Source organism: Anser cygnoides, chromosome 26 (assembly GCF_040182565.1).
Source record: "Anser cygnoides isolate HZ-2024a breed goose chromosome 26, Taihu_goose_T2T_genome, whole genome shotgun sequence".
In the NCBI taxonomy this organism is placed as follows: Eukaryota; Metazoa; Chordata; class Aves; order Anseriformes; family Anatidae; genus Anser; species Anser cygnoides.
Genome location: NC_089898.1, coordinates 6399341 through 6543519, shown reverse-complemented (window position 1 = coordinate 6543519; position 144179 = coordinate 6399341).

Sequence of the window (144179 nt, the reverse complement as noted above, 5' to 3'; positions counted from 1 at the left end):
AGAGTGCACTGGCACCACTGGGGATGCACTGCAGTGAGTCCAGAGAGTGCACTGGCACCACCGGTGATTCACTGCAGTGTGTCCAGAGAGTGCACTGGCACCACTGGGGATGCAGTGCAGTGAGTCCAGAGAGTGGAGTGGCACCACTGGTGATGCACTGCAGTGAGTCCAGAGAGTGCACTGGCACCACTGGTGATGCACTGCAGTGAGTCCAGGGAGTGCACTGGCAGCACTGTGGTTGCACTGCAGTGAGTCCTGAGAGTGCACTGGCACCACTGGGGATGCAGTGCAGTGAGTCCAGAGAGTGCACTGGCACCACTGGGACGCAGTGCAGTGAGTCCTCAGAGTGCACAGGCACCACAGGGGATACAGTGCAGTGAGTCCAGAGATTCAACTGGCACCACTGCGGAAGCACTGCAGTGAGTCCAGAGACTGCACTGTCACCACTGGGGATGCAGCGCAGTGACTCTAGAGAGTGCACTGGCACCACTGGGGATGCACTGCAGTGGGTCCAGAGAGTGCCCTGGCACCACTGGAGATGCACTGCAGTGAGTGCAGAGACTGTACTTGCACCACTGGGGATGCACTGCAGTGAGTCCAGAGACTGCACTGGCACCACTGGGGATGCAGTGCAGTGAGTCCAGAGAGTGCACTGGCACCACTGGGGATGCACTGCAGTGAGTCCAGAGAGTGCACTGGCACCAGTGGGATGCAGTGCAGTGAGTCCCCAGAGTGCACTGGCACCACAGGGGATACACTGCAGTGAGTCCAAAGAGTGCACTGTCACCACTGTGGATGCAGTTCAGTGAGACCAGAGAGTGCACTGGCACCACTGGGGATGCACTGCAGTGAGTCCAGAGAGTGCACTGGCACCACCGGGGATGCAGTGCAGTGAGTCCAGAGACTGCACTGGCACCACTGGGAATGCACTGCAGTGAGTACAGAGAGTGCACTGGCACCACTGGGGATGCAGTGCAGTGGGTCCACAGAGTGCACTGGCACCACTGGGGATGCAGTGCAGTGAGTCCAGAGAGTGCACTGGCACCACTGGGGATGCAGTGCAGTGAGTCCAGAGAGTGCACTGGCACCACTGGGGATGCACTGCAGTGAGTCCAGAGACTGCACAGGCACCACTGGGGATGCAGTGCAGTGAGTCCAGAGAGTGCACTGGCACCACTGGGGATGCACTGCAGTGACTCTAGAGAGTGCACTAGACACCACTGGGGATGCAGTGCAGTGAGTCCAGAGAGTGCACTGGCACCAGTGGGGATGCAGTACAGTGAGTGCAGAGAGTGCACTGGCACCACTGGGAATGCAGTACAGTGAGTCCAGTGAGTGCACTGGCACCACTCGGGATGCAGTGCAGTGAGTCCAGAGAGTGCAGTGGCACCACTGGGGATGCAGTGCAGTGAGTCCAGAGAGTGCACTGGCACCTTAGGAATGCAGTGCAGTGAGTCCAGAGAGTGCACTGGCACCACTGGGGATGCAGTGCAGTGAGTCCAGAGAGTGCACTGGCACCACTGGGGATGCACTGCAGTGGCTCCAGAGAGTGCACTGGCACCACTGGGGATGCACTGCAGTGAGTCCAGAGAGTGCACTGGCACCACTGGGTTTGCAGTGCAGTGAGTCCAGAGAGTGCAGTGGCACCACCGGGGATGCACTGCAGTGAGTCCAGAGAGTGCACTGGCACCACTGGGGATGCTCTGCAGTGAGTCCAGAGAGTGCACTGGCACCACTGGGGATGCAGTGCAGTGAATCCAGAGACTGCACTGGCACCACTGGGGATGCACTACAGTGAGTCCAGAGAGTGCACTGGCACCACTGGGGATGCACTGCAGTGAGTCCAGAGAGTGCACTGGCACCACTGGGGATGCAGTACAGTGAGTCCAGAGAGTGCACTGGCACCACTGGGGATGCACTGCAGTGAGTCCAGAGAGTGCGCTGTCAGCACTGGGGATGCAGTGCAGTGAGTCCAGAGAGTGCACTGGCACCACTGGGGATGCACTGCAGTGAGTCCAGAGAGTGCACTGGCACCACTGGGGATGCACTGCAGTGACTCTAGAGAGTGCACTAGACACCACTGGGGATGCAGTGCAGTGAGTCCAGAGAGTGCACTGGCACCACTGGGGATGCAGTGCAGTGACTCTAGAGAGTGCACTGGCACCTTGGGGATGCAGTGCAGTGAGTCCAGAGAGTGCACTGGCACCACTGGGGATGCACTGCAGTGAGTCCAGAGAGTGCACTGGCACCACTGGGGATGCACTGCAGTGAGTCCAGGGAGTGCACTGGCACCACTGGGGATGCACTGCAGTGAGTCCAGAGAGTGCACTGGCCCAACTGAGGATGCAGTGCAGTGAGTCCAGAGAGTACACTGGCACCACTGAGGATGCAGTGCAGTGAGTCCAGAGAGTGCACTGGCACCACTGGGGATGCAGTGCAGTGACTCCAGAGAGTGCATTGGCACCATTGGGGATGCAGTGCAGTGAGTCCAGAGAGTGCACTGGCACCAGTGGGGATGCAGTGCAGTGAGTCCAGAGAGTGCACTGGCACCACTGGGGATGCAGTGCAGTGAGTGCAGAGAGTGCACTGGCACCACTGGGGATGCAGTGCAGGGAGTCCAGAGCGTGCACTGGTACCAGTGGGTATGCACTGCGGTGAGTCCAGAGAGTGCACTGGCACCACTGGGGATGCAGTGCAGTGGGTCCAGAGAGTGCACTGGGACCACTGGGGATGCAGTGCAGTAACTGCAGAGAGCGCACTGGCACCCTGGGGATGCAGTGCAGTGAGTCCAGAGAGTGCACTGGCACCACTGGGGATGCAGTGCAGTGAGTCCAGAGAGTGCACTGGCACCAGTGGGGATGCAGTGCAGTGAGTCCAGAGAGTGCACTGGCACCACTGGGGATGCAGTGCAGTGAATCCAGAGAGTGCAGTGGCACCAGTGGGGATGCAGTGCAGTGAGTCCAGAGAGTGCACTGGCACCACTGGGGATGCAGTGCAGTGAGTCCAGAGAGTGCACTGGCACCACTGGGGATGCACTGCAGTGAGTCCAGAGAGTGCACTGGCACCAATGGGTTTGCACTGCAGTGAGTCCAGAGAGTGCACTGCCACCACTGGGGATGCACTGCAGTGGGTCCAGAGAGTGCACTGGGACCAGTGGGGATGCAGTGCAGTAACTCCAGAGAGTGCACTGGCACCACTGGGGATGCAGTGCAGTGAGTCCAGAGAGTGCACTGGCACCCTGGGGATGCAGTGCAGTGAGTCCAGAGAGTGCACTGGCACCACTGGGGATGCAGTGCAGTGGGTCCAGAGAGTGCACTGGCACCAGTGGGGATGCACTGCAGTGAGTTCAGAGAGTGCACTGGCATCAGTGGGGATGCAGTGGAGTGGGTCTAGAGAGTGCACTGGCACCACTGGGGATGCAGTGCAGTGAGTCCAGAGAGTGCACTGGCACCACTGGGGATGCAGTGCAGTGAATCCAGAGTGTGCACCGGCACCACTGGGGATGCAGTGCAGTGGGTCCATAGAGTGCACTGGGACCAGTGGTGATGCAGTGCAGTGAGTCCAGAGAGTGCACTGGCACCCTGGGGATGCAGTGCAGTGAGTCCAGAGAGTGCACTGGCACCACTGGGGATGCAGTGCACTGGGTCCAGAGAGTGCACTGGCACCAGTGGGGATGCAGTGCAGTGAGTCCAGAGAGCGCACTGGCACCTTTGGGGATGCAGTGCAGTGAGTCCAGAGAGTGCACTGGCACAGTGGGGATGCAGTGCAGTGAGTCCAGAGAGCGCACTGGCACCTTTGGGGATGCAGTGCAGTGAGTCCAGAGAGTGCACTGGCACCCTGGGAATGCACTGCAGTGACTCTAGAGAGTACACTAGACACCACTGGGGATGCAGTGCAGTGAGTCCAGAGAGTGCACTGGCACCACTGGGGATGCAGTGCAGTGACTCTAGAGAGTGCACTGGCACCACTGGGGATGCAGTGCAGGGAGTCCAGAGAGTGCACTGACACCACTGGGTTTGCAGTGCAGTGAGTCCAGAGAGTGCAGTGGCACCACCGGGGGTTCACTGCAGTGAGTCCAGAGAGTGCACTGGCACCACTGGGGATGCAGTGCAGTGAGTCCAGAGAGTGCACTGGCACCACTAGTGATGCACTGCAGTGAGTCCAGAGCGTGCACTGGCACCACTGGGGATGCAGTGCAGTGAGTCCAGAGAGTGCACTGGCACCACTGGGGATGCAGTGCAGTGACTCCAGAGAGTGCACTGGCACCACTGGGGATGCACTGCAGTGAGTCCAGTGAGTGCACTGGCACCACTGGGGATGCAGTGCAGTGAGTCCAGAGAGTGCACTGGCACCACTGGGGATGCAGTGCAGTGAGTCCAGAGAGTGCACTGGCACCACTGGGGATGCAGTGCAGTGAGTCCAGAGAGTGCACTGGCACCACTGGGGATGCACTGCAGTGAGTCCAGAGACTGCACAGGCACCACTGGGGATGCACTGCAGTGAGTCCAGAGAGTGCACTGGCACCACTGGGGATGCACTGCAGTGAGTGCAGAGAGTGCACTGGCACCACTGGGGATGCAGTGCAGTGAGTGCAGAGAGTGCACTGGCACCACTGGGGATGCAGTGCAGTGAGTCCAGAGAGTGCACTGGCACCAGTGGGGATGCAGGGCAGTGAGTCCAGAGAGTGCACTGGAACCACTGGGGATGCAGTGCAGTGAGTCCAGAGAGTGCACTGGCACCACTGGGTTTGCAGTGCAGTGAGTCCAGAGAGTGCAGTGGCACCACCGGGGATGCACGGCAGTGAGTCCAGAGAGTACACTGGCACCACTGGGGATGCAGTGCAGTGAGTCCAGAGAGTGCACTGGCACCTCTAGGGATGCACTGCAGTGCGTCCAGAGAGTGCACTGGCACCACTGGGGATGCAGTGCAGTGAGTCCAGAGAGTGCACTTGCACCACTGGGGATGCAGTGCAGTGACTCCAGAGAGTGCACTGGCACCACTGCGGATGCACTGCAGTGAGTCCAGTGAGTGCACTGGCACCACTGGGGATGCAGTGCAGTGAGTCCAGAGAGTGCACTGGCACCACTGGGGATGCACTGCAGTGACTCTAGAGAGTGCACTAGACACCACTGGGGATGCAGTGCAGTGAGTCCAGAGAGTGCACTGGCACCACTAGGGATGCACTGCAGTGACTCTAGAGAGTGCACTGGCACCACTGGGGATGCACTGCAGTGAGTCCAGAGAGTGCACTGGCACCACTGGGGATGCACTGCAGTGAGTGCAGAGTGTGCACTGGCACCACTGGGGATGCAGTGCAGTGAGTGCAGAGAGTGCACTGGCACCACTGGGAATGCACTGCAGTGAGTCCAGAGAGTGCACTGGCACCACAGGGGATGCACTGCAGTGAGTCCAGAGAGTGCACTGGCACCACTGGGGATGCAGTGCAGTGAGTCCAGTGAGTGCACTGGCACCACTGGGGATGCAGTGCAGTGAGTCCAGGGAGTGCACTGTCACCACTGGGGATGCAGTGCAGTGAGTCCAGAGAGTGCACTGGCACCACTGGGGATGCACTGCAGTGAGTCCAGAGAGTGCACTGGCACCACTAGGGATGCAGTGCAGTGAGTCCAGAGAGTGCACTGGCACCACTGGGGATGCACTGCAGTGAGTGCAGAGACTGCACTTGCACCACTGGGGATGCACTGCAGTGAGTCCAGAGAGCGCACTGGCACCACTGGGGATGCAGTGCAGTGAGTCCAGAGAGTGCACTGGCACCACTGGGGATGCAGTGCAGTGGGTCCAGAGAGTGCACTGGGACCAGTGGGGATGCAGTGCAGTGAGTCCAGAGACTGCACTGGCACCACTGGGGATGCAGTGCAGTGGGTCCACAGAGTGCACTGGCACCCTGGGGATGCAGTGCAGTGAGTCCAGAGAGTGCACTGGCACCACTGGGGATGCAGTGCAGTGGGTCCAGAGAGTGCACTGGCACCAGTGGGGATGCAGTGCAGTGAGTCCAGAGAGTGCACTGGCACCACTGGGGATGCACGGCAGTGAGTCCAGAGAGTGCACTGGGACCACTGGGGATGCACTGCAGTGAGTCCAGAGAGTGCACTGGCACCACTAGTGATGCACTGCAGTGAGTCCAGAGCGTGCACTGGCACCACTGGGGATGCAGTGCAGTGAGTCCAGAGAGTGCACTGGCACCACTGGGGATGCAGTTCAGTGACTCCAGAGAGTGCACTGGCACCACTGGGGATGCACTGCAGTGAGTCCAGTGAGTGCACTGGCACCACTGGGGATGCAGTGCAGTGAGTCCAGAGAGTGCACTGGCACCACTGGGGATGCAGTGCAGTGAGTCCAGAGAGTGCACTGGCACCACTGGGGATGCAGTGCAGTGAGTCCAGAGAGTGCACTGGCACCACTGGGGATGCACTGCAGTGAGTCCAGAGACTGCACAGGCACCACTGGGGATGCAGTGCAGTGAGTCCAGAGAGTGCACTGGCACCACTGGGGATGCAGGGCAGTGAGACCAGAGAGTGCACTGGAACCACTGGGGATGCAGTGCAGTGAGTCCAGAGAGTTCACTGGCACCACTGGGTTTGTAGTGCAGTGAGTCCAGAGAGTTCAGTGGCACCACCGGGGATGCACTGCAGTGAGTCCAGAGAGTACACTGGCACCACTGGGGATGCAGTGCAGTGACTCCAGAGAGTGCACTGGCACCTCTAGGGATGCACTGCAGTGAGTCCAGAGAGTGCAGTGGCACCACTGGGGATGCACTGCAGTGAGTCCAGAGAGTGCACTTACACCAATGGGGATGCAGTGCAGTGACTCCAGAGAGTGCACTGGCACCACTGCGGATGCACTGCAGTGAGTCCAGTGAGTGCACTGGCACCACTGGGGATGCACTGCAGTGAGTGGAGAGTGTGCACTGGCACCACTGGGGATGCAGTGCAGTGAGTGCAGAGAGTGCACTGGCACCACTGGGAATGCACTGCAGTGATTCCAGAGAGTGCACTGGCACCACTGGGGATGCACTGCAGTGAGTCCAGAGAGTGCACTGGCACCACTGGGGATGCAGTGCAGTGAGTCCAGAGAGTGCACTGGCACCACTGGGGATACAGTGCAGTGAGTGCAGAGAGTGCACTGGCACCACTGGGGATGCAGTGCAGTGAGTCCAGAGAGTGCACTGGCACCACTGGGGATGCACTGCAGTGAGTCCAGAGAGTGCACTGGCACCAACAAGGATGCAGTGCAGTGAGTCCAGAGAGTGCACTGGCACCACTGGGGATGCAGTGCAGTGAATCCAGAGAGTGCAGTGGCACCAGTGGGGATGCAGTGCAGTGAGTCCAGAGAGTGCACTGGCACCACTGGGGATGCAGTGCAGTGAGTCCAGAGAGTGCACTGGCACCACTGGGGATGCAGTGCAGTGGGTCCAGAGAGCGCACTGGCACCTTTGGGGATGCAGTGCAGTAACTCCAGAGAGTGCACTGGCACCACTGGGTATGCAGTGCAGTGAGTCCAGAGAGTGCACTGGCACCACTGGGGATGCAGTGCAGTGAGTCCAGAGAGTGCACTGGCACCACTGGGGATGCAGTGCAGTGGGTCCAGAGAGTGCACTAGCACCAGTGGGGATGCAGTGCAGTGAGTCCAGAGAGTGCAGTGGCACCACTGGGGATGCAGTGCAGTGAGTCCAGAGAGTGCACTGGGACCACTGGGGATGCACTGCAGTGAGTCCAGAGAGTGCACTGGCACCACTGGGGATGCACTGCAGTGAGTCCAGAGAGTGCGCTGTCAGCACTGGGGATGCAGTGCAGTGAGTCCAGAGAGTGCACTGGCACCACTGGGGATGCACTGCAGTGAGTCCAGAGAGTGCACTGGCACCACTGGGGATGCAGTGCAGTGAGTCCAGAGAGTGCACTGGCACCACTGGGGATGCACTGCAGTGACTCTAGAGAGTGCACTAGACACCACTGGGGATGCAGTGCAGTGAGTCCAGAGAGTGCACTGGCACCACTGGGGATGCAGTGCAGTGGGTCCAGAGAGTGCACTGGCACCAGTGGGGATGCAGTGCAGTGAGTTCAGAGAGTGCACTGGCACCAGTGGGGATGCAGTGGAGTGGGTCTAGAGAGTGCACTGGCACCACTGGGGATGCAGTGCAGTGAGTCCAGAGAGTGCACTGGCACCACTGGGGATGCAGTGCAGTGAATCCAGAGTGTGCACCGGCACCACTGGGGATGCAGTGCAGAGGGTCCATAGAGTGCACTGGGACCAGTGGTGATGCAGTGCAGTGAGTCCAGAGAGTGCACTGGCACCCTGGGGATGCAGTGCAGTGAGTCCAGAGAGTGCACTGGCACCACTGGGGATGCAGTGCACTGGGTCCAGAGAGTGCACTGGCACCAGTGGGGATGCAGTGCAGTGAGTCCAGAGAGCGCACTGGCACCTTTGGGGATGCAGTGCAGTGAGTCCAGAGAGTGCACTGGCACAGTGGGGATGCACTGCAGTGAGTCCAGAGAGTGCACTGGCACCACTGGGGATGCACTGCAGTGAGTCCAGAGAGTGCACTGGCGCCACTGGGGATGTAGTGCAGTGAGTCCAGAGAGTGCACTGGCACCTCTGGTGATGCAGTGCAGTGAGTCCAGAGAGTGCACTGTCACCACTGGGGATGCAGTGCATTGAGTCCAGAGAGTGCACAGGCACCACTGGGGATGCACTGCAGTGAGTCCAGAGAGAGCACTGGCCCAACTGAGGATGCAGTGCAGTGAGTTCAGAGAGTGCAGTGGCACCACCGGGGATGCACTGCAGTGAGTCCAGAGAGTGCACTGGCACCACTGGGGATGCACTTCAGTGAGTCCAGAGAGTGCACTGGCACCACTGGGGATGCACTGCAGTGAGTCCAGAGAGTGCACTGGCACCACTGGGGATGCACTGCATTGAGTCCAGTGAGTGCACTGGCACCACTGGAGCTACACTGCAGTGATTCCAGAGATTGCACTGGCACCACTGGGGATGCAGTGCAGTGAGTCCAGAGAGTGCACTGGCACCACTGGGGATGCAATGCAGTGAGTCCAGAGACTGCACAGGCTCCACTGGGGATGCAGTGCAGTGAGTCAATGGAGTACACTGGCACCACTGGGATTGCACTGCACTGAGTCCAGAGAGTGCACTGGCACCACTGGGGATGCAGTTCAGTGAGTCCAGAGAGTGCACTGGCACCACTGGGGATGCAGTGCAGTGAGTCCAGAAAGTGCACTGGCACCACCGGGGATTCACTGCAGTGAATCCAGAGAGTGCACAGGCACCTTTGGGAATGCACTGCAGTGAGTCCAGAGAGTGCACTGGCACCACTGGGGATGCAGCTCAGTGAGTCCAGAGAGTGCACTGGCATCACTGGGGATGCAGCGCAGTGACTCCAGAGAGGGCACTAGCACAACAGGGGATGCACTTCAGTGAGTCCAGAGAGTGCACTGGCACCACTGGGGATGCACTGCAGTGAGTCCAGAGAGTGCACTGGCACCACTGGGGATGCAATGCAGTGAGTCCAGAGAGTGCACAGGCTCGACTGGGGATGCAGTGCAGTGAGTCCATGGAGTACACTGGCTCCACTGGTGTTGCACTGCAGTGAGTCCAGAGAGTGCACTGGCACCACTGGGGATGCACTGCAGTGAGTCCAGAGAGTGCACTGGCACTACTGGAGATGCACTGTAGTGAGTGCAGAGACTGCACTGGCACCACGGGGGAAGCAGTGCAGTGAGTCCAGAGAGTACACTGGCACGACTGGGGATGCAGTGCAGTGAGTCCTGAGAGTGCACTGGCACCACTGGGGATGCAGTTCAGTGAGTCCAGAGAGTGCACTGGCACCACTGGGGATGCAGTGCAGTTAGTCCAGAGAGTGCACTGGCACCACTGGGGATGCACTTCAGTGAGTCCAGAGAGTGCACTGGCACCACTGGGGATGCAATGCAATGAGTCCAGAGAGTGCACTGGCACCAACGGGGATTCACTGCAGTGAGTCCAGAGAGTGCACTGGAACCACTGGGGATGCAGTGCCGTGAGTCCAGAGAGTGCACTGGCACCACTGGGGATGCACTGCAGTGAGTCCAGGGAGTGCACTGGCACCACTGGGGATGCAGTGCAGTGAGTCCAGAGAGTGCACTGGCACCACTGGGGATGCAGTGCAGTGAGTCCAGAGAGTGCACTGTCAGCACTGGGGATGCAGTGCAGTGAGTCCAGAGAGTGCACTGGCACCACTGGGGATGCAGTGCAGGGAGTCCAGAGAGTGGAGTGGCACCACTGGTGATGCACTGCAGTGAGTCCAGAGAGTGCACTGGCACCACTGGTGATGCACTGCAGTGAGTCCAGGGAGTGCACTGGCAGCACTGGGGTTGCACTGCAGTGAGTCCTGAGAGTGCACTGGCACCACTGGGGATGCAGTGCAGTGAGTCCAGAGAGTGCACTGGCACCACTGGGACGCAGTGCAGTGAGTCCTCAGAGTGCACAGGCACCACAGGGGATACAGTGCAGTGAGTCCAGAGATTCAACTGGCACCACTGCTGAAGCACTGCAGTGAGTCCAGAGACTGCACTGTCACCACTGGGGATGCAGCGCAGTGACTCTAGAGAGTGCACTGGCACCACTGGGGATGCACTGCAGTGGGTCCAGAGAGTGCCCTGGCACCACTGGAGATGCACTGCAGTGAGTGCAGAGACTGTACTTGCACCACTGGGGATGCACTGCAGTGAGTCCAGAGACTGCACTGGCACCACTGGGGATGCAGTGCAGTGAGTCCAGAGAGTGCACTGGCACCACTGGGGATGCACTGCAGTGAGTCCAGAGAGTGCACTGGCACCAGTGGGATGCAGTGCAGTGAGTCCCCAGAGTGCACTGGCACCACAGGGGATACACTGCAGTGAGTCCAAAGAGTGCACTGTCACCACTGTGGATGCAGTTCAGTGAGACCAGAGAGTGCACTGGCACCACTGGGGATGCACTGCAGTGAGTCCAGAGAGTGCACTGGCACCACCGGGGATGCAGTGCAGTGAGTCCAGAGACTGCACTGGCACCACTGGTAATGCACTGCAGTGAGTACAGAGAGTGCACTGGCACCACTGGGGATGCAGTGCAGTGGGTCCACAGAGTGCACTGGCACCACTGGGGATGCAGTGCAGTGAGTCCAGAGAGTGCACTGGCACCACTGGGGATGCAGTGCAGTGAGTCCAGAGAGTGCACTGGCACCACTGGGGATGCAGTGCAGTGAGTCCAGAGAGTGCAGTGGCACCACTGGAGATGCAGTGCAGTGAGTCCAGAAAGTGCACTGGCACCACTGGGGATGCAGTGCAGTGAGTCCAGAGAGTGCACTGGCACCTTGGGGATGCAGTGCAGTGAGTCCAAGAGTGCACTAGCACCACTAGGGATGCACTGCAGTGAGTCCAGAGAGTGCACTGGCACCACTGGGGATGCAGTGCAGTGAATCCAGAGAGTGCACTGGCACCACTGGGGATGCACTGCAGTGAGTGCAGAGAGTGCACTGGCACCACTGGGGATGCAGTGCAGTGATTCCAGAGAGTGCAGTGGCACCACTGGTGATGCAGTGCAGTGAGTCCAGAGAGTGCACTGTCAGCACTGGGGATGCAGTGCAGTGAGTCCAGAGAGTGCACTGGCACCACTGGGGATGCAGTGCAGTGACTCCAGAGAGTGCACTGGCACCACTGGGGATGCAGTGTAGTGAGTCCAGAGAGTGCACTGGCACCACTGGGGATGCAGTACATTGAGTCTAGAGAGTGCACTGGCACCACTGGGAATGCAGTACAGTGAGTCCAGTGAGTGCACTGGCACCACTGGGGATGCAGTACAGTGAGTCCAGAGAGTGCAGTGGCACCACTGGGGATGCAGTGCAGTGAGTCCAGAGAGTGCACTGGCACCTTAGGGATGCAGTGCAGTGAGTCCAGAGAGTGCACTGTCACCACTGGGGATGCAGTGCAGTGAGTCCAGAGAGTGCACTGGCACCACTGGGAATGCACTGCACTGAGTCCAGAGAGTGCACTGGCACCACTGGGGATGCAGTGCAGTGAGTCCAGAGAGTGCACTGGCACCACTGGGGATGCAGTGCAGTGAGTCCAGAGAGTGCACTGGCACCACTGGGGATGCAGTGCAGTGAGTCCAGAGAGTGCACTGGCACCACTGGGGATGCAGTGCAGTGAGTCCAGAGAGTGCACTGGCACCACTGGGGATGCAGTGCAGTGAGTCCAGAGACTGCCCAGGCACCACTGGGGATGCAGTGCAGTGAGTCCAGAGTGTGCACTGGCACCTCTGGGGATGCAGTGCAGTGGGTCCAGAGAGTGCACTGGGACCAGTGGTGATGCACTGCAGTGAGTCCAGAGAGTGCACTGGCACCCTGGGGATGCAGTGCAGTGAGTCCAGAGAGAGCACTGGCACCACTGGGGATGCAGTGCAGTGAGTCCAGAGAGTGCACTGGCACCACTGGGGATGCAGTGCACTGAGTCCAGAGAGTGCACTGGCACCAGTGGGGATGCAGTGCAGTGAGTCCAGAGAGTGCACTGGCACCACTGGAGATGCAGTGCAGTGAGTCCAGAGAGTGCACTGGCACCACTGGGGATGCACTGCAGTGGCTCCAGAGAGTGCACTGGCACCACTGGGGATGCACTGCAGTGAGTCCAGAGAGTGCACTGGCACCACTGGGGATGCACTGCAGTGAGTCCAGAGAGTGCACTGGCACCACTGGGTTTGCAGTGCAGTGAGTCCAGAGAGTGCAGTGGCACCACCGGGGATGCAGTGCAGTGAGTCCAGAGAGTGCAGTGGCACCAGTGGGGATGCTCTGCAGTGAGTCCAGAGAGTGCACTGGCACCACTGGGGATGCAGTGCAGTGAGTCCAGAGAGTGCACTGGCACCACTGGGGATGCAGTGCACTGAGTCCAGAGAGTGCACTGGCACCTCTGGTGATGCAGTGCAGTGAGTCCAGAGAGTGCACTAGCACCACTGGGGATGCAGTGTAGTGAGTCCAGAGAGTGCACTGGCACCACTGGGGATGCAGTGCAGTGAGTCCAGAGAGTGCACTGGCACCACTGGGGATGCAGTGCAGTGAGTCAAGAGAGTGCACTGGCACCACTGGGGATGCAGTGCAGCGAGTCCAGGGAGAGCACTGGCTCCATTGGGGATGCACTGCAGTGAGTCCAGAGAGTGCACTTGCACCACTGGGTTTGCAGTGCAGTGAATCCAGAGAGTGCACTGGCACCACCGGTGTGCACTGCAGTGAGTCCAGAGAGTGCACTGGCACCACTGGGGATGCAGTGCAGTGAGTCCAGAGAGTGCACTGGCACCACTGGGGATGCACTGCAGTGACTCCAGAGAGTGCACTGGCACCACTGGGGATGCAGTGCAGTGAGTCCAGAGAGTGCACAGGCACAACTGGGGATGCAGTGCAGTGAGTCCAGAGAGTGCACTGGCACCCTGGGGATGCACTGCAGTGACTCTAGAGAGTACACTAGACACCACTGGGGATGCAGTGCAGTGAGTGCAGAGAGTGCACTGGCACCACTGGGGATGCAGTGCAGTGACTCTAGAGAGTGCACTGGCACCACTGGGGATGCAGTACAGTGCGTCCAGAGAGTGCACTGGCACCACTGGGGATGCAGTGCAGTGAGTCCAGCGAGGGCACTGGCACCACTGTGGATGCACTGCAGTGAGTCCAGAGAGTGCACTGGCACCAGTGGGGATGCACTGCAGTGAGTCCAGAGAGTGCACTGGCACCACTGGGGATGCAGTGGAGTGAGTCCAGGGAGGGCACTGGCACCACTGGTGATGCAGTGCAGTGAGTCCAGAGACTGCACTGGCACCACTAGGGATGCAGTGCAGTGAGTCCAGAGAGTACACTGGCTCAACTGAGGATGCAGTGCAGTGAGTCCAGAGAGTGCACTGGCACCAGTGGGGATGCAGTGCAGTGAGTGCAGAGAGTGCACTGGCACCACTGGGGATGCAGTGCAGTGAGTCCAGAGAGTGCACTGGCACCACTGGGGATGCACTGCAGTGGCTCCAGAGAGTGCACTGGCACCACTGGGGATGCACTGCAGTGAGTCCAGAGAGAGCACTGGCCCAACTGAGGATGCAGTGCAGTGAGTTCAGAGAGTGCAGTGGCACCACCGGGGATGCACTGCAGTGAGTCCAGAGAGTGCACTGGCACCACTGGGGATGCAGTGCAGTGAGTCCAGAGAGTGCACTGGCACCACTGGGGATGCACTGCAGTGGCTCCAGAGAGTGCACTGGCACCACTGGGGATGCACTGCAGTGAGTCCAGAGAGTGCACTGGCACCACTGGGTTTGCAGTGCAGTGAGTCCAGAGAGTGCAGTGGCACCACTGGGGATGCACTGCAGTGAGTCCAGAGAGTGCACTGGCACCACTGGGGATGCACTGCAGTGGCTCCAGAGAGTGCACTGGCACCACTGGGGATGCACTGCAGTGAGTCCAGAGAGAGCACTGGCCCAACTGAGGATGCAGTGCAGTGAGTTCAGAGAGTGCAGTGGCACCACCGGGGATACACTGCAGTGAGTACAGAGAGTGCACTGGCACCACTGGGGATGCACTGCAGTGAGTCCAGAGATTGCACTGGCACCACTGGGGATGCAGTGCAGTGAGTCCAGAGAGTGCACTGGCACCACTGGGGATGCAGTGCAGTGAGTCCAGAGAGTGCACTGGCACCACTGGGGATTCAGTGCAGTTAGTCAAGAGAGTGCACTGGCACCACTGGGGATGCAGTGCAGCGAGTCCAGGGAGAGCACTGGCTCCATTGCGGATGCACTGCAGTGAGTCCAGAGAGTGCACTGGCACCACTGGGTTTGCAGTGCAGTGAATCCAGAGAGTGCAGTGGCACCACCGGGGTGCACTGCAGTGAGTCCAGAGAGTGCACTGGCACCACTGGGGATGCACTGCAGTGAGTCCAGAGAGTGCACTGGCACCACTGGGGATGCACTGCAGTGACTCCAGAGAGTGCACTGGCACCACTGGGGATGCAGTGCAGTGAGTCCAGAGACTGCACAGGCACCACTAGGGATGCAGTGCAGTGAGTCCAGAGAGTACACTGGCTCAACTGAGGATGCAGTGCAGTGAGTCCAGAGAGTGCACTGGCACCAGTGGGGATGCAGTGCAGTGAGTCCAGAGAGTGCACTGGCACCACTGGGGATGCACTGCAGTGAGTCCAGAGAGTGCACTGGCACCACTGGGGATGCACTGCAGTGGCTCCAGAGAGTGCACTGGCACCACTGGGGATGCAGTGCAGTGAGTCCAGAGAGTGCACTGGCACCACTGGGTTTGCAGTGCAGTGAGTCCAGAGAGTGCAGTGGCACCACCGGGGATGCAGTGCAGTGAGTCCAGAGAGTGCAGTGGCACCACTGGGGATGCAGTGCAGTGAGTCCAGAGAGTGCACTGGCACCACTAGTGATGCACTGCAGTGAGTCCAGAGCGTGCACTGGCACCACTGGGGATGCAGTGCAGTGAGTCCAGAGAGTGCACTGGCACCACTGGGGATGCAGTGCAGTGAGTCCAGAGAGTGCCCTGGCACCACTGGGGATGCACTGCAGTGAGTCCAGTGAGTGCACTGGCACCACTGGGGGTGCAGTGCAGTGAGTCCAGAGAGTGCACTGGCACCACTGGGGATGCAGTGCAGTGAGTCCAGAGAGTGCACTGGCACCACTGGGGATGCACTGCAGTGAGTCCAGAGAGTGCACTGGCACCACTGGGGATGCACTGCAGTGAGTCCAGAGACTGCACAGGCACCACTGGGGATGCAGTGCAGTGAGTCCAGAGAGTGCACTGGCACCACTGGGGATGCACTGCAGTGACTCTAGAGAGTGCACTAGACACCACTGGGGATGCAGTGCAGTGAGTCCAGAGAGTGCACTGGCACCACTGGGGATGCAGTGCAGTGAGTCCAGAGAGTGCACTGGCACCACTGGGGATGCAGTACAGTGAGTCCAGAGACTGCACAGGCACCACTGGGGATGCAGTGCAGTGAGTCCAGAGAGTGCACTGGCACCCTGGGGATGCACTGCAGTGACTCTAGAGAGTGCACTAGACACCAGTGGGAATGCACTGCAGTGAGTCCAGAGAGTGCACTGGCACCACCGGGGATGCAGTGCAGTGAGTCCAGAGAGTGCACTGGCACCACTGGGGATGCAGTGCAGTGAGTGCAGAGAGTGCACTGGCACCACTGGGGATGCACTGCAGTGAGTCCAGAGAGTGCACTGGCACCACTGGGGATGCAGTGCAGTGAGTCCAGAGAGTGCACTGGCACCACTGGGGATGCAGTGCAGTGAGTCCAGAGAGTGCACTGGCACCACTGGGGATGCACTGCAGTGACTCCAGAGAGTGCACTGGCACCACTGGGGATGCAGTACAGTTAGTCCAGAGAGTGCACAGGCACCACTGGGGATGCAGTGCAGTGAGTCCAGAGAGTGCACTGGCACCCTGGGGATGCACTGCAGTGACTCTAGAGAGTGCACTAGACACCACTGGGGATGCAGTGCAGTGAGTCCAGAGAGTGCACTGGCACCACTGGGGATGCAGTGCAGTGACTCCAGAGAGTGCACTGGCACCACTGGGGATGCAGTACAGTGAGTCCAGAGAGTGCACTGGCACCAATGGGGATGCAGTGCAGTGAGTCCAGAGAGGGCACTGGCACCACTGGGGATGCACTGCAGTGAGTCCAGAGAGTGCACTGGCACCAGTGGGGATGCACTGCAGTGAGTCCAGAGAGTGCACTGGCACCACTGGGGATGCAGTGCAGTGAGTCCAGGGAGGGCACTGGCACCACTGGTGATGCAGTGCAGTGAGTCCAGAGAGTGCACTGGCACCACTGGGGATGCAGTGCAGTGAGTCCAGAGAGTACACTGGCTCAACTGAGGATGCAGTGCAGTGAGTCCAGAGAGTGCACTGGCACCCCTGGGGATGCAGTGCAGTGAGTCCAGAGAGTGCACTGGCACCACTGGGGATGCACTGCAGTGAGTCCAGAGAGTGCACTGGCACCAGTGGGGATGCACTGCAGTGGCTCCAGAGAGTGCACTGGCACCACTGGGGATGCACTGCAGTGGCTCCAGAGAGTGCACTGGCACCACTGGGGATGCACTGCAGTGAGTCCAGAGAGAGCACTGGCCCAACTGAGGATGCAGTGCAGTGAGTTCAGAGAGTGCAGTGGCACCACCGGGGATGCACTGCAGTGAGTCCAGAGAGTGCACTGGCACCACTGGGGATGCACTGCAGTGAGTCCAGAGAGTGCACTGGCACCACTGGGGATGCACTGCAGTGGCTCCAGAGAGTGCACTGGCACCACTGGGGATGCAGTGCAGGGAGTCCAGAGAGTGCACTGGCACCACTGGGTTTGCAGTGCAGTGAGTCCAGAGAGTGCAGTGGCACCACCGGGGGTTCACTGCAGTGAGTCCAGAGAGTGCACTGGCACCACTGGGGATGCAGTGCAGTGAGTCCAGAGAGTGCACTGGCACCACTAGTGATCCACTGCAGTGAGTCCAGAGCGTGCACTGGCACCACTGGGGATGCAGTGCAGTGAGTCCAGAGAGTGCACTGGCACCACTGGGGATGCAGTTCAGTGACTCCAGAGAGTGCACTGGCACCACTGGGGATGCACTGCAGTGAGTCCAGTGAGTGCACTGGCACCACTGGGGATGCAGTGCAGTGAGTCCAGAGAGTGCACTGGCAGCACTGGGGATGCAGTGCAGTGAGTCCAGAGAGTGCACTGGCACCACTGGGGATGCAGTGCAGTGAGTCCAGAGAGTGCACTGGCACCACCGGGGTGCACTGCAGTGAGTCCAGAGAGTGCACTGGCACCTTGGGGATGCAGTGCAGTGAGTCCAGTGAGTGCATTGGCACCACTGGTGATGCAGTGCAGTGACTCCAGAGAGTGCACTGGCACCACTGGGGATGCAGTGCAGTGAGTCCAGAGACTGCACTGGCACCACTGGGGATGAAGTGCAGTGAGTGCAGAGAGTGCACTGGCACCCTGGGGATGCACTGCAGTGACTCCAGAGAGTGCACTAGACACCACTGGGGATGCAGTGCAGTGAGTCCAGAGAGTGCACTGGCACCAGTGGGGATGCAGTGCAGTGAGTCCAGAGAGGGCACTGGCACCACTGGGGATGCACTGCAGTGAGTCCAGAGAGTGCACTGGCACCAGTGGGGATGCACTGCAGTGAGTCCAGAGAGTGTCTGGCACCACTGGGGATGCAGTGCAGTGAGTCCAGGGAGGGCACTGGCACCACTGGTGATGCAGTGCAGTGAGTCCAGAGACTGCACTGGCACCACTAGGGATGCAGTGCAGTGAGTCCAGAGAGTACACTGGCTCAACTGAGGATGCAGTGCAGTGAGTCCAGAGAGTGCACTGGCACCAGTGGGGATGCAGTGCAGTGAGTCCAGAGAGTACACTGGCACCACTGGGGATGCAGTGCAGTGAGTCCAGAGAGTGCACTGGCACCACCGGGGATGCACTGCAGTGGCTCCAGAGAGTGCACTGGCACCACTGGGGATGCACTGCAGTGAGTCCAGAGAGAGCACTGGCCCAACTGAGGATGCAGTGCAGTGAGTTCAGAGAGTGCAGTGGCACCACCGGGAATACACTGCAGTGAGTCCAGAGAGTGCACTGGCACCACTGGGGATGCACTGCAGTGAGTCCAGAGAGTGCACTGGCACCACTGGGGATGCACTGCAGTGGCTCCAGAGAGTGCACTGGCACCACTGGGGATGCAGTGCAGTGAGTCCAGAGAGTGCACTGGCACCACTGGGTTTGCAGTGCAGTGAGTCCAGAGAGTGCAGTGGCACCACCGGGGATGCAGTGCAGTGAGTCCAGAGAGTGCACTGGCACCACTGGGGATGCAGTGCAGTGAGTCCAGAGAGTGCACTGGCACCACTAGTGATGCACTGCAGTGAGTCCAGAGCGTGCACTGGCACCACTGGAGATGCAGTGCAGTGAGTCCAGAGAGTGCACTGGCACCACTGGGGATGCAGTGCAGTGACTCCAGAGAGTGCACTGGCACTACTGGGGATGCACTGCAGTGAGTCCAGTGAGTGCACTGGCACCACTGGGGCTGCAGTGCAGTGAGTCCAGAGAGTGCACTGGCACCACTGGGGATGCAGTGCAGTGAGTCCAGAGAGTGCACTGGCACCACTGGGGATGCACTGCAGTGAGTCCAGAGAGTGCACTGGCACCACTGGGGATGCACTGCAGTGAGTCCAGAGACTGCACAGGCACCACTGGGGATGCAGTGCAGTGAGTCCAGAGAGTGCACTGGCACCACTGGGGATGCACTGCAGTGACTCTAGAGAGTGCACTAGACACCACTGGGAATGCAGTGCAGTGAGTCCAGAGAGTGCACTGGCACCACTGGGGATGCACTGCAGTGAGTCCAGAGACTGCACTGGCACCACTGGTGATGCACTGCAGTGACTCTAGAGAGTGCACTAGACACCACTGGGGATGCAGTACAGTGAGTCCAGAGACTGCACAGGCACCACTGGGGATGCAGTGCAGTGACTCTAGAGAGTGCACTAGACACCACTGGGGATGCAGTGCAGTGAGTCCAGAGAGTGCACTGGCACAGTGGGGATGCAGTGCAGTGAGTCCAGAGAGTGCACTGGCACCACCGGGGATGCAGTGCAGTGAGTCCAGAGAGTGCACTGGCACCACTGGGGATGCAGTGCAGTGAGTGCAGAGAGTGCACTGGCACCACTGGGGATGCACTGCAGTGAGTCCAGAGAGTGCACTGGCACCACTGGGGATGCAGTGCAGTGAGTCCAGAGAGTGCACTGGCACCACTGGGGATGCAGTGCAGTGAGTCCAGAGAGTGCACTGGCACCACTGGGGATGCACTGCAGTGACTCCAGAGAGTGCACTGGCACCACTGGGGATGCAGTACAGTTAGTCCAGAGACTGCACAGGCAGCACTGGGGATGCAGTGCAGTGAGTCCAGAGAGTGCACTGGCACCCTGGGGATGCACTGCAGTGACTCTAGAGAGTGCACTAGACACCACTGGGGATGCAGTGCAGTGAGTCCAGAGAGTGCACTGGCACCACTGGGGATGCAGTGCAGTGACTCCAGAGAGTGCACTGGCACCACTGGGGATGCAGTACAGTGAGTCCAGAGAGTGCACTGGCACCAATGGGGATGCAGTGCAGTGAGTCCAGAGAGGGCACTGGCACCACTGGGGATGCACTGCAGTGAGTCCAGAGAGTGCACTGGCACCAGTGGGGATGCACTGCAGTGAGCCCAGAGAGTGCACTGGCACCACTGGGGATGCAGTGCAGTGAGTCCAGGGAGGGCACTGGCACCACTGGTGATGCAGTGCAGTGAGTCCAGAGAGTGCACTGGCACCACTGGGGATGCAGTGCAGTGAGTCCAGAGAGTACACTGGCTCAACTGAGGATGCAGTGCAGTGAGTCCAGAGAGTGCACTGGCACCCCTGGGGATGCAGTGCAGTGAGTCCAGAGAGTGCACTGGCACCACTGGAGATGCACTGCAGTGAGTCCAGAGAGTGCACTGGCACCAGTGGGGATGCACTGCAGTGGCTCCAGAGAGTGCACTGGCACCACTGGGGATGCACTGCAGTGGCTCCAGAGAGTGCACTGGCACCACTGGGGATGCACTGCAGTGAGTCCAGAGAGAGCACTGGCCCAACTGAGGATGCAGTGCAGTGAGTTCAGAGAGTGCAGTGGCACCACCGGGGATGCACTGCAGTGAGTCCAGAGAGTGCACTGGCACCACTGGGGATGCACTGCAGTGAGTCCAGAGAGTGCACTGGCACCACTGGGGATGCACTGCAGTGGCTCCAGAGAGTGCACTGGCACCACTGGGGATGCAGTGCAGGGAGTCCAGAGAGTGCACTGGCACCACTGGGTTTGCAGTGCAGTGAGTCCAGAGAGTGCAGTGGCACCACCGGGGGTTCACTGCAGTGAGTCCAGAGAGTGCACTGGCACCACTGGGGATGCAGTGCAGTGAGTCCAGAGAGTGCACTGGCACCACTAGTGATCCACTGCAGTGAGTCCAGAGCGTGCACTGGCACCACTGGGGATGCAGTGCAGTGAGTCCAGAGAGTGCACTGGCACCACTGGGGATGCAGTTCAGTGACTCCAGAGAGTGCACTGGCACCACTGGGGATGCACTGCAGTGAGTCCAGTGAGTGCACTGGCACCACTGGGGATGCAGTGCAGTGAGTCCAGAGAGTGCACTGGCAGCACTGGGGATGCAGTGCAGTGAGTCCAGAGAGTGCACTGGCACCACTGGGGATGCAGTGCAGTGAGTCCAGAGAGTGCACTGGCACCACCGGGGTGCACTGCAGTGAGTCCAGAGAGTGCACTGGCACCTTGGGGATGCAGTGCAGTGAGTCCAGTGAGTGCATTGGCACCACTGGTGATGCAGTGCAGTGACTCCAGAGAGTGCACTGGCACCACTGGGGATGCAGTGCAGTGAGTCCAGAGACTGCACTGGCACCACTGGGGATGAAGTGCAGTGAGTGCAGAGAGTGCACTGGCACCCTGGGGATGCACTGCAGTGACTCCAGAGAGTGCACTAGACACCACTGGGGATGCAGTGCAGTGAGTCCAGAGAGTGCACTGGCACCACTTGGGGTGCAGTGCAGTGACTCTAGAGAGTGCACTGGCACCACTGGGGATGCAGTACAGTGAGTCCAGAGAGTGCACTGGCACCAGTGGGGATGCAGTGCAGTGAGTCCAGAGAGGGCACTGGCACCACTGGGGATGCACTGCAGTGAGTCCAGAGAGTGCACTGGCACCAGTGGGGATGCACTGCAGTGAGTCCAGAGAGTGTCTGGCACCACTGGGGATGCAGTGCAGTGAGTCCAGGGAGGGCACTGGCACCACTGGTGATGCAGTGCAGTGAGTCCAGAGACTGCACTGGCACCACTAGGGATGCAGTGCAGTGAGTCCAGAGAGTACACTGGCTCAACTGAGGATGCAGTGCAGTGAGTCCAGAGAGTGCACTGGCACCAGTGGGGATGCAGTGCAGTGAGTCCAGAGAGTACACTGGCACCACTGGGGATGCAGTGCAGTGAGTCCAGAGAGTGCACTGGCACCACTGGGGATGCACTGCAGTGGCTCCAGAGAGTGCACTGGCACCACTGGGGATGCACTGCAGTGAGTCCAGAGAGAGCACTGGCCCAACTGAGGATGCAGTGCAGTGAGTTCAGAGAGTGCAGTGGCACCACCGGGAATACACTGCAGTGAGTCCAGAGAGTGCACTGGCACCACTGGGGATGCACTGCAGTGAGTCCAGAGAGTGCACTGGCACCACTGGGGATGCACTGCAGTGGCTCCAGAGAGTGCACTGGCACCACTGGGGATGCAGTGCAGTGAGTCCAGAGAGTGCACTGGCACCACTGGGTTTGCAGTGCAGTGAGTCCAGAGAGTGCAGTGGCACCACCGGGGATGCAGTGCAGTGAGTCCAGAGAGTGCACTGGCACCACTGGGGATGCAGTGCAGTGAGTCCAGAGAGTGCACTGGCACCACTAGTGATGCACTGCAGTGAGTCCAGAGCGTGCACTGGCACCACTGGAGATGCAGTGCAGTGAGTCCAGAGAGTGCACTGGCACCACTGGGGATGCAGTGCAGTGACTCCAGAGAGTGCACTGGCACTACTGGGGATGCACTGCAGTGAGTCCAGTGAGTGCACTGGCACCACTGGGGCTGCAGTGCAGTGAGTCCAGAGAGTGCACTGGCACCACTGGGGATGCAGTGCAGTGAGTCCAGAGAGTGCACTGGCACCACTGGGGATGCACTGCAGTGAGTCCAGAGAGTGCACTGGCACCACTGGGGATGCACTGCAGTGAGTCCAGAGACTGCACAGGCACCACTGGGGATGCAGTGCAGTGAGTCCAGAGAGTGCACTGGCACCACTGGGGATGCACTGCAGTGACTCTAGAGAGTGCACTAGACACCACTGGGAATGCAGTGCAGTGAGTCCAGAGAGTGCACTGGCACCACTGGGGATGCACTGCAGTGAGTCCAGAGACTGCACTGGCACCACTGGTGATGCACTGCAGTGACTCTAGAGAGTGCACTAGACACCACTGGGGATGCAGTACAGTGAGTCCAGAGACTGCACAGGCACCACTGGGGATGCAGTGCAGTGACTCTAGAGAGTGCACTAGACACCACTGGGGATGCAGTGCAGTGAGTCCAGAGAGTGCACTGGCACCACCGGGGATGCAGTGCAGTGAGTCCAGAGAGTGCACTGGCACCACTGGGGATGCACTGCAGTGAGTGCAGAGAGTGCACTGGCACCACTGGGGATGCAGTGCAGTGAGTGCAGAGAGTGCACTGGCACCACTGGGGATGCAGTGCAGTGAGTCCAGAGAGTGCACTGGCACCACTGGGGATGCAGTGCAGTGACTCCAGAGAGTGCACTGGCACCACTGGGGATGCAGTACAGTGAGTCCAGAGACTGCACAGGCACCACTGGGGATGCAGTGCAGTGAGTCCAGAGAGTGCACTGGCACCCTGGGGATGCAGTGCAGTGACTCTAGAGAGTGCACTAGACACCACTGGGGATGCAGTGCAGTGAGTCCAGAGAGTGCACTGGCACCACTGGGGATGCAGTGCAGTGACTCTAGAGAGTGCACTGGCACCACTGGGGATGCAGTACACTGAGTCCAGAGAGTGCACTGGCACCACTGGGGATGCAGTGCAGTGAGTCCAGAGAGGGCACTGGCACCACTGGGGATGCACTGCAGTGAGTCCAGAGAGTGCACTGGCACCAGTGGGGATGCACTGCAGTGAGTCCAGAGAGTGCACTGGCACCACTGGGGATGCAGTGCAGTGAGTCCAGGGAGGGCACTGGCACCACTGGTGATGCAGTGCAGTGAGTCCAGAGAGTGCACTGGCACCACTAGGGATGCAGTGCAGTGAGTCCAGAGAGTACACTGGCTCAACTGAGGATGCAGTGCAGTGAGTCCAGAGAGTGCACTGGCACCACTGGGGATGCAGTGCAGTGAGTCCAGAGAGTGCAGTGGCACCACTGGGGATGCACTGCAGTGAGTCCAGAGAGTGCACTGGCACCACTGGGGATGCACTGCAGTGGCTCCAGAGAGTGCACTGGCACCACTGGGGATGCACTGCAGTGAGTCCAGAGAGAGCACTGGCCCAACTGAGGATGCAGTGCAGTGAGTTCAGAGAGTACAGTGGCACCACCGGGGATGCACTGCAGTGAGTCCAGAGAGTGCACTGGCACCACTGGGGATGCACTGCAGTGAGTCTAGAGAGTGCACTGGCACCACTGGGGATGCACTGCAGTGGCTCCAGAGAGTGCACTGGCACCACTGGGGATGCAGTGCAGGGAGTCCAGAGAGTGCACTGGCACCACTGGGTTTGCAGTGCAGTGAGTCCAGAGAGTGCAGTGGCACCACCGGGGGTTCACTGCAGTGAGTCCAGAGAGTGCACTGGCACCACTGGGGATGCAGTGCAGTGAGTCCAGAGAGTGCACTGGCACCACTGGGGATGCACTGCAGTGAGTCCAGAGCGTGCACTGGCACCACTGCGGATGCAGTGCAGTGAGTCCAGAGAGTGCACTGGCACCACTGGGGATGCAGTGCAGTGAGTCCAGAGAGTGCACTGGCACCACTGGGGATGCACTGCAGTGAGTCCAGAGAGTGCACTGGCACCACTGGGGATGCAGTGCAGTGAGTCCAGAGAGTGCACTGGCACCACTGGGGATGCAGTGCAGTGAGTCCAGAGAGTGCACTGGCACCACTGGGGATGCACTGCAGTGAGTCCAGAGACTGCACAGGCACCACTGGGGATGCAGTGCAGTGAGTCCAGAGAGTGCACTGGCACCACTGGGGATGCACTGCAGTGACTCTAGAGAGTGCACTAGACACCACTGGGGATGCAGTGCAGTGAGTCCAGAGAGTGCACTGGCACCACCGGGGATGCAGTGCAGTGAGTCCAGAGAGTGCACTGGCACCACTGGGGATGCACTGCAGTGAGTGCAGAGAGTGCACTGGCACCACTGGGGATGCAGTGCAGTGAGTGCACAGAGTGCACTGGCACCACTGGGGATGCAGTGCAGTGAGTCCAGAGAGTGCACTGGCACCAGTGGGGATGCAGGGCAGTGAGTCCAGAGAGTGCACTGGAACCACTGGGGATGCAGTGCAGTGAGTCCAGAGAGTGCACTGGCACCACTGGGTTTGCAGTGCAGTGAGTCCAGAGAGTGCAGTGGCACCACCGGGGATGCACTGCAGTGAGTCCAGAGAGTACACTGGCACCACTGGGGATGCAGTGCAGTGAGTCCAGAGAGTGCACTGGCACCTCTAGGGATGCACTGCAGTGAGTCCAGAGAGTGCACTGGCACCACTGGGGATGCAGTGCAGTGAGTCCAGAGAGTGCACTTGCACCACTGGGGATGCAGTGCAGTGACTCCAGAGAGTGCACTGGCACCACTGCGGATGCACTGCAGTGAGTCCAGTGAGTGCACTGGCACCACTGGGGATGCAGTGCAGTGAGTCCAGAGAGTGCACTGGCACCACTGGGGATGCACTGCAGTGACTCTAGAGAGTGCACTAGACACCACTGGGGATGCAGTGCAGTGAGTCCAGAGAGTGAACTGGCACCACTGGGGATGCACTGCAGTGACTCTAGAGAGTGCACTGGCACCAGTGGGGATGCAGTGCAGTGAGTCCAGAGAGTGCAGTGGCACCACTGGGGATGCACTGCAGTGAGTCCAGAGAGTGCACTGGCACCACTGGGGATGCACTGCAGTGAGTGCAGAGTGTGCACTGACACCACTGGGGATGCAGTGCAGTGAGTGCAGAGAGTGCACTGGCACCACTGGGAATGCACTGCAGTGAGTCCAGAGAGTGCACTGGCACCACTGGGGATGCACTGCAGTGAGTCCAGAGAGTGCACTGGCACCACTGGGGATACAGTGCAGTGAGTCCAGAGAGTGCACTGGCACCACTGGGGATGCAGTGCAGTGAGTCCAGGGAGTGCACTGGCACCACTGGGGATGCAGTGCAGTGAGTCCAGAGAGTGCACTGGCACCACTGGGGATGCACTGCAGTGAGTCCAGAGAGTGCACTGGCACCACTAGGGATGCAGTGCAGTGAGTCCAGAGAGTGCACTGGCACCACTGGGGATGCAGTGCAGTGAATCCAGAGAGTGCAGTGGCACCAGTGGGGATGCAGTGCAGTGAGTCCAGAGAGTGCACTGGCAGCACTGGGGATGCAGTGCAGTGAGTCCAGAGAGTGCACTGGCACCACTGGGGATGCAGTGCAGTGGGTCCAGAGAGTGCACTGGCACCACTGGGGATGCAGTGCAGTAACTCCAGAGAATGCACTGGCACCACTGGGGATGCACTGCAGTGAGTCCAGAGAGTGCACTGGCACCCTGGGGATGCAGTGCAGTGAGTCCAGAGAGTGCACTGGCACCACTGGGGATGCAGTGCAGTGGGTCCAGAGAGTGCACTGGCACCAGTGGGGATGCAGTGCAGTGAGTCCAGAGAGTGCAGTGGCACCACTGGGGATGCAGTGCAGTGAGTCCAGAGAGTGCACTGGGACCACTGGTGATGCACTGCAGTGAGTCCAGAGAGAGCACTGGCACCACTGGGGATGCACTGCAGTGAGTCCAGAGAGTGCGCTGTCAGCACTGGGGATGCAGTGCAGTGAGTCCAGAGAGTGCACTGGCACCACTGCGGATGCACTGCAGTGAGTCCAGAGAGTGCACTGGCACCACTGGGGATGCAGTGCAGTGAGTCCAGAGAGTGCACTGGCACCACTGGGGATGCACTGCAGTGACTCTAGAGAGTGCACTAGACACCACTGGGGATGCAGTGCAGTGAGTCCAGAGAGTGCACTGGCACCACTGGGGATGCAGTGCAGTGACTCTAGAGAGTGCACTGGCACCTTGGGGATGCAGTGCAGTGAGTCCAGAGAGTGCACTGGCACCACTGGGGATGCACTGCAGTGTGTCCAGAGAGGGCACTGGCACCACTGGGGATGCACTGCAGTGAGTCCAGAGAGTGCACTGGCACCACTGGGGATGCAGTGCAGTGAGTCCAGAGAGTGCACTGGCACCACTGGGGATGCAGTGCAGTGAGTGCAGAGAGTGCACTGGCACCACTGGGGATGCAGTGCAGAGAGTCCAGAGCGTGCACTGGTACCAGTGGGTATGCACTGCGGTGAGTCCAGAGAGTGCACTGGCACCACTGGGGATGCAGTGCAGTGGGTCCAGAGAGTGCACTGGGACCACTGGGTATGCAGTGCAGTAACTGCAGAGAGCGCACTGGCACCCTGGGGATGCAGTGCAGTGAGTCCAGAGAGTGCACTGGCACCACTGGGGATGCACTGCAGTGAGTCCAGAGAGTGCACTGGCACCAGTGGGGATGCAGTGCAGTGAGTCCAGAGAGTGCACTGGCACCACTGGGGATGCAGTGCAGTGAATCCAGAGAGTGCAGTGGCACCAGTGGGGATGCAGTGCAGTGAGTCCAGAGAGTGCACTGGCACCACTGGGGATGCAGTGCAGTGAGTCCAGAGAGTGCACTGGCACCACTGGGGATGCACTGCAGTGAGTCCAGAGAGTGCACTGGCACCAATGGGTTTGCACTGCAGTGAGTCCAGAGAGTGCACTGCCACCACTGGGGATGCACTGCAGTGGGTCCAGAGAGTGCACTGGGACCAGTGGGGATGCAGTGCAGTAACTCCAGAGAGTGCACTGGCACCACTGGGGATGCAGTGCAGTGAGTCCAGAGAGTGCACTGGCACCTGGGGATGCAGTGCAGTGAGTCCAGAGAGTGCACTGGCACCACTGGGGATGCAGTGCAGTGGGTCCAGAGAGTGCACTGGCACCAGTGGGGATGCAGTGCAGTGAGTCCAGAGAGTGCACTGGCACCAGTGGGGATGCAGTGGAGTGGGTCTAGAGAGTGCACTGGCACCACTGGGGATGCAGTGCAGTGAGTCCAGAGAGTGCACTGGCACCACTGGGGATGCAGTGCAGTGAATCCAGAGTGTGCACCGGCACCACTGGGGATGCAGTGCAGTGGGTCCATAGAGTGCACTGGGACCAGTGGTGATGCAGTGCAGTGAGTCCAGAGAGTGCACTGGCACCCTGGGGATGCAGTGCAGTGAGTACAGAGAGTGCACTGGCACCACTGGGGATGCAGTGCACTGGGTCCAGAGAGTGCACTGGCACCAGTGGGGATGCAGTGCAGTGAGTCCAGAGAGCGCACTGGCACCTTTGGGGATGCAGTGCAGTGAGTCCAGAGAGTGCACTGGCACAGTGGGGATGCAGTGAAGTGAGTCCAGAGAGCGCACTGGCACCTTTGGGGATGCAGTGCAGTGAGTCCAGAGAGTGCACTGGCACCCTGGGGATGCACTGCAGTGACTCTAGAGAGTACACTAGACACCACTGGGGATGCAGTGCAGTGAGTTCAGAGAGTGCACTGGCACCACTGGGGATGCATTGCAGTGACTCTAGAGAGTGCAGTGGCACCACCGGGGGTTCACTGCAGTGAGTCCAGAGAGTGCACTGGCACCACTGGGGATGCAGTGCAGTGAGTCCAGAGAGTGCACTGGCACCACTAGTGATGCACTGCAGTGAGTCCAGAGCGTGCACTGGCACCACTGGGGATGCAGTGCAGTGAGTCCAGAGAGTGCACTGGCACCACTGGGGATGCAGTGCAGTGACTCCAGAGAGTGCACTGGCACCACTGGGGATGCAGTGCAGTGAGTCCAGTGAGTGCACTGGCACCACTGGGGATGCAGTGCAGTGAGTCCAGAGAGTGCACTGGCACCACTGGGGATGCAGTGCAGTGAGTCCAGAGAGTGCACTGGCACCACTGGGGATGCACTGCAGTGAGTCCAGAGACTGCACAGGCACCACTGGGGATGCAGTGCAGTGAGTCCAGAGAGTGCACTGGCACCACTGGGGATGCACTGCAGTGACTCTAGAGAGTGCACTAGACACCACTGGGGATGCAGTGCAGTGAGTCCAGAGAGTGCACTGGCACCACCGGGGATGCAGTGCAGTGAGTCCAGAGAGTGCACTGGCACCACTGGGGATGCACTGCAGTGAGTGCAGAGAGTGCACTGGCACCACTGGGGATGCAGTGCAGTGAGTGCAGAGAGTGCACTGGCACCACTGGGGATGCAGTGCAGTGAGTCCAGAGAGTGCACTGGCACCAGAGGGGATGCAGGGCAGTGAGTCCAGAGAGTGCACTGGAACCACTGGGGATGCAGTGCAGTGAGTCCAGAGAGTGCACTGGCACCACTGGGTTTGCAGTGAAGTGAGTCCAGAGAGCGCACTGGCACCTTTGGGGATGCAGTGCAGTGAGTCCAGAGAGTGCACTGGCACCCTGGGGATGCACTGCAGTGACTCTAGAGAGTACACTAGACACCACTGGGGATGCAGTGCAGTGAGTCCAGAGAGTGCACTGGCACCACTGGGGATGCATTGCAGTGACTCTAGAGAGTGCAGTGGCACCACCGGGGGTTCACTGCAGTGAGTCCAGAGAGTGCACTGGCACCACTGGGGATGCAGTGCAGTGAGTCCAGAGAGTGCACTGGCACCACTAGTGATGCACTGCAGTGAGTCCAGAGCGTGCACTGGCACCACTGGGGATGCAGTGCAGTGAGTCCAGAGAGTGCACTGGCACCACTGGGGATGCAGTGCAGTGACTCCAGAGAGTGCACTGGCACCACTGGGGATGCAGTGCAGTGAGTCCAGTGAGTGCACTGGCACCACTGGGGATGCAGTGCAGTGAGTCCAGAGAGTGCACTGGCACCACTGGGGATGCAGTGCAGTGAGTCCAGAGAGTGCACTGGCACCACTGGGGATGCAGTGCAGTGAGTCCAGAGAGTGCACTGGCACCACTGGGGATGCACTGCAGTGAGTCCAGAGACTGCACAGGCACCACTGGGGATGCAGTGCAGTGAGTCCAGAGAGTGCACTGGCACCACTGGGGATGCACTGCAGTGACTCTAGAGAGTGCACTAGACACCACTGGGGATGCAGTGCAGTGAGTCCAGAGAGTGCACTGGCACCACCGGGGATGCAGTGCAGTGAGTCCAGAGAGTGCACTGGCACCACTGGGGATGCTCTGCAGTGAGTGCAGAGAGTGCACTGGCACCACTGGGGATGCAGTGCAGTGAGTGCAGAGAGTGCACTGGCACCACTGGGGATGCATTGCAGTGACTCTAGAGAGTGCAGTGGCACCACCGGGGGTTCACTGCAGTGAGTCCAGAGAGTGCACTGGCACCACTGGGGATGCAGTGCAGTGAGTCCAGAGAGTGCACTGGCACCACTAGTGATGCACTGCAGTGAGTCCAGAGCGTGCACTGGCACCACTGGGGATGCAGTGCAGTGAGTCCAGAGAGTGCACTGGCACCACTGGGGATGCAGTGCAGTGACTCCAGAGAGTGCACTGGCACCACTGGGGATGCAGTGCAGTGAGTCCAGTGAGTGCACTGGCACCACTGGGGATGCAGTGCAGTGAGTCCAGAGAGTGCACTGGCACCACTGGGGATGCAGTGCAGTGAGTCCAGAGAGTGCACTGGCACCACTGGGGATGCAGTGCAGTGAGTCCAGAGAGTGCACTGGCACCACTGGGGATGCACTGCAGTGAGTCCAGAGACTGCACAGGCACCACTGGGGATGCAGTGCAGTGAGTCCAGAGAGTGCACTGGCACCACTGGGGATGCACTGCAGTGACTCTAGAGAGTGCACTAGACACCACTGGGGATGCAGTGCAGTGAGTCCAGAGAGTGCACTGGCACCACCGGGGATGCAGTGCAGTGAGTCCAGAGAGTGCACTGGCACCACTGGGGATGCTCTGCAGTGAGTGCAGAGAGTGCACTGGCACCACTGGGGATGCAGTGCAGTGAGTGCAGAGAGTGCACTGGCACCACTGGGGATGCAGTGCAGTGAGTCCAGAGAGTGCACTGGCACCAGTGGGGATGCAGGGCAGTGAGTCCAGAGAGTGCACTGGAACCACTGGGGATGCAGTGCAGTGAGTCCAGAGAGTGCACTGGCACCACTGGGTTTGCAGTGCAGTGAGTCCAGAGAGTGCAGTGGCACCACCGGGGATGCACTGCAGTGAGTCCAGAGAGTACACTGGCACCACTGGGGATGCAGTGCAGTGAGTCCAGAGAGTGCACTGGCACCTCTAGGGATGCACTGCAGTGAGTCCAGAGAGTGCACTGGCACCACTGGGGATGCAGTGCAGTGAGTCCAGAGAGTGCACTTGCACCACTGGGGATGCAGTGCAGTGACTCCAGAGAGTGCACTGGCACCACTGCGGATGCACTGTAGTGAGTCCAGTGAGTGCACTGGCACCACTGGGGATGCAGTGCAGTGAGTCCAGAGAGTGCACTGGCACCACTGGGGATGCAGTGCAGTGAGTCCAGAGAGTGCACTGGCACCACTGGGGATGCACTGCAGTGACTCTAGAGAGTGCACTAGACACCACTGGGGATGCAGTGCAGTGAGTCCAGAGAGTGCACTGGCACCACTGGGGATGCACTGCAGTGACTCTAGAGAGTGCACTGGCACCACTGGGGATGCAGTGCAGTGAGTCCAGAGAGTGCACTGGCACCACTGGGGATGCAGTGCAGTGAGTCCAGAGAGTGCACTGGCACCACTGGGGATGCACTGCAGTGAGTGCAGAGTGTGCACTGGCACCACTGGGGATGCAGTGCAGTGAGTGCAGAGAGTGCACTGGCACCACTGGGAATGCACTGCAGTGAGTCCAGAGAGTGCACTGGCACCACTGGGGATGCACTGCAGTGAGTCCAGAGAGTGCACTGGCACCACTGGGGATACAGTGCAGTGAGTCCAGAGAGTGCACTGGCACCACTGGGGATGCAGTGCAGTGAGTCCAGGGAGTGCACTGTCAGCACTGGGGATGCAGTGCAGTGAGTCCAGAGAGTGCACTGGCACCACTGGGGATGCACTGCAGTGAGTCCAGAGAGTGCACTGGCACCACTAGGGATGCAGTACAGTGAGTCCAGAGAGTGCACTGGCACCACTGGGGATGCAGTGCAGTGAATCCAGAGAGTGCAGTGGCACCAGTGGGGATGCAGTGCAGTGAGTGCAGAGAGTGCACTGGCACCACTGGGGATGCAGTGCAGTGAGTCCAGAGAGTGCACTGGCACCACTGGGGATGCAGTGCAGTGGGTCCAGAGAGTGCACTGGGACCAGTGGGGATGCAGTGCAGTAACTCCAGAGAGTGCACTGGCACCACTGGAGATGCAGTGCAGTGAGTCCAGAGAGTGCACTGGCACCCTGGGGATGCAGTGCAGTGAGTCCAGAGAGTGCACTGGCACCACTGGGGATGCAGTGCAGTGGGTCCAGAGAGTGCACTGACACCAGTGGGGATGCAGTGCAGTGAGTCCAGAGAGTGCAGTGGCACCACTGGGGATGCAGTGCAGTGAGTCCAGAGAGTGCACTGGGACCACTGGGGATGCACTGCAGTGAGTCCAGAGAGTGCACTGGCACCACTGGGGATGCAGTGCAGTGAGTCCAGAGAGTGCGCTGTCAGCACTGGGGATGCAGTGCAGTGAGTCCAGAGAGTGCACTGGCACCACTGGGGATGCACTGCAGTGAGTCCAGAGAGTGCACTGGCACCACTGGGGATGCAGTGCAGTGAGTCCAGAGAGTGCACTGGCACCACTGGGGATGCACTGCAGTGACTCTAGAGAGTGCACTAGACACCACTGGGGATGCAGTGCAGTGAGTCCAGAGAGTGCACTGGCACCACTGGGGATGCAGTGCAGTGACTCTAGAGAGTGTACTGGCACCTTGGGGATGCAGTGCAGTGAGTCCAGAGAGTGCACTGGCACCACTGGGGATGCACTGCAGTGAGTCCAGAGAGGGCACTGGCACCACTGGGGATGCACTGCAGTGAGTCCAGAGAGTGCACTGGCACCACTGGGGATGCACTGCAGTGAGTCCAGGGAGTGCACTGGCACCACTGGGGATGCACTGCAGTGAGTCCAGAGAGTGCACTGGCACCACTGGGGATGCACTGCAGTGAGTCCAGAGAGTACACTGGCACCACTGAGGATGCAGTGCAGTGAGTCCAGAGAGTGCACTGGCACCACTGATGATGCAGTGCAGTGACTCCAGAGAGTGCATTGGCACCATTGGGGATGCACTGCAGTGAGTCCAGAGAGTGCACTGGCACCAGTGGGGATGCAGTGCAGTGAGTCCAGAGAGTGCACTGGCACCACTGGGGATGCAGTGCAGTGGGTCCAGAGAGTGCACTGGGACCACTGGGGATGCAGTGCAGTAACTGCAGAGAGTGCACTGGCACCCTGGGGATGCAGTGCAGTGAGTCTAGAGAGTGCACTGGCACCACTGGGGATGCAGTGCAGTGAGTCCAGAGAGTGCACTGGCACCAGTGGGGATGCAGTGCAGTGAGTCCAGAGAGTGCACTGGGACCACTGGGGATGCAGTGCAGTAACTGCAGAGAGCGCACTGGCACCCTGGGGATGCAGTGCAGTGAGTCCAGAGAGTGCACTGGCACCACTGGGGATGCAGTGCAGTGAGTCCAGAGAGTGCACTGGCACCAGTGGGGATGCAGTGCAGTGAGTCCAGAGAGTGCACTGGCACCACTGGGGATGCAGTGCAGTGAATCCAGAGAGTGCAGTGGCACCAGTGGGGATGCAGTGCAGTGAGTCCAGAGAGTGCACTGGCACCACTGGGGATGCAGTGCAGTGAGTCCAGAGAGTGCACTGGCACCACTGGGGATGCACTGCAGTGAGTACAGAGAGTGCACTGGCACCAATGCGTTTGCACTGCAGTGAGTCCAGAGAGTGCACTGCCACCACTGGGGATGCACTGCAGTGGGTCCAGAGAGTGCACTGGGACCAGTCGGGATGCAGTGCAGTAACTCCAGAGAGTGCACTGGCACCACTGGGGATGCAGTGCAGTGAGTCCAGAGAGTGCACTGGCACCCTGGGGATGCAGTGCAGTGAGTCCAGAGAGTGCACTGGCACCACTGGGGATGCAGTGCAGTGGGTCCAGAGAGTGCACTGGCACCAGTGGGGATGCAGTGCAGTGAGTTCAGAGAGTGCACTGGCACCAGTGGGGATGCAGTGGAGTGGGTCTAGAGAGTGCACTGGCACCACTGGGGATGCAGTGCAGTGAGTCCAGAGAGTGCACTGGCACCACTGGGGATGCAGTGCAGTGAATCCAGAGTGTGCACCGGCACCACTGGGGATGCAGTGCAGTGGGTCCATAGAGTGCACTGGGACCAGTGGTGATGCAGTGCAGTGAGTCCAGAGAGTGCACTGGCACCCTGGGGATGCAGTGCAGTGAGTCCAGGGAGTGCACTGGCACCACTGGGGATGCAGTGCACTGGGTCCAGAGAGTGCACTGGCACCAGTGGGGATGCAGTGCAGTGAGTCCAGAGAGCGCACTGGCACCTTTGGGGATGCAGTGCAGTGAGTCCAGAGAGTGCACTGGCACCACTGGGGATGCAGTGCAGTGAGTCCAGAGAGCGCACTGGCACCTTTGGGGATGCAGTGCAGTGAGTCCAGAGAGTGCACTGGCACCCTGGGGATGCACTGCAGTGACTCTAGAGAGTACACTAGACACCACTGGGGATGCAGTGCAGTGAGTCCAGAGAGTGCACTGGCACCACTGGGGATGCAGTGCAGTGAGTCCAGAGAGTGCACTGGCACCCTGGGGATGCACTGCAGTGGCTCCAGAGAGTGCACTGGCACCACTGGGGATGCACTGCAGTGAGTCCAGAGAGAGCACTGGCCCAACTGAGGATGCAGTGCAGTGAGTTCAGAGAGTGCAGTGGCACCTCCGGGGATGCACTGCAGTGAGTCCAGAGAGTGCACTGGCACCACTGGGGATGCACTGCAGTGAGTCCAGAGAGTGCACTGGCACCACTGGGGATGCACTGCAGTGGCTCCAGAGAGTGCACTGGCACCACTGGGGATGCAGTGCAGTGAGTCCAGAGAGTGCACTGGCACCACTGGGTTTGCAGTGCAGTGAGTCCAGAGAGTGCAGTGGCACCACCGGGGATGCAGTGCAGTGAGTCCAGAGAGTGCACTGGCACCACTGGGGATGCAGTGCAGTGAGTCCAGAGAGTGCACTGGCACCACCGGGGATACACTGCAGTGAGTCCAGAGAGTGCACTGGCACCACTGGGGATGCAGTGCAGTGAGTCCAGAGAGTGCACTGGCACCACTGGGGATGCAGTGCAGTGAGTCCAGAGAGTGCACTGGCACCACTGGGGATGCAGTGCAGTGACTCTAGAGAGTGCACTGGCACCACTGGGGATGCAGTACAGTGAATCCAGAGAGTGCACTGGCACCACTGGGGATGCAGTGCAGTGAGTCCAGAGAGTGCACTGGCACCACTGGGGATGCACTGCAGTGAGTCCAGAGAGTGCACTGGCACCAGTGGGGATGCACTGCAGTGAGTCCAGAGAGTGCACTGGCACCACTGGGGATGCAGTGCAGTGAGTCCAGGGAGGGCACTGGCACCACTGGTGATGCAGTGCAGTGAGTCCAGAGACTGCACTGGCACCACTAGGGATGCAGTGCAGTGAGTCCAGAGAGTACACTGGCTCAACTGAGGATGCACTGCATTGAGTCCAGTGAGTGCACTGGCACCACAGGGGCTGCAGTGCAGTGAGTCCAGAGAGTGCACTGGCACCACTGGGGATGCAGTGCAGTGAGTCCAGAGAGTGCACTGGCACCACTGGGGATGCACTGCAGTGGCTCCAGAGAGTGCACTGGCACCACTGGGGATGCACTGCAGTGAGTCCAGAGAGAGCACTGGCCCAACTGAGGATGCAGTGCAGTGAGTTCAGAGAGTGCAGTGGCACCACCGGGGATACACTGCAGTGAGTCCAGAGAGTGCACTGGCACCACTGGGGATGCTCTGCAGTGAGTCCAGAGAGTGCACTGGCACCACTGGGGATGCACTGCAGTGGCTCCAGAGAGTGCACTGGCACCACTGGGGATGCAGTGCAGTGAGTCCAGAGAGTGCACTGGCACCACTGGGTTTGCAGTGCAGTGAGTCCAGAGAGTGCAGTGGCACCACCGGGGATGCAGTGCAGTGAGTCCAGAGAGTGCACTGGCACCACTGGGGATGCAGTGCAGTGAGTCCAGAGAGTGCACTGGCACCACTAGTGATGCACTGCAGTGAGTCCAGAGCGTGCACTGGCACCACTGGGGATGCAGTGCATTGAGTCCAGAGAGTGCACTGGCACCACTGGGGATGCAGTGCAGTGACTCCAGAGAGTGCACTGGCACCACTGGGGATGCAGTGCAGTGAGTCCAGTGAGTGCACTGGCACCACTGGGGATGCAGTGCAGTGAGTCCAGAGAGTGCACTGGCACCTATGGGGATGCAGTGCAGTGAGTCCAGAGAGTGCACTGGCACCACTGGGGATGCACTGCAGTGAGTCCAGAGAGTGCACTGGCACCACTGGGGATGCAGTGCAGTGAGTCCAGAGACTGCACAGGCACCACTGGGGATGCAGTGCAGTGAGTCCAGAGAGTGCACTGGCACCACTGGGGATGCACTGCAGTGACTCTAGAGAGTGCACTAGACACCACTGGGGATGCAGTGCAGTGAGTCCAGAGAGTGCACTGGCACCACTGGGGATGCACTGCAGTGAGTCCAGAGAGTGCACTGGCACCACTGGGGATGCACTGCAGTGAGTCCAGAGAGTGCTCTGGCACCACTGGGGATGCAGTACAGTGAGTCCAGAGACTGCACAGGCACCACTGGGGATGCAGTGCAGTGACTCCAGAGAGTGCTCTGGCACCACTGGGGATGCAGTACAGTGAGTCCAGAGACTGCACAGGCACCACTGGGGATGCAGTGCAGTGACTCCAGAGAGTGCACTGGCACCCTGGGGATGCACTGCAGTGACTCTAGAGAGTGCACTAGACACCACTGGGGATGCAGTGCAGTGAGTCCAGAGAGTGCACTGGCACCACCGGGGATGCAGTGCAGTGAGTCCAGAGAGTGCACTGGCACCACTGGGGATGCACTGCAGTGAGTGCAGAGAGTGCACTGGCACCACTGGGGATGCAGTGCAGTGAGTGCAGAGAGTGCACTGGCACCACTGGGGATGCACTGCACTGAGTCCAGAGAGTGCACTGGCACCACTGGGGATGCAGTGCAGTGAGTCCAGAGAGTGCACTGGCACCACTGGGGATGCACTGCAGTGAGTCCAGAGAGTGCACTGGCACCACTGGGGATGCACTGCAGTGACTCCAGAGAGTGCACTGGCACCACTGGGGATGCAGTACAGTGAGTCCAGAGACTGCACAGGCACCACTGGGGATGCAGTGCAGTGAGTCCAGAGAGTGCACTGGCACCCTGGGGATGCACTGCAGTGACTCTAGAGAGTGCACTAGACACCACTGGGGATGCAGTGCAGTGAGTCCAGAGAGTGCACTGGCACCACTGGGGATGCAGTGCAGTGACTCTAGAGAGTGCACTGGCACCACTGGGGATGCAGTACAGTGAGTCCAGAGAGTGCACTGGCACCACTGGGGATGCAGTGCAGTGAGTCCAGAGAGGGCACTGGCACCACTGGGGATGCACTGCAGTGAGTCCAGAGAGTGCACTGGCACCAGTGGGGATGCACTGCAGTGAGTCCAGGGAGGGCACTGGCACCACTGGTGATGCAGTGCAGTGAGTCCAGAGAGTGCACTGGCACCACTAGGGATGCAGTGCAGTGAGTCCAGAGAGTACACTGGCTCAACTGAGGATGCAGTGCAGTGAGTCCAGAGAGTGCACTGGCACCACTGGGGATGCAGTGCAGTGAGTCCAGAGAGTGCACTGGCACCACTGGGGATGCACTGCACTGAATCCAGAGAGTGCACTGGCACCACTGGGGATGCACTGCAGTGGCTCCAGAGAGTGCACTGGCACCACTGGGGATGCACTGCAGTGAGTCCAGAGAGAGCACTGGCCCAACTGAGGATGCAGTGCAGTGAGTTCAGAGAGTGCAGTGGCACCACCGGGGATGCACTGCAGTGAGTCCAGAGAGTGCACTGGCACCAGTGGGGATGCACTGCAGTGAGTCCAGAGAGTGCACTGGCACCACTGGGGATGCACTGCAGTGGCTCCAGAGAGTGCACTGGCACCACTGGGGATGCAGTGCAGGGAGTCCAGAGAGTGCACTGGCACCACTGGGTTTGCAGTGCAGTGAGTCCAGAGAGTGCAGTGGCACCACCGGGGGTTCACTGCAGTGAGTCCAGAGAGTGCACTGGCACCACTGGGGATGCAGTGCAGTGAGTCCAGAGAGTGCACTGGCACCACTGGGGATGCACTGCAGTGAGTCCAGAGCGTGCACTGGCACCACTGGGGATGCAGTGCAGTGAGTCCAGAGAGTGCACTGGCACCACTGGGGATGCACTGCAGTGAGTCCAGAGAGTGCACTGGCACCACTGGGGATGCACTGCAGTGAGTCCAGAGAGTGCACAGGCACCACTGGGGATGCAGTGCAGTGAGTCCAGAGAGTGCACTGGCACCACTGGGGATGCACTGCAGTTACTCTAGAGAGTGCACTAGACACCACTGGGGATGCAGTGCAGTGAGTCCAGAGAGTGCACTGGCACCACCGGGGATGCAGTGCAGTGAGTCCAGAGAGTGCACTGGCACCACTGGGGATGCACTGCAGTGAGTGCAGAGAGTCCACTGGCACCACTGGGGATGCAGTGCAGTGAGTCCAGAGAGTGCAGTGGCACCACCGGGGATGCACTGCAGTGAGTCCTGAGAGTACACTGGCACCACTGGGGATGCAGTGCAGTGAGTCCAGAGAGTGCACTGGCACCTCTAGGGATGCACTGCAGTGAGTCCAGAGAGTGCACTGGCACCACTGGGGATGCAGTGCAGTGAGTCCAGAGAGTGCACTTGCACCACTGGGGATGCAGTGCAGTGACTCCAGAGAGTGCGCTGTCAGCACTGGGGATGCAGTGCAGTGAGTCCAGAGAGTGCACTGGCACCACTGGGGATGCACTGCAGTGAGTCCAGAGAGTGCACTGGCATCACTGGGGATGCAGTGCAGTGAGTCCAGAGAGTGCACTGGCACCACTGGGGATGCACTGCAGTGACTCTAGAGAGTGCACTAGACACCAGTGGGGATGCAGTGCAGTGAGTCCAGAGAGTGCACTGGCACCACTGGGGATGCAGTGCAGTGACTCTAGAGAGTGCACTGGCACCTTGGGGATGCAGTGCAGTGAGTCCAGAGAGTGCACTAGCACCACTGGGGATGCAGTTCAGTGAGTCCAGAGAGGGCACTGGCACCACTGGGGATGCACTGCAGTGAGTCCAGAGAGTGCACTGGCATCACTGGGGATGCACTGCAGTGAGTCCAGGGAGTGCACTGGCACCACTGGGGATGCACTGCAGTGAGTCCAGAGAGTGCACTGGCACCACAGGGGATGCACTGCAGTGAGTCCAGAGAGTACACTGGCACCACTGAGGATGCAGTGCAGTGAGTCCAGAGAGTGCACTGGCACCACTGGGGATGCAGTGCAGTGACTCCAGAGAGTGCATTGGCACCATTGGGGATGCACTGCAGTGAGTCCAGAGAGTGCACTGTCACCACTGGGGATGCAGTGCAGTGAGTCCAGAGAGTGCACTGGCACCACTGGGGATGCAGTGCAGTGAGTCCAGAGAGTGCACTGGCACCACTGGGGATGCACTGCAGTGAGTCCAGAGAGTGCACTGGCACCACTGGGGATGCAGTGCAGGAAGTCCAGAGCGTGCACTGGTACCAGTGGGTATGCACTGCGGTGAGTCCAGAGAGTGCACTGGCACCACTGGGGATGCAGTGCAGTGGGTCCAGAGAGTGCACTGGGACCACTGGGGATGCAGTGCAGTAACTGCAGAGAGCGCACTGGCACCCTGGGGATGCAGTGCAGTGAGTCCAGAGAGTGCACTGGCACCACTGGGGATGCACTGCAGTGAGTCCAGAGAGTGCACTGGCACCAGTGGGGATGCAGTGCAGTGAGTCCAGAGAGTGCACTGGCACCCTGGGGATGCAGTGCAGTGAGTCCAGAGAGTGCACTGGCACCACTGGGGATGCAGTGCAGTGGGTCCAGAGAGTGCACTGGCACCAGTGGGGATGCAGTGCAGTGAGTTCAGAGAGTGCACTGGCACCAGTGGGGATGCAGTGGACTGGGTCTAGAGAGTGCACTGGCACCACTGGGGATGCAGTGCAGTGAGTCCAGAGAGTGCACTGGCACCACTGGGGATGCAGTGCAGTGAATCCAGAGTGTGCACCGGCACCACTGGGGATGCAGTGCAGTGGGTCCATAGAGTGCACTGGGACCAGTGGTGATGCAGTGCAGTGAGTCCAGAGAGTGCACTGGCACCCTGGGGATGCAGTGCAGTGAGTCCAGAGAGTGCACTGGCACCACTGGGGATGCAGTGCACTGGGTCCAGAGAGTGCACTGGCACCACTGGGGATGCAGTGCAGTGAGTCCAGAGAGTGCAGTGGCACCACTGGGGATACAGTGCAGTGAGTCCAGAGAGTGCACTGGCACCACTGGGGATGCACTGCAGTGAGTCCAGAGAGTGCACTGGCACCACTGGGGATGCACTGCAGTGAGTCCAGAGAGTGCGCTGTCAGCACTGGGGATGCAGTGCAGTGAGTCCAGAGAGTGCACTGGCACCACTGGGGATGCACTGCAGTGAGTCCAGAGAGTGCACTGGCACCACTGGGGATGCAGTGCAGTGAGTCCAGAGAGTGCACTGGCACCACTGGGGATGCACTGCAGTGACTCTAGAGAGTGCACTAGACACCACTGGGGATGCAGTGCAGTGAGTCCAGAGAGTGCACTGGCACCACTGGCGATGCAGTGCAGTGACTCTAGAGAGTGCACTGGCACCTTGGGTATGCAGTGCAGTGAGTCCAGAGAGTGCACTGGCACCACTGGGGATGCACTGCAGTGAGTCCAGAGAGGGCACTGGCACCACTGGGGATGCACTGCAGTGAGTCCAGAGAGTGCACTGGCACCACTGGGGATGCACTGCAGTGACTCCAGGGAGTGCACTGGCACCACTGGGGATGCACTGCAGTGAGTCCAGAGAGTGCACTGGCACCACTGGGGATGCACTGCAGTGAGTCCAGAGAGTACACTGGCACCACTGAGGATGCAGTGCAGTGAGTCCAGAGAGTGCACTTGCACCACTGGGGATGCATTGCAGTGACTCTAGAGAGTGCATTGGCACCATTGGGGATGCACTGCCGTGAGTCCAGAGAGTGCACTGGCACCAGTGGGGATGCAGTGCAGTGAGTCCAGAGAGTGCACTGGCACCACTGGGGATGCAGTGCAGTGAGTCCAGAGAGTGCACTGTCACCACTGGGGATGCAGTGCAGTGAGTGCAGAGAGTGCACTGGGACCAGTGGGGATGCAGTGCAGGGAGTCCAGAGCGTGCACTGGTACCAGTGGGTATGCACTGCGGTGAGTCCAGAGAGTGCACTGGCACCACTGGGGATGCAGTGCAGTGGGTCCAGAGCGTGCCCTGGCACCACTGGGGATGCAGTGCAGTAACTGCAGAGAGCGCACTGGCACCCTGGGGATGCAGTGCAGTGAGTCCAGAGAGTGCACTGGCACCACTGGGGATGCAGTGCAGTGAGTCCAGAGAGTGCACTGGCACCAGTGGGGATGCAGTGCAGTGAGTCCAGAGAGTGCACTGGCACCACTGGGGATGCAGGGCAGTGAATCCAGAGAGTGCAGTGGCACCAGTGGGGATGCAGTGCAGTGAGTCCAGAGAGTGCACTGGCACCCTGGGGATGCAGTGCAGTGAGTCCAGAGAGTGCACTGGCACCACTGGGGATGCAGTGCAGTGGGTCCAGAGAGTGCACTGGCACCAGTGGGGATGCAGTGCAGTGAGTTCAGAGAGTGCACTGGCACCAGTGGGGATGCAGTGGAGTGGGTCTAGAGAGTGCACTGGCACCACTGGGGATGCAGTGCAGTGAGTCCAGAGAGTGCACTGGCACCACTGGTGATGCAGTGCAGTGAATCCAGAGTGTGCACCGGCACCACTGGGGATGCAGTGCAGTGGGTCCATAGAGTGCACTGGGACCAGTGGTGATGCAGTGCAGTGAGTCCAGAGAGTGCACTGGCACCCTGGGGATGCAGTGCAGTGAGTCCAGAGAGTGCACTGGCACCACTGGGGATGCAGTGCACTGGGTCCAGAGAGTGCACTGGCACCAGTGGGGATGCAGTGCAGTGAGTCCAGAGAGCGCACTGGCACCTTTGGGGATGCAGTGCAGTGAGTCCAGAGAGTGCACTGGCACAGTGGGGATGCAGTGCAGTGAGTCCAGAGAGCGCACTGGCACCACTGGGGATGCAGTGCAGTGAGTCCAGAGAGTGCACTGGCACCCTGGGGATGCACTGCAGTGACTCTAGAGAGTACACTAGACACCACTGGGGATGCACTGCAGTGAGTCCAGAGAGTGCACTGGCACCACTGGGGATGCAGTGCAGTGACTCTAGAGAGTGCACTGGCACCACTGGGGATGCAGTACAGTGAGTCCAGAGAGTGCACTGGCACCACTGGGGATGCAGTGCAGTGAGTCCAGAGAGGGCACTGGCACCACTGTGGATGCACTGCAGTGAGTCCAGAGAGTGCACTGGCACCAGTGGGGATGCACTGCAGTGAGTCCAGAGAGTGCACTGGCACCACTGGGGATGCAGTGCAGTGAGTCCAGGGAGGGCACTGGCACCACTGGTGATGCAGTGCAGTGAGTCCAGAGACTGCACTGGCACCACTAGGGATGCAGTGCAGTGAGTCCAGAGAGTACACTGGCTCAACTGAGGATGCAGTGCAGTGAGTCCAGAGAGTGCACTGGCACCACTGGGGATGCACTGCAGTGGCTCCAGAGAGTGCACTGGCACCACTGGGGATGCACTGCAGTGAGTCCAGAGAGAGCACTGGCCCAACTGAGGATGCAGTGCAGTGAGTTCAGAGAGTGCAGTGGCACCACCGGGGATGCACTGCAGTGAGTCCAGAGAGTGCACTGGCACCACTGGGGATGCACTGCAGTGAGTCCAGAGAGTGCACTGGCACCACTGGGGATGCACTGCAGTGGCTCCAGAGAGTGCACTGGCACCACTGGGGATGCAGTGCTGTGAGTCCAGAGAGTGCACTGGCACCACTGGTTTTGCAGTGCAGTGAGTCCAGAGAGTGCAGTGGCACCACCGGGGATGCACTGCAGTGAGTCCAGAGAGTGCACTGGCACCACTGGGGATGCAGTGCAGTGAGTCCAGAGAGTGCACTGGCACCACCGGGGATACACTGCAGTGAGTCCAGAGAGTGCACTGGCACCACTGGGGATGCACTGCAGTGAGTCCAGAGAGTGCACTGGCACCACTGGGGATGCACTGCAGTGAGTCCAGAGAGTGTACTGGCACCACTGGGGATGCACTGCAGTGAGTCCAGAGAGTGCACTGGCACCACTGGGGATGCAGTGCAGTGAGTCCAGAGAGTGCACTGGCACCACTGGGGATGCAGTGCACTGAGTCCAGAGAGTGCACTGGCACCACTGGAGATGCACTGCAGTGAGTGCAGAGACTGCACTTGCACCACTGGGGATGCACTGCAGTGAGTCCAGAGACTGCACTGGCACCACTGGGGATGCACTGCAGTGAGTCCAGAGAGTGCACTGGCACCACTGGGGATGCACTGCAGTGAGTCCAGAGAGTGCACTGGCACCAGTGGGATGCAGTGCAGCGAGTCCAGGGAGAGCACTGGCTCCATTGGGGATGCACTGCAGTGAGTCCAGAGAGTGCACTGGCACCACTGGGTTTGCAGTGCAGTGAATCCAGAGAGTGCAGTGGCACCACCGGGGTGCACTGCAGTGAGTCCAGAGAGTGCACTGGCACCACTGGGGATGCACTGCAGTGAGTCCAGAGAGTGCACTGGCACCACTGGGGATGCACTGCAGTGACTCCAGAGAGTGCACTGGCACCACTGGGTATGCAGTGCAGTGAGTCCAGAGACTGCACAGGCACCACTGGGGATGCAGTGCAGTGAGTCCAGAGAGTGCACTGGCACCTTTGGGGATGCAGTGCAGTGAGTCCAGAGAGTGCACTGGCACAGTGGGGATGCAGTGCAGTGAGTCCAGAGAGTGCACTGGCACCTTTGGGGATGCAGTGCAGTGAGTCCAGAGAGTGCACTGGCACCCTGGGGATGCACTGCAGTGACTCTAGAGAGTACACTAGACACCACTGGGGATGCAGTGCAGTGAGTTCAGAGAGTGCACTGGCACCACTGGGGATGCAGTACAGTGAGTCCAGAGAGTGCACTGGCACCACTGGGGATGCAGTGCAGTGAGTCCAGAGAGGGCACTGGCACCACTGTGGATGCACTGCAGTGAGTCCAGAGAGTGCAATGGCACCAGTGGGGATGCACTGCAGTGAGTCCAGAGAGTGCACTGGCACCACTGGGGATGCAGTGGAGTGAGTCCAGAGACTGCACTGGCACCACTAGGGATGCAGTGCAGTGAGTCCAGAGAGTACACTGGCTCAACTGAGGATGCAGTGCAGTGAGTCCAGAGAGTGCACTGGCACCACTGGGGATGCACTGCAGTGGCTCCAGAGAGTGCACTGGCACCACTGGGGATGCAGTACAGTGAGTCCAGAGAGTGCACTGGCACCACTGGGGATGCAGTGCAGTGAGTCCAGAGAGGGCACTGGCACCACTGTGGATGCACTGCAGTGAGTCCAGAGAGTGCAATGGCACCAGTGGGGATGCACTGCAGTGAGTCCAGAGAGTGCACTGGCACCACTGGTGATGCAGTGCAGTGAGTCCAGAGACTGCACTGGCACCACTAGGGATGCAGTGCAGTGAGTCCAGAGAGTACACTGGCTCAACTGAGGATGCAGTGCAGTGAGTCCAGAGAGTGCACTGGCACCACTGGGGATGCACTGCAGTGGCTCCAGAGAGTGCACTGGCACCACTGGGGATGCACTGCAGTGAGTCCAGAGAGAGCACTGGCCCAACTGAGGATGCAGTGCAGTGAGTTCAGAGAGTGCAGTGGCACCACCGGGGATGCACTGCAGTGAGTCCAGAGAGTGCACTGGCACCACTGGGGATGCACTGCAGTGAGAACAGAGAGTGCACTGGCACCACTGGGGATGCACTGCAGTGGCTCCAGAGAGTGCACTGGCACCACTGGGGATGCAGTGCAGTGAGTCCAGAGAGTGCACTGGCACCACTGGGGATGCAGTGCAGTGAGTCCAGAGAGTGCAGTGGCACCACCGGGGATGCAGTGCAGTGAGTCCAGAGAGTGCACTGGCACCACTGGGGATGCAGTGCAGTGAGTCCAGAGAGTGCACTGGCACCACCGGGGATACACTGCAGTGAGTCCAGAGAGTGCACTGGCACCACTGGGGATGCACTGCAGTGAGTCCAGAGAGTGCACTGGCACCACTGGGGATGCACTGCAGTGAGTCCAGAGAGTGCACTGGCACCACTGGGGATGCACTGCAGTGAGTCCAGAGAGTGCACTGGCACCACTGGGGATGCAGTGCAGTGAGTCCAGAGAGTGCACTGGCACCACTGGGGATGCAGTGCACTGAGTGCAGAGACTGCCCTTGCACCACTGGGGATGCACTGCAATGAGTCCAGAGACTGCACTGGCACCACTGGGGATGCAGTGCAGTGAGTCCAGAGAGTGCACTGGCACCACTGGGGATGCACTGCAGTGAGTCCAGAGAGTGCACTGGCACCAGTGGGATGCAGTGCAGCGAGTCCAGGGAGAGCACTGGCTCCATTGGGGATGCACTGCAGTGAGTCCAGAGAGTGCACTGGCACCACTGGGTTTGCAGTGCAGTGAATCCAGAGAGTGCACTGGCACCACCGGGGTGCACTGCAGTGAGTCCAGAGAGTGCACTGGCACCACTGGGGATGCAGTTCAGTGAGTCCAGAGAGTGCACTGGCACCACTGGGGATGCACTGCAGTGACTCCAGAGAGTGCACTGGCACCACTGGGTATGCAGTGCAGTGAGTCCAGAGACTGCACAGGCACCACTGGGGATGCAGTGCAGTGAGTCCAGAGAGTGCACTGGCACCCTGGGGATGCACTGCAGTGACTCCAGAGAGTGCACTAGACACCACTGGGGATGCAGTGCAGTGAGTCCAGAGAGTGCACTGGCACCACTGGGGATGCAGTGCAGTGACTCTAGAGAGTGCACTGGCACCACTGGGGATGCAGTACAGTGAGTCCAGAGAGTGCACTGGCACCACTGGGGATGCAGTGCAGTGAGTCCAGAGAGGGCACTGGCACCACTGGGGATGCACTGCAGTGAGTCCAGAGAGTGCACTGGCACCAGTGGGGATGCACTGCAGTGAGTCCAGAGAGTGCACTGGCACCACTGGGGATGCAGTGCAGTGAGTCCAGGGAGGGCACTGGCACCACTGGTGATGCAGTGCAGTGAGTCCAGAGACTGCACTGGCACCACTAGGGATGCAGTTCAGTGAGTCCAGAGAGTACACTGGCTCAACTGAGGATGCAGTGCAGTGAGTCCAGAGAGTGCACTGGCACCAGTGGGGATGCAGTGCAGTGAGTCCAGAGAGTGCACTGGCACCACTAGGGATGCAGTGCAGTGAGTCCAGAGAGTGCACTGGCACCACTGGGGATGCAGTGCAGTGAGTCCAGAGAGTGCACTGGCACCACTGGGGATGCACTGCAGTGAGTCCAGAGAGAGCACTGGCCCAACTGAGGATGCAGTGCAGTGAGTTCAGAGAGTGCAGTGGCACCACCGGGGATACACTGCAGTGAGTCCAGAGAGTGCACTGGCACCACTGGGGATGCAGTGCAGTGAGTCCAGAGAGTGCACTGGCACCACTGGGGATGCAGTGCAGTGAGTCCAGAGCGTGCACTGGCACCACTGGGGATGCAGTGCAGTGACTCCAGAGAGTGCACTGGCACCACTGGGGATGCACTGCATTGAGTCCAGTGAGTGCACTGGCACCACTGGGGCTGCAGTGCAGTGAGTCCAGAGAGTGCACTGGCACCACTGGGGATGCAGTGCAGTGAGTCCAGAGAGTGCACTGGCACCACTGGGGATGCAGTGCAGTGACTCCAGAGAGTGCACTGGCACCACTGGGGATGCACTGCATTGAGTCCAGTGAGTGCACTGGCACCACTGGGGCTGCAGTGCAGTGAGTCCAGAGAGTGCACTGGCACCACTGGGGATGCACTGCAGTGAGTCCAGAGAGTGCACTGGCACCACTGGGGATGCACTGCAGTGAGTCCAGAGAGTGCACTAGCACCACTGGGGATGCAGTACAGTGAGTCCAGAGACTGCACAGGCACCACTGGGGATGCAGTGCAGTGAGTCCAGAGAGTGCACTGGCACCCTGGGGATGCACTGCAGTGACTCTAGAGAGTACACTAGACACCACTGGGGATGCAGTGCAGTGAGTCCAGAGAGTGCACTGGCACCACCGGGGATGCAGTGCAGTGAGTCCAGAGAGTGCACTGGCACCACTGGGGATGCACTGCAGTGAGTGCAGAGAGTGCACTGGCACCACTGGGGATGCAGTGCAGTGAGTGCAGAGAGTGCACTGGCACCACTGGGGATGCAGTGCAGTGAGTCCAGAGAGTGCACTGGCACCACTGGGGATGCAGTGCAGTGAGTCCAGAGAGTGCACTGGCACCACTGGGGATGCAGTGCAGTGAGTCCAGAGAGTGCACTGGCACCACTGGGGATGCACTGCAGTGAGTCCAGAGAGTGCACTGGCACCACTGGGGATGCACTGCAGTGACTCCAGAGAGTGCACTGGCACCACTGGGGATGCAGTACAGTGAGTCCAGAGACTGCACAGGCACCACTGGGGATGCAGTGCAGTGAGTCCAGAGAGTGCACTGGCACCCTGGGGATGCACTGCAGTGACTCTAGAGAGTGCACTAGACACCACTGGGGATGCAGTGCAGTGAGTCCAGAGAGTGCACTGGCACCACTGGGGATGCAGTGCAGTGACTCTAGAGAGTGCACTGGCACCACTGGGGATGCAGTACAGTGAGTCCAGAGAGTGCACTGGCACCACTGGGGATGCAGTGCAGTGAGTCCAGAGAGGGCACTGGCACCACTGGGGATGCACTGCAGTGAGTCCAGAGAGTGCACTGGCACCAGTGGGGATGCACTGCAGTGAGTCCAGAGAGTGCACTGGCACCACTGGGGATGCAGTGCAGTGAGTCCAGGGACGGCACTGGCACCACTGGTGATGCAGTGCAGTGAGTCCAGAGAGTGCACTGGCACCACTGGGGATGCAGTGCAGTGAGTCCAGAGAGTGCACTGGCACCACTGGGGATGCACTGCAGTGAGTCCAGAGACTGCACAGGCACCACTGGGGATGCAGTGCAGTGAGTCCAGAGAGTGCACTGGCACCACTGGGGATGCACTGCAGTGACTCTAGAGAGTGCACTATACACCACTGGGGATGCAGTGCAGTGAGTCCAGAGAGTGCACTGGCACCACCGGGGATGCAGTGCAGTGAGTCCAGAGAGTGCACTGGCACCACTGGGGATGCACTGCAGTGAGTCCAGAGAGTGCACTGGCACCACTGGGGATGCAGTGCAGTGAGTGCAGAGAGTGCACTGGCACCACTGGGGATGCAGTGCAGTGAGTCCAGAGAGTGCACTGGCACCAGTGGGGATGCAGGGCAGTGAGACCAGAGAGTGCACTGGAACCACTGGGGATGCAGTGCAGTGAGTCCAGAGAGTGCACTGGCACCACTGGGTTTGCAGTGCAGTGAGTCCAGAGAGTGCAGTGGCACCACCGGGGATGCACTGCAGTGAGTCCAGAGAGTACACTGGCACCACTGGGGATGCAGTGCAGTGACTCCAGAGAGTGCACTGGCACCTCTAGGGATGCACTGCAGTGAGTCCAGAGAGTGCACTGGCACCACTGGGGATGCAGTACAGTGAGTCCAGAGAGTGCACTTGCACCACTGGGGATGCACTGCAGTGAGTCCAGAGAGTGCACTGGCACCACTGCGGATGCACTGCAGTGAGTCCAGTGAGTGCACTGGCACCACTGGGGATGCAGTGCAGTGAGTCCAGAGAGTGCACTGGCACCAGTGGGGATGCAGTGCAGTGAGTCCAGAGAGTGCACTGGCACCACTGGGGATGCACTGCAGTGACTCTAGAGAGTGCACTAGACACCACTGGGGATGCAGTGCAGTGAGTCCAGAGAGTGCACTGGCACCACTGGGGATGCACTGCAGTGACTCTAGAGAGTGCACTGGCACCAGTGGGGATGCAGTGCAGTGAGTCCAGAGAGTGCACTGGCACCACTGGGGATGCAGTGCAGTGAGTCCAGAGAGTGCACTGGCACCACTGGGGATGCACTGCAGTGAGTGCAGAGTGTGCACTGGCACCACTGGGGATGCAGTGCAGTGAGTGCAGAGAGTGCACTGGCACCACTGGGAATGCACGGCAGTGAGTCCAGAGAGTGCACTGGCACCACTGGGGATACAGTGCAGTGAGTCCAGAGAGTGCACTGGCACCACTGGGGATGCAGTGCAGTGAGTCCAGGGAGTGCACTGGCACCACTGGGGATGCAGTGCAGTGAGTCCAGAGAGTGCACTGGCACCACTGGGGATGCACTGCAGTGAGTCCAGAGAGTGCACTGGAACCACTGGGGATGCAGTGCAGTGAGTCCAGAGAGTGCACTGGCACCACTGGGTTTGCAGTGCAGTGAGTCCAGAGAGTGCAGTGGCACCACCGGGGATGCACTGCAGTGAGTCCAGAGAGTACACTGGCACCACTGGGGATGCAGTGCAGTGACTCCAGAGAGTGCACTGGCACCTCTAGGGATGCACTGCAGTGAGTCCAGAGAGTGCACTGGCACCACTGGGGATGCAGTACAGTGAGTCCAGAGAGTGCACTTGCACCACTGGGGATGCACTGCAGTGAGTCCAGAGAGTGCACTGGCACCACTGCGGATGCACTGCAGTGAGTCCAGTGAGTGCACTGGCACCACTGGGGATGCAGTGCAGTGAGTCCAGAGAGTGCACTGGCACCAGTGGGGATGCAGTGCAGTGAGTCCAGAGAGTGCACTGGCACCACTGGGGATGCACTGCAGTGACTCTAGAGAGTGCACTAGACACCACTGGGGATGCAGTGCAGTGAGTCCAGAGAGTGCACTGGCACCACTGGGGATGCACTGCAGTGACTCTAGAGAGTGCACTGGCACCACTGGGGATGCAGTGCAGTGAGTCCAGAGAGTGCACTGGCACCACTGGGGATGCAGTGCAGTGAGTGCAGAGAGTGCACTGGCACCACTGGGGATGCACTGCAGTGAGTGCAGAGTGTGCACTGGCACCACTGGGGATGCAGTGCAGTGAGTGCAGAGAGTGCACTGGCACCACTGGGAATGCACGGCAGTGAGTCCAGAGAGTGCACTGGCACCACTGGGGATACAGTGCAGTGAGTCCAGAGAGTGCACTGGCACCACTGGGGATGCAGTGCAGTGAGTCCAGGGAGTGCACTGGCACCACTGGGGATGCAGTGCAGTGAGTCCAGAGAGTGCACTGGCACCACTGGGGATGCACTGCAGTGAGTCCAGAGAGTGCACTGGCACCACTAGGGATGCAGTGCAGTGAGTCCAGAGAGTGCACTGGCACCACTGGGGATGCAGTGCAGTGAATCCAGAGAGTGCAGTGGCACCAGTGGGGATGCAGTGCAGTGAGTCCAGAGAGTGCACTGGCACCACTGGGGATGCAGTGCGGTGAGTCCAGAAAGTGCACTGGCACCACTGGGGATCCACTGCAGCGAATCTAGAGAGTGCACTGGCAGCACTGGGGATGCAGTACAGTGAGTCCACAGAGTGCACTGGCACCACTGGGAATGCACTGCATTGACTATAGAGAGTGCACTGGCACCACTGGGGATGCAGTGCAGTGAGTCCAGAGAGTGCACTGGCACCACTGGGGATGCAGTGCAGTGAGTCCAGAGAGTGCACTGGCACCACTGGGGATGCAGTGCAGTGGGTACAGAGAGTGCACTGGCACCAGTGGGGATGCAGTGCAGTGAGTCCAGAGAGTGCACTGGCACCACTGGGGATGCAGTGCAGTGAGTCCAGAGACTGCACTGGGACCACTGGGGATGCACTGCAGTGAGTCCAGAGAGTGCACTGGCACAACTGGGGATGCACTGCAGTGAGTCCAGAGAGTGCACTGGCACCACTGGGGATGCAGTGCAGTGAGTGCAGAGAGTGCACTGGCACCACTGGGGATGCAGTGCAGGGAGTCCAGAGCGTGCACTGGTACCAGTGGGTATGCACTGCGGTGAGTCCAGAGAGTGCACTGGCACCACTGGGGATGCAGTGCAGTGGGTCCAGAGAGTGCACTGGGACCACTGGGGATGCAGTGCAGTAACTGCAGAGAGCGCACTGGCACCCTGGGGATGCAGTGCAGTGAGTCCAGAGCGTGCACTGGCACCACTGGGGATGCAGTGCAGTGACTCCAGAGAGTGCACTGGCACCACTGGGGATGCACTGCATTGAGTCCAGTGAGTGCACTGGCACCACTGATGCTGCAGTGCAGTGAGTCCAGAGAGTGCACTGGCACCACTGGGGATGCAGTGCAGTGAGTCCAGAGAGTGCACTGGCACCACTGGGGATGCAGTGCAGTGACTCCAGAGAGTGCACTGGCACCACTGGGGATGCACTGCATTGAGTCCAGTGAGTGCACTGGCACCACTGGAGCTGCAGTGCAGTGAGTCCAGAGAGTGCACTGGCACCACTGGGGATGCACTGCAGTGAGTCCAGAGAGTGCACTGGCACCACTGGGGATGCACTGCAGTGAGTCCAGAGAGTGCACTAGCACCACTGGGGATGCAGTACAGTGAGTCCAGAGACTGCACAGGCACCACTGGGGATGCAGTGCAGTGAGTCCAGAGAGTGCACTGGCACCCTGGGGATGCACTGCACTGACTCTAGAGAGTACACTAGACACCACTGGGGATGCAGTGCAGTGAGTCCAGAGAGTGCACTGGCACCACCGGGGATGCAGTGCAGTGAGTCCAGAGAGTGCACTGGCACCACTGGGGATGCACTGCAGTGAGTGCAGAGAGTGCACTGGCACCACTGGGGATGCAGTGCAGTGAGTGCAGAGAGTGCACTGGCACCACTGGGGATGCAGTGCAGTGAGTCCAGAGAGTGCACTGGCACCACTGGGGATGCAGTGCAGTGAGTCCAGAGAGTGCACTGGCACCACTGGGGATGCAGTGCAGTGAGTCCAGAGAGTGCACTGGCACCACTGGGGATGCACTGCAGTGAGTCCAGAGAGTGCACTGGCACCACTGGGGATGCACTGCAGTGACTCCAGAGAGTGCACTGGCACCACTGGGGATGCAGTACAGTGAGTCCAGAGAGTGCACTGGCACCACTGGGGATGCAGTGCAGTGACTCTAGAGAGTGCACTGGCACCTTGGGGATGCAGTGCAGTGAGTCCAGAGAGTGCACTGGCACCACTGGGGATGCAGTTCAGTGAGTCCAGAGAGGGCACTGGCACCACTGGGGATGCAGTGCAGTGAGTCCAGAGAGTGCACTGGCACCACTGGGGATGCACTGCAGTGAGTCCAGGGAGTGCACTGGTACCACTGGGGATGCACTGCAGTGAGTCCAGAGAGTGCACTGGCACCACAGGGGATGCACTGCAGTGAGTCCAGAGAGTACACTGGCACCACTGAGGATGCAGTGCAGTGAGTCCAGAGAGTGCACTGGCACCACTGGGGATGCAGTGCAGTGACTCCAGAGAGTGCATTGGCACCATTGGTGATGCACTGCAGTGAGTCCAGAGAGTGCACTGGCACCAGTGGGGATGCAGTGCAGTGAGTCCAGAGAGTTCACTGGCACCACTGGGGATGCAGTGCAGTGAGTCCAGAGAGTGCACTGGCACCACTGGGGATGCAGTGCAGTGAGTGCAGAGAGTGCACTGGCACCACTGGGGATGCAGTGCAGGGAGTCCAGAGCGTGCACTGGTACCAGTGGGTATGCACTGCGGTGAGTCCAGAGAGTGCACTGGCACCACTGGGGATGCAGTGCAGTGGGTCCAGAGAGTGCACTGGGACCACTGGGGATGCAGTGCAGTAACTGCAGAGAGCGCACTGGCACCCTGGGGATGCAGTGCAGTGAGTCCAGAGCGTGCACTGGCACCACTGGGGATGCAGTGCAGTGACTCCAGAGAGTGCACTGGCACCACTGGGGATGCACTGCATTGAGTCCAGTGAGTGCACTGGCACCACTGGGGCTGCAGTGCAGTGAGTCCAGAGAGTGCACTGGCACCACTGGGGATGCAGTGCAGTGAGTCCAGAGAGTGCACTGGCACCACTGGGGATGCAGTGCAGTGACTCCAGAGAGTGCACTGGCACCACTGGGGATGCACTGCATTGAGTCCAGTGAGTGCACTGGCACCACTGGGGCTGCAGTGCAGTGAGTCCAGAGAGTGCACTGGCACCACTGGGGATGCACTGCAGTGAGTCCAGAGAGTGCACTGGCACCACTGGGGATGCACTGCAGTGAGTCCAGAGAGTGCACTAGCACCACTGGGGATGCAGTACAGTGAGTCCAGAGACTGCACAGGCACCACTGGGGATGCAGTGCAGTGAGTCCAGAGAGTGCACTGGCACCCTGGGGATGCACTGCAGTGACTCTAGAGAGTACACTAGACACCACTGGGGATGCAGTGCAGTGAGTCCAGAGAGTGCACTGGCACCACCGGGGATGCAGTGCAGTGAGTCCAGAGAGTGCACTGGCACCACTGGGGATGCACTGCAGTGAGTGCAGAGAGTGCACTGGCACCACTGGGGATGCAGTGCAGTGAGTGCAGAGAGTGCACTGGCACCACTGGGGATGCAGTGCAGTGAGTCCAGAGAGTGCACTGGCACCACTGGGGATGCAGTGCAGTGAGTCCAGAGAGTGCACTGGCACCACTGGGGATGCAGTGCAGTGAGTCCAGAGAGTGCACTGGCACCACTGGGGATGCACTGCAGTGAGTCCAGAGAGTGCACTGGCACCACTGGGGATGCACTGCAGTGACTCCAGAGAGTGCACTGGCACCACTGGGGATGCAGTACAGTGAGTCCAGAGACTGCACAGGCACCACTGGGGATGCAGTGCAGTGAGTCCAGAGAGTGCACTGGCACCCTGGGGATGCACTGCAGTGACTCTAGAGAGTGCACTAGACACCACTGCGGATGCAGTGCAGTGAGTCCAGAGAGTGCACTGGCACCACTGGGGATGCAGTGCAGTGACTCTAGAGAGTGCACTGGCACCACTGGGGATGCAGTACAGTGAGTCCAGAGAGTGCACTGGCACCACTGGGGATGCAGTGCAGTGAGCCCAGAGAGGGCACTGGCACCACTGGGGATGCACTGCAGTGAGTCCAGAGAGTGCACTGGCACCAGTGGGGATGCACTGCAGTGAGTCCAGAGAGTGCACTGGCACCAGCGGGGATGCAGTGCAGTGAGTCCAGGGAGGGCACTGGCACCACTGGTGATGCAGTGCAGTGAGTCCAGAGAGTGCACTGGCACCACTAGGGATGCAGTGCAGTGAGTCCAGAGAGTACACTGGCTCAACTGAGGATGCAGTGCAGTGAGTCCAGAGAGTGCACTGGCACCACTGGGGATGCAGTGCAGTGAGTCCAGAGAGTGCACTGGCACCACTGGGGATGCACTGCAGTGAGTCCAGAGAGTGCACTGGCACCACTGGGGATGCACTGAAGTGGCTCCAGAGAGTGCACTGGCACCACTGGGGATGCACTGCAGTGAGTCCAGAGAGAGCACTGGCCCAACTGAGGATGCAGTGCAGTGAGTTCAGAGAGTGCACTGGCACCACCGGGGATGCAGTGCAGTGAGTCCAGAGAGTGCACTGGCACCACTGGGGATGCACTGCAGTGAGTCCAGAGAGTGCACTGGCACCACTGGGGATGCACTGCAGTGAGTCCAGAGACTGCACAGGCACCACTGGGGATGCAGTGCAGTGAGTCCATAGAGTGCACTGGCACCACTGGGGATGCACTGCAGTGACTCTAGAGAGTGCACTATACACCACTGGGGATGCAGTGCAGTGAGTCCAGAGAGTGCACTGGCACCACCGGGGATGCAGTGCAGTGAGTCCAGAGAGTGCACTGGCACCACTGGGGATGCACTGCAGTGAGTGCAGAGAGTGCACTGGCACCACTGGGGATGCAGTGCAGTGAGTGCAGAGAGTGCACTGGCACCACTGGGGATGCAGTGCAGTGAGTCCAGAGAGTGCACTGGCACCAGTGGGGATGCAGGGCAGTGAGACCAGAGAGTGCACTGGAACCACTGGGGATGCAGTGCAGTGAGTCCAGAGAGTGCACTGGCACCACTGGGTTTGCAGTGCAGTGAGTCCAGAGAGTGCAGTGGCACCACCGGGGATGCACTGCAGTGAGTCCAGAGAGTACACTGGCACCACTGGGGATGCACTGCAGTGAGTCCAGAGAGAGCACTGGCCCAACTGAGGATGCAGTGCAGTGAGTTCAGAGAGTGCAGTGGCACCACCGGGGATGCACTGCAGTGAGTCCAGAGAGTGCACTGGCACCACTGGGGATGCACTGCAGTGAGTCCAGAGAGTGCACTGGCACCACTGGGGATGCACTGCAGTGGCTCCAGAGAGTGCACTGGCACCACTGGGGATGCAGTGCAGTGAGTCCAGAGAGTGCACTGGCACCACTGGTTTTGCAGTGCAGTGAGTCCAGAGAGTGCAGTGGCACCACCGGGGATGCACTGCAGTGAGTCCAGAGAGTGCACTGGCACCACTGGGGATGCAGTGCAGTGAGTCCAGAGAGTGCACTGGCACCACCGGGGATACACTGCAGTGAGTCCAGAGAGTGCACTGGCACCACTGGGGATGCACTGCAGTGAGTCCAGAGAGTGCACTGGCACCACTGGGGATGCACTGCAGTGAGTCCAGAGAGTGTACTGGCACCACTGGGGATGCACTGCAGTGAGTCCAGAGAGTGCACTGGCACCACTGGGGATGCAGTGCAGTGAGTCCAGAGAGTGCACTGGCACCACTGGGGATGCAGTGCACTGAGTCCAGAGAGTGCACTGGCACCACTGGAGATGCACTGCAGTGAGTGCAGAGACTGCACTTGCACCACTGGGGATGCACTGCAGTGAGTCCAGAGACTGCACTGGCACCACTGGGGATGCACTGCAGTGAGTCCAGAGAGTGCACTGGCACCACTGGGGATGCACTGCAGTGAGTCCAGAGAGTGCACTGGCACCAGTGGGATGCAGTGCAGCGAGTCCAGGGAGAGCACTGGCTCCATTGGGGATGCACTGCAGTGAGTCCAGAGAGTGCACTGGCACCACTGGGTTTGCAGTGCAGTGAATCCAGAGAGTGCAGTGGCACCACCGGGGTGCACTGCAGTGAGTCCAGAGAGTGCACTGGCACCACTGGGGATGCACTGCAGTGAGTCCAGAGAGTGCACTGGCACCACTGGGGATGCACTGCAGTGACTCCAGAGAGTGCACTGGCACCACTGGGTATGCAGTGCAGTGAGTCCAGAGACTGCACAGGCACCACTGGGGATGCAGTGCAGTGAGTCCAGAGAGTGCACTGGCACCTTTGGGGATGCAGTGCAGTGAGTCCAGAGAGTGCACTGGCACAGTGGGGATGCAGTGCAGTGAGTCCAGAGAGTGCACTGGCACCTTTGGGGATGCAGTGCAGTGAGTCCAGAGAGTGCACTGGCACCCTGGGGATGCACTGCAGTGACTCTAGAGAGTACACTAGACACCACTGGGGATGCAGTGCAGTGAGTTCAGAGAGTGCACTGGCACCACTGGGGATGCAGTACAGTGAGTCCAGAGAGTGCACTGGCACCACTGGGGATGCAGTGCAGTGAGTCCAGAGAGGGCACTGGCACCACTGTGGATGCACTGCAGTGAGTCCAGAGAGTGCAATGGCACCAGTGGGGATGCACTGCAGTGAGTCCAGAGAGTGCACTGGCACCACTGGGGATGCAGTGGAGTGAATCCAGAGACTGCACTGGCACCACTAGGGATGCAGTGCAGTGAGTCCAGAGAGTACACTGGCTCAACTGAGGATGCAGTGCAGTGAGTCCAGAGAGTGCACTGGCACCACTGGGGATGCACTGCAGTGGCTCCAGAGAGTGCACTGGCACCACTGGGGATGCAGTACAGTGAGTCCAGAGAGTGCACTGGCACCACTGGGGATGCAGTGCAGTGAGTCCAGAGAGGGCACTGGCACCACTGTGGATGCACTGCAGTGAGTCCAGAGAGTGCAATGGCACCAGTGGGGATGCACTGCAGTGAGTCCAGAGAGTGCACTGGCACCACTGGTGATGCAGTGCAGTGAGTCCAGAGACTGCACTGGCACCACTAGGGATGCAGTGCAGTGAGTCCAGAGAGTACACTGGCTCAACTGAGGATGCAGTGCAGTGAGTCCAGAGAGTGCACTGGCACCACTGGGGATGCACTGCAGTGGCTCCAGAGAGTGCACTGGCACCACTGGGGATGCACTGCAGTGAGTCCAGAGAGAGCACTGGCCCAACTGAGGATGCAGTGCAGTGAGTTCAGAGAGTGCAGTGGCACCACCGGGGATGCACTGCAGTGAGTCCAGAGAGTGCACTGGCACCACTGGGGATGCACTGCAGTGAGAACAGAGAGTGCACTGGCACCACTGCGGATGCACTGCAGTGGCTCCAGAGAGTGCACTGGCACCACTGGGGATGCACTGCAGTGAGTCCAGAGAGTGCACTGGCACCACTGGGGATGCAGTGCAGTGAGTCCAGAGAGTGCAGTGGCACCACCGGGGATGCAGTGCAGTGAGTCCAGAGAGTGCACTGGCACCACTGGGGATGCAGTGCAGTGAGTCCAGAGAGTGCACTGGCACCACCGGGGATACACTGCAGTGAGTCCAGAGAGTGCACTGGCACCACTGGGGATGCACTGCAGTGAGTCCAGAGAGTGCACTGGCACCACTGGGGATGCACTGCAGTGAGTCCAGAGAGTGCACTGGCACCACTGGGGATGCACTGCAGTGAGTCCAGAGAGTGCACTGGCACCACTGGGGATGCAGTGCAGTGAGTCCAGAGAGTGCACTGGCACCACTGGGGATGCAGTGCACTGAGTGCAGAGACTGCCCTTGCACCACTGGGGATGCACTGCAATGAGTCCAGAGACTGCACTGGCACCACTGGGGATGCAGTGCAGTGAGTCCAGAGAGTGCACTGGCACCACTGGGGATGCACTGCAGTGAGTCCAGAGAGTGCACTGGCACCAGTGGGATGCAGTGCAGCGAGTCCAGGGAGAGCACTGGCTCCATTGGGGATGCACTGCAGTGAGTCCAGAGAGTGCACTGGCACCACTGGGTTTGCAGTGCAGTGAATCCAGAGAGTGCACTGGCACCACCGGGGTGCACTGCAGTGAGTCCAGAGAGTGCACTGGCACCACTGGGGATGCAGTTCAGTGAGTCCAGAGAGTGCACTGGCACCACTGGGGATGCACTGCAGTGACTCCAGAGAGTGCACTGGCACCACTGGGTATGCAGTGCAGTGAGTCCAGAGACTGCACAGGCACCACTGGGGATGCAGTGCAGTGAGTCCAGAGAGTGCACTGGCACCCTGGGGATGCACTGCAGTGACTCCAGAGAGTGCACTAGACACCACTGGGGATGCAGTGCAGTGAGTCCAGAGAGTGCACTGGCACCACTGGGGATGCAGTGCAGTGACTCTAGAGAGTGCACTGGCACCACTGGGGATGCAGTACAGTGAGTCCAGAGAGTGCACTGGCACCACTGGGGATGCAGTGCAGTGAGTCCAGAGAGGGCACTGGCACCACTGGGGATGCACTGCAGTGAGTCCAGAGAGTGCACTGGCACCAGTGGGGATGCACTGCAGTGAGTCCAGAGAGTGCACTGGCACCACTGGGGATGCAGTGCAGTGAGTCCAGGGAGGGCACTGGCACCACTGGTGATGCAGTGCAGTGAGTCCAGAGACTGCACTGGCACCACTAGGGATGCAGTTCAGTGAGTCCAGAGAGTACACTGGCTCAACTGAGGATGCAGTGCAGTGAGTCCAGAGAGTGCACTGGCACCAGTGGGGATGCAGTGCAGTGAGTCCAGAGAGTGCACTGGCACCACTAGGGATGCAGTGCAGTGAGTCCAGAGAGTGCACTGGCACCACTGGGGATGCAGTGCAGTGAGTCCAGAGAGTGCACTGGCACCACTGGGGATGCACTGCAGTGAGTCCAGAGAGAGCACTGGCCCAACTGAGGATGCAGTGCAGTGAGTTCAGAGAGTGCAGTGGCACCACCGGGGATACACTGCAGTGAGTCCAGAGAGTGCACTGGCACCACTGGGGATGCAGTGCAGTGAGTCCAGAGAGTGCACTGGCACCACTGGGGATGCAGTGCAGTGAGTCCAGAGCGTGCACTGGCACCACTGGGGATGCAGTGCAGTGACTCCAGAGAGTGCACTGGCACCACTGGGGATGCACTGCATTGAGTCCAGTGAGTGCACTGGCACCACTGGGGCTGCAGTGCAGTGAGTCCAGAGAGTGCACTGGCACCACTGGGGATGCAGTGCAGTGAGTCCAGAGAGTGCACTGGCACCACTGGGGATGCAGTGCAGTGACTCCAGAGAGTGCACTGGCACCACTGGGGATGCACTGCATTGAGTCCAGTGAGTGCACTGGCACCACTGGGGCTGCAGTGCAGTGAGTCCAGAGAGTGCACTGGCACCACTGGGGATGCACTGCAGTGAGTCCAGAGAGTGCACTGGCACCACTGGGGATGCACTGCAGTGAGTCCAGAGAGTGCACTAGCACCACTGGGGATGCAGTACAGTGAGTCCAGAGACTGCACAGGCACCACTGGGGATGCAGTGCAGTGAGTCCAGAGAGTGCACTGGCACCCTGGGGATGCACTGCAGTGACTCTAGAGAGTACACTAGACACCACTGGGGATGCAGTGCAGTGAGTCCAGAGAGTGCACTGGCACCACCGGGGATGCAGTGCAGTGAGTCCAGAGAGTGCACTGGCACCACTGGGGATGCACTGCAGTGAGTGCAGAGAGTGCACTGGCACCACTGGGGATGCAGTGCAGTGAGTGCAGAGAGTGCACTGGCACCACTGGGGATGCAGTGCAGTGAGTCCAGAGAGTGCACTGGCACCACTGGGGATGCAGTGCAGTGAGTCCAGAGAGTGCACTGGCACCACTGGGGATGCACTGCAGTGAGTCCAGAGAGTGCACTGGCACCACTGGGGATGCACTGCAGTGACTCCAGAGAGTGCACTGGCACCACTGGGGATGCAGTACAGTGAGTCCAGAGACTGCACAGGCACCACTGGGGATGCAGTGCAGTGAGTCCAGAGAGTGCACTGGCACCCTGGGGATGCACTGCAGTGACTCTAGAGAGTGCACTAGACACCACTGGGGATGCAGTGCAGTGAGTCCAGAGAGTGCACTGGCACCACTGGGGATGCAGTGCAGTGACTCTAGAGAGTGCACTGGCACCACTGGGGATGCAGTACAGTGAGTCCAGAGAGTGCACTGGCACCACTGGGGATGCAGTGCAGTGAGTCCAGAGAGGGCACTGGCACCACTGGGGATGCACTGCAGTGAGTCCAGAGAGTGCACTGGCACCAGTGGGGATGCACTGCAGTGAGTCCAGAGAGTGCACTGGCACCACTGGGGATGCAGTGCAGTGAGTCCAGGGACGGCACTGGCACCACTGGTGATGCAGTGCAGTGAGTCCAGAGAGTGCACTGGCACCACTGGGGATGCAGTGCAGTGAGTCCAGAGAGTGCACTGGCACCACTGGGGATGCACTGCAGTGAGTCCAGAGACTGCACAGGCACCACTGGGGATGCAGTGCAGTGAGTCCAGAGAGTGCACTGGCACCACTGGGGATGCACTGCAGTGACTCTAGAGAGTGCACTATACACCACTGGGGATGCAGTGCAGTGAGTCCAGAGAGTGCACTGGCACCACCGGGGATGCAGTGCAGTGAGTCCAGAGAGTGCACTGGCACCACTGGGGATGCACTGCAGTGAGTCCAGAGAGTGCACTGGCACCACTGGGGATGCAGTGCAGTGAGTGCAGAGAGTGCACTGGCACCACTGGGGATGCAGTGCAGTGAGTCCAGAGAGTGCACTGGCACCAGTGGGGATGCAGGGCAGTGAGACCAGAGAGTGCACTGGAACCACTGGGGATGCAGTGCAGTGAGTCCAGAGAGTGCACTGGCACCACTGGGTTTGCAGTGCAGTGAGTCCAGAGAGTGCAGTGGCACCACCGGGGATGCACTGCAGTGAGTCCAGAGAGTGCACTGGCACCACTGGGGATGCAGTGCAGTGACTCCAGAGAGTGCACTGGCACCTCTAGGGATGCACTGCAGTGAGTCCAGAGAGTGCACTGGCACCACTGGGGATGCAGTACAGTGAGTCCAGAGAGTGCACTTGCACCACTGGGGATGCACTGCAGTGAGTCCAGAGAGTGCACTGGCACCACTGCGGATGCACTGCAGTGAGTCCAGTGAGTGCACTGGCACCACTGGGGATGCAGTGCAGTGAGTCCAGAGAGTGCACTGGCACCAGTGGGGATGCAGTGCAGTGAGTCCAGAGAGTGCACTGGCACCACTGGGGATGCACTGCAGTGACTCTAGAGAGTGCACTAGACACCACTGGGGATGCAGTGCAGTGAGTCCAGAGAGTGCACTGGCACCACTGGGGATGCACTGCAGTGACTCTAGAGAGTGCACTGGCACCAGTGGGGATGCAGTGCAGTGAGTCCAGAGAGTGCACTGGCACCACTGGGGATGCAGTGCAGTGAGTCCAGAGAGTGCACTGGCACCACTGGGGATGCACTGCAGTGAGTGCAGAGTGTGCACTGGCACCACTGGGGATGCAGTGCAGTGAGTGCAGAGAGTGCACTGGCACCACTGGGAATGCACGGCAGTGAGTCCAGAGAGTGCACTGGCACCACTGGGGATACAGTGCAGTGAGTCCAGAGAGTGCACTGGCACCACTGGGGATGCAGTGCAGTGAGTCCAGGGAGTGCACTGGCACCACTGGGGATGCAGTGCAGTGAGTCCAGAGAGTGCACTGGCACCACTGGGGATGCACTGCAGTGAGTCCAGAGAGTGCACTGGAACCACTGGGGATGCAGTGCAGTGAGTCCAGAGAGTGCACTGGCACCACTGGGTTTGCAGTGCAGTGAGTCCAGAGAGTGCAGTGGCACCACCGGGGATGCACTGCAGTGAGTCCAGAGAGTACACTGGCACCACTGGGGATGCAGTGCAGTGACTCCAGAGAGTGCACTGGCACCCCTAGGGATGCACTGCAGTGAGTCCAGAGAGTGCACTGGCACCACTGGGGATGCAGTACAGTGAGTCCAGAGAGTGCACTTGCACCACTGGGGATGCACTGCAGTGAGTCCAGAGAGTGCACTGGCACCACTGCGGATGCACTGCAGTGAGTCCAGTGAGTGCACTGGCACCACTGGGGATGCAGTGCAGTGAGTCCAGAGAGTGCACTGGCACCAGTGGGGATGCAGTGCAGTGAGTCCAGAGAGTGCACTGGCACCACTGGGGATGCACTGCAGTGACTCTAGAGAGTGCACTAGACACCACTGGGGATGCAGTGCAGTGAGTCCAGAGAGTGCACTGGCACCACTGGGGATGCACTGCAGTGACTCTAGAGAGTGCACTGGCACCACTGGGGATGCAGTGCAGTGAGTCCAGAGAGTGCACTGGCACCACTGGGGATGCAGTGCAGTGAGTCCAGAGAGTGCACTGGCACCACTGGGGATGCACTGCAGTGAGTGCAGAGTGTGCACTGGCACCACTGGGGATGCAGTGCAGTGAGTGCAGAGAGTGCACTGGCACTACTGGGAATGCACGGCAGTGAGTCCAGAGAGTGCACTGGCACCACTGGGGATACAGTGCAGTGAGTCCAGAGAGTGCACTGGCACCACTGGGGATGCAGTGCAGTGAGTCCAGGGAGTGCACTGGCACCACTGGGGATGCAGTGCAGTGAGTCCAGAGAGTGCACTGGCACCACTGGGGATGCACTGCAGTGAGTCCAGAGAGTGCACTGGCACCACTAGGGATGCAGTGCAGTGAGTCCAGAGAGTGCACTGGCACCACTGGGGATGCAGTGCAGTGAATCCAGAGAGTGCAGTGGCACCAGTGGGGATGCAGTGCAGTGAGTCCAGAGAGTGCACTGGCACCACTGGGGATGCAGTGCGGTGAGTCCAGAAAGTGCACTGGCACCACTGGGGATCCACTGCAGCGAATCTAGAGAGTGCACTGGCAGCACTGGGGATGCAGTACAGTGAGTCCACAGAGTGCACTGGCACCACTGGGAATGCACTGCATTGACTATAGAGAGTGCACTGGCACCACTGGGGATGCAGTGCAGTGAGTCCAGAGAGTGCACTGGCACCACTGGGGATGCAGTGCAGTGAGTCCAGAGAGTGCACTGGCACCACTGGGGATGCAGTGCAGTGGGTACAGAGAGTGCACTGGCACCAGTGGGGATGCAGTGCAGTGAGTCCAGAGAGTGCACTGGCACCACTGGGGATGCAGTGCAGTGAGTCCAGAGACTGCACTGGGACCACTGGGGATGCACTGCAGTGAGTCCAGAGAGTGCACTGGCACAACTGGGGATGCACTGCAGTGAGTCCAGAGAGTGCACTGGCACCACTGGGGATGCAGTGCAGTGAGTGCAGAGAGTGCACTGGCACCACTGGGGATGCAGTGCAGGGAGTCCAGAGCGTGCACTGGTACCAGTGGGTATGCACTGCGGTGAGTCCAGAGAGTGCACTGGCACCACTGGGGATGCAGTGCAGTGGGTCCAGAGAGTGCACTGGGACCACTGGGGATGCAGTGCAGTAACTGCAGAGAGCGCACTGGCACCCTGGGGATGCAGTGCAGTGAGTCCAGAGCGTGCACTGGCACCACTGGGGATGCAGTGCAGTGACTCCAGAGAGTGCACTGGCACCACTGGGGATGCACTGCATTGAGTCCAGTGAGTGCACTGGCACCACTGATGCTGCAGTGCAGTGAGTCCAGAGAGTGCACTGGCACCACTGGGGATGCAGTGCAGTGAGTCCAGAGAGTGCACTGGCACCACTGGGGATGCAGTGCAGTGACTCCAGAGAGTGCACTGGCACCACTGGGGATGCACTGCATTGAGTCCAGTGAGTGCACTGGCACCACTGGAGCTGCAGTGCAGTGAGTCCAGAGAGTGCACTGGCACCACTGGGGATGCACTGCAGTGAGTCCAGAGAGTGCACTGGCACCACTGGGGATGCAGTGCAGTGAGTCCAGAGAGTGCACTAGCACCACTGGGGATGCAGTACAGTGAGTCCAGAGACTGCACAGGCACCACTGGGGATGCAGTGCAGTGAGTCCAGAGAGTGCACTGGCACCCTGGGGATGCACTGCACTGACTCTAGAGAGTACACTAGACACCACTGGGGATGCAGTGCAGTGAGTCCAGAGAGTGCACTGGCACCACCGGGGATGCAGTGCAGTGAGTCCAGAGAGTGCACTGGCACCACTGGGGATGCACTGCAGTGAGTGCAGAGAGTGCACTGGCACCACTGGGGATGCAGTGCAGTGAGTGCAGAGAGTGCACTGGCACCACTGGGGATGCAGTGCAGTGAGTCCAGAGAGTGCACTGGCACCACTGGGGATGCAGTGCAGTGAGTCCAGAGAGTGCACTGGCACCACTGGGGATGCAGTGCAGTGAGTCCAGAGAGTGCACTGGCACCACTGGGGATGCACTGCAGTGAGTCCAGAGAGTGCACTGGCACCACTGGGGATGCACTGCAGTGACTCCAGAGAGTGCACTGGCACCACTGGGGATGCAGTACAGTGAGTCCAGAGAGTGCACTGGCACCACTGGGGATGCAGTGCAGTGACTCTAGAGAGTGCACTGGCACCTTGGGGATGCAGTGCAGTGAGTCCAGAGAGTGCACTGGCACCACTGGGGATGCAGTTCAGTGAGTCCAGAGAGGGCACTGGCACCACTGGGGATGCAGTGCAGTGAGTCCAGAGAGTGCACTGGCACCACTGGGGATGCACTGCAGTGAGTCCAGGGAGTGCACTGGTACCACTGGGGATGCACTGCAGTGAGTCCAGAGAGTGCACTGGCACCACAGGGGATGCACTGCAGTGAGTCCAGAGAGTACACTGGCACCACTGAGGATGCAGTGCAGTGAGTCCAGAGAGTGCACTGGCACCACTGGGGATGCAGTGCAGTGACTCCAGAGAGTGCATTGGCACCATTGGTGATGCACTGCAGTGAGTCCAGAGAGTGCACTGGCACCAGTGGGGATGCAGTGCAGTGAGTCCAGAGAGTTCACTGGCACCACTGGGGATGCAGTGCAGTGAGTCCAGAGAGTGCACTGGCACCACTGGGGATGCAGTGCAGTGAGTGCAGAGAGTGCACTGGCACCACTGGGGATGCAGTGCAGGGAGTCCAGAGCGTGCACTGGTACCAGTGGGTATGCACTGCGGTGAGTCCAGAGAGTGCACTGGCACCACTGGGGATGCAGTGCAGTGGGTCCAGAGAGTGCACTGGGACCACTGGGGATGCAGTGCAGTAACTGCAGAGAGCGCACTGGCACCCTGGGGATGCAGTGCAGTGAGTCCAGAGCGTGCACTGGCACCACTGGGGATGCAGTGCAGTGACTCCAGAGAGTGCACTGGCACCACTGGGGATGCACTGCATTGAGTCCAGTGAGTGCACTGGCACCTCTGGGGCTGCAGTGCAGTGAGTCCAGAGAGTGCACTGGCACCACTGGGGATGCAGTGCAGTGAGTCCAGAGAGTGCACTGGCACCACTGGGGATGCAGTGCAGTGACTCCAGAGAGTGCACTGGCACCACTGGGGATGCACTGCATTGAGTCCAGTGAGTGCACTGGCACCACTGGGGCTGCAGTGCAGTGAGTCCAGAGAGTGCACTGGCACCACTGGGGATGCACTGCAGTGAGTCCAGAGAGTGCACTGGCACCACTGGGGATGCACTGCAGTGAGTCCAGAGAGTGCACTAGCACCACTGGGGATGCAGTACAGTGAGTCCAGAGACTGCACAGGCACCACTGGGGATGCAGTGCAGTGAGTCCAGAGAGTGCACTGGCACCCTGGGGATGCACTGCAGTGACTCTAGAGAGTACACTAGACACCACTGGGGATGCAGTGCAGTGAGTCCAGAGAGTGCACTGGCACCACCGGGGATGCAGTGCAGTGAGTCCAGAGAGTGCACTGGCACCACTGGGGATGCACTGCAGTGAGTGCAGAGAGTGCACTGGCACCACTGGGGATGCAGTGCAGTGAGTGCAGAGAGTGCACTGGCACCACTGGGGATGCAGTGCAGTGAGTCCAGAGAGTGCACTGGCACCACTGGGGATGCAGTGCAGTGAGTCCAGAGAGTGCACTGGCACCACTGGGGATGCAGTGCAGTGAGTCCAGAGAGTGCACTGGCACCACTGGGGATGCACTGCAGTGAGTCCAGAGAGTGCACTGGCACCACTGGGGATGCACTGCAGTGACTCCAGAGAGTGCACTGGCACCACTGGGGATGCAGTACAGTGAGTCCAGAGACTGCACAGGCACCACTGGGGATGCAGTGCAGTGAGTCCAGAGAGTGCACTGGCACCCTGGGGATGCACTGCAGTGACTCTAGAGAGTGCACTAGACACCACTGGGGATGCAGTGCAGTGAGTCCAGAGAGTGCACTGGCACCACTGGGGATGCAGTGCAGTGACTCTAGAGAGTGCACTGGCACCACTGGGGATGCAGTACAGTGAGTCCAGAGAGTGCACTGGCACCACTGGGGATGCAGTGCAGTGAGCCCAGAGAGGGCACTGGCACCACTGGGGATGCACTGCAGTGAGTCCAGAGAGTGCACTGGCACCAGTGGGGATGCACTGCAGTGAGTCCAGAGAGTGCACTGGCACCAGCGGGGATGCAGTGCAGTGAGTCCAGGGAGGGCACTGGCACCACTGGTGATGCAGTGCAGTGAGTCCAGAGAGTGCACTGGCACCACTAGGGATGCAGTGCAGTGAGTCCAGAGAGTACACTGGCTCAACTGAGGATGCAGTGCAGTGAGTCCAGAGAGTGCACTGGCACCACTGGGGATGCAGTGCAGTGAGTCCAGAGAGTGCACTGGCACCACTGGGGATGCACTGCAGTGAGTCCAGAGAGTGCACTGGCACCACTGGGGATGCACTGAAGTGGCTCCAGAGAGTGCACTGGCACCACTGGGGATGCACTGCAGTGAGTCCAGAGAGAGCACTGGCCCAACTGAGGATGCAGTGCAGTGAGTTCAGAGAGTGCACTGGCACCACCGGGGATGCAGTGCAGTGAGTCCAGAGAGTGCACTGGCACCACTGGGGATGCAGTGCAGTGAGTCCAGAGAGTGCACTGGCACCACTGGGGATGCACTGCAGTGAGTCCAGAGACTGCACAGGCACCACTGGGGATGCAGTGCAGTGAGTCCATAGAGTGCACTGGCACCACTGGGGATGCACTGCAGTGACTCTAGAGAGTGCACTATACACCACTGGGGATGCAGTGCAGTGAGTCCAGAGAGTGCACTGGCACCACCGGGGATGCAGTGCAGTGAGTCCAGAGAGTGCACTGGCACCACTGGGGATGCACTGCAGTGAGTGCAGAGAGTGCACTGGCACCACTGGGGATGCAGTGCAGTGAGTGCAGAGAGTGCACTGGCACCACTGGGGATGCAGTGCAGTGAGTCCAGAGAGTGCACTGGCACCAGTGGGGATGCAGGGCAGTGAGACCAGAGAGTGCACTGGAACCACTGGGGATGCAGTGCAGTGAGTCCAGAGAGTGCACTGGCACCACTGGGTTTGCAGTGCAGTGAGTCCAGAGAGTGCAGTGGCACCACCGGGGATGCACTGCAGTGAGTCCAGAGAGTACACTGGCACCACTGGGGATGCAGTGCAGTGACTCCAGAGAGTGCACTGGCACCTCCAGGGATGCACTGCAGTGAGTCCAGAGAGTGCACTGGCACCACTGGGGATGCAGTACAGTGAGTCCAGAGAGTGCACTTGCACCACTGGGGATGCACTGCAGTGAGTCCAGAGAGTGCACTGGCACCACTGCGGATGCACTGCAGTGAGTCCAGTGAGTGCACTGGCACCACTGGGGATGCAGTGCAGTGAGTCCAGAGAGTGCACTGGCACCAGTGGGGATGCAGTGCAGTGAGTCCAGAGAGTGCACTGGCACCACTGGGGATGCACTGCAGTGACTCTAGAGAGTGCACTAGACACCACTGGGGATGCAGTGCAGTGAGTCCAGAGAGTGCACTGGCACCACTGGGGATGCACTGCAGTGACTCTAGAGAGTGCACTGGCACCAGTGGGGATGCAGTGCAGTGAGTCCAGAGAGTGCACTGGCACCACTGGGGATGCAGTGCAGTGAGTCCAGAGAGTGCACTGGCACCACTGGGGATGCACTGCAGTGAGTGCAGAGTGTGCACTGGCACCACTGGGGATGCAGTGCAGTGAGTGCAGAGAGTGCACTGGCACCACTGGGAATGCACTGCAGTGAGTCCAGAGAGTGCACTGGCACCACTGGGGATACAGTGCAGTGAGTCCAGAGAGTGCACTGGCACCACTGGGAATGCAGTGCAGTGAGTCCAGGGAGTGCACTGGCACCACTGGGGATGCAGTGCAGTGAGTCCAGAGAGTGCACTGGCACCACTGGGGATGCACTGCAGTGAGTCCAGAGAGTGCACTGGCACCACTAGGGATGCAGTGCAGTGAGTCCAGAGAGTGCACTGGCACCACTGGGGATGCAGTGCAGTGAATCCAGAGAGTGCAGTGGCACCAGTGGGGATGCAGTGCAGTGAGTCCAGAGAGTGCACTGGCACCACTGGGGATGCAGTGCGGTGAGTCCAGAAAGTGCACTGGCACCACTGGGGATCCACTGCAGCGACTCTAGAGAGAGCACTGGCAGCACTGGGGATGCAGTACAGTGAGTCCACAGAGTGCACTGGCACCACTGGGAATGCACTGCATTGACTATAGAGAGTGCACTGGCACCACTGGGGATGCAGTGCAGTGAGTCCAGAGAGTGCACTGGCACCACTGGGGATGCAGTGCAGTGAGTCCAGAGAGTGCACTGGCACCACTGGGGATGCAGTGCAGTGGGTCCAGAGAGTGCACTGGCACCAGTGGGGATGCAGTGCAGTGAGTCCAGAGAGTGCACTGGCACCACTGGGGATGCAGTGCAGTGAGTCCAGAGAGTGCACTGGGACCACTGGGGATGCACTGCAGTGAGTCCAGAGAGTGCACTGGCACAACTGGGGATGCACTGCAGTGAGTCCAGAGAGTGCGCTGTCAGCACTGGGGATGCAGTGCAGTGAGTCCAGAGAGTGCACTGGCACCACTGGGGATGCACTGCAGTGAGTCCAGAGAGTGCACTGGCACCACTGGGGATGCAGTGCAGTGAGTCCAGAGAGTGCACTGGCACCACTGGGGATGCACTGCAGTGACTCTAGAGAGTGCACTAGACACCACTGGGGATGCAGTGCAGTGAGTCCAGAGAGTGCACTGGCACCACTGGGGATGCAGTGCAGTGACTCTAGAGAGTGCACTGGCACCTTGGGGATGCAGTGCAGTGAGTCCAGAGAGTGCACTGGCACCACTGGGGATGCAGTTCAGTGAGTCCAGAGAGGGCACTGGCACCACTGGGGATGCACTGCAGTGAGTCCAGAGAGTGCACTGGCACCACTGGGGATGCACTGCAGTGAGTCCAGGGAGTGCACTGGTACCACTGGGGATGCACTGCAGTGAGTCCAGAGAGTGCACTGGCACCACAGGGGATGCACTGCAGTGAGTCCAGAGAGTACACTGGCACCACTGAGGATGCAGTGCAGTGAGTCCAGAGAGTGCACTGGCACCACTGGGGATGCAGTGCAGTGACTCCAGAGAGTGCATTGGCACCATTGGGGATGCATTGCAGTGAGTCCAGAGAGTGCACTGGCACCAGTGGGGATGCAGTGCAGTGAGTCCAGAGAGTTCACTGGCACCACTGGGGATGCAGTGCAGTGAGTCCAGAGAGTGCACTGGCACCACTGGGGATGCAGTGCAGTGAGTCCAGAGAGTGCACTGGCACCACTGGGGATGCAGTGCAGTGAGTGCAGAGAGTGCACTGGCACCACTGGGGATGCAGTGCAGGGAGTCCAGAGCGTGCACTGGTACCAGTGGGTATGCACTGCGGTGAGTCCAGAGAGTGCACTGGCACCACTGGGGATGCAGTGCAGTGGGTCCAGAGAGTGCACTGGGACCACTGGGGATGCAGTGCAGTAACTGCAGAGAGCGCACTGGCACCCTGGGGATGCAGTGCAGTGAGTCCAGAGAGTGCACTGGCACCACTGGGGATGCAGTGCAGTGAGTCCAGAGAGTGCACTGGCACCAGTGGGGATGCAGTGCAGTGAGTCCAGAGAGTGCACTGGCACCACTGGGGATGCAGTGCAGTGAGTCCAGAGAGTGCACTGGCACCACTGGGGATGCACTGCAGTGAGTCCAGAGAGTCCACTGGCACCACTGGGTATGCGCTGCAGTGAGTCCAGAGAGTGCACTGCCACCACTGGGGATGCACTGCAGTGGGTCCAGAGAGTGCACTGGGACCACTGGGGATGCAGTGCAGTAACTCCAGAGAGTGCACTGGCACCACTGGGGATGCAGTGCAGTGAGTCCAGAGAGTGCACTGGCACCCTGGGGATGCAGTGCAGTGAGTCCAGAGAGTGCACTGGCACCACTGGGGATGCAGTGCAGTGGGTCCAGAGAGTGCACTGGCACCAGTGGGGATGCAGTGCAGTGAGTTCAGAGAGTGCACTGGCACCAGTGGGGATGCAGTGGAGTGGGTCTAGAGAGTGCACTGGCACCACTGGGGATGCAGTGCAGTGAGTCCAGAGAGTGCACTGGCACCACTGGGGATGCAGTGCAGTGAATCCAGAGTGTGCACCGGCACCACTGGGGATGCAGTGCAGTGGGTCCATAGAGTGCACTGGGACCAGTGGTGATGCAGTGCAGTGAGTCCAGAGAGTGCACTGGCACCCTGGGGATGCAGTGCAGTGAGTCCAGAGAGTGCACTGGCACCACTGGGGATGCAGTGCACTGGGTCCAGAGAGTGCACTGGCACCAGTGGGGATGCAGTGCAGTGAGTCCAGAGAGCGCACTGGCACCTTTGGGGATGCAGTGCAGTGAGTCCAGAGAGTGCACTGGCACAGTGGGGATGCACTGCAGTGAGTCCAGAGAGTGCACTGGCACCACTGGGGATGCACTGCAGTGAGTCCAGAGAGTGCACTGGCACCACTGGGGATGTAGTGCAGTGAGTCCAGAGAGTGCACTGGCACCTCTGGTGATGCAGTGCAGTGAGTCCAGAGAGTGCACTGGCACCACTGGGGATGCAGTGCACTGAGTCCAGAGAGTGCACAGGCACCACTGGGAATGCACTGCAGTGAGTACAAACAGTGCACTGGCAACTCAGGGGCTGCACTGCAGTGAGTCCAGAGAGTGCAGTGGCACCACTGGTGATGCACTGCAGTGAGTCCAGGGAGTGCACTGGCAGCACTGTGGTTGCACTGCAGTGAGTCCTGAGAGTGCACTGGCACCACTGGGGATGCAGTGCAGTGAGTCCAGAGAGTGCACTGGCACCACTGGGACGCAGTGCAGTGAGTCCTCAGAGTGCACAGGCACCACAGGGGATACAGTGCAGTGAGTCCAGAGATTCAACTGGCACCAATGGGGAAGCACTGCAGTGAGTCCAGAGACTGCACTGTCACCACTGGGGATGCAGCGCAGTGACTCTAGAGAGTGCATTGGCACCACTGGGGATGCACTGCAGTGGGTCCAGAGAGTGCACTGGCACCACTGGAGATGCACTGCAGTGAGTGCAGAGACTGTACTTGCACCACTGGGGATGCACTGCAGTGAGTCCAGAGACTGCACTGGCACCACTGGGGATGCAGTGCAGTGAGTCCAGAGAGTGCACTGGCACCACTGGGGATGCACTGCAGTGAGTCCAGAGAGTGCACTGGCACCAGTGGGATAAAGTGCAGTGAGTCCCCAGAGTGCACTGGCACCACCTGGGATACACTGCAGTGAGTCCAAAGAGTGCACTGTCACCACTGGGGATGCAGTTCAGTGAGACCAGAGAGTGCACTGGCACCACTGGGGATGCACTGCAGTGAGTCCAGAGAGTGCACTGGCACCACCGGGGATTCACTGCAGTGAGTCCAGAGAGTGCACAGGCACCACTGGGAATGCACTGCAGTGAGTACAGAGAGTGCACTGGCAACTCAGGGGCTGCACTGTAGTGAGTCCAGAGAGTGCAGTGGCACCATTGGGGATGCACTGCAGTGAGTCCAGAGAGTGCACTGGCACCACTGGGGATGCAGTGCAGTGAGTCCAGAGAGTGCACTGTCAGCACTGGGGTTGCAGTTCAGTGAGTCCAGAGAGTGCACTGGCACCACTGGGATGCAGTGCAGTGAGTCCACAGAGTGCACTGGCACCACTGGGGATACACTGCAGTGAGTCCAGAGAGTGCACTGGCACCACTGGGGATGCACTGCAGTGAGTCCAGAGAGTGTACTGGCACCACTGGGGATGCAGTGCAGTGAGTCCAGAGAGTGCACTGGCACCACTCGGGATGCACGGCAGTGAGTCCAGAGAGTGCACTGGCACCACTGGTGATGCAGTGAAGTGACTCTAGAGAGTGCAGTGGCACCACTGGGGATGCAGTGCAGTGAGTCCAGAGAGTGCACTGGCACCACTGGGGATGCAGTGTAGTGAGTCCAGAGAGTGCACTGGCACCACTGGGGATGCACTGCAGTGAGTCCAGAGAGTGCACTGGCACCACTGGGGATGCAGTACAGTGAGTCCAGAGAGTGCACTGGCACCACTGGGGATGCACTACAGTGAGTCCAGAGAGTGCACTGGCACCACTGGGGATGCAGTACAGTGAGTCCAGAGACTGCACTGGCACCACGGGGGATGCAGTGCAGTGAGTCCAGAGAGTGCACTGGCACCTTGGGGATGCAGTGCAGTGAGTCCAGAGAGTGCATTGGCACCACTGGGGTGCACTGCAGTGAGTCCAGAGAGTGCACTGGCACCACTGGGGATGCAGTACAGTGAGTCCAGAGACTGCACTGGCACCTTGGGGATGCAGTGCAGTGAGTCCAGAGAGTGCATTGGCACCACTGGTGATGCAGTGCAGTGAGTCCAGAGAGTGCACTGGCACCACTGGAGATGCAGTGCAGTGAGTCCAGAGAGTGCACTGGTACCACTGGGGATGCAGTGCAGTGAGTCCAGAGAGTGCACTGGCACCTTGGGTATGCAGTGCAGTGAGTCCAGACAGAACACTGGCACCACTGGGGATGCACTGCAGTGAGTCCAGAGAGTGCACTGGCACCAGTGGGGATGCAGTGCAGTGAGTCCAGAGAGTGCACTGGCACCACTGGGGATGCAGTGCAGTGAATCCAGAGAGTGCAGTGGCACCAGTGGGGATGCAGTGCAGTGAGTCCAGAGAGTGCACTGGCACCACTGGGGATGCAGTGCAGTGAGTCCAGAGAGTGCACTGGCACCACTGGGGATGCACTGCAGTGGGTCCAGAGAGTGCACTGGGACCAGTGGGGATGCAGTGCAGTAACTCCAGAGAGTGCACTGGCACCACTGGGGATGCAGTGCAGTGAGTCCAGAGAGTGCACTGGGACCAGTGGGGATGCAGTGCAGTAACTCCAGAGAGTGCACTGGCACCACTGGGGATGCAGTGCAGTGAGTCCAGAGAGTGCACTGGCACCCTGGGGATGCAGTGCAGTGAGTCCAGAGAGTGCACTGGCACCAGTGGGGATGCAGTGCAGTGAGTCCAGAGAGTGCACTGGCACCAGTGGGGATGCAGTGGAGTGGGTCTAGAGAGTGCACTGGCACCACTGGGGATGCAGTGCAGTGAGTCCAGAGAGTGCACTGGCACCACTGGGGATGCAGTGCAGTGAATCCAGAGTGTGCACCGGCACCACTGGGGATGCAGTGCAGTGGGTCCATAGAGTGCACTGGGACCAGTGGTGATGCAGTGCAGTGAGTCCAGAGAGTGCACTGGCACCCTGGGGATGCAGTGCAGTGTGTCCAGAGAGTGCACTGGCACCACTGGGGATGCAGTGCACTGGGTCCAGAGAGTGCACTGGCACCACTGGGGATGCAGTGCAGTGAGTCCAGAGAGCGCACTGGCACCTTTGGGGATGCAGTGCAGTGAGTCCAGAGAGTGCACTGGCACAGTGGGGATGCACTGCAGTGAGTCCAGAGAGTGCACTGGCACCACTGGGGATGCACTGCAGTGAGTCCAGAGAGTGCACTGGCGCCACTGGGGATGTAGTGCAGTGAGTCCAGAGAGTGCACCTGGCACCTCTGGTGATGCAGTGCAGTGAGTCCAGAGAGTGCACTGGCACCACTGGGGATGCAGTGCACTGAGTCCAGAGAGTGCACAGGCACCACTGGGAATGCACTGCAGTGAGTACAAAGAGTGCACTGGCAACTCAGGGGCTGCACTGCAGTGAGTCCAGAGAGTGCAGTGGCACCATTGGGGATGCAGTGCAGTGAGTCCAGAGAGTGCTCTGGCACCACTGGGGATGCACTTAAGTGAGTCCAGAGAGTGCACTGGCACCACTGGGGATGCACTTCAGTGAGTCCAGAGAGTGCACTGGCACCACTGGGGATGCACTGCATTGAGTCCAGTGAGTGCACTGGCACCACTGGAGCTACACTGCAGTGAGTCCAGAGATTGCACTGGCACCACTGGGGATGCAGTGCAGTGAGTCCAGAGAGTGCACTGGCACCACTGGGGATGCAATGCAGTGAGTCCAGAGACTGCACAGGCTCCACTGGGGATGCAGTGCAGTGAGTCCATGGAGTACACTGGCACCACTGGGATTGCACTGCACTGAGTCCAGAGAGTGCACTGGCACCACTGGGGATGCAGTTCAGTGAGTCCAGAGAGTGCACTGGCACCACTGGGGATGCAGTGCAGTGAGTCCAGAAAGTGCACTGGCACCACCGGGGATTCACTGCAGTGAATCCAGAGAGTGCACAGGCACCTTTGGGAATGCACTGCAGTGAGTCCAGAGAGTGCACTGGCACCACTGGGGATGCAGCTCAGTGAGTCCAGAGAGTGCACTGGCATCACTGGGGATGCAGCGCAGTGACTCCAGAGAGGGCACTAGCACAACAGGGGATGCACTTCAGTGAGTCCAGAGAGTGCACTGGCACCACTGCGGATGCACTGCAGTGAGTCCAGAGAGTGCACTGGCACCACTGGGGATGCAATGCAGTGAGTCCAGAGAGTGCACTGCCACCACTGGGGATGCAGTGCAGTGAGTCCAGAGAGTGCACTGGCACCACTGGGGATGCACTGCAGTGACTCTAGAGAGTGCACTAGACACCACTGGGGATGCAGTGCAGTGAGTCCAGAGAGTGCACTGGCACCACTGGGGATGCAGTGCAGTGACTCTAGAGATTGCACTGGCACCACTGGGGATGCAGTGCAGTGAGTCCAGAGAGTGCACTGGCACCACTGGGGATGCACTGCAGTGAGTCCAGAGAGTGCACTGGCACCACTGGGGATGCACTGCAGTGAGTGCAGAGTTTGCACTGGCACCACTGGGGATGCAGTGCAGTGAGTGCAGAGAGTGCACTGGCACCACTGGGAATGCACTGCAGTGAGTCCAGAGAGTGCACTGGCACCACTGGGGATGCACTGCAGTGAGTCCAGAGAGTGCACTGGCACCACTGGGGATACAGTGCAGTGAGTCCAGAGAGTGCACTGGCACCACTGGGGATGCAGTGCAGTGAGTCCAGAGAGTGCACTGGCACCACTGGGGATGCAGTGCAGTGAGTCCAGAGAGTGCACTGGCACCACTGGGGATGCACTGCAGTGAGTCCAGAGAGTGCACTGGCACCACTAGGGATGCAGTGCAGTGAGTCCAGAGAGTGCACTGGCACCACTGGGGATGCAGTGCAGTGAATCCAGAGAGTGCAGTGGCACCAGTGGGGATGCAGTGCAGTGAGTCCAGAGAGTGCACTGGCACCACTGGGGATGCAGTGCAGTGAGTCCAGAGAGTGCACTGGCACCACTGGGGATGCAGTGCAGTGAGTCCAGAGAGTGCACTGGCACCACTGGGGATGCAGTGCAGTGAGTCCAGAGAGTGCAGTGGCACCACTGGGGATGCAGTGCAGTGAGTCCAGAGAGTGCAGTGGCACCACTGGGGATGCAGTGCAGTGAGTCCAGAGAGTGCACTGGCACCACTGGGGATGCACTGCAGTGAGTCCAGAGAGTGCGCTGTCAGCACTGGTGATGCAGTGCAGTGAGTCCAGAGAGTGCACTGGCACCACTGGGGATGCACTGCAGTGAGTCCAGAGAGTGCACTGGCACCACTGGGGATGCACTGCAGTGACTCTAGAGAGTGCACTGGCACCTTGGGGATGCAGTGCAGTGAGTCCAGAGAGTGCAGTGGCACCACTGGGGATGCACTGCAGTGAGTCCAGAGAGGGCACTGGCACCACTGGGGATGCACTGCAGTGAGTCCAGAGAGTGCACTGGCACCACTGGGGATGCACTGCAGTGAGTCCAGGGAGTGCACTGGCACCACTGGGGATGCACTGCAGTGAGTCCAGAGAGTGCACTGGCACCACTGGGGATGCACTGCAGTGAGTCCAGAGAGTACACTGGCACCACTGAGGATACACTGCAGTGAGTCCAGAGAGTGCGCTGTCAGCACTGGTGATGCAGTGCAGTGAGTCCAGAGAGTGCACTGGCACCACTGGGGATGCACTGCAGTGAGTCCAGAGAGTGCACTGGCACCACTGGGGATGCACTGCAGTGACTCTAGAGAGTGCACTGGCACCTTGGGGATGCAGTGCAGTGAGTCCAGAGAGTGCAGTGGCACCACTGGGGATGCACTGCAGTGAGTCCAGAGAGGGCACTGGCACCACTGGGGATGCACTGCAGTGAGTCCAGAGAGTGCACTGGCACCACTGGGGATGCACTGCAGTGAGTCCAGGGAGTGCACTGGCACCACTGGGGATGCACTGCAGTGAGTCCAGAGAGTGCACTGGCACCACTGGGGATGCAGTGCAGTGAGTGCAGAGAGTGCACTGGCACCACTGGGGATGCAGTGCAGGGAGTCCAGAGCGTGCACTGGTACCAGTGGGTATGCACTGCGGTGAGTCCAGAGAGTGCACTGGCACCACTGGGGATGCAGTGCAGTGGGTCCAGAGAGTGCACTGGGACCACTGGGGATGCAGTGCAGTAACTGCAGAGAGCGCACTGGCACCCTGGGGATGCAGTGCAGTGAGTCCAGAGAGTGCACTGGCACCACTGGGGATGCAGTGCAGTGAGTCCAGAGAGTGCACTGGCACCAGTGGGGATGCAGTGCAGTGAGTCCAGAGAGTGCACTGGCACCACTGGGGATGCAGTGCAGTGAGTCCAGAGAGTGCAGTGGCACCAGTGGGGATGCAGTGCAGTGAGTCCAGAGAGTGCACTGGCACCACTGGGGATGCAGTGCAGTGAGTCCAGAGAGTGCACTGGCACCACTGGGGATGCACTGCAGTGAGTCCAGAGAGTGCACTGGCACCAATGGGTTTGCACTGCAGTGAGTCCAGAGAGTGCACTGGCACCACTGGGGATGCACTGCAGTGGGTCCAGAGAGTGCACTGGGACCAGTGGGGATGCAGTGCAGTAACTCCAGAGAGTGCACTGGCACCACTGGGGATGCAGTGCAGTGAGTCCAGAGAGTGCACTGGCACCCTGGGGATGCAGTGCAGTGAGTCCAGAGAGTGCACTGCCACCACTGGGGATGCAGTGCAGTGGGTCCAGAGAGTGCACTGGCACCAGTGGGGATGCAGTGCAGTGAGTTCAGAGAGTGCACTGGCACCAGTGGGGATGCAGTGGAGTGGGTCTAGAGAGTACACTGGCACCACTGGGGATGCAGTGCAGTGAGTCCAGAGAGTGCACTGGCACCACTGGGGATGCAGTGTAGTGAATCCAGAGTGTGCACCGGCACCACTGGGGATGCAGTGCAGTGGGTCCATAGAGTGCACTGGGACCAGTGGTGATGCAGTGCAGTGAGTCCAGAGAGTGCACTGGCACCCTGGGGATGCAGTGCAGTGAGTCCAGAGAGTGCACTGGCACCACTGGGGATGCAGTGCACTGGGTCCATGTAGTGCACTGGCACCAGTGGGGATGCAGTGCAGTGAGTCCAGAGAGCGCACTGGCACCTTTGGGGATGCAGTGCAGTGAGTCCAGAGAGTGCACTGGCACAGTGGGGATGCAGTGCAGTGAGTCCAGAGAGCGCACTGGCACCTTTGGGGATGCAGTGCAGCGAGTCCAGAGAGTGCACTGGCACCCTGGGGATGCACTGCAGTGACTCTAGAGAGTACACTAGACACCACTGGGGATGCAGTGCAGTGAGTCCAGAGAGTGCACTGGCACCACTGGGGATGCAGTGCAGTGACTCTAGAGAGTGCACTGGCACCACTGGGGATGCAGTACAGTGAGTCCAGAGAGTGCACTGGCACCACTGGGGATGCAGTGCAGTGAGTCCAGAGAGGGCACTGGCACCACTGTGGATGCACTGCAGTGAGTCCAGAGAGTGCACTGGCACCAGTGGGGATGCACTGCAGTGAGTCCAGAGAGTGCACTGGCACACCTGGGGATGCAGTGACGTGAGTCCAGGGAGGGCACTGGCACCACTGGTGATGCAGTGCAGTGAGTCCAGAGACTGCACTGGCACCACTAGGGATGCAGTGCAGTGAGTCCAGAGAGTACACTGGCACCACTGGGGATGCACTGCAGTGGCTCCAGAGAGTGCACTGACACCACTGGGGATGCACTGCAGTGAGTCCAGAGAGAGCACTGGCCCAACTGAGGATGCAGTGCAGTGAGTTCAGAGAGTGCAGTGGCACCATCGGGGATGCACTGCAGTGAGTCCAGAGAGTGCACTGGCACCACTGGGGATGCACTGCAGTGAGTCCAGAGAGTGCACTGGCACCACTGGGGATGCACTGCAGTGGCTCCAGAGAGTGCACTGGCACCACTGGGGATGCAGTGCAGTGAGTCCAGAGAGTGCACTGGCACCACTGGGTTTGCAGTGCAGTGAGTCCAGAGAGTGCAGTGGCACCACCGGGGATGCACTGCAGTGAGTCCAGAGAGTGCACTGGCACCACTGGGGATGCAGTGCAGTGAGTCCAGAGAGTGCACTGGCACCCTGGGGATGCACTGCAGTGACTCTAGAGAGTACACTAGACACCACTGGGGATGCAGTGCAGTGAGTCCAGAGAGTGCACTGGCACCACTGGGGATGCAGTACAGTGAGTCCAGAGAGTGCACTGGCACCACTGGGGATGCAGTGCAGTGAGTCCAGAGAGGGCACTGGCACCACTGTGGATGCACTGCAGTGAGTCCAGAGAGTGCACTGGCACCAGTGGGGATGCACTGCAGTGAGTCCAGAGAGTGCACTGGCACACCTGGGGATGCAGTGGAGTGAGTCCAGGGAGGGCACTGGCACCACTGGTGATGCAGTGCAGTGAGTCCAGAGACTGCACTGGCACCACTAGGGATGCAGTGCAGTGAGTCCAGAGAGTGCACTGGCACCACTGGGGATGCACTGCAGTGGCTCCAGAGAGTGCACTGGCACCACTGGGGATGCACTGCAGTGAGTCCAGAGAGACCACTGGCCCAACTGAGGATGCAGTGCAGTGAGTTCAGAGAGTGCAGTGGCACCACCGGGGATGCACTGCAGTGAGTCCAGAGAGTGCACTGGCACCACTGGGGATGCACTGCAGTGAGTCCAGAGAGTGCACTGGCACCACTGGGGATGCACTGCAGTGGCTCCAGAGAGTGCACTGGCACCACTGGGGATGCAGTGCAGTGAGTCCAGAGAGTGCACTGGCACCACTGGGGATGCACTGCAGTGAGTCCAGAGAGTGCAGTGGCACCACCGGGGATGCACTGCAGTGAGTCCAGAGAGTGCACTGGCACCACTGGGGATGCAGTGCAGTGAGTCCAGAGAGTGCACTGGCACCACCGGGGATACACTGCAGTGAGTCCAGAGAGTGCACTGGCACCACTGGAGATGCACTGCAGTGAGTCCAGAGAGTGCACTGGCACCACTGGGGATGCACTGCAGTGAGTCCAGAGAGTGCACTGGCACCACTGGAGATGCACTGCAGTGAGTGCAGAGACTGCACTTGCACCACTGGGGATGCACTGCAGTGAGTCCAGAGACTGCACTGGCACCACTGGGGATGCAGTGCAGTGAGTCCAGAGAGTGCACTGGCACCACTGGGGATGCACTGCAGTGAGTCCAGAGAGTGCACTGGCACCAGTGGGATGCAGTGCAGCGAGTCCAGGGAGAGCACTGGCTCCATTGGGGATGCACTGCAGTGAGTCCAGAGAGTGCACTGGCACCACTGGGTTTGCAGTGCAGTGAATCCAGAGAGTGCAGTGGCACCACCGGGGTGCACTGCAGTGAGTCCAGAGAGTGCACTGGCACCACTGTGGATGCACTGCAGTGAGTCCAGAGAGTGCACTGGCACCACTGGGGATGCACTGCAGTGGCTCCAGAGAGTGCACTGGCACCACTGGGTATGCAGTGCAGTGAGTCCAGAGACTGCACAGGCACCACTGGGGATGCAGTGCAGTGAGTCCAGAGAGTGCACTGGCACCCTGGGGATGCACTGCAGTGACTCCAGAGAGTGCACTAGACACCACTGGGGATGCAGTGCAGTGAGTCCAGAGAGTGCACTGGCACCACTGGGGATGCAGTGCAGTGACTCTAGAGAGTGCACTGGCACCACTGGGGATGCAGTACAGTGAGTCCAGAGAGTGCACTGGCACCACTGGGGATGCAGTGCAGTGAGTCCAGAGAGGGCACTGGCACCACTGGGGATGCACTGCAGTGAGTCCAGAGAGTGCACTGGCACCACTGGGGATGCAGTGCAGTGAGTCCAGGGAGGGCACTGGCACCACTGGGGATGCAGTGCAGTGAGTCCAGAGACTGCACTGGCACCACTAGGGATGCAGTGCAGTGAGTCCAGAGAGTACACTGGCTCAACTGAGGATGCAGTGCAGTGAGTCCAGAGAGTGCACTGGCACCAGTGGGGATGCAGTGCAGTGAGTCCAGAGAGTGCACTGGCACCACTGGGGATGCAGTGCAGTGAGTCCAGAGAGTGCACTGGCACCACTGGGGATGCAGTGCAGTGAGTCCAGAGAGTGCACTGGCACCACTGGGGATGCACTGCAGTGAGTCCAGAGAGAGCACTGGCCCAACTGAGGATGCAGTGCAGTGAGTTCAGAGAGTGCAGTGGCACCACTGGGGATACACTGCAGTGAGTCCAGAGAGTGCACTGGCACCACTGGGGATGCAGTGCAGTGAGTCCAGAGAGTGCACTGGCACCACTGGGGATGCACTGCAGTGGCTCCAGAGAGTGCACTGGCACCACTGGGTATGCAGTCCAGTGAGTCCAGAGAGTGCACTGGCACCACTGGGTTTGCAGTGCAGTGAGTCCAGAGAGTGCAGTGGCACCACCGGGGATGCAGTGCAGTGAGTCCAGAGAGTGCACTGGCACCACTGGGGATGCAGTGCAGTGAGTCCAGAGAGTGCACTGGCACCACTAGTGATGCACTGCAGTGAGTCCAGAGCGTGCACTGGCACCACTGGGGATGCAGTGCAGTGAGTCCAGAGAGTGCACTGGCACCACTGGGGATGCAGTGCAGTGAGTCCAGAGAGTGCACTGGCACCACTGGGGATGCACTGCATTGAGTCCAGTGAGTGCACTGGCACCACTGGGGCTGCAGTGCAGTGAGTCCAGAGAGTGCACTGGCACCACTGGGGATGCACTGCAGTGAGTCCAGAGAGTGCACTGGCACCACTGGGGATGCAGTGCAGTGAGTCCAGAGAGTGCACTGGCACCACTGGGGATGCACTGCAGTGAGTCCAGAGACTGCACAGGCACCACTGGGGATGCAGTGCAGTGAGTCCAGAGAGTGCACTGGCACCACTGGGGATGCAGTGCAGTGACTCTAGAGAGTGCACTAGACACCACTGGGGATGCAGTGCAGTGAGTCCAGAGAGTGCACTGGCACCACTGGGGATGCACTGCAGTGAGTCCAGAGAGTGCACTGGCACCACTGGGGATGCACTGCAGTGAGTCCAGAGAGTGCACTGGCACCACTGGGGATGCAGTACAGTGAGTCCAGAGACTGCACAGGCACCACTGGGGATGCAGTGCAGTGAGTCCAGAGAGTGCACTGGCACCCTGGGGATGCACTGCAGTGACTCTAGAGAGTGCACTAGACACCACTGGGGATGCAGTGCAGTGAGTCCAGAGAGTGCACTGGCACCACCGGGGATGCAGTGCAGTGAGTCCAGAGAGTGCACTGGCACCACTGGGGATGCACTGCAGTGAGTGCAGAGAGTGCACTGGCACCACTGGGGATGCAGTGCAGTGAGTGCAGAGAGTGCACTGGCACCACTGGGGATGCAGTGCAGTGAGTCCAGAGAGTGCACTGGCACCACTGGGGATGCAGTGCAGTGAGTGCAGAGAGTGCACTGGCACCACAGGGGATGCAGTGCAGTGAGTCCAGAGAGTGCAGTGGCACCACTGGGGATGCACTGCAGTGAGTCCAGAGAGTGCACTGGCACCACTGGGGATGCACTGCAGTGACTCCAAAGAGTGCACTGGCACCACTGGGGATGCAGTACAGTGAGTCCAGAGACTGCACAGGCACCACTGGGGATGCAGTGCAGTGGGTCCAGAGAGTGCACTGGCACCCTGGGGATGCACTGCAGTGACTCTAGAGAGTGCACTAGACACCACTGGGGATGCAGTGCAGTGAGTCCAGAGAGTGCACTGGCACCACTGGGGATGCAGTGCAGTGACTCTAGAGAGTGCACTGGCACCACTGGGGATGCAGTACAGTGAGTCCAGAGAGTGCACTGGCACCACTGGGGATGCAGTGCAGTGAGTCCAGAGAGTACACTGGCACCACTGGGGATGCACTGCAGTGAGTCCAGAGAGTGCACTGGCACCAGTGGGGATGCACTGCAGTGAGTCCAGAGAGTGCACTGGCACCACTGGGGATGCACTGCAGTGAGTCCAGGGAGGGCACTGGCACCACTGGTGATGCAGTGCAGTGAGTCCAGAGAGTGCACTGGCACCACTAGGGATGCAGTGCAGTGAGTCCAGAGAGTACACTGGCTCAACTGAGGATGCAGTGCAGTGAGTCCAGAGAGTGCACTGGCACCACTGGGGATGCAGTGCAGTGAGTCCAGAGAGTGCACTGGCACCACTGGGGATGCACTGCAGTGGCTCCAGAGAGTGCACTGGCACCACTGGGGATGCACTGCAGTGGCTCCAGAGAGTGCACTGGCACCACTGGGGATGCACTGCAGTGAGTCCAGAGAGAGCACTGGCCCAACTGAGGATGCAGTGCAGTGAGTTCAGAGAGTGCAGTGGCACCACCGGGGATGCAGTGCAGTGAGTCCAGAGAGTGCACTGGCACCACTGGGGATGCAGTGCAGTGAGTCCAGAGAGTGCACTGGCACCACTGGGGATGCACTGCAGTGAGTCCAGAGACTGCACAGGCACCACTGGGGATGCAGTGCAGTGAGTCCAGAGAGTGCACTGGCACCACTGGGGAAGCACTTCAGTGACTCTAGAGAGTGCACTAGACACCACTGGGGATTCAGTGCAGTGAGTCCAGAGAGTGCACTGGCACCACCGGGGATGCAGTGCAGTGAGTCCAGAGAGTGCACTGGCACCACTGGGGATGCACTGCAGTGAGTGCAGAGAGTGCACTGGCACCACTGGGGATGCAGTGCAGTGAGTGCAGAGAGTGCACTGGCACCACTGGGGATGCAGTGCAGTGAGTCCAGAGAGTGCACTGGCACCAGTGGGGATGCAGGGCAGTGAGACCAGAGAGTGCACTGGAACCACTGGGGATGCAGTGCAGTGAGTCCAGAGAGTGCACTGGCACCACTGGGTTTGCAGTGCAGTGAATCCAGAGAGTGCAGTGGCACCACCGGGGATGCACTGCAGTGAGTCCAGAGAGTACACTGGCACCATTGGTATGCACTGCAGTGACTCCAGAGAGTGCACTGGCACCTCTAGGGATGCACTGCAGTGAGTCCAGAGAGTGCACTGGCACCACTGGGGATGCAGTACAGTGAGTCCAGAGAGTGCACTTGCACCACTGGGGATGCAGTGCAGTGACTCCAGAGAGTGCACTGGCACCACTGCGGATGCACTGCAGTGAGTCCAGTGAGTGCACTGGCACCACTGGGGATGCAGTGCAGTGAGTCCAGAGAGTGCACTGGCACCACTGGGGATGCAGTGCAGTGAGTCCAGAGAGTGCACTGGCACCACTGGGGATGCACTGCAGTGACTCTAGAGAGTGCACTAGACACCACTGGGGATGCAGTGCAGTGAGTCCAGAGAGTGCATTGGCACCTTGGGGATGCAGTGCAGTGAGTCCAGAGAGTGCACTGGCACCACTGGGGATGCAGTGCAGTGAGTCCAGAGAGTGCACTGGCACCACTGGGGATGCAGTGCAGTGAGTCCAGAGAGTGCACTGGCACCACTGGGGATGCACTGCAGTGACTCTAGAGAGTGCACTAGACACCACTGGGGATGCAGTGCAGTGAGTCCAGAGAGTGCACTGGCACCTTGGGGATGCAGTGCAGTGAGTCCAGAGAGTGCATTGGCACCACTGGGGTGCACTGCAGTGAGTCCAGAGAGTGCACTGGCACCACTGGGGATGCAGTACAGTGAGTCCAGAGACTGCACTGGCACCACTGGGGATGCAGTGCATTGAGTCCAGAGAGTACACTGGCACCACTGGGGATGCAGTGCAGTGAGTCCAGAGTGTGCAGTGGCAGCACTGGAGATGCAGTGCAGTGAGTCCAGAGAGTGCACTGGCACCACTGGGGATGCAGTGCAGTGAGTCCACAGAGTGCACTGGCACCACTGGGGATGCAATGCAGTGAGTCCAGAGAGTGCACTGGCACCACTGGGGATGCACTGCAGTGAGTCCAGAGAGTGCACTGGCACCTTGGGGATGCAGTGCAGTGAGTCCAGAGAGTGCATTGGCACCACTGGTGATGCAGTGCAGTGAGTCCAGAGAGTGCACAGGCACCACTGGGAATGCACTGCAGTGAGTACAAAGAGTGCACTGGCAACTCAGGGGCTGCACTGCAGTGAGTCCAGAGAGTGCACTGGCACCTTGGGTATGCAGTGCAGTGAGTCCAGACAGAACACTGGCACCACTGGGGATGCACTGCAGTGAGTCCAGAGAGTGCACTGGCACCAGTGGGGATGCAGTGCAGTGAGTCCAGAGAGTGCACTGGCACCACTGGGGATGAAGTGCAGTGAATCCAGAGAGTGCAGTGGCACCAGTGGGGATGCAGTGCAGTGAGTCCAGAGAGTGCACTGGCACCACTGGGGATGCAGTGCAGTGAGTCCAGAGAGTGCACTGGCACCACTGGGGATGCACTGCAGTGGGTCCAGAGAGTGCACTGGGACCACTGGGGATGCACTGCAGTAACTCCAGAGAGTGCACTGGCACCACTGGGGATGCAGTGCAGTGAGTCCAGAGAGTGCACTGGGACCAGTGGGGATGCAGTGCAGTGAGTCCAGATAGTGCACTGGCACCACTGGGGATGCAGTGCAGTGAGTCCAGAGAGTGCACTGGCACCCTGGGGATGCAGTGCAGTGAGTCCAGAGAGTGCACTGGCACCACTGGGGATGCAGTGCAGTGGGTCCAGAGAGTGCACTGGCACCAGTGGGGATGCAGTGCAGTGAGTTCAGAGAGTGCACTGGCACCAGTGGGGATGCAGTGGAGTGGGTCTAGAGAGTGCACTGGCACCACTGGGGATGCAGTGCAGTGAGTCCAGAGAGTGCACTGGCACCACTGGGGATGCAGTGCAGTGAATCCAGAGTGTGCACCGGCACCACTGGGGATGCAGTGCAGTGGGTCCATAGAGTGCACTGGGACCAGTGGTGATGCAGTGCAGTGAGTCCAGAGAGTGCACTGGCACCCTGGGGATGCAGTGCAGTGAGTCCAGAGAGTGCACTGGCACCACTGGTGATGAAGTGCACTGGGTCCAGAGAGTGCACTGGCACCAGTGGGGATGCAGTGCAGTGAGTCCAGAGAGCGCACTGGCACCTTTGGGGATGCAGTGCAGTGAGTCCAGAGAGTGCACTGGCACAGTGGGGATGCACTGCAGTGAGTCCAGAGAGTGCACTGGCACCACTGGGGATGCACTGCAGTGAGTCCAGAGAGTGCACTGGCGCCACTGGGGATGTAGTGCAGTGAGTCCAGAGAGTGCACTGGCACCTCTGGTGATGCAGTGCAGTGAGTCCAGAGAGTGCACTGGCACCACTGGGGATGCAGTGCACTGAGTCCAGAGAGTGCACAGGCACCACTGGGAATGCACTGCAGTGAGTACAAAGAGTGCACTGGCAACTCAGGGGCTGCACTGCAGTGAGTCCAGAGAGTGCAGTGGCACCATTGGGGATGCAGTGCAGTGAGTCCAGAGAGTGCACTGGCACCACTGGGGATGCACTTCAGTGAGTCCAGAGAGTGCACTGGCACCACTGGGGATGCACTGCAGTGAGTCCAGTGAGTGCACTGGCACCACTGGAGCTACACTGCAGTGAGTCCAGAGATTGCACTGGCACCACTGGGGATGCAGTGCAGTGAGTCCAGAGAGTGCACTGGCACCACTGGGGATGCAATGCAGTGAGTCCAGAGACTGCACAGGCTCCACTGGGGATGCAGTGCAGTGAGTCCATGGAGTACACTGGCACCACTGGGATTGCACTGCACTGAGTCCAGAGAGTGCACTGGCACCACTGGGGATGCAGTTCAGTGAGTCCAGAGAGTGCACTGGCACCACTGGGGATGCAGTGCAGTGAGTCCAGAAAGTGCACTGGCACCACCGGGGATTCACTGCAGTGAATCCAGAGAGTGCACAGGCACCTTTGGGAATGCACTGCAGTGAGTCCAGAGAGTGCACTGGCACCACTGGGGATGCAGCTCAGTGAGTCCAGAGAGTGCACTGGCATCACTGGGGATGCAGCGCAGTGACTCCAGAGAGGGCACTAGCACAACAGGGGATGCACTTCAGTGAGTCCAGAGAGTGCACTGGCACCACTGGGGATGCACTGCAGTGAGTCCAGAGAGCGCACTGGCACCACTGGGGATGCAGTGCAGTGAGTCCAGAGAGTGCACTGGCACCACTGGGGATGCACTGCAGTGACTCTAGAGAGTGCACTAGACACCACTGGGGATGCAGTGCAGTGAGTCCAGAGAGTGCACTGGCACCACTAGTGATGCACTGCAGTGAGTCCAGAGCGTGCACTGGCACCAGTGGGGATGCAGTGCAGTGAGTCCAGAGAGTGCACTGGCACCACTGGGGATGCACTGCAGTGAGTCCAGAGAGTGCACTGGCACCACTGGGGATGCACTGCAGTGAGTGCAGAGTGTGCACTGGCACCACTGGGGATGCAGTGCAGTGAGTGCAGAGAGTGCACTGGCACCACTGGGAATGCACTGCAGTGAGTCCAGAGAGTGCACTGGCACCACTGGGGATGTAGTGCAGTGAGTCCAGAGAGTGCACTGGCACCACTGGGGATACAGTGCAGTGAGTCCAGAGAGTGCACTGGCACCACTGGTGATGCAGTGCAGTGAGTCCAGGGAGTGCACTGGCACCACTGGGGATGCAGTGCAGTGAGTCCAGAGAGTGCACTGGCACCACTGGGGATGCACTGCAGTGAGTCCAGAGAGTGCACTGGCACCACTAGGGATGCAGTGCAGTGAGTCCAGAGAGTGCACTGGCACCACTGGGGATGCAGTGCAGTGAATCCAGAGAGTGCAGTGGCACCAGTGGGGATGCAGTGCAGTGAGTCCAGAGAGTGCACTGGCACCACTGGGGATGCAGTGCAGTGAGTCCAGAGAGTGCACTGGCACCACTGGGGATGCACTGCAGTGAGTCCAGAGAGTGCACTGGCACCCTGGGGATGCAGTGCAGTGAGTCCAGAGAGTGCACTGGCACCACTGGGGATGCAGTGCAGTGGGTCCAGAGAGTGCACTGGCACCACTGGGGATGCAGTGCAGTGAGTCCAGAGAGTGCAGTGGCACCACTGGGGATGCAGAGCAGTGCGTCCAGAGAGTGCACTGGCACCACTGGGGATGCACTGCAGTGAGTCCAGAGAGTGCACTGGCACCACTGGGGATGCACTGCAGTGAGTCCAGAGAGTGCGCTGTCAGCACTGGTGATGCAGTGCAGTGAGTCCAGAGAGTGCACTGGCACCACTGGGGATGCACTGCAGTGAGTCGAGAGAGTGCACTGGCACCACTGGGGATGCAGTGCAGTGAGTCCAGAGAGTGCACTGGCACCACTGGGGATGCACTGCAGTGACTCTAGAGAGTGCACTAGACACCACTGGGGATGCAGTGCAGTGAGTCCAGAGAGTGCACTGGCACCACTGGGGATGCAGTGCAGTGACTCTAGAGAGTGCACTGGCACCTTGGGGATGCAGTGCAGTGAGTCCAGAGAGTGCACTGGCACCACTGGGGATGCACTGCAGTGAGTCCAGAGAGGGCACTGGCACCACTGGGGATGCACTGCAGTGAGTCCAGAGAGTGCACTGGCACCACTGGGGATGCACTGCAGTGAGTCCAGGGAGTGCACTGGCACCACTGGGGATGCACTGCAGTGAGTCCAGAGAGTGCACTGGCACCACTGGGGATGCACTGCAGTGAGTCCAGAGAGTGCACTGGCACCACTGAGGATGCAGTGCAGTGAGTCCAGAGAGTGCACTGGCACCACTGGGGATGCAGTGCAGTGACTCCAGAGAGTGCATTGGCACCATTGGGGATGCACTGCAGTGAGTCCAGAGAGTGCACTGGCACCAGTGGGGATGCAGTGCAGTGAGTCCAGAGAGTGCACTGGCACCACTGGGGATGCAGTGCAGTGAGTCCAGAGAGTGCACTGGCACCACTGGGGATGCAGTGCAGTGAGTGCAGAGAGTGCACTGGCACCACTGGGGATGCAGTGCAGTTAGTCCAGAGCGTGCACTGGTACCAGTGGGTATGCACTGCGGTGAGTCCAGAGAGTGCACTGGCACCACTGGGGATGCAGTGCAGTGGGTCCAGAGAGTGCACTGGGACCACTGGGGATGCAGTGCAGTAACTGCAGAGAGCGCACTGGCACCCTGGGGATGCAGTGCAGTGAGTCCAGGGAGTGCACTGGCACCACTGGGGATGCAGTGCAGTGAGTCCAGAGAGTGCACTGGCACCACTGGGAATGCAGTGCAGTGAGTCCAGAGAGTGCACTGGCACCACCGGGGATGCAGTGCAGTGAATCCAGAGAGTGCAGTGGCACCAGTGGGGATGCAGTGCAGTGAGTCCAGAGAGTGCACTGGCACTTCTGGGGATGCACTGCAGTGAGTCCAGAGAGTGCACTGGCACCACCGGGGATGCAGTGCAGTGAGTCCAGAGAGTGCACTGGCACCAATGGGTTTGCACTGCAGTGAGTCCAGAGAGTGCACTGGCACCACTGGGGATGCACTGCAGTGGGTCCAGAGAGTGCACTGGGACCAGTGGGGATGCAGTGCAGTAACTCCAGAGAGTGCACTGGCACCACTGGGGATGCAGTGCAGTGAGTCCAGAGAGTGCACTGGCACCACTGGGGATGCAGTGCAGTGAGTCCAGAGAGTGCACTGGCACCACTGGGGATGCAGTGCAGTGAGTGCAGAGAGTGCACTGGCACCACTGGGGATGCAGTGCAGTTAGTCCAGAGCGTGCACTGGTACCAGTGGGTATGCACTGCGGTGAGTCCAGAGAGTGCACTGGCACCACTGGGGATGCAGTGCAGTGGGTCCAGAGAGTGCACTGGGACCACTGGGGATGCAGTGCAGTAACTGCAGAGAGCGCACTGGCACCCTGGGGATGCAGTGCAGTGAGTCCAGGGAGTGCACTGGCACCACTGGGGATGCAGTGCAGTGAGTCCAGAGAGTGCACTGGCACCACTGGGAATGCAGTGCAGTGAGTCCAGAGAGTGCACTGGCACCACCGGGGATGCAGTGCAGTGAATCCAGAGAGTGCAGTGGCACCAGTGGGGATGCAGTGCAGTGAGTCCAGAGAGTGCACTGGCACTTCTGGGGATGCACTGCAGTGAGTCCAGAGAGTGCACTGGCACCACCGGGGATGCAGTGCAGTGAGTCCAGAGAGTGCACTGGCACCAATGGGTTTGCACTGCAGTGAGTCCAGAGAGTGCACTGGCACCACTGGGGATGCACTGCAGTGGGTCCAGAGAGTGCACTGGGACCAGTGGGGATGCAGTGCAGTAACTCCAGAGAGTGCACTGGCACCACTGGGGATGCAGTGCAGTGAGTCCAGAGAGTGCACTGGCACCACTGGGGATGCACTGCAGTGAGTCCAGAGAGTGCACTGGCACCACTGGGGATGCAATGCAGTGAGTCCAGAGAGTGCACTGGCACCACTGGGGATGCAGTGCAGTGAGTCCAGAGAGTGCACTGGCACCACTGGGGATGCACTGCAGTGACTCTAGAGAGTGCACTAGACACCACTGGGGATGCAGTGCAGTGAGTCCAGAGAGTGCACTGGCACCACTGGGGATGCACTGCAGTGACTCTAGAGAGTGCACTGGCACCAGTGGGGATGCAGTGCAGTGAGTCCAGAGAGTGCACTGGCACCACTGGGGATGCACTGCAGTGAGTCCAGAGAGTGCACTGGCACCACTGGGGATGCACTGCAGTGAGTGCAGAGTGTGCACTGGCACCACTGGGGATGCAGTGCAGTGAGTGCAGAGAGTGCACTGGCACCACTGGGAATGCACTGCAGTGAGTCCAGAGAGTGCACTGGCACCACTGGGGATGCACTGCAGTGAGTCCATAGAGTGCACTGGCACCACTGGGGATACAGTGCAGTGAGTCCAGAGAGTGCACTGGCACCACAGGGGATGCAGTGCAGTGAGTCCAGGGAGTGCACTGGCACCAGTGGGGATGCAGTGCAGTGAGTCCAGAGAGCGCACTGGCACCTTTGGGGATGCAGTGCAGTGAGTCCAGAGAGTGCACTGGCACAGTGGGGATGCACTGCAGTGAGTCCAGAGAGTGCACTGGCACCACTGGGGATGCAGTGCAGTGAGTCCAGAGAGTGCACTGGCGCCACTGGGGATGTAGTGCAGTGAGTCCAGAGAGTGCACTGGCACCTCTGGTGATGCAGTGCAGTGAGTCCAGAGAGTGCACTGGCACCACTGGGGATGCAGTGCACTGAGTCCAGAGAGTGCACAGGCACCACTGGGAATGCACTGCAGTGAGTACAAAGAGTGCACTGGCAACTCAGGGGCTGCACTGCAGTGAGTCCAGAGAGTGCAGTGGCACCATTGGGGATTAAGTGCAGTGAGTCCAGAGAGTGCACTGGCACCACTGGGGATGCACTTCAGTGAGTCCAGAGAGTGCACTGGCACCACTGGGGATGCACTGCAGTGAGTCCAGAGAGTGCACTGGCACCACTGGGGATGCACTGCATTGAGTCCAGTGAGTGCACTGGCACCACTGGAGCTACACTGCAGTGAGTCCAGAGATTGCACTGGCACCACTGGGGATGCAGTGCAGTGAGTCCAGAGAGTGCACTGGCACCACTGGGGATGCAATGCAGTGAGTCCAGAGACTGCACAGGCTCCACTGGGGATGCAGTGCAGTGAGTCCATGGAGTACACTGGCACCACTGGGATTGCACTGCACTGAGTCCAGAGAGTGCACTGGCACCACTGGGGATGCAGTTCAGTGAGTCCAGAGAGTGCACTGGCACCACTGGGGATGCACTGCAGTGAGTCCAGAAAGTGCACTGGCACCACCGGGGATTCACTGCAGTGAATCCAGAGAGTGCACAGGCACCTTTGGGAATGCACTGCAGTGAGTCCAGAGAGTGCACTGGCACCACTGGGGATGCAGCTCAGTGAGTCCAGAGAGTGCACTGGCATCACTGGGGATGCAGCGCAGTGACGCCAGAGAGGGCACTAGCACAACAGGGGATGCACTTCAGTGAGTCCAGAGAGTGCACTGGCACCACTGGGGATGCACTGCAGTGAGTCCAGAGAGTGCACTGGCACCACTGGGGATGCACTGCAGTGACTCTAGAGAGTGCACTAGACACCACTGGGGATGCAGTGCAGTGAGTCCAGAGAGTGCACTGGCACCACTGGGGATGCACTGCAGTGACTCTAGAGAGTGCACTGGCACCAGTGGGGATGCAGTGCAGTGAGTCCAGAGAGTGCACTGGCACCACTGGGGATGCACTGCAGTGAGTCCAGAGAGTGCACTGGCACCACTGGGATTGCACTGCACTGAGTCCAGAGAGTGCACTGGCACCACTGGGGATGCAGTTCAGTGAGTCCAGAGAGTGCACTGGCACCACTGGGGATGCACTGCAGTGAGTCCAGAAAGTGCACTGGCACCACCGGGGATTCACTGCAGTGAATCCAGAGAGTGCACAGGCACCTTTGGGAATGCACTGCAGTGAGTCCAGAGAGTGCACTGGCACCACTGGGGATGCAGCTCAGTGAGTCCAGAGAGTGCACTGGCATCACTGGGGATGCAGCGCAGTGACGCCAGAGAGGGCACTAGCACAACAGGGGATGCACTTCAGTGAGTCCAGAGAGTGCACTGGCACCACTGGGGATGCACTGCAGTGAGTCCAGAGAGTGCACTGGCACCACTGGGGATGCACTGCAGTGACTCTAGAGAGTGCACTAGACACCACTGGGGATGCAGTGCAGTGAGTCCAGAGAGTGCACTGGCACCACTGGGGATGCACTGCAGTGACTCTAGAGAGTGCACTGGCACCAGTGGGGATGCAGTGCAGTGAGTCCAGAGAGTGCACTGGCACCACTGGGGATGCACTGCAGTGAGTCCAGAGAGTGCACTGGCACCACTGGGGATGCACTGCAGTGAGTGCAGAGTATGCACTGGCACCACTGGGGATGCAGTGCAGTGAGTGCAGAGAGTGCACTGGCACCACTGGGAATGCACTGCAGTGAGTCCAGAGAGTGCACTGGCACCACTGGGGATGCACTGCAGTGAGTCCAGAGAGTGCACTGGCACCACTGGGGATACAGTGCAGTGAGTCCAGAGAGTGCACTGGCACCACTGGTGATGCAGTGCAGTGAGTCCAGGGAGTGCACTGGCACCACTGGGGATGCACTGCAGTGAGTCCAGAGAGTGCACTGGCACCACTGGGGATGCACTGCAGTGAGTCCAGAGAGTGCACTGGCACCACTGGGGATGCAGTGCAGTGAGTCCAGAGAGTGCACTGGCACCACTGGGGATGCACTGCAGTGAGTCCAGAGAGTGCACTGGCACCACTAGGGATGCAGTGCAGTGAGTGCAGAGAGTGCACTGGCACAACTGGGGATGCAGTGCAGTGAATCCAGAGAGTGCAGTGGCACCAGTGGGGATGCAGTGCAGTGAGTCCAGAGAGTGCACTGGCACCACTGGGGATGCAGTGCAGTGAGTCCAGAGAGTGCACTGGCACCACTGGGGATGCAGTGCAGTGAGTCCAGAGAGTGCACTGGCACCCTGGGGATGCAGTGCAGTGAGTCCAGAGAGTGCACTGGCACCACTGGGGATGCAGTGCAGTGGGTCCAGAGAGTGCACTGGCACCACTGGGGATGCACTGCAGTGAGTCCAGAGAGTGCAGTGGCACCACTGGGGATGCAGTGCAGTGCGTCCAGAGAGTGCACTGGCACCACTGGGGATGCACTGCAGTGAGTCCAGAGAGTGCACTGGCACCACTGGGGATGCACTGCAGTGAGTCCAGAGAGTGCGCTGTCAGCACTGGGGATGCAGTGCAGTGAGTCCAGAGAGTGCACTGGCACCACTGGGGATGCACTGCAGTGAGTCGAGAGAGTGCACTGGCACCACTGGGGATGCAGTGCAGTGAGTCCAGAGAGTGCACTGGCACCACTGGGGATGCACTGCAGTGACTCTAGAGAGTGCACTAGACACCACTGGGGATGCAGTGCAGTGAGTCCAGAGAGTGCACTGGCACCACTGGGGATGCACTGCAGTGACTCTAGAGAGTGCACTGGCACCAGTGGGGATGCAGTGCAGTGAGTCCAGAGAGTGCACTGGCACCACTGGGGATGCACTGCAGTGAGTCCAGAGAGTGCACTGGCACCACTGGGGATGCACTGCAGTGAGTGCAGAGTGTGCACTGGCACCACTGGGGATGCAGTGCAGTGAGTGCAGAGAGTGCACTGGCACCACTGGGAATGCACTGCAGTGAGTCCAGAGAGTGCACTGGCACCACTGGGGATGCACTGCAGTGAGTCCAGAGAGTGCACTGGCACCACTGGGGATACAGTGCAGTGAGTCCAGAGAGTGCACTGGCACCACTGGGGATGCAGTGCAGTGAGTCCAGGGAGTGCACTGGCACCAGTGGGGATGCAGTGCAGTGAGTCCAGAGAGCGCACTGGCACCTTTGGGGATGCAGTGCAGTGAGTCCAGAGAGTGCACTGGCACAGTGGGGATGCACTGCAGTGAGTCCAGAGAGTGCACTGGCACCACTGGGGATGCACTGCAGTGAGTCCAGAGAGTGCACTGGCGCCACTGGGGATGTAGTGCAGTGAGTCCAGAGAGTGCACTGGCACCACTGGGGATGCAGTGCAGTGAGTCCAGAGAGTGCACTGGCACCACTGGGGATGCAGTGCACTGAGTCCAGAGAGTGCACAGGCACCACTGGGAATGCACTGCAGTGAGTACAAAGAGTGCACTGGCAACTCAGGGGCTGCACTGCAGTGAGTCCAGAGAGTGCAGTGGCACCATTGGGGATTAAGTGCAGTGAGTCCAGAGAGTGCACTGGCACCACTGGGGATGCACTTCAGTGAGTCCAGAGAGTGCACTGGCACCACTGGGGATGCACTGCAGTGAGTCCAGAGAGTGCACTGGCACCACTGGGGATGCACTGCATTGAGTCCAGTGAGTGCACTGGCACCACTGGAGCTACACTGCAGTGAGTCCAGAGATTGCACTGGCACCACTGGGGATGCAGTGCAGTGAGTCCAGAGAGTGCACTGGCACCACTGGGGATGCAGTGCACTGAGTCCAGAGAGTGCACAGGCACCACTGGGAATGCACTGCAGTGAGTACTAAGAGTGCACTGGCAACTCAGGGGCTGCACTGCAGTGAGTCCAGAGAGTGCAGTGGCACCATTGGGGATTAAGTGCAGTGAGTCCAGAGAGTGCACTGGCACCACTGGGGATGCACTTCAGTGAGTCCAGAGAGTGCACTGGCACCACTGGGGATGCACTGCAGTGAGTCCAGAGAGTGCACTGGCACCACTGGGGATGCACTGCATTGAGTCCAGTGAGTGCACTGGCACCACTGGAGCTACACTGCAGTGAGTCCAGAGATTGCACTGGCACCACTGGGGATGCAGTGCAGTGAGTCCAGAGAGTGCACTGGCACCACTGGGGATGCAATGCAGTGAGTCCAGAGACTGCACAGGCTCCACTGGGGATGCAGTGCAGTGAGTCCATGGAGTACACTGGCACCACTGGGATTGCACTGCACTGAGTCCAGAGAGTGCACTGGCACCACTGGGGATGCAGTTCAGTGAGTCCAGAGAGTGCACTGGCACCACTGGGGATGCAGTGCAGTGAGTCCAGAAAGTGCACTGGCACCACCGGGGATTCACTGCAGTGAATCCAGAGAGTGCACAGGCACCTTTGGGAATGCACTGCAGTGAGTCCAGAGAGTGCACTGGCACCACTGGGGATGCAGCTCAGTGAGTCCAGAGAGTGCACTGGCATCACTGGGGATGCAGCGCAGTGACTCCAGAGAGGGCACTAGCACAACAGGGGATGCACTTCAGTGAGTCCAGAGAGTGCACTGGCACCACTGGGGATGCACTGCAGTGAGTCCAGAGAGTGCACTGGCACCACTGGGGATGCAATGCAGTGAGTCCAGAGAGTGCACTGGCACCACTGGGGATGCAGTGCAGTGAGTCCAGAGAGTGCACTGGCACCACTGGGGATGCACTGCAGTGACTCTAGAGAGTGCACTAGACACCACTGGGGATGCAGTGCAGTGAGTCCAGAGAGTGCACTGGCACCACTGGGGATGCACTGCAGTGACTCTAGAGAGTGCACTGGCACCAGTGGGGATGCAGTGCAGTGAGTCCAGAGAGTGCACTGGCACCACTGGGGATGCACTGCAGTGAGTCCAGAGAGTGCACTGGCACCACTGGGGATGCACTGCAGTGAGTGCAGAGTGTGCACTGGCACCACTGGGGATGCAGTGCAGTGAGTGCAGAGAGTGCACTGGCACCACTGGGAATGCACTGCAGTGAGTCCAGAGAGTGCACTGGCACCACTGGGGATGCACTGCAGTGAGTCCAGAGAGTGCACTGGCACCACTGGGGATACAGTGCAGTGAGTCCAGAGAGTGCACTGGCACCACTGGTGATGCAGTGCAGTGAGTCCAGGGAGTGCACTGGCACCACTGGGGATGCAGTGCAGTGAGTCCAGAGAGTGCACTGGCACCACTGGGGATGCACTGCAGTGAGTCCAGAGAGTGCACTGGCACCACTAGGGATGCAGTGCAGTGAGTCCAGAGAGTGCACTGGCACCACTGGGGATGCAGTGCAGTGAATCCAGAGAGTGCAGTGGCACCAGTGGGGATGCAGTGCAGTGAGTCCAGAGAGTGCACTGGCACCACTGGGGATGCAGTGCAGTGAGTCCAGAGAGTGCACTGGCACCACTGGGGATGCAGTGCAGTGAGTCCAGAGAGTGCACTGGCACCCTGGGGATGCAGTGCAGTGAGTCCAGAGAGTGCACTGGCACCACTGGGGATGCAGTGCAGTGGGTCCAGAGAGTGCACTGGCACCACTGGGGATGCAGTGCAGTGAGTCCAGAGACTGCAGTGGCACCACTGGGGATGCAGTGCAGTGCGTCCAGAGAGTGCACTGGCACCACTGGGGATGCACTGCAGTGAGTCCAGAGAGTGCACTGGCACCACTGGGGATGCACTGCAGTGAGTCCAGAGAGTGCGCTGTCAGCACTGGGGATGCAGTGCAGTGAGTCCAGAGAGTGCACTGGCACCACTGGGGATGCACTGCAGTGAGTCGACAGAGTGCACTGGCACCACTGGGGATGCAGTGCAGTGAGTCCAGAGAGTGCACTGGCACCACTGGGGATGCACTGCAGTGACTCTAGGGAGTGCACTAGACACCACTGGGGATGCAGTGCAGTGAGTCCAGAGAGTGCACTGGCACCACTGGGGATGCAGTGCAGTGACTCTAGAGAGTGCACTGGCACCTTGGGGATGCAGTGCAGTGAGTCCAGAGAGTGCACTGGCACCACTGGGGATGCACTGCAGTGAGTCCAGAGAGGGCACTGGCACCACTGGGGATGCACTGCAGTGAGTCCAGAGAGTGCACTGGCACCACTGGGGATGCACTGCAGTGAGTCCAGGGAGTGCACTGGCACCACTGGGGATGCACTGCAGTGAGTCCAGAGAGTGCACTGGCACCACTGGGGATGCACTGCAGTGAGTCCAGAGAGTGCACTGGCACCACTGAGGATGCACTGCAGTGAGTCCAGAGAGTGCACTGGCACCACTGGGGATGCAGTGCAGTGACTCCAGAGAGTGCATTGGCACCATTGGGGATGCACTGCAGTGAGTCCAGAGAGTGCACTGGCACCAGTGGGGATGCAGTGCAGTGAGTCCAGAGAGTGCACTGGCACCACTGGGGATGCAGTGCAGTGAGTCCAGAGAGTGCACTGGCACCACTGGGGATGCAGTGCAGTGAGTGCAGAGAGTGCACTGGCACCACTGGGGATGCAGTGCAGGGAGTCCAGAGCGTGCACTGGTACCAGTGGGTATGCACTGCGGTGAGTCCAGAGAGTGCACTGGCACCACTGGGGATGCAGTGCAGTGGGTCCAGAGAGTGCACTGGGACCACTGGGGATGCAGTGCAGTAACTGCAGAGAGCGCACTGGCACCCTGGGGATGCAGTGCAGTGAGTCCAGAGAGTGCACTGGCACCACTGGGGATGCAGTGCAGTGAGTCCAGAGAGTGCACTGGCACCACTGGGGATGCAGTGCAGTGAGTCCAGAGAGTGCACTGGCACCACTGGGGATGCAGTGCAGTGAATCCAGAGAGTGCAGTGGCACCAGTGGGGATGCAGTGCAGTGAGTCCAGAGAGTGCACTGGCACTTCTGGGGATGCAGTGCAGTGAGTCCAGAGAGTGCACTGGCACCACTGGGGATGCACTGCAGTGAGTCCAGAGAGTGCACTGGCACCAATGGGTTTGCACTGCAGTGAGTCCAGAGAGTGCACTGGCACCACTGGGGATGCACTGCAGTGGGTCCAGAGAGTGCACTGGGACCAGTGGGGATGCAGTGCAGTAACTCCAGAGAGTGCACTGGCACCACTGGGGATGCAGTGCAGTGAGTCCAGAGAGTGCACTGGCACCACTGGGGATGCACTGCAGTGAGTCCAGAGAGTGCACTGGCACCACTGGGGATGCAATGCAGTGAGTCCAGAGAGTGCACTGGCACCACTGGGGATGCAGTGCAGTGAGTCCAGAGAGTGCACTGGCACCACTGGGGATGCACTGCAGTGACTCTAGAGAGTGCACTAGACACCACTGGGGATGCAGTGCAGTGAGTCCAGAGAGTGCACTGGCACCACTGGGGATGCACTGCAGTGACTCTAGAGAGTGCACTGGCACCAGTGGGGATGCAGTGCAGTGAGTCCAGAGAGTGCACTGGCACCAGTGGGGATGCAGTGCAGTGAGTCCAGAGAGTGCACTGGCACCACTGGGGATGCACTGCAGTGAGTGCAGAGTGTGCACTGGCACCACTGGGGATGCAGTGCAGTGAGTGCAGAGAGTGCACTGGCACCACTGGGAATGCACTGCAGTGAGTCCAGAGAGTGCACTGGCACCACTGGGGATGCACTGCAGTGAGTCCAGAGAGTGCACTGGCACCACTGGGGATACAGTGCAGTGAGTCCAGAGAGTGCACTGGCACCACTGGGGATGCAGTGCAGTGAGTCCAGGGAGTGCACTGGCACCACTGGGGATGCAGTGCAGTGAGTCCAGAGAGTGCACTGGCACCACTGGGGATGCACTGCAGTGAGTCCAGAGAGTGCACTGGCACCACTAGGGATGCAGTGCAGTGAGTCCAGAGAGTGCACTGGCACCACTGGGGATGCTGTGCAGTGAATCCAGAGACTGCAGTGGCACCAGTGGGGATGCAGTGCAGTGAGTCCAGAGAGTGCACTGGCACCACTGGGGATGCAGTGCAGTGAGTCCAGAGAGTGCACTGGCACCACTGGGGATGCAGTGCAGTGAGTCCAGAGAGTGCACTGGCACCCTGGGGATGCAGTGCAGTGAGTCCAGAGAGTGCACTGGCACCACTGGGGATGCAGTGCAGTGGGTCCAGAGAGTGCACTGGCACCACTGGGGATGCAGTGCAGTGAGTCCAGAGAGTGCAGTGGCACCACTGGGGATGCAGTGCAGTGAGTCCAGAGAGTGCAATGGCACCACTGGGGATGCACTGCAGTGAGTCCAGAGAGTGCACTGGCACCACTGGGGATGCACTGCAGTGAGTCCAGAGAGTGCGCTGTCAGCACTGGGGATGCAGTGCAGTGAGTCCAGAGAGTGCACTGGCACCACTGGGGATGCACTGCAGTGAGTCGAGAGAGTGCACTGGCACCACTGGGGATGCAGTGCAGTGAGTCCAGAGAGTGCACTGGCACCACTGGGGATGCAGTGCAGTGACTCTAGAGAGTGCACTAGACACCACTGGGGATGCAGTGCAGTGAGTCCAGAGAGTGCACTGGCAACACTGGGGATGCAGTGCAGTGACTCTAGAGAGTGCACTGGCACCTTGGTGATGCAGTGCAGTGAGTCCAGAGAGTGCACTGGCACCACTGGGGATGCACTGCAGTGAGTCCAGAGAGGGCACTGGCACCACTGGGGATGCACTGCAGTGAGTCCAGAGAGTGCACTGGCACCACTGGGGATGCACTGCAGTGAGTCCAGGGAGTGCACTGGCACCACTGGGGATGCACTGCAGTGAGTCCAGAGAGTGCACTGGCACCACTGGGGATGCACTGCAGTGAGTCCAGAGAGTGCACTGGCACCACTGAGGATGCAGTGCAGTGAGTCCAGAGAGTGCACTGGCACCACTGGGGATGCAGTGCAGTGACTCCAGAGAGGGCACTGGCACCACTGGGGATGCACTGCAGTGAGTCCAGAGAGTGCACTGGCACCACTGGGGATGCACTGCAGTGAGTCCAGGGAGTGCACTGGCACCACTGGGGATGCACTGCAGTGAGTCCAGAGAGTGCACTGGCACCACTGGGGATGCACTGCAGTGAGTCCAGAGAGTGCACTGGCACCACTGAGGATGCAGTGCAGTGAGTCCAGAGAGTGCACTGGCACCACTGGGGATGCAGTGCAGTGACTCCAGAGAGTGCACTGGCACCATTGGGGATGCACTGCAGTGAGTCCAGAGAGTGCACTGGCACCAGTGGGGATGCAGTGCAGTGAGTCCAGAGAGTGCACTGGCACCACTGGGGATGCAGTGCAGTGAGTCCAGAGAGTGCACTGGCACCACTGGGGATGCAGTGCAGTGAGTGCAGAGAGTGCACTGGCACCACTGGGGATGCAGTGCAGGGAGTCCAGAGCGTGCACTGGTACCAGTGGGTATGCACTGCGGTGAGTCCAGAGAGTGCACTGGCACCACTGGGGATGCAGTGCAGTGGGTCCAGAGAGTGCACTGGGACCACTGGGGATGCAGTGCAGTAACTGCAGAGAGCGCACTGGCACCCTGGGGATGCAGTGCAGTGAGTCCAGAGAGTGCACTGGCACCACTGGGGATGCAGTGCAGTGGGTCCAGAGAGTGCACTGGCACCAGTGGGGATGCAGTGCAGTGAGTCCAGAGAGTGCACTGGCACCACTGGGGATGCAGTGCAGTGAATCCAGAGAGTGCACTGGCACCAGTGGGGATGCAGTGCAGTGAGTCCAGAGAGTGCACTGGCACCACTGGGGATGCAGTGCAGTGAGTCCAGAGAGTGCACTGGCACCACTGGGGATGCACTGCAGTGAGTCCAGAGAGTGCACTGGCACCAATGGGTTTGCACTGCAGTGAGTCCAGAGAGTGCACTGGCACCACTGGGGATGCACTGCAGTGGGTCCAGAGAGTGGACTGGGACCAGTGGGGATGCAGTGCAGTAACTCCAGAGAGTGCACTGGCACCACTGGGGATGCAGTGCAGTGAGTCCAGAGAGTGCACTGGCACCACTGGGGATGCACTGCAGTGAGTCCAGAGAGTGCACTGGCACCACTGGGGATGCAGTGCAGTGGGTCCAGAGAGTGCACTGGCACCAGTGGGGATGCAGTGCAGTGAGTTCAGAGAGTGCACTGGCACCAGTGGGGATGCAGTGGAGTGGGTCTAGAGAGTGCACTGGCACCACTGGGGATGCAGTGCAGTGAGTCCAGAGAGTGCACTGGCACCACTGGGGATGCAGTGCAGTGAATCCAGAGTGTGCACCGGCACCACTGGGGATGCAGTGCAGTGGGTCCATAGAGTGCACTGGGACCAGTGGTGATGCAGTGCAGTGAGTCCAGAGAGTGCACTGGCACCCTGGGGACGCAGTGCAGTGAGTCCAGAGAGTGCACTGGCACCTTTGGGGATGCAGTGCAGTGAGTCCAGAGAGTGCACTGGCACAGTGGGGATGCAGTGCAGTGAGTCCAGAGAGTGCACTGGCACCACTGGGGATGCAGTGCAGTGAGTCCAGAGACCGCACTGGCACCTTTGGGGATGCAGTGCAGTGAGTCCAGAGAGTGCACTGGCACAGTGGGGATGCAGAGCAGTGAGTCCAGAGAGCGCACTGGCACCTTTGGGGATGCAGTGCAGTGAGTCCAGAGAGTGCACTGGCACCCTGGGGATGCACTGCAGTGACTCTAGAGAGTACACTAGACACCACTGGGGATGCAGTGCAGTGAGTCCAGAGAGTGCACTGGCACCACTGGGGATGCAGTGCAGTGACTCTAGAGAGTGCACTGGCACCACTGGGGATGCAGTGCAGTGAGTCCAGAGAGTGCACTGGCACCACTGGGGATGCAGTGCAGTGAGTCCAGAGAGGGCACTGGCACCACTGTGGATGCACTGCAGTGAGTCCAGAGAGTGCACTGGCACCAGTGGGGATGCACTGCAGTGAGTCCAGAGAGTGCACTGGCACCACTGGGGATGCAGTGGAGTGAGTCCAGGGAGGGCACTGGCACCACTGGTGATGCAGTGCAGTGAGTCCAGAGACTGCACTGGCACCACTAGGGATGCAGTGCAGTGAGTCCAGAGAGTACACTGGCTCAACTGAGGATGCAGTGCAGTGAGTCCAGAGAGTGCACTGGCACCACTGGGGATGCACTGCAGTGGCTCCAGAGAGTGCACTGGCACCACTGGGGATGCACTGCAGTGAGTCCAGAGAGAGCACTGGCCCAACTGAGGATGCAGTGCAGTGAGTTCAGAGAGTGCAGTGGCACCACCGGGGATGCACTGCAGTGAGTCCAGAGAGTGCACTGGCACCACTGGGGATGCACTGCAGTGAGTCCAGAGAGTGCACTGGCACCACTGGGGATGCACTGCAGTGGCTCCAGAGAGTGCACTGGCACCACTGGGGATGCAGTGCAGTGAGTCCAGAGAGTGCACTGGCACCACTGGGTTTGCAGTGCAGTGAGTCCAGAGAGTGCAGTGGCACCACCGGGGATGCACTGCAGTGAGTCCAGAGAGTGCACTGGCACCACTGGGGATGCAGTGCAGTGAGTCCAGAGAGTGCACTGGCACCACCGGGGATACACTGCAGTGAGTCCAGAGAGTGCACTGGCACCACTGGGGATGCACTGCAGTGAGTCCAGAGAGTGCACTGGCACCACTGGGGATGCACTGCAGTGAGTCCAGAGAGTGCACTGGCAACACTGGGGATGCAGTGCAGTGAGTCCAGAGAGTGCACTGGCACCACTGGGGATGCAGTGCACTGAGTCCAGAGAGTGCACTGGCACCACTGGAGATGCACTGCAGTGAGTGCAGAGACTGCACTTGCACCACTGGGGATGCACTGCAGTGAGTCCAGAGACTGCACTGGCACCACTGGGGATGCAGTGCAGTGAGTCCAGAGAGTGCACTGGCACCACTGGGGATGCACTGCAGTGAGTCCAGAGAGTGCACTGGCACCAGTGGGATGCAGTGCAGCGAGTCCAGGGAGAGCACTGGCTCCATTGGGGATGCACTGCAGTGAGTCCAGAGAGTGCACTGGCACCACTGGGTTTGCAGTGCAGTGAATCCAGAGAGTGCAGTGGCACCACCGGGGTGCACTGCAGTGAGTCCAGAGAGTGCACTGGCACCACTGGGGATGCACTGCAGTGAGTCCAGAGAGTGCACTGGCACCACTGGGGATGCACTGCAGTGACTCCAGAGAGTGCACTGGCACCACTGGGTATGCAGTGCAGTGAGTCCAGAGACTGCACAGGCACCACTGGGGATGCAGTGCAGTGAGTCCAGAGAGTGCACTGGCACCCTGGGGATGCACTGCAGTGACTCCAGAGAGTGCACTAGACACCACTGGGGATGCAGTGCAGTGAGTCCAGAGAGTGCACTGGCACCACTGGGGATGCAGTGCAGTGACTCTAGAGAGTGCACTGGCACCACTGGGGATGCAGTACAGTGAGTCCAGAGAGTGCACTGGCACCACTGGGGATGCAGTGCAGTGAGTCCAGAGAGGGCACTGGCACCACTGGGGATGCACTGCAGTGAGTCCAGAGAGTGCACTGGCACCAGTGGGGATGCACTGCAGTGAGTCCAGAGAGTGCACTGGCACCACTGGGGATGCACTGCAGTGAGTCCAGGGAGGGCACTGGCACCACTGGTGATGCAGTGCAGTGAGTCCAGAGAGTGCACTGGCACCACTAGGGATGCAGTGCAGTGAGTCCAGAGAGTACACTGGCTCAACTGAGGATGCAGTGCAGTGAGTCCAGAGAGTGCACTGGCACCAGTGGGGATGCAGTGCAGTGAGTCCAGAGAGTGCACTGGCACCACTGGGGATGCAGTGCAGTGAGTTCAGAGAGTGCACTGGCACCACTGGGGATGCAGTGCAGTGAGTCCAGAGAGTGCACTGGCACCACTGGGGATGCACTGCAGTGAGTCCAGAGAGAGCACTGGCCCAACTGAGGATGCAGTGCAGTGAGTTCAGAGAGTGCAGTGGCACCACCGGGGATACACTGCAGTGAGTCCAGAGAGTGCACTGGCACCACTGGAGATGCAGTGCAGTGAGTCCAGAGAGTGCACTGGCACCACTGGGGATGCACTGCAGTGGCTCCAGAGAGTGCACTGGCACCACTGGGGATGCACTGCAGTGAGTCCAGAGAGTGCACTGGCACCACTGGGTTTGCAGTGCAGTGAGTCCAGAGAGTGCAGTGGCACCACCGGGGATGCACTGCAGTGAGTCCAGAGAGTGCACTGGCACCACTGGGGATGCAGTGCAGTGAGTCCAGAGAGTGCACTGGCACCACTAGTGATGCACTGCAGTGAGTCCAGAGCGTGCACTGGCACCACTGGGGATGCAGTGCAGTGAGTCCAGAGAGTGCACTGGCACCACTGGGGATGCAGTGCAGTGACTCCAGAGAGTGCACTGGCACCACTGGGGATGCACTGCATTGAGTCCAGTGAGTGCACTGGCACCACAGGGGCTGCAGTGCAGTGAGTCCAGAGAGTGCACTGGCACCACTGGGGATGCAGTGCAGTGAGTCCAGAGAGTGCACTGGCACCACTGGGGATGCAGTGCAGTGAGTCCAGAGAGTGCACTGGCACCACTGGGGATGCACTGCAGTGAGTCCAGAGACTGCACAGGCACCACTGGGGATGCAGTGCAGTGAGTCCAGAGAGTGCACTGGCACCACTGGGGATGCACTGCAGTGACTCTAGAGAGTGCACTAGACACCACTGGGGATGCAGTGCAGTGAGTCCAGAGAGTGCACTGGCACCACTGGGGATGCACTGCAGTGAGTCCAGAGAGTGCACTGGCACCACTGGGGATGCACTGCAGTGAGTCCAGAGAGTGCACTGGCACCACTGGGGATGCAGTACAGTGAGTCCAGAGACTGCACAGGCACCACTGGGGATGCAGTGCAGTGAGTCCAGAGAGTGCACTGGCACCACTGCGGATGCACTGCAGTGACTCCAGAGAGTGCACTGGCACCAGTGGGGATGCAGTACAGTGAGTCCAGAGACTGCACAGGCACCACTGGGGATGCAGTGCAGTGAGTCCAGAGAGTGCACTGGCACCCTGGGGATGCACTGCAGTGACTCTAGAGAGTGCACTAGACACCACTGGGGATGCAGTGCAGTGAGTCCAGAGAGTGCACTGGCACCAGTGGGGATGCAGTGCAGTGACTCTAGAGAGTTCACTGGCACCACTGGGGATGCAGTACAGTGAGTCCAGAGAGTGCACTGGCACCACTGGGGATGCAGTGCAGTGAGTCCAGAGAGGGCACTGGCACCACTGGGGATGCACTGCAGTGAGTCCAGAGAGTGCACTGGCACCAGTGGGGATGCAGTACAGTGAGTCCAGAGACTGCACAGGCACCACTGGGGATGCAGTGCAGTGAGTCCAGAGAGTGCACTGGCACCCTGGGGATGCACTGCAGTGACTCTAGAGAGTGCACTAGACACCACTGGGGATGCAGTGCAGTGAGTCCAGAGAGTGCACTGGCACCAGTGGGGATGCAGTGCAGTGACTCTAGAGAGTTCACTGGCACCACTGGGGATGCAGTACAGTGAGTCCAGAGAGTGCACTGGCACCACTGGGGATGCAGTGCAGTGAGTCCAGAGAGGGCACTGGCACCACTGGGGATGCACTGCAGTGAGTCCAGAGAGTGCACTGGCACCAGTGGGGATGCACTGCAGTGAGTCCAGAGAGTGCACTGGCACCACTGGGGATGCAGTGCAGTGAGTCCAGGGAGGGCACTGGCACCACTGGTGATGCAGTGCAGTGAGTCCAGAGAGTGCACTGGCACCACTAGGGATGCAGTGCAGTGAGTCCAGAGAGTACACTGGCTCAACTGAGGATGCACTGCAGTGAGTCCAGAGAGTGCACTGGCACCACTGGGGATGCAGTGCAGTGGGTCCAGAGAGTGCACTGGCACCAGTGGGGATGCAGTGCAGTGAGTTCAGAGAGTGCACTGGCACCAGTGGGGATGCAGTGGAGTGGGTCTAGAGAGTGCACTGGCACCACTGGGGATGCAGTGCAGTGAGTCCAGAGAGTGCACTGGCACCACTGGGGATGCAGTGCAGTGAATCCAGAGTGTGCACCGGCACCACTGGGGATGCAGTGCAGTGGGTCCATAGAGTGCACTGGGACCAGTGGTGATGCAGTGCAGTGAGTCCAGAGAGTGCACTGGCACCCTGGGGACGCAGTGCAGTGAGTCCAGAGAGTGCACTGGCACCTTTGGGGATGCAGTGCAGTGAGTCCAGAGAGTGCACTGGCACAGTGGGGATGCAGTGCAGTGAGTCCAGAGAGTGCACTGGCACCACTGGGGATGCAGTGCAGTGAGTCCAGAGAGCGCACTGGCACCTTTGGGGATGCAGTGCAGTGAGTCCAGAGAGTGCACTGGCACAGTGGGGATGCAGTGCAGTGAGTCCAGAGAGCGCACTGGCACCTTTGGGGATGCAGTGCAGTGAGTCCAGAGAGTGCACTGGCACCCTGGGGATGCACTGCAGTGACTCTAGAGAGTGCACTGGCACCACTGGGGATGCAGTGCAGTGAGTCCAGAGAGTGCACTGGCACCACTGGGGATGCAGTGCAGTGAGTCCAGAGAGGGCACTGGCACCACTGTGGATGCACTGCAGTGAGTCCAGAGAGTGCACTGGCACCAGTGGGCATGCACTGCAGTGAGTCCAGAGAGTGCACTGGCACCACTGGGGATGCAGTGGAGTGAGTCCAGGGAGGGCACTGGCACCACTGGTGATGCAGTGCAGTGAGTCCAGAGACTGCACTGGCACCACTAGGGATGCAGTGCAGTGAGTCCAGAGAGTACACTGGCTCAACTGAGGATGCAGTGCAGTGAGTCCAGAGAGTGCACTGGCACCACTGGGGATGCACTGCAGTGGCTCCAGAGAGTGCACTGGCACCACTGGGGATGCACTGCAGTGAGTCCAGAGAGAGCACTAGCCCAACTGAGGATGCAGTGCAGTGAGTTCAGAGAGTGCAGTGGCACCACCGGGGATGCACTGCAGTGAGTCCAGAGAGTGCACTGGCACCACTGGGGATGCACTGCAGTGAGTCCAGAGAGTGCACTGGCACCACTGGGGATGCACTGCAGTGGCTCCAGAGAGTGCACTGGCACCACTGGGGATGCAGTGCAGTGAGTCCAGAGAGTGCACTGGCACCACTGGGTTTGCAGTGCAGTGAGTCCAGAGAGTGCAGTGGCACCACCGGGGATGCACTGCAGTGAGTCCAGAGAGTGCACTGGCACCACTGGGGATGCAGTGCAGTGAGTCCAGAGAGTGCACTGGCACCACCGGGGATACACTGCAGTGAGTCCAGAGAGTGCACTGGCACCACTGGGGATGCACTGCAGTGAGTCCAGAGAGTGCACTGGCACCACTGGGGATGCACTGCAGTGAGTCCAGAGAGTGCACTGGCAACACTGGGGATGCAGTGCAGTGAGTCCAGAGAGTGCACTGGCACCACTGGGGATGCAGTGCACTGAGTCCAGAGAGTGCACTGGCACCACTGGAGATGCACTGCAGTGAGTGCAGAGACTGCACTTGCACCACTGGGGATGCACTGCAGTGAGTCCAGAGACTGCACTGGCACCACTGGGGATGCAGTGCAGTGAGTCCAGAGAGTGCACTGGCACCACTGGGGATGCACTGCAGTGAGTCCAGAGAGTGCACTGGCACCAGTGGGATGCAGTGCAGCGAGTCCAGGGAGAGCACTGGCTCCATTGGGGATGCACTGCAGTGAGTCCAGAGAGTGCACTGGCACCACTGGGTTTGCAGTGCAGTGAATCCAGAGAGTGCAGTGGCACCACCGGGGTGCACTGCAGTGAGTCCAGAGAGTGCACTGGCACCACTGGGGATGCACTGCAGTGAGTCCAGAGAGTGCACTGGCACCACTGGGGATGCACTGCAGTGACTCCAGAGAGTGCACTGGCACCACTGGGTATGCAGTGCAGTGAGTCCAGAGACTGCACAGGCACCACTGGGGATGCAGTGCAGTGAGTCCAGAGAGTGCACTGGCACCCTGGGGATGCACTGCAGTGACTCCAGAGAGTGCACTAGACACCACTGGGGATGCAGTGCAGTGAGTCCAGAGAGTGCACTGGCACCACTGGGGATGCAGTGCAGTGACTCTAGAGAGTGCACTGGCACCACTGGGGATGCAGTACAGTGAGTCCAGAGAGTGCACTGGCACCACTGGGGATGCAGTGCAGTGAGTCCAGAGAGGGCACTGGCACCACTGGGGATGCACTGCAGTGAGTCCAGAGAGTGCACTGGCACCAGTGGGGATGCACTGCAGTGAGTCCAGAGAGTGCACTGGCACCACTGGGGATGCAGTGCAGTGAGTCCAGGGAGGGCACTGGCACCACTGGTGATGCAGTGCAGTGAGTCCAGAGAGTGCACTGGCACCACTAGGGATGCAGTGCAGTGAGTCCAGAGAGTACACTGGCTCAACTGAGGATGCAGTGCAGTGAGTCCAGAGAGTGCACTGGCACCAGTGGGGATGCAGTGCAGTGAGTCCAGAGAGTGCACTGGCACCACTGGGGATGCAGTGCAGTGAGTCCAGAGAGTGCACTGGCACCACTGGGGATGCAGTGCAGTGAGTCCAGAGAGTGCACTGGCACCACTGGGGATGCACTGCAGTGAGTCCAGAGAGAGCACTGGCCCAACTGAGGATGCAGTGCAGTGAGTTCAGAGAGTGCAGTGGCACCACCGGGGATACACTGCAGTGAGTCCAGAGAGTGCACTGGCACCACTGGGGATGCAGTGCAGTGAGTCCAGAGAGTGCACTGGCACCACTGGGGATGCACTGCAGTGGCTCCAGAGAGTGCACTGGCACCACTGGGGATGCACTGCAGTGAGTCCAGAGAGTGCACTGGCACCACTGGGTTTGCAGTGCAGTGAGTCCAGAGAGTGCAGTGGCACCACCGGGGATGCACTGCAGTGAGTCCAGAGAGTGCACTGGCACCACTGGGGATGCAGTGCAGTGAGTCCAGAGAGTGCACTGGCACCACTAGTGATGCACTGCAGTGAGTCCAGAGCGTGCACTGGCACCACTGGGGATGCAGTGCAGTGAGTCCAGAGAGTGCACTGGCACCACTGGGGATGCAGTGCAGTGACTCCAGAGAGTGCACTGGCACCACTGGGGATGCACTGCATTGAGTCCAGTGAGTGCACTGGCACCACAGGGGCTGCAGTGCAGTGAGTCCAGAGAGTGCACTGGCACCACTGGGGATGCAGTGCAGTGAGTCCAGAGAGTGCACTGGCACCACTGGGGATGCACTGCAGTGAGTCCAGAGAGTGCACTGGCACCACTGGGGATGCACTGCAGTGAGTCCAGAGACTGCACAGGCACCACTGGGGATGCAGTGCAGTGAGTCCAGAGAGTGCACTGGCACCACTGGGGATGCACTGCAGTGACTCTAGAGAGTGCACTAGACACCACTGGGGATGCAGTGCAGTGAGTCCAGAGAGTGCACTGGCACCACTGGGGATGCACTGCAGTGAGTCCAGAGAGTGCACTGGCACCACTGGGGATGCACTGCATTGAGTCCAGAGAGTGCACTGGCACCACTGGGGATGCAGTACAGTGAGTCCAGAGACTGCACAGGCACCACTGGGGATGCAGTGCAGTGAGTCCAGAGAGTGCACTGGCACCCTGGGGATGCACTGGAGTGACTCTAGAGAGTGCACTAGACACCACTGGGGATGCAGTGCAGTGAGTCCAGAGAGTGCACTGGCACCACCGGGGATGCAGTGCAGTGAGTCCAGAGAGTGCACTGGCACCACTGGGGATGCACTGCAGTGAGTGCAGAGAGTGCACTGGCACCACTGGGGATGCAGTGCAGTGAGTGCAGAGAGTGCACTGGCACCACTGGGGATGCAGTGCAGTGAGTCCAGAGAGTGCACTGGCACCACTGGGGATGCAGTGCAGTGAGTCCAGAGAGTGCACTGGCACCACTGGGGATGCACTGCAGTGAGTCCAGAGAGTGCACTGGCACCACTGCGGATGCACTGCAGTGACTCCAGAGAGTGCACTGGCACCAGTGGGGATGCAGTACAGTGAGTCCAGAGACTGCACAGGCACCACTGGGGATGCAGTGCAGTGAGTCCAGAGAGTGCACTGGCACCCTGGGGATGCACTGCAGTGACTCTAGAGAGTGCACTAGACACCACTGGGGATGCAGTGCAGTGAGTCCAGAGAGTGCACTGGCACCAGTGGGGATGCAGTGCAGTGACTCTAGAGAGTTCACTGGCACCACTGGGGATGCAGTACAGTGAGTCCAGAGAGTGCACTGGCACCACTGGGGATGCACTGCAGTGAGTCCAGAGAGGGCACTGGCACCACTGGGGATGCACTGCAGTGAGTCCAGAGAGTGCACTGGCACCAGTGGGGATGCACTGCAGTGAGTCCAGAGAGTGCACTGGCACCACTGGGGATGCAGTGCAGTGAGTCCAGGGAGGGCACTGGCACCACTGGTGATGCAGTGCAGTGAGTCCAGAGAGTGCACTGGCACCACTAGGGATGCAGTGCAGTGAGTCCAGAGAGTACACTGGCTCAACTGAGGATGCAGTGCAGTGAGTCCAGAGAGTGCACTGGCACCACTGGGGATGCAGTGCAGTGAGTCCAGAGAGTGCACTGGCACCACTGGGGATGCACTGCAGTGAGTCCAGAGAGTGCACTGGCACCACTGGGGATGCACTGCAGTGGCTCCAGAGAGTGCACTGGCACCACTGGGGATGCACTGCAGTGAGTCCAGAGAGAGCACTGGCCCAACTGAGGATGCAGTGCAGTGAGTTCAGAGAGTGCAGTGGCACCACCGGGGATGAGGTGCAGTGAGTCCAGAGAGTGCACTGGCACCACTGGGGATGCAGTGCAGTGAGTCCAGAGAGTGCACTGGCACCACTGGGGATGCACTGCAGTGACTCTAGAGAGTGCACTAGACACCACTGGGGATGCAGTGCAGTGAGTCCAGAGAGTGCACTGGCACCACCGGGGATGCAGTGCAGTGAGTCCAGAGAGTGCACTGGCACCACTGGGGATGCAGTGCAGTGAGTGCAGAGAGTGCACTGGCACCACCGGGGATGCAGTGCAGTGAGTCCAGAGAGTGCACTGGCACCACTGGGTTTGCAGTGCAGTGAGTCCAGAGAGTGCAGTGGCACCACCGGGGATGCACTGCAGTGAGTCCAGAGAGTACACTGGCACCACTGGGGATGCAGTGCAGTGACTCCAGAGAGTGCACTGGCACCTCTAGGGATGCACTGCAGTGAGTCCAGAGAGTGCACTGGCACCACTGGGGATGCAGTACAGTGAGTCCAGAGAGTGCACTTTCACCACTGGGGATGCAGTGCAGTGACTCCAGAGAGTGCACTGGCACCACTGCGGATGCACTGCAGTGAGTCCAGTGAGTGCACTGGCACCACTGGGGATGCAGTGCAGTGAGTCCAGAGAGTGCACTGGCACCACTGGGGATGCAGTGCAGTGAGTCCAGAGAGTGCACTGGCACCACTGGGGATGCACTGCAGTGACTCTAGAGAGTGCACTAGACACCACTGGGGATGCAGTGCAGTGAGTCCAGAGAGTGCACTGGCACCACTGGGGATGCACTGCAGTGACTCTAGAGAGTGCACTGGCACCAGTGGGGATGCAGTGCAGTGAGTCCAGAGAGTGCACTGGCACCACCGGGGATACACTGCAGTGAGTCCAGAGAGTGCACTGGCACCACTGGGGATGCACTGCAGTGAGTGCAGAGTGTGCACTGGCACCACTGGGGATGCAGTGCAGTGAGTGCAGAGAGTGCACTGGCACCACTGGGAATGCACTGCAGTGAGTCCAGAGAGTGCACTGGCACCACTGGGGATGCACTGCAGTGAGTCCAGAGAGTGCACTGGCACCACTGGGGATACAGTGCAGTGAGTCCAGAGAGTGCACTGGCACCACTGGGGATGCAGTGCAGTGAGTCCAGGGAGTGCACTGGCACCACTGGGGATGCAGTGCAGTGAGTCCAGAGAGTGCACTAGCACCACTGGGGATGCACTGCAGTGAGTCCAGAGAGTGCACTGGCACCACTAGGGATGCAGTGCAGTGAGTCCAGAGAGTGCACTGGCACCACTGGGGATGCAGTGCAGTGAATCCAGAGAGTGCAGTGGCACCAGTGGGGATGCAGTGCAGTGAGTCCAGAGAGTGCACTGGCACCACTGGGGATGCAGTGCAGTGACTCTAGAGAGTGCACTGGCACCACTGGGGATGCAGTGCAGTGAGTCCAGAGAGTGCACTGGCACCACTGGGGATGCAGTGCAGTGACTCTAGAGAGTGCACTGGCACCTTGGGGATGCAGTGCAGTGAGTCCAGAGAGTGCACTGGCACCACTGGGGATGCAGTTCAGTGAGTCCAGAGAGGGCACTGGCACCACCGGGGATGCACTGCAGTGAGTCCAGAGAGTGCACTGGCACCACTGGGGATGCACTGCAGTGAGTCCAGGGAGTGCACTGGTACCACTGGGGATGCACTGCAGTGAGTCCAGAGAGTGCACTGGCACCACAGGGGATGCACTGCAGTGAGTCCAGAGAGTACACTGGCACCACTGAGGATGCAGTGCAGTGAGTCCAGAGAGTGCACTGGCACCACTGGGGATGCAGTGCAGTGACTCCAGAGAGTGCATTGGCACCATTGGGGATGCACTGCAGTGAGTCCAGAGAGTGCACTGGCACCAGTGGGGATGCAGTGCAGTGAGTCCAGAGAGTTCACTGGCACCACTGGGGATGCAGTGCAGTGAGTCCAGAGAGTGCACTGGCACCACTGGGGATGCAGTGCAGTGAGTGCAGAGAGTGCACTGGCACCACTGGGGATGCAGTGCAGGGAGTCCAGAGCGTGCGCTGGTACCAGTGGGTATGCAGTGCAGTGAGTCCAGAGAGTGCACTGGCACCACTGGGGATGCAGTGCAGTGGGTCCAGAGAGTGCACTGGCACCACTGGGGATGCAGTGCAGTAACTGCAGAGAGCGCACTGGCACCCTGGGGATGCAGTGCAGTGAGTCCAGAGAGTGCACTGGCACCACTGGGGATGCAGTGCAGTGAGTCCAGAGAGTGCACTGGCACCACTGGGGATGCAGTGCAGTGAGTCCAGAGAGTGCACTGGCACCACTGGGGATGCAGTGCAGTGAATCCAGAGAGTGCAGTGGCACCAGTGGGGATGCAGTGCAGTGAGTCCAGAGAGTGCACTGGCACCACTGGGGATGCAGTGCAGTGAGTCCAGAGAGTGCACTGGCACCACTGGGGATGCACTGCAGTGAGTCCAGAGAGTGCACTGGCACCACTGGGTATGCACTGCAGTGAGTCCAGAGAGTGCACTGCCACCACTGGGGATGCACTGCAGTGGGTCCAGAGAGTGCACTGGGACCACTGATGATGCAGTGCAGTAACTCCAGAGAGTGCACTGGCACCACTGGGGATGCAGTGCAGTGAGTCCAGAGAGTGCACTGGCACCCTGGGGATGCAGTGCAGTGAGTCCAGAGAGTGCACTGGCACCACTGGGGATGCAGTGCAGTGGGTCCAGAGAGTGCACTGGCACCAGTGGGGATGCAGTGCAGTGAGTTCAGAGAGTGCACTGGCACCAGTGGGGATGCAGTGGAGTGGGTCTAGAGAGTGCACTGGCACCACTGGGGATGCAGTGCAGTGAGTCCAGAGAGTGCACTGGCACCACTGGGGATGCAGTGCAGTGGGTCCATAGAGTGCACTGGGACCAGTGGTGATGCAGTGCAGTGAGTCCAGAGAGTGCACTGGCACCCTGGGGATGCAGTGCAGTGAGTCCAGAGAGTGCACTGGCACCACTGGGGATGCAGTGCACTGGGTCCAGAGAGTGCACTGGCACCAGTGGGGATGCAGTGCAGTGAGTCCAGAGAGCGCACTGGCACCTTTGGGGATGCAGTGCAGTGAGTCCAGAGAGTGCACTGGCACAGTGGGGATGCACTGCAGTGAGTCCAGAGAGTGCACTGGCACCACTGGGGATGCACTGCAGTGAGTCCAGAGAGTGCACTGGCGCCACTGGGGATGTAGTGCAGTGAGTCCAGAGAGTGCACTGGCACCTCTGGTGATGCAGTGCAGTGAGTCCAGAGAGTGCACTGGCACCACTGGGGATGCAGTGCACTGAGTCCAGAGAGTGCACAGGCACCACTGGGAATGCACTGCAGTGAGTACAAACAGTGCACTGGCAACTCAGGGGCTGCACTGCAGTGAGTCCAGAGAGTGCAGTGGCACCATTGGGGATGCAGTGCAGTGAGTCCAGAGAGTGCACTGGCACCACTGGGGATGCACTTCAGTGAGTCCAGAGAGTGCACTGGCACCACTGGGGATGCACTGCAGTGAGTCCAGAGAGTGCACTGGCACCACTGGGGATGCACTGCATTGAGTCTAGTGAGTGCACTGGCACCACTGGAGCTACACTGCAGTGAGTCCAGAGATTGCACTGGCACCACTGGGGATGCAGTGCAGTGAGTCCAGAGAGTGCACTGGCACCACTGGGGATGCAATGCAGTGAGTCCAGAGACTGCACAGGCTCCACTGGGGATGCAGTGCAGTGAGTCCATGGAGTAAACTGGCACCACTGGGATTGCACTGCACTGAGTCCAGAGAGTGCACTGGCACCACTGGGGATGCAGTTCAGTGAGTCCAGAGAGTGCACTGGCACCACTGGGGATGCAGTGCAGTGAGTCCATGGAGTACACTGGCTCCACTGCTGTTGCACTGCAGTGAGTCCAGAGAGTGCACTGGCACCACTGGGGATGCACTGCAGTGAGTCCAGAGAGTGCACTGGCACCACTGGAGATGCACTGTAGTGAGTGCAGAGACTGCACTGGCACCACTGGGGATGCAGTGCAGTGAATCCAGAGACTGCACAGGCACCACTGGGGATGCAGTGCAGTGAGTCCAGAGAGTACACTGGCACCACTGGGGTTCCACTGCAGTGAGTCCTGAGAGTGCACTGGCACCACTGGGGATGCAGTTCAGTGAGTCCAGAGAGTGCACTGGCACCACTGGGGATGCAGTGCAGTTAGTCCAGAGAGTGCACTGGCACCACTGGGGGTGCATTGCAGTGAGTCCAGAGAGTGCACTGGCACCACTGGGGATGCAATGCAGTGAGTACAGAGAGTGCACTGGCACCAACGGGGATTCACTGCAGTGAGTCCAGAGAGTGCACTGGAACCACTGGGGATGCAGTGCCGTGAGTCCAGCGTGTGCACTGGCACCACTGGGGATGCACTGCAGTGAGTCCAGGGAGTGCACTGTCACCACTGGGGATGCAGTGCAGTGAGTCCAGAGAGTGCACTGGCACCACCGGGGATTCACTGCAGTGTGTCCAGAGAGTGCACTGGCACCACTGGGGATGCAGTGCAGTGAGTCCAGAGAGTGCACTGGCACCACTGGTGATGCACTGCAGTGAGTCCAGAGAGTGCACTGGCACCACTGGTGATGCACTGCAGTGAGTCCAGGGAGTGCACTGGCAGCACTGTGGTTGCACTGCAGTGAGTCCTGAGAGTGCACTGGCACCACTGGGGATGCAGTGCAGTGAGTCCAGAGAGTGCACTGGCACCACTGGGACGCAGTGCAGTGAGTCCTCAGAGTGCACAGGCACCACAGGGGATACAGTGCAGTGAGTCCAGAGATTCAACTGGCACCACTGGGGAAGCACTGCAGTGAGTCCAGAGACTGCACTGTCACCACTGGGGATGCAGCGCAGTGACTCTAGAGAGTGCACTGGCACCACTGGGGATGCACTGCAGTGGGTCCAGAGAGTGCACTGGCACCACTGGAGATGCACTGCAGTGAGTGCAGAGACTGTACTTGCACCACTGGGGATGCATTGCAGTGAGTCCAGAGACTGCACTGGCACCACTGGGGATGCAGTGCAGTGAGTCCAGAGAGTGCACTGGCACCACTGGGGATGCACTGCAGTGAGTCCAGAGAGTGCACTGGCACCATTGGGATGCAGTGCAGTGAGTCCCCAGAGTGCACTGGCACCACAGGGGATACACTGCAGTGAGTCCAGAGAGTGCACTGTCACCACTGGGGATGCAGTTCAGTGAGACCAGAGAGTGCACTGGCACCACTGGAGATGCACTGTAGTGAGTGCAGAGACTGCACTGGCACCACTGGGGATGCAGTGCAGTGAATCCAGAGACTGCACAGGCACCACTGGGGATGCAGTGCAGTGAGTCCAGAGAGTACACTGGCACCACTGGGGTTCCACTGCAGTGAGTCCTGAGAGTGCACTGGCACCACTGGGGATGCAGTTCAGTGAGTCCAGAGAGTGCACTGGCACCACTGGGGATGCAGTGCAGTTAGTCCAGAGAGTGCACTGGCACCACTGGGGATGCAGTGCAGTGAGTCCAGAGAGTGCACTGGCACCACTGGGGATGCACTGCAGTGAGTCCAGAGAGTGCACTGGCACCAACGGGGATTCACTGCAGTGAGTCCAGAGAGTGCACTGGAACCACTGGGGATGCAGTGCCGTGAGTCCAGAGTGTGCACTGGCACCACTGGGGATGCACTGCAGTGAGTCCAGGGAGTGCACTGTCACCACTGGGGATGCAGTGCAGTGAGTCCAAAGAGTGCACTGGCACCACTGGGGATGCACTGCAGTGAGTCCAGAGAGTGCACTGGCACCACCGGGGATTCACTGCAGTGTGTCCAGAGAGTGCACTGGCACCACTGGGGATGCAGTGCAGTGAGTACAGAGAGTGGAGTGGCACCACTGGTGATGCACTGCAGTGAGTCCAGAGAGTGCACTGGCACCACTGGTGATGCACCTCAGTGAGTCCAGGGAGTGCACTGGCAGCACTGTGGTTGCACTGCAGTGAGTCCTGAGAGTGCACTGGCACCACTGGGGATGCAGTGCAGTGAGTCCAGAGAGTGCACTGGCACCACTGGGACGCAGTGCAGTGAGTCCTCAGAGTGCACAGGCACCACAGGGGATACAGTGCAGTGAGTCCAGAGATTCAACTGGCACCACTGGGGAAGCACTGCAGTGAGTCCAGAGACTGCACTGTCACCACTGGGGATGCAGCGCAGTGACTCTAGAGAGTGCACTGGCACCACTGGGGATGCACTGCAGTGGGTCCAGAGAGTGCACTGGCACCACTGGAGATGCACTGCAGTGAGTGCAGAGACTGTACTTGCACCACTGGGGATGCACTGCAGTGAGTCCAGAGACTGCACTGGCACCACTGGGGATGCACTGCAGTGAGTCCAGAGAGTGCACTGGCACCACTGGGGATGCAGTGCAGTGAGTCCAGAGAGTGCACTGGCACCACTGGGGATGCAGTGCAGTGAATCCAGAGAGTGCAGTGGCACCAGTGGGGATGCAGTGCAGTGAGTCCAGAGAGTGCACTGGCACCACTGGGGATGCAGTGCAGTGAGTCCAGAGAGTGCACTGGCACCACTGGGGATGCACTGCAGTGAGTCGAGAGTGCACTGGCACCACTGGGTATGCACTGCAGTGAGTCCAGAGAGTGCACTGCCACCACTGGGGATGCACTGCAGTGGGTCCAGAGAGTGCACTGGGACCACTGGGGATGCAGTGCAGTAACTCCAGAGAGTGCACTGGCACCACTGGGGATGCAGTGCAGTGAGTCCAGAGAGTGCACTGGCACCCTGGGGATGCAGTGCAGTGAGTCCAGAGAGTGCACTGGCACCACTGGGGATGCAGTGCAGTGGGTCCAGAGAGTGCACTGGCACCAGTGGGGATGCAGTGCAGTGAGTTCAGAGAGTGCACTGGCACCAGTGGGGATGCAGTGGAGTGGGTCTAGAGAGTGCACTGGCACCACTGGGGATGCAGTGCAGTGAGTCCAGAGAGTGCACTGGCACCACTGGGGATGCAGTGCAGTGGGTCCATAGAGTGCACTGGGACCAGTGGTGATGCAGTGCAGTGAGTCCAGAGAGTGCACTGGCACCCTGGGGATGCAGTGCAGTGAGTCCAGAGAGTGCACTGGCACCACTGGGGATGCAGTGCACTGGGTCCAGAGAGTGCACTGGCACCAGTGGGGATGCAGTGCAGTGAGTCCAGAGAGCGCACTGGCACCTTTGGGGATGCAGTGCAGTGAGTCCAGAGAGTGCACTGGCACAGTGGGGATGCACTGCAGTGAGTCCAGAGAGTGCACTGGCACCACTGGGGATGCACTGCAGTGAGTCCAGAGAGTGCACTGGCGCCACTGGGGATGTAGTGCAGTGAGTCCAGAGAGTGCACTGGCACCTCTGGTGATGCAGTGCAGTGAGTCCAGAGAGTGCACTGGCACCACTGGGGATGCAGTGCACTGAGTCCAGAGAGTGCACAGGCACCACTGGGAATGCACTGCAGTGAGTACAAACAGTGCACTGGCAACTCAGGGGCTGCACTGCAGTGAGTCCAGAGAGTGCAGTGGCACCATTGGGGATGCAGTGCAGTGAGTCCAGAGAGTGCACTGGCACCACTGGGGATGCACTTCAGTGAGTCCAGAGAGTGCACTGGCACCACTGGGGATGCACTGCAGTGAGTCCAGAGAGTGCACTGGCACCACTGGGGATGCACTGCATTGAGTCTAGTGAGTGCACTGGCACCACTGGAGCTACACTGCAGTGAGTCCAGAGATTGCACTGGCACCACTGGGGATGCAGTGCAGTGAGTCCAGAGAGTGCACTGGCACCACTGGGGATGCAATGCAGTGAGTCCAGAGACTGCACAGGCTCCACTGGGGATGCAGTGCAGTGAGTCCATGGAGTACACTGGCACCACTGGGATTGCACTGCACTGAGTCCAGAGAGTGCACTGGCACCACTGGGGATGCAGTTCAGTGAGTCCAGAGAGTGCACTGGCACCACTGGGGATGCAGTGCAGTGAGTCCAGAAAGTGCACTGGCACCACCGGGGATTCACTGCAGTGAATCCAGAGAGTGCACAGGCACCTTTGGGAATGCACTGCAGTGAGTCCAGAGAGTGCACTGGCACCACTGGGGATGCAGTGCAGTGAGTCCAGAGAGTGCACTGGCATCACTGGGGATGCAGCGCAGTGACTCCAGAGAGGGCACTAGCACAACAGGGGATGCACTTCAGTGAGTCCAGAGAGTGCACTGGCACCACTGGGGATGCACTGCAGTGAGTCCAGAGAGTGCACTGGCACCACTGGGGATGCAATGCAGTGAGTCCAGAGAGTGCACAGGCTCGACTGGGGATGCAGTGCAGTGAGTCCATGGAGTACACTGGCTCCACTGCTGTTGCACTGCAGTGAGTCCAGAGAGTGCACTGGCACCACTGGGGATGCACTGCAGTGAGTCCAGAGAGTGCACTGGCACCACTGGAGATGCACTGTAGTGAGTGCAGAGACTGCACTGGCACCACTGGGGATGCAGTGCAGTGAATCCAGAGACTGCACAGGCACCACTGGGGATGCAGTGCAGTGAGTCCAGAGAGTACACTGGCACCACTGGGGTTCCACTGCAGTGAGTCCTGAGAGTGCACTGGCACCACTGGGGATGCAGTTCAGTGAGTCCAGAGAGTGCACTGGCACCACTGGGGATGCAGTGCAGTTAGTCCAGAGAGTGCACTGGCACCACTGGGGATGCAGTGCAGTGAGTCCAGAGAGTGCACTGGCACCACTGGGGATGCAATGCAGTGAGTCCAGAGAGTGCACTGGCACCAACGGGGATTCACTGCAGTGAGTCCAGAGAGTGCACTGGAACCACTGGGGATGCAGTGCCGTGAGTCCAGCGTGTGCACTGGCACCACTGGGGATGCACTGCAGTGAGTCCAGGGAGTGCACTGTCACCACTGGGGATGCAGTGCAGTGAGTCCAGAGAGTGCACTGGCACCACCGGGGATTCACTGCAGTGTGTCCAGAGAGTGCACTGGCACCACTGGGGATGCAGTGCAGTGAGGCCAGAGAGTGCAGTGGCACCACTGGTGATGCACTGCAGTGAGTCCAGAGAGTGCACTGGCACCACTGGTGATGCACTGCAGTGAGTCCAGGGAGTGCACTGGCAGCACTGTGGTTGCACTGCAGTGAGTCCTGAGAGTGCACTGGCACCACTGGGGATGCAGTGCAGTGAGTCCAGAGAGTGCACTGGCACCACTGGGACGCAGTGCAGTGAGTCCTCAGAGTGCACAGGCACCACAGGGGATACAGTGCAGTGAGTCCAGAGATTCAACTGGCACCACTGGGGAAGCACTGCAGTGAGTCCAGAGACTGCACTGTCACCACTGGGGATGCAGCGCAGTGACTCTAGAGAGTGCACTGGCACCACTGGGGATGCACTGCAGTGGGTCCAGAGAGTGCACTGGCACCACTGGAGATGCACTGCAGTGAGTGCAGAGACTGTACATGCACCACTGGGGATGCATTGCAGTGAGTCCAGAGACTGCACTGGCACCACTGGGGATGCAGTGCAGTGAGTCCAGAGAGTGCACTGGCACCACTGGGGATGCACTGCAGTGAGTCCAGAGAGTGCACTGGCACCATTGGGATGCAGTGCAGTGAGTCCCCAGAGTGCACTGGCACCACAGGGGATACACTGCAGTGAGTCCAGAGACTGCACAGGCACCACTGGGGATGCAGTTCAGTGAGACCAGAGAGTGCACTGGCACCACTGGAGATGCACTGTAGTGAGTGCAGAGACTGCACTGGCACCACTGGGGATGCAGTGCAGTGAATCCAGAGACTGCACAGGCACCACTGGGGATGCAGTGCAGTGAGTCCAGAGAGTACACTGGCACCACTGGGGTTCCACTGCAGTGAGTCCTGAGAGTGCACTGGCACCACTGGGGATGCAGTTCAGTGAGTCCAGAGAGTGCACTGGCACCACTGGGGATGCAGTGCAGTTAGTCCAGAGAGTGCACTGGCACCACTGGGGATGCAGTGCAGTGAGTCCAGAGAGTGCACTGGCACCACTGGGGATGCACTGCAGTGAGTCCAGAGAGTGCACTGGCACCAACGGGGATTCACTGCAGTGAGTCCAGAGAGTGCACTGGAACCACTGGGGATGCAGTGCCGTGAGTCCAGAGTGTGCACTGGCACCACTGGGGATGCACTGCAGTGAGTCCAGGGAGTGCACTGTCACCACTGGGGATGCAGTGCAGTGAGTCCAAAGAGTGCACTGGCACCACTGGGGATGCACTGCAGTGAGTCCAGAGAGTGCACTGGCACCACCGGGGATTCACTGCAGTGTGTCCAGAGAGTGCACTGGCACCTTAGGGATGCAGTGCAGTGAGTACAGAGAGTGGAGTGGCACCACTGGTGATGCACTGCAGTGAGTCCAGAGAGTGCACTGGCACCACTGGTGATGCACTGCAGTGAGTCCAGGGAGTGCACTGGCAGCACTGTGGTTGCACTGCAGTGAGTCCTGAGAGTGCACTGGCACCACTGGGGATGCAGTGCAGTGAGTCCAGAGAGTGCACTGGCACCACTGGGACGCAGTGCAGTGAGTCCTCAGAGTGCACAGGCACCACAGGGGATACAGTGCAGTGAGTCCAGAGATTCAACTGGCACCACTGGGGAAGCACTGCAGTGAGTCCAGAGACTGCACTGTCACCACTGGGGATGCAGCGCAGTGACTCTAGAGAGTGCACTGGCACCACTGGGGATGCACTGCAGTGGGTCCAGAGAGTGCACTGGCACCACTGGAGATGCACTGCAGTGAGTGCAGAGACTGTACTTGCACCACTGGGGATGCACTGCAGTGAGTCCAGAGACTGCACTGGCACCACTGGGGATGCACTGCAGTGAGTCCAGAGAGTGCACTGGCACCACTGGGGATGCACTGCAGTGAGTCCAGAGAGTGCACTGGCACCAGTGGGATGCAGTGCAGTGAGTCCAGAGAGTGCACTGGCACCACAGGGGATACACTGCAGTGAGTCCAGAGAGTGCACTGGCACCACTGGTGATGCAGTGAAGTGACTCTAGAGAGTGCAGTGGCACCACTGGGGATGCAGTGCAGTGAGTCCAGAGAGTGCACTGGCACCACTGGGGATGCAGTGCAGTGAGTCCAGAGAGTGCACTGGCACCACTGGGGATGCACTGCAGTGAGTCCAGAGAGTGCACTGGCACCACTGGGGATGCAGTACAGTGAGTCCAGAGAGTGCACTGGCACCACTGGGGATGCACTACAGTGAGTCCAGAGAGTGCACTGGCACCACTGGGGATGCAGTACAGTGAGTCCAGAGACTGCACTGGCACCACGGAGGATGCAGTGCAGTGAGTCCAGAGAGTGCACTGGCACCTTGGGGATGCAGTGCAGTGAGTCCAGAGAGTACATTGGCACCACTGGGGTGCACTGCAGTGAGTCCAGAGAGTGCACTGGCACCACTGGGAATGCAATGCAGTGAGTCCAGAGAGTGCACTGGCACCACTGGGGATGCAGTGCAGTGAGTCCAGAGAGTGCACTGGCACCTTGGGTATGCAGTGCAGTGAGTCCAGACAGAACACTGGCACCACTGGGGATGCAGTGCAGTGAGTCCAGAGAGTGCACTGGCACCACTGGGGATGCACTGCAGTGAGTCCAGAGAGTGTATTGGCACCACTGGGGATGCAGTGCAGTGAGTCCAGAGAGTGCACTGGCACCACTGGGAATGCACTGCAGTGAGTCCAGAGTGTGCACTGGCACCACTGGGGATGCAGTGAAGTGACTCTAGAGAGTGCAGTGGCACCACTGGGGAAGCAGTGCAGTGAGTCCAGAGACTGCACTGGCACCACTGGGGATGCAGTGCAGTGAGTCCAGAGAGTGCACTGGCACCACTGGGGATGCAGTGCAGTGAGTCCACAGAGTGCACTGGCACCACTGGGGATGCAGTGCAGTGAGTCCAGAGAGTGCACTGGCACCACTGGGGATGCAGTGCAGTGAGTCCAGAGAGTGCACTGGCACCTTGGGGATGCAGTGCAGTGAGTCCAGAGAGTGCAGTGGCACCACTGGGGTGCACTGCAGTGAGTCCAGAGAGTGCACTGGCACCACAGGGGATGCAGTACAGTGAGTCCAGAGACTGCTCTGGCACCACTGGGGATGCAGTGCAGTGAGTCCAGAGAGTGCACTGGCACCACTGGGGATGCAGTGCAGTGAGTCCAGAGAGTGCAGTGGCACCACTGGAGATGCAGTGCAGTGAGTCCAGAAAGTGCACTGGCACCACTGGGGATGCAGTGCAGTGAGTCCAGAGAGTGCACTGGCACCTTGGGGATGCAGTGCAGTGATTCCAAGAGTGCACTAGCACCACTAGGGATGCACTGCAGTGAGTCCAGAGAGTGCACTGGCACCACTGGGGATGCAGTGCAGTGAATCCAGAGAGTGCACTGGCACCACTGGGGATGCACTGCAGTGAGTGCAGAGAGTGCACTGGCACCACTGGGGATGCAGTGCAGTGAATCCAGAGAGTGCACTGGCACCACTGGGGATGCACTGCAGTGAGTCCAGAGAGTGCACTGGCACCCTGGGGATGCAGTACATTGAGTCTAGAGAGTGCACTGGCACCAATGGGAATGCAGTACAGTGAGTCCAGTGAGTGCACTGGCACCACTGGGGATGCAGTGCAGTGAGTCCAGAGAGTGCACTGGCACCACTGGGGATGCACTGCAGTGAGTCCAGAGAGTGCAGTGGCACCAGTGGGGATGCAGTACATTGAGTCTAGAGAGTGCAGTGGCACCACTGGGGATGCAGTGCAGTGAGTCCAGAGAGTGCACTGGCACCAGTGGGGATGCAGTGCAGTGAGTCCAGAGAGTGCACTGGCACCACTGGGGATGCACTGCAGTGAGTCCAGAGAGTGCACTGTCAGCACTGGGATTGCAGTTCAGTGAGTCCAGAGAGTGCACTGGCACCATTGGGATGCAGTGCAGTGAGTCCACAGAGTGCACTGGCACCACATGGGGATACACTGCAGTGAGTCCAGAGAGTGCACTGGCACCACTGGGGATGCACTGCAGTGAGTCCAGAGAGTGTACTGGCACCACTGGGGATGCAGTGCAGTGAGTCCAGAGAGGGCACTGGCACCACTCGGGATGCACGGCAGTGAGTCCAGAGAGTGCACTGGCACCACTGGTGATGCAGTGAAGTGACTCTAGAGAGTGCAGTGGCACCACTGGGGATGCAGTGCAGTGAGTCCAGAGACTGCACTGGCACCACTGGGGATGCAGTGCAGTGAGTCCAGAGAGTGCACTGGCACCACTGGGGATGCACTGCAGTGAGTCCAGAGAGTGCACTGGCACCACTGGGGATGCAGTACAGTGAGTCCAGAGAGTGCACTGGCACCACTGGGGATGCAGTGCAGTGACTCCAGAGAGTGCACTGGCACCACTGGGGATGCAGTACAGTGAGTCCAGAGACTGCACTGGCACCACGGGGGATGCAGTGCAGTGAGTCCAGAGAGTGCACTGGCACCTTGGGGATGCAGTGCAGTGAGTCCAGAGAGTGCATTGGCACCACTGGGGTGCACTGCAGTGAGTCCAGAGAGTGCACTGGCACCACTGGGGATGCAGTACAGTGAGTCCAGAGACTGCACTGGCACCACTGGGGATGCAGTGCATTGAGTCCAGAGAGTACACTGGCACCACTGGGGATGCAGTGCAGTGAGTCCAGAGTGTGCAGTGGCAGCACTGGAGATGCAGTGCAGTGAGTCCAGAGAGTGCACTGGCACCACTGGGGATGCAGTGCAGTGAGTCCACAGAGTGCACTGGCACCACTGGGGATGCAATGTAGTGAGTCCAGAGAGTGCACTGGCACCACTGGGGATGCACTGCAGTGAGTCCAGAGAGTGCACTGGCACCTTGGGGATGCAGTGCAGTGAGTCCAGAGAGTGCATTGGCACCACTGGTGATGCAGTGCAGTGAGTCCTGAGAGTGCACTGGCACCACTGGAGATGCAGTGCAGTGAGTCCAGAGAGTGCACTGGTACCACTGGGGATGCAGTGCAGTGAGTCCAGAGAGTGCACTGGCACCTTGGGTATGCAGTGCAGTGAGTCCAGACAGAACACTGGCACCACTGGGGATGCACTGCAGTGAGTCCAGAGAGTGCACTGGCACCACTGGGGATGCACTGCAGTGAGTCCAGAGAGTGTATTGGCACCACTGGGGATGCAGTGCAGTGAGTCCAGAGTGTGCACTGGCACCACTGGGTATGCACTGCAGTGAGTCCAGAGAGTGCACTGGCACCACTGGGGATGCACTGCAGTGAGTCCAGAGAGTGCACTGGCACCACTGGAGATGCAGTGCAGTGAGTCCAGAAAGTTCACTGGCACCACTGGGGATGCAGTGCAGTGAGTCCAGAGAGTGCACTGGCACCTTGGGGATGCAGTGCAGTGATTCCAAGAGTGCACTAGCACCACTAGGGATGCACTGCAGTGAGTCCAGAGAGTGCACTGGCACCACTGGGGATGCAGTGCAGTGAATCCAGAGAGTGCACTGGCACCACTGGGGATGCACTGCAGTGAGTCCAGAGAGTGCACTGGCACCACTGGGGATGCAGTGCAGTGAATCCAGAGAGTGCACTGGCACCACTGGGGATGCACTGCAGTGAGTCCAGAGAGTGCACTGGCACCCTGGGGATGCAGTACATTGAGTCTAGAGAGTGCACTGGCACCAATGGGAATGCAGTACAGTGAGTCCAGTGAGTGCACTGGCACCACTGGGGATGCAGTGCAGTGAGTCCAGAGAGTGCACTGGCACCACTGGGGATGCACTGCAGTGAGTCCAGAGAGTGCAGTGGCACCAGTGGGGATGCAGTACATTGAGTCTAGAGAGTGCAGTGGCACCACTGGGGATGCAGTGCAGTGAGTCCAGAGAGTGCACTGGCACCAGTGGGGATGCAGTGCAGTGAGTCCAGAGAGTGCACTGGCACCACTGGGGATGCACTGCAGTGAGTCCAGAGAGTGCACTGTCAGCACTGGGGTTGCAGTTCAGTGAGTCCAGAGAGTGCACTGGCACCATTGGGATGCAGTGCAGTGAGTCCACAGAGTGCACTGGCACCACATGGGGATACACTGCAGTGAGTCCAGAGAGTGCACTGGCACCACTGGGGATGCACTGCAATGAGTCCAGAGAGTGTACTGGCACCACTGGGGATGCAGTGCTGTGAGTCCAGAGAGGGCACTGGCACCACTCGGGATGCACGGCAGTGAGTCCAGAGAGTGCACTGGCACCACTGGTGATGCAGTGAAGTGACTCTAGAGAGTGCAGTGGCACCACTGGGGATGCAGTGCAGTGAGTCCAGAGACTGCACTGGCACCACTGGGGATGCAGTGCAGTGAGTCCAGAGAGTGCACTGGCACCACTGGGGATGCACTGCAGTGAGTCCAGAGAGTGCACTGGCACCACTGGGGATGCAGTACAGTGAGTCCAGAGAGTGCACTGGCACCACTGGGGATGCAGTGCAGTGACTCCAGAGAGTGCACTGGCACCACTGGGGATGCAGTACAGTGAGTCCAGAGACTGCACTGGCACCACGGGGGATGCAGTGCAGTGAGTCCAGAGAGTGCACTGGCACCTTGGGGATGCAGTGCAGTGAGTCCAGAGAGTGCATTGGCACCACTGGGGTGCACTGCAGTGAGTCCAGAGAGTGCACTGGCACCACTGGGGATGCAGTACAGTGAGTCCAGAGACTGCACTGGCACCACTGGGGATGCAGTGCATTGAGTCCAGAGAGTACACTGGCACCACTGGGGATGCAGTGCAGTGAGTCCAGAGTGTGCAGTGGCAGCACTGGAGATGCAGTGCAGTGAGTCCAGAGAGTGCACTGGCACCACTGGGGATGCAGTGCAGTGAGTCCACAGAGTGCACTGGCACCACTGGGGATGCAATGCAGTGAGTCCAGAGAGTGCACTGGCACCACTGGGGATGCACTGCAGTGAGTCCAGAGAGTGCACTGGCACCTTGGGGATGCAGTGCAGTGAGTCCAGAGAGTGCATTGGCACCACTGGTGATGCAGTGCAGTGAGTCCTGAGAGTGCACTGGCACCACTGGAGATGCAGTGCAGTGAGTCCAGAGAGTGCACTGGTACCACTGGGGATGCAGTGCAGTGAGTCCAGAGAGTGCACTGGCACCTTGGGTATGCAGTGCAGTGAGTCCAGACAGAACACTGGCACCACTGGGGATGCACTGCAGTGAGTCCAGAGAGTGCACTGGCACCACTGGGGATGCACTGCAGTGAGTCCAGAGAGTGTATTGGCACCACTGGGGATGCAGTGCAGTGAGTCCAGAGTGTGCACTGGCACCACTGGGTATGCACTGCAGTGAGTCCAGAGAGTGCACTGGCACCACTGGGGATGCACTGCAGTGAGTCCAGAGAGTGCACTGGCACCACTGGGAATGCACTGCAGTGAGTCCAGAGTGTGCACTGGCACCACTGTGGATGCAGTGCAGTGAGTCCAGAGAGTGCACTGGCACCACTGGGAATACACTGCAGTGAGTCCAGAGTGTGCACTGGCACCACTGGGGATGCAGTGCAGTGAGTCCAAGAGTGCACTAGCACCACTAGGGATGCACTGCAGTGAGTCCAGAGAGTGCACTGGCACCACTGGGGATGCAGTGCAGTGAATCCAGAGAGTGCACTGGCACCACTGGGGATGCACTGCAGTGAGTGCAGAGAGTGCACTGGCACCACTGGGGATGCAGTGCAGTGAATCCAGAGAGTGCACTGGCACCACTGGGGATGCACTGCAGTGAGTCCAGAGAGTGCACTGGCACCACTGGGGATGCAGTACATTGAGTCTAGAGAGTGCACTGGCACCAGTGGGAATGCAGTACAGTGAGTCCAGAGAGTGCACTGGCACCACTGGGGATGCAGTGCAGTGAGTCCAGAGAGTGCAGTGGCACCACTGGGGATGCAGTACAGTGAGTCCAGAGAGTGCACTGGCACCTTAGGGATGCAGTGCAGTGAGTCCAGAGAGTGCACTGTCACCACTGGGGATGCAGTGCAGTGAGTCCAGAGAGTGCACTGGCACCACTGGGAATGCACTGCACTGAGTCCAGAGAGTGCACTGGCACCACTGGGTATGCAGTGCAGTGAGTCCAGAGAGTGCAGTGGCACCACTGGGGATGCAATGCAGTGAGTCCAGAGAGTGCACTGGCACCACTGGGGATGCAGTGCAGTGAGTCCAGAGAGTGCACTGGCACCACTGGGGATGCAGTGCAGTGAGTCCAGAGAGTGCACTGGCACCACTGGGGATGCAGTGCAGTGAGTCCAGAGAGTGCACTGGCACCACTGGGGATGCAGTGCAGTGAGTCCAGAGACTGCCCAGGCACCACTGGGGATGCAGTGCAGTGAGTCCAGAGTGTGCACTGGCACCTCTGGGGATGCAGTGCAGTGGGTCCAGAGAGTGCACTGGCACCACTGGGGATGCACTGCAGTGAGTCCAGAGAGTGCACTGGCACCCTGGGGATGCAGTGCAGTGAGTCCAGAGAGAGCACTGGCACCACTGGGGATGCAGTGCAGTGAGTCCAGAGAGTGCACTGGCACCACTGGGGATGCAGTGCACTGAGTCCAGAGAGTGCACTGGCACCAGTGGGGATGCAGTGCAGTGAGTCCAGAGAGTGCACTGGCACCACTGGAGATGCAGTGCAGTGAGTCCAGAGAGTGCACTGGCACCACTGGGGATGCAGTGCAGTGAGTCCAGAGAGTGCACTGGAACCACTGGGGATGCAGTGCAGTGAGTCCAGAGAGTGCACTGGAACCACTGGGGATGCAGTGCAGTGAGTCCAGAGACTGCACTGGCACCACTGGGGATGCAGTACATTGAGTCTAGAGAGTGCACTGGCACCAATGGGAATGCAGTACAGTGAGTCCAGTGAGTGCACTGGCACCACTGGGGATGCAGTGCAGTGAGTCCAGAGAGTGCAGTGGCACCACTGGGGATGCAGTACAGTGAGTCCAGAGAGTGCACTGGCACCTTAGGGATGCAGTGCAGTGAGTCCAGAGAGTGCACTGTCACCACTGGGGATGCAGTGCAGTGAGTCCAGAGAGTGCACTGGCACCACTGGGAATGCACTGCACTGAGTCCAGAGAGTGCACTGGCACCACTGGGGATGCAGTGCAGTGAGTCCAGAGAGTGCAGTGGCACCACTGGGGATGCAGTGCAGTGAGTCCAGAGAGTGCACTGGCACCACTGGGGATGCAGTGCAGTGAGTCCAGAGAGTGCACTGGCACCACTGGGGATGCAGTGCAGTGAGTCCAAAGAGTGCACTGGCACCACTGGGGATGCAGTGCAGTGAGTCCAGAGAGTGCACTGGCACCAGTGGGGATGCAGTGCAGTGAGTCCAGAGACTGCCCAGGCACCACTAGGGATGCAGTGCAGTGGGTCCAGAGAGTGCACTGGGACCAGTGGTGATGCACTGCAGTGAGTCCAGAGAGTGCACTGGCACCCTGGGGATGCAGTGCAGTGAGTCCAGAGAGAGCACTGGCACCACTGGGGATGCAGTGCAGTGAGTCCAGAGAGTGCACTGGCACCAGTGGGGATGCAGTGCACTGAGTCCAGAGAGTGCACTGGCACCAGTGGGGATGCAGTGCAGTGAGTCCAGAGAGTGCACTGGCACCACTGGAGATGCAGTGCAGTGAGTCCAGAGAGTGCACTGGCACCACTGGGGATGCACTGCAGTGAGTCCAGAGAGTGCACTGGAACCACTGGGGATGCAGTGCAGTGAGTCCAGAGAGTGCACTGGCACCACTGGGGATGCAGTGCAGTGAGTCCAGAGAGTGCACTGGCACCTCTGGTGATGCAGTGCAGTGAGTCCAGAGAGTGCACTAGCACCACTGGGGATGCAGTGCAGTGAGTCCAGAGAGTGCACTGGCACCACTGGGGATGCAGTGCAGTGAGTCCAGAGAGTGCACTGGCACCACTGGGGATGCAGTGCAGTGAGTCCAGAGAGTGCACTGGCACCTTGGGGATGCAGTGCAGTGAGTCCAGAGAGTGCAGTGGCACCACTGGGGTGCACTGCAGTGAGTCCAGAGAGTGCACTGGCACCACAGGGTATGCAGTACAGTGAGTCCAGAGACTGCTCTGGCACCACTGGGGATGCAGTGCAGTGAGTCCAGAGAGTGCACTGGCACCACTGGGGATGCAGTGCAGTGAGTCCAGAGAGTGCAGTGGCACCACTGGAGATGCAGTGCAGTGAGTCCAGAAAGTGCACTGGCACCACTGGGGATGCAGTGCAGTGAGTCCAGAGAGTGCACTGGCACCTTGGGGATGCAGTGCAGTGAGTCCAAGAGTGCACTAGCACCACTAGGGATGCACTGCAGTGAGTCCAGAGAGTGCACTGGCACCACTGGGGATGCAGTGCAGTGAATCCAGAGAGTGCACTGGCACCACTGGGGATGCACTGCAGTGAGTGCAGAGAGTGCACTGGCACCACTGGGGATGCAGTGCAGTGAATCCAGAGAGTGCACTGGCACCACTGGGGATGCACTGCAGTGAGTCCAGAGAGTGCACTGGCACCACTGGGGATGCAGTGCAGTGAGTCCAGAGAGTGCAGTGGCACCACTGGGGATGCAGTACATTGAGTCTAGAGAGTGCACTGGCACCAATGGGAATGCAGTACAGTGAGTCCAGTGAGTGCACTGGCACCACTGGGGATGCAGTGCAGTGAGTCCAGAGAGTGCAGTGGCACCACTGGGGATGCAGTGCAGTGAGTCCAGAGAGTGCACTGGCACCTTAGGGATGCAGTGCAGTGAGTCCAGAGAGTGCACTGTCACCACTCGGGATGCAGTGCAGTGAGTCCAGAGAGTGCACTGGCACCACTGGGAATGCACTGCACTGAGTCCAGAGAGTGCACTGGCACCACTGGGGATGCAGTGCAGTGAGTCCAGAGAGTGCAGTGGCACCACTGGGGATGCAGTGCAGTGAGTCCAGAGAGTGCACTGGCACCACTGGGGATGCAGTGCAGTGAGTCCAGAGAGTGCACTGGCACCACTGGGGATGCAGTGCAGTGAGTCCAGAGAGTGCACTGGCACCAGTGGGGATGCAGTGCAGTGAGTCCAGAGAGTGCACTGGCACCACTGGGGATGCAGTGCAGTGAGTCCAGAGACTGCCCAGGCACCACTGGGGATGCAGTGCAGTGAGTCCAGAGTGTGCACTGGCACCTCTGGGGATGCAGTTCAGTGGGTCCAGAGAGTGCACTGGCACCACTGGGGATGCACTGCAGTGAGTCCAGAGAGTGCACTGGCACCCTGGGGATGCAGTGCAGTGAGTCCAGAGAGAGCACTGGCACCACTGGGGATGCAGTGCAGTGAGTCCAGAGAGTGCACTGGCACCAGTGGGGATGCAGTGCACTGAGTCCAGAGAGTGCACTGGCACCAGTGGGGATGCAGTGCAGCGAGTCCAGAGAGTGCACTGGCACCACTGGGGATGCAGTGCAGTGAGTCCAGAGAGTGCACTGGCACCACTGGGGATGCAGTGCAGTGAGTCCAGAGAGTGCACTGGAACCACTGGGGATGCAGTGCAGTGAGTCCAGAGAGTGCACTGGCACCACTGGGGATGCACTGCAGTGAGTCCAGAGAGTGCACTGGCACCACTGGGGATGCAGTGCAGTGAGTCCAGAGAGTGCACTGGCACCACTGGGGATGCACTGCAGTGAGTCCAGAGAGTGCACTGGCACCACTGGGGATGCAGTGCAGTGAGTCCAGAGAGTGCACTGGCACCACTGGGGATGCAGTGCAGTGAGTCCAGAGAGTGCACTGGCACCTCTGGTGATGCAGTGCAGTGAGTCCAGAGAGTGCACTAGCACCACTGGGGATGCAGTGCAGTGAGTCCAGAGAGTGCACTGGCACCACTGGGGATGCAGTGCAGTGAGTCCAGAGAGTGCACTGGCACCACTGGGGATGCAGTGCAGTGAGTCAAGAGAGTGCACTGGCACCACTGGGGATGCAGTGCAGTGAATCCAGAGAGTGCAGTGGCACCACCGGTGTGCACAGCAGTGAGTCCAGAGAGTGCACAGGCACCACTGGGGATGCACTGCAGTGAGTCCAGAGAGTGCACTGGCACCACTGGGGATGCAGTGCAGTGAGTCCAGAGAGTGCACTGGCACCACTGGGGATGCAGTGCAGTGAGTCCAGAGACTGCACAGGCACCACTGGGAATGCAGTGCAGTGAGTCCAGAGAGTGCACTGGCACCCTGGGGATGCACTGCAGTGACTCTAGAGAGTACACTAGACACCACTGGGGATGCAGTGCAGTGAGTCCAGAGAGTGCACTGGCACCACTGGGGATGCAGTGCAGTGACTCTAGAGAGTGCACTGGCACCACTGGGGATGCAGTACAGTGAGTCCAGAGAGTGCACTGGCACCAGTGGGGATGCACTGCAGTGAGTCCAGAGAGTGCACTGGCACCACTGGGGATGCAGTGGAGTGAGTCCAGGGAGGGCACTGGCACCACTGGTGATGCAGTGCAGTGAGTCCAGAGACTGCACTGGCACCACTAGGGATGCAGTGCAGTGAGTCCAGAGAGTACACTGGCTCAACTGGGGATGCACTGCAGTGAGTCCAGAGAGTGCACTGGCACCAGTGGGGATGCAGTGCAGTGAGTCCAGAGAGTGCACTGGCACCACTGGGGATGCACTGCAGTGGCTCCAGAGAGTGCACTGGCACCACTGGGGATGCACTGCAGTGAGTCCAGAGAGAGCACAGGCCCAACTGAGGATGCAGTGCAGTGAGTTCAGAGAGTGCAGTGGCACCACCGGGGATGCACTGCAGTGAGTCCAGAGAGTGCACTGGCACCACTGGGGATGCACTGCAGTGAGTCCAGAGAGTGCACTGGCACCACTGGGGATGCACTGCAGTGGCTCCAGAGAGTGCACTGGCACCACTGGGGATGCACTGCAGTGAGTCCAGAGAGTGCACTGGCACCACTGGGTTTGCAGTGCAGTGAGTCCAGAGAGTGCACTGGCACCACCGGGGATGCACTGCAGTGAGTCCAGAGAGTGCACTGGCACCACTGGGGATGCAGTGCAGTGAGTCCAGAGAGTGCACTGGCACCACCGGGGATACACTGCAGTGAGTCCAGAGAGTGCACTGGCACCACCGGGGATGCACTGCAGTGAGTCCAGAGAGTGCACTGGCACCACTGGGGATGCACTGCAGTGAGTCCAGAGAGTGCACTGGCACCACTGGGGATGCACTGCAGTGAGTCCAGAGAGTGCACTGGCACCACTGGGGATGCAGTGCAGTGAGTCCAGAGAGTGCACTGGCACCACTGGGGATGCAGTGCAGTGAGTCCAGAGAGTGCACTGGCACCACTGGGGATGCAGTGCACTGAGTCCAGAGAGTGCACTGGCACCTCTGGTGATGCAGTGCAGTGAGTCCAGAGAGTGCACTGGCACCACTGGGGATGCAGTGCAGTGAGTCCAGAGACTGCACTGGCACCACTGGGGATGCAGTGCAGTGAGTCCAGAGAGTGCACTGGCACCACTGGGGATGCACTGCAGTGAGTCCAGAGAGTGCACTGGCACCACTGGGGATGCAGTGCAGCGAGTCCAGGGAGAGCACTGGCTCCATTGGGGATGCACTGCAGTGAGTCCAGAGAGTGCACTGGCACCACTGGGTTTGCAGTGCAGTGAATCCAGAGAGTGCAGTGGCACCACCGGGGTGCACTGCAGTGAGTCCAGAGAGTGCACTGGCACCACTGGGGATGCACTGCAGTGAGTCCAGAGAGTGCACTGGCACCACTGGGGATGCACTGCAGTGACTCCAGAGAGTGCACTGGCACCACTGGGGATGCAGTGCAGTGAGTCCACAGACTGCACTGGCACCACTGGGGATGCAGTGCAGTGAGTCCAGAGAGTGCACTGGCACCCTGGGGATGCACTGCACTGACTCCAGAGAGTGCACTAGACACCACTGGGGATGCAGTGCAGTGTGTCCAGACAGTGCACTGGCACCACTGGGGATGCAGTGCAGTGACTCTAGAGAGTGCACTGGCACCACTGGGGATGCAGTACAGTGAGTCCAGAGAGTGCACTGGCACCACTGGGGATGCAGTGCAGTGAGTCCAGGGAGGGCACTGGCACCACTGGTGATGCAGTGCAGTGAGTCCAGAGACTGCACTGGCACCGCTAGGGATGCAGTGCAGTGAGTCCAGAGAGTACACTGGCACCACTGGGGATGCAGTGCAGTGAGTCCAGGGAGGGCACTGGCACCACTGGTGATGCAGTGCAGTGAGTCCAGAGACTGCACTGGCACCGCTAGGGATGCAGTGCAGTGAGTCCAGAGAGTACACTGGCTCAACTGAGGATGCAGTGCAGTGAGTCCAGAGAGTGCACTGGCACCAGTGGGGATGCAGTGCAGTGAGTCCAGAGAGTGCACTGGCACCACTGGGGATGCAGTGCAGTGAGTCCAGAGAGTGCACTGGCACCACTGGGGATGCACCGCAGTGGCTCCAGAGAGTGCACTGGCACCACTGGGGATGCACTGCAGTGAGTCCAGAGAGAGCACTGGCCCAACTGAGGATGCAGTGCAGTGAGTTCAGAGAGTGCAGTGGCACCACCGGGGATACACTGCAGTGAGTCCAGAGAGTGCACTGGCACCACTGGGGATGCACTGCAGTGAGTCCAGAGAGTGCACTGGCACCACTGGGGATGCACTGCAGTGGCTCCAGAGAGTGCACTGGCACCACTGGGGATGCAGTGCAGTGAGTCCAGAGAGTGCACTGGCACCACTGGGTTTGCAGTGCAGTGAGTCCAGAGAGTGCAGTGGCACCACCGGGGATGCAGTGCAGTGAGTCCAGAGAGTGCACTGGCACCACTGGGGATGCAGTGCAGTGAGTCCAGAGAGTGCACTGGCACCACTGGGGATGCACTGCAGTGAGTCCAGAGCGTGCACTGGCACCACTGGGGATGCAGTGCAGTGAGTCCAGAGAGTGCACTGGCACCACTGGGGATGCAGTGCAGTGAGTCCAGTGAGTGCACTGGCACCACTGGGGCTGCAGTGCAGTGAGTCCAGAGAGTGCACTGGCACCACTGGGGATGCAGTGCAGTGAGTCCAGAGAGTGCACTGGCACCACTGGGGATGCACTGCAGTGAGTCCAGAGAGTGCACTGGCACCACTGGGGATGCACTGCAGTGAGTCCAGAGACTGCACAGGCACCACTGGGGATGCACTGCAGTGAGTCCAGAGAGTGCACTGGCACCACTGGGGATGCAGTGCAGTGAGTCCAGAGAGTGCACTGGCACCACTGGGGATGCAGTGCAGTGAGTCCAGAGAGTGCACTGGCACCACTGGGGATGCATTACAGTGAGTCCAGAGACTGCACAGGCACCACTGGGGATGCAGTGCAGTGAGTCCAGAGAGTGCACTGGCACCCTGGGGATGCACTGCAGTGACTCTAGAGAGTGCACTAGACACCACTGGGGATGCAGTGCAGTGAGTCCAGAGAGTGCACTGGCACCACCGGGGATGCAGTGCAGTGAGTCCAGAGAGTGCACTGGCACCACTGGGGATGCACTGCAGTGAGTGCAGAGAGTGCACTGGCACCACTGGGGATGCACTGCAGTGAGTCCAGAGAGTGCACTGGCACCACTGGGGATGTACTGCAGTGAGTCCAGAGAGTGCACTGGCACCACTGGGGATGCAGTGCAGTGAGTCCAGAGAGTGCACTGGCACCACTGGGGATGCACTGCAGTGAGTCCAGAGAGTGCACTGGCACCACTGGGGATGCACTGCAGTGAGTCCAGAGAGTGCACTGGCACCACTGGGGATGCAGTACAGTGAGTCCAGAGACTGCACAGGCACCACTGGGGATGCAGTGCAGTGAGTCCAGAGAGTGCACTGGCACCCTGGGGATGCACTGCAGTGACTCTAGAGAGTGCACTAGACACCACTGGGGATGCAGTGCAGTGAGTCCAGAGAGTGCACTGGCACCACTGGGGATGCACTGCAGTGACTCTAGAGAGTGCACTGGCACCACTGGGGATGCAGTGCAGTGAGTCCAGAGAGTGCACTGGCACCACTGGGGATGCACTGCAGTGAGTCCAGAGAGGGCACTGGCACCACTGGGGATGCACTGCAGTGAGTCCAGAGAGTGCACTGGCACCAGTGGGGATGCACTGCAGTGAGTCCAGAGAGTGCACTGGCACCACTGGGGATGCACTGCAGTGACTCCAGAGAGTGCACTGGCACCACTGGGTATGCAGTGCAGTGAGTCCAGAGACTGCACAGGCACCACTGGGGATGCAGTGCAGTGAGTCCAGAGAGTGCACTGGCACCCTGGGGATGCACTGCAGTGACTCCAGAGAGTGCACTAGACACCACTGGGGATGCAGTGCAGTGAGTCCAGGGAGGGCACTGGCACCACTGGTGATGCAGTGCAGTGAGTCCAGAGAGTGCACTGGCACCACTAGGGATGCAGTGCAGTGAGTCCAGAGAGTACACTGGCTCAACTGAGGATGCAGTGCAGTGAGTCCAGAGAGTGCACTGGCACCACTGGGGATGCAGTGCAGTGAGTCCAGAGAGTGCACTGGCACCACTGGGGATGCACTGCAGTGAGTCCAGAGAGTGCACTGGCACCACTGGGGATGCACTGCAGTGGCTCCAGAGAGTGCACTGGCACCACTGGGGATGCACTGCAGTGAGTCCAGAGAGAGCACTGGCCCAACTGAGGATGCAGTGCAGTGAGTTCAGAGAGTGCAGTGGCACCACCGGGGATGCACTGCAGTGAGTCCAGAGAGTGCACTGGCACCACTGGGGATGCACTGCAGTGAGTCCAGAGAGTGCACTGGCACCACTGGGGATGCACTGCAGTGGCTCCAGAGAGTGCACTGGCACCACTGGGGATGCAGTGCAGTGAGTCCAGAGAGTGCACTGGCACCACTGGGGATGCACTGCAGTGAGTCCAGAGAGTGCAGTGGCACCACCGGGGGTTCACTGCAGTGAGTCCAGAGAGTGCACTGGCACCAGTGGGGATGCAGTGCAGTGAGTTCAGAGAGTGCACTGGCACCAGTGGGGATGCAGTGGACTGGGTCTAGAGAGTGCACTGGCACCACTGGGGATGCAGTGCAGTGAGTCCAGAGAGTGCACTGGCACCACTGGGGATGCACTGCAGTGGCTCCAGAGAGTGCACTGGCACCACTGGGGATGCAGTGCAGTGAGTCCAGAGAGTGCACTGGCACCACTGGGGATGCAGTGCAGTGAATCCAGAGTGTGCACCGGCACCACTGGGGATGCAGTGCAGTGGGTCCATAGAGTGCACTGGGACCAGTGGTGATGCAGTGCAGTGAGTCCAGAGAGTGCACTGGCACCCTGGGGATGCAGTGCAGTGAGTCCAGAGAGTGCACTGGCACCACTGGGGATGCAGTGCACTGGGTCCAGAGAGTGCACTGGCACCACTGGGGATGCAGTGCAGTGAGTCCAGAGAGTGCAGTGGCACCACTGGGGATACAGTGCAGTGAGTCCAGAGAGTGCACTGGCACCACTGGGGATGCACTGCAGTGAGTCCAGAGAGTGCACTGGCACCACTGGGGATGCACTGCAGTGAGTCCAGAGAGTGCGCTGTCAGCACTGGGGATGCAGTGCAGTGAGTCCAGAGAGTGCACTGGCACCACTGGGGATGCACTGCAGTGAGTCCAGAGAGTGCACTGGCACCACTGGGGATGCAGTGCAGTGAGTCCAGAGAGTGCACTGGCACCACTGGGGATGCACTGCAGTGACTCTAGAGAGTGCACTAGACACCACTGGGGATGCAGTGCAGTGAGTCCAGAGAGTGCACTGGCACCACTGGGGATGCACTGCAGTGACTCTAGAGAGTGCACTGGCACCTTGGGGATGCAGTGCAGTGAGTCCAGAGAGTGCACTGGCACCACTGGGGATGCACTGCAGTGAGTCCAGAGAGGGCACTGGCACCACTGGGGATGCACTGCAGTGAGTCCAGAGAGTGCACTGGCACCACTGGGGATGCACTGCAGTGACTCCAGGGAGTGCACTGGCACCACTGGGGATGCACTGCAGTGAGTCCAGAGAGTGCACTGGCACCACTGGGGATGCACTGCAGTGAGTCCAGAGAGTACACTGGCACCACTGAGGATGCAGTGCAGTGAGTCCAGAGAGTGCACTGGCACCACTGGGGATGCATTGCAGTGACTCTAGAGAGTGCATTGGCACCATTGGGGATGCACTGCAGTGAGTCCAGAGAGTGCACTGGCACCAGTGGGGATGCAGTGCAGTGAGTCCAGAGAGTGCACTGGCACCACTGGGGATGCAGTGCAGTGAGTCCAGAGAGTGCACTGTCACCACTGGGGATGCAGTGCAGTGAGTGCAGAGAGTGCACTGGGACCAGTGGGGATGCAGTGCAGGGAGTCCAGAGCGTGCACTGGTACCAGTGGGTATGCACTGCGGTGAGTCCAGAGAGTGCACTGGCACCACTGGGGATGCAGTGCAGTGGGTCCAGAGCGTGCCCTGGCACCACTGGGGATGCAGTGCAGTAACTGCAGAGCGCACTGGCACCCTGGTGATGCAGTGCAGTGAGTCCAGAGAGTGCACTGGCACCACTGGGGATGCAGTGCAGTGAGTCCAGAGAGTGCACTGGCACCAGTGGGGATGCAGTGCAGTGAGTCCAGAGAGTGCACTGGCACCACTGGGGATGCAGTGCAGTGAATCCAGAGAGTGCAGTCGCACCAGTGGGGATGCAGTGCAGTGAGTCCAGAGAGTGCACTGGCACCCTGGGGATGCAGTGCAGTGAGTCCAGAGAGTGCACTGGCACCACTGGGGATGCAGTGCAGTGGGTCCAGAGAGTGCACTGGCACCAGTGGGGATGCAGTGCAGTGAGTTCAGAGAGTGCACTGGCACCAGTGGGGATGCAGTGGAGTGGGTCTAGAGAGTGCACTGGCACCACTGGGGATGCAGTGCAGTGAGTCCAGAGAGTGCACTGGCACCACTGGTGATGCAGTGCAGTGAATCCAGAGTGTGCACCGGCACCACTGGGGATGCAGTGCAGTGGGTCCATAGAGTGCACTGGGACCAGTGGTGATGCAGTGCAGTGAGTCCAGAGAGTGCACTGGCACCCTGGGGATGCAGTGCAGTGAGTCCAGAGAGTGCACTGGCACCACTGGGGATGCAGTGCACTGGGTCCAGAGAGTGCACTGGCACCAGTGGGGATGCAGTGCAGTGAGTCCAGAGAGCGCACTGGCACCTTTGGGGATGCAGTGCAGTGAGTCCAGAGAGTGCACTGGCACAGTGGGGATGCAGTGCAGTGAGTCCAGAGAGCGCACTGGCACCTTTGGGGATGCAGTGCAGTGAGTCCAGAGAGTGCACTGGCACCCTGGGGATGCACTGCAGTGACTCTAGAGAGTACACTAGACACCACTGGGGATGCAGTGCAGTGAGTCCAGAGAGTGCACTGGCACCACTGGGGATGCAGTGCAGTGACTCTAGAGAGTGCACTGGCACCACTGGGGATGCAGTACAGTGAGTCCAGAGAGTGCACTGGCACCACTGGGGATGCAGTGCAGTGAGTCCAGAGAGGGCACTGGCACCACTGGGGATGCACTGCAGTGAGTCCAGAGAGTGCACTGGCACCAGTGGGGATGCACTGCAGTGAGTCCAGAGAGTGCACTGGCACCACTGGGGATGCAGTGCAGTGAGTCCAGGGAGGGCACTGGCACCACTGGTGATGCAGTGCAGTGAGTCCAGAGACTGCACTGGCACCACTAGGGATGCAGTGCAGTGAGTCCAGAGAGTACACTGGCTCAACTGAGGATGCAGTGCAGTGAGTCCAGAGAGTGCACTGGCACCACTGGGGATGCACTGCAGTGGCTCCAGAGAGTGCACTGGCACCACTGGGGATGCACTGCAGTGAGTCCAGAGAGAGCACTGGCCCAACTGAGGATGCAGTGCAGTGAGTTCAGAGAGTGCAGTGGCACCACTGGGGATGCACTGCAGTGAGCCCAGAGAGTGCACTGGCACCACTGGGGATGCACTGCAGTGAGTCCAGAGAGTGCACTGGCACCACTGGGGATGCACTGCAGTGAGTCCAGAGAGTGCACTGGCACCACTGGGGATGCAGTGCAGTGAGTCCAGAGAGTGCACTGGCACCACTGGGTTTGCAGTGCAGTGAGTCCAGAGAGTGCAGTGGCACCACCGGGGATGCACTGCAGTGAGTCCAGAGAGTGCACTGGCACCACTGGGGATGCAGTGCAGTGAGTCCAGAGAGTGCACTGGCACCACCGGGGATACACTGCAGTGAGTCCAGAGAGTGCACTGGCACCACTGGGGATGCACTGCAGTGAGTCCAGAGAGTGCACTGGCACCACTGGGGATGCACTGCAGTGAGTCCAGAGAGTGTACTGGCACCACTGGGGATGCACTGCAGTGAGTCCAGAGAGTGCACTGGCACCAGTGGGGATGCACTGCAGTGAGTCCAGAGAGTGCACTGGCACCACTGGGGATGCAGTGCACTGAGTCCAGAGAGTGCACTGGCACCACTGGAGATGCACTGCAGTGAGTGCAGAGACTGCACTTGCACCACTGGGGATGCACTGCAGTGAGTCCAGAGACTGCACTGGCACCACTGGGGATGCAGTGCAGTGAGTCCAGAGAGTGCACTGGCACCACTGGGGATGCACTGCAGTGAGTCCAGAGAGTGCACTGGCACCAGTGGGATGCAGTGCAGCGAGTCCAGGGAGAGCACTGGCTCCATTGGGGATGCACTGCAGTGAGTCCAGAGAGTGCACTGGCACCACTGGGTTTGCAGTGCAGTGAATCCAGAGAGTGCAGTGGCACCACCGGGGTGCACTGCAGTGAGTCCAGAGAGTGCACTGGCACCACTGGGGATGCACTGCAGTGAGTCCAGAGAGTGCACTGGCACCACTGGGGATGCACTGCAGTGACTCCAGAGAGTGCACTGGCACCACTGGGTATGCAGTGCAGTGAGTCCAGAGACTGCACAGGCACCACTGGGGATGCAGTGCAGTGAGTCCAGAGAGTGCACTGGCACCTTTGGGGATGCAGTGCAGTGAGTCCAGAGAGTGCACTGGCACAGTGGGGATGCAGTGCAGTGAGTCCAGAGAGCGCACTGGCACCTTTGGGGATGCAGTGCAGTGAGTCCAGAGAGTGCACTGGCACCCTGGGGATGCACTGCAGTGACTCTAGAGAGTACACTAGACACCACTGGGGATGCAGTGCAGTGAGTCCAGAGAGTGCACTGGCACCACTGGGGATGCAGTACAGTGAGTCCAGAGAGTGCACTGGCACCACTGGGGATGCACTGCAGTGAGTCCAGAGAGGGCACTGGCACCACTGGGGATGCACTGCAGTGAGTCCAGAGAGTGCACTGGCACCAGTGGGGATGCACTGCAGTGAGTCCAGAGAGTGCACTGGCACCACTGGGGATGCAGTGCAGTGAGTCCAGGGAGGGCACTGGCACCACTGGTGATGCAGTGCAGTGAGTCCAGAGACTGCACTGGCACCACTAGGGATGCAGTGCAGTGAGTCCAGAGAGTACACTGGCTCAACTGAGGATGCAGTGCAGTGAGTCCAGAGAGTGCACTGGCACCACTGGGGATGCACTGCAGTGGCTCCAGAGAGTGCACTGGCACCACTGGGGATGCACTGCAGTGAGTCCAGAGAGAGCACTGGCCCAACTGAGGATGCAGTGCAGTGAGTTCAGAGAGTGCAGTGGCACCACCGGGGATGCACTGCAGTGAGTCCAGAGAGTGCACTGGCACCACTGGGGATGCACTGCAGTGAGTCCAGAGAGTGCACTGGCACCACTGGGGATGCACTGCAGTGAGTCCAGAGAGTGCACTGGCACCACTGGGGATGCACTGCAGTGAGTCCAGAGAGTGCACTGGCACCACTGGGTTTGCAGTGCAGTGAGTCCAGAGAGTGCAGTGGCACCACCGGGGATGCACTGCAGTGAGTCCAGAGAGTGCACTGGCACCACTGGGGATGCAGTGCAGTGAGTCCAGAGAGTGCACTGGCACCACCGGGGATACACTGCAGTGAGTCCAGAGAGTGCACTGGCACCACTGGGGATGCACTGCAGTGAGTCCAGAGAGTGTACTGGCACCACTGGGGATGCACTGCAGTGAGTCCAGAGAGTGCACTGGCACCACTGGGGATGCAGTGCAGTGAGTCCAGAGAGTGCACTGGCACCACTGGGGATGCAGTGCAGTGAGTCCAGAGAGTGCACTGGCACCACTGGAGATGCACTGCAGTGAGTGCAGAGACTGCACTTGCACCACTGGGGATGCACTGCAGTGAGTCCAGAGACTGCACTGGCACCACTGGGGATGCAGTGCAGTGAGTCCAGAGAGTGCACTGGCACCACTAGGGATGCACTGCAGTGAGTCCAGAGAGTGCACTGGCACCAGTGGGATGCAGTGCAGCGAGTCCAGGGAGAGCACTGGCTCCATTGGGGATGCACTGCAGTGAGTCCAGAGAGTGCACTGGCACCACTGGGTTTGCAGTGCAGTGAATCCAGAGAGTGCAGTGGCACCACCGGGGTGCACTGCAGTGAGTCCAGAGAGTGCACTGGCACCACTGGGGATGCACTGCAGTGAGTCCAGAGAGTGCACTGGCACCACTGGGGATGCACTGCAGTGACTCCAGAGAGTGCACTGGCACCACTGGGTATGCAGTGCAGTGAGTCCAGAGACTGCATAGGCACCACTGGGGATGCAGTGCAGTGAGTCCAGAGAGTGCACTGGCACCACTGGGGATGCAGTGCAGTGAGTCCAGAGAGTGCACTGGCACCACTGGGGATGCAGTGCAGTGAGTCCAGAGAGTGCACTGGCACCACTGGGGATGCACTGCAGTGAGTCCAGAGAGTGCACTGGCACCAGTGGGATGCAGTGCAGCGAGTCCAGGGAGAGCACTGGCTCCATTGGGGATGCACTGCAGTGAGTCCAGAGAGTGCACTGGCACCACTGGGTTTGCAGTGCAGTGAATCCAGAGAGTGCAGTGGCACCACCGGGGTGCACTGCAGTGAGTCCAGAGAGTGCACTGGCACCACTGGGGATGCACTGCAGTGAGTCCAGAGAGTGCACTGGCACCACTGGGGATGCACTGCAGTGACTCCAGAGAGTGCACTGGCACCACTGGGTATGCAGTGCAGTGACTCCAGAGACTGCACAGGCACCACTGGGGATGCAGTGCAGTGAGTCCAGAGAGTGCACTGGCACCTTTGGGGATGCAGTGCAGTGAGTCCAGAGAGTGCACTGGCACAGTGGGGATGCAGTGCAGTGAGTCCAGAGAGCGCACTGGCACCTTTGGGGATGCAGTGCAGTGAGTCCAGAGAGTGCACTGGCACCCTGGGGATGCACTGCAGTGACTCTAGAGAGTACACTAGACACCACTGGGGATGCAGTGCAGTGAGTCCAGAGAGTGCACTGGCACCACTGGGGATGCAGTACAGTGAGTCCAGAGAGTGCACTGGCACCACTGGGGATGCAGTGCAGTGAGTCCAGAGAGGGCACTGGCACCACTGGGGATGCACTGCAGTGAGTCCAGAGAGTGCACTGGCACCAGTGGGGATGCACTGCAGTGAGTCCAGAGAGTGCACTGGCACCACTGGGGATGCAGTGCAGTGAGTCCAGGGAGGGCACTGGCACCACTGGTGATGCAGTGCAGTGAGTCCAGAGACTGCACTGGCACCACTAGGGATGCAGTGCAGTGAGTCCAGAGAGTACACTGGCTCAACTGAGGATGCAGTGCAGTGAGTCCAGAGAGTGCACTGGCACCACTGGGGATGCACTGCAGTGGCTCCAGAGAGTGCACTGGCACCACTGGGGATGCACTGCAGTGAGTCCAGAGAGAGCACTGGCCCAACTGAGGATGCAGTGCAGTGAGTTCAGAGAG